This window comes from Amborella trichopoda, chromosome 11 (assembly GCF_054954075.1).
Source record: "Amborella trichopoda isolate Santa Cruz 75 chromosome 11, AtrichopodaSantaCruz75HAP2 v2.0, whole genome shotgun sequence".
Classification (NCBI taxonomy): domain Eukaryota; kingdom Viridiplantae; phylum Streptophyta; class Magnoliopsida; order Amborellales; family Amborellaceae; genus Amborella; species Amborella trichopoda.
In genome coordinates this window covers 10,481,156-10,596,713 of record NC_142346.1, presented here as the reverse complement: position 1 = coordinate 10,596,713, position 115,558 = coordinate 10,481,156, and the positions used below count along the sequence as shown (strand labels likewise).

At 35.7% G+C, this 115,558-nt stretch overlaps 2 protein-coding genes, 4 long non-coding RNA genes and 1 other non-coding gene across 32 annotated transcripts; 3 read left to right on the top strand and 4 right to left on the bottom strand.

Moving 5' to 3' along the window:
* Positions 1-5,335: 5,335 nt before the first annotated feature.
* LOC148779741 (uncharacterized) lies at positions 5,336-5,750 on the bottom strand. The gene is made up of 2 exons (XR_016044204.1): positions 5,659-5,750; positions 5,336-5,518 (listed from the first exon to the last, which is right to left on the bottom strand). It is a non-coding gene; the product is annotated as an uncharacterized LOC148779741 (long non-coding RNA).
* Positions 5,751-10,633: 4,883 nt separating this feature from the next.
* LOC105421430 (uncharacterized) lies at positions 10,634-16,042 on the bottom strand. 2 transcript variants are annotated; one of them, XR_016044202.1, is made up of 3 exons: positions 15,720-16,042; positions 11,079-11,175; positions 10,634-10,972 (listed from the first exon to the last, which is right to left on the bottom strand). It is a non-coding gene; the product is annotated as an uncharacterized LOC105421430 (long non-coding RNA). The 2 variants fall into 2 exon arrangements; XR_016044203.1 differs by having other exon boundaries at positions 11,079-11,150.
* A 10,077-nt stretch (positions 16,043-26,119) lies between these two features.
* On the top strand, positions 26,120-27,277 carry LOC18444482 (transcription repressor OFP13). The gene has a single exon (XM_006854654.3). The coding sequence runs from the start codon at positions 26,525-26,527 to the stop codon at positions 27,182-27,184; it is 660 nt and encodes a 219-aa protein (XP_006854716.1). The 5' UTR covers positions 26,120-26,524; the 3' UTR covers positions 27,185-27,277.
* A 4,379-nt stretch (positions 27,278-31,656) lies between these two features.
* On the top strand, positions 31,657-39,417 carry LOC148779740 (uncharacterized). 2 transcript variants are annotated; one of them, XR_016044575.1, is made up of 3 exons: positions 31,657-31,807; positions 32,151-32,363; positions 38,654-39,417. It is a non-coding gene; the product is annotated as an uncharacterized LOC148779740 (long non-coding RNA). The 2 variants fall into 2 exon arrangements; XR_016044574.1 differs by lacking the exon at positions 32,151-32,363 and having other exon boundaries at positions 31,716-31,807.
* Positions 39,418-52,930: 13,513 nt separating this feature from the next.
* On the bottom strand, positions 52,931-53,001 carry TRNAG-GCC (transfer RNA glycine (anticodon GCC)). The gene has a single exon. It is a non-coding gene; the product is annotated as a tRNA-Gly (tRNA).
* A 4,907-nt stretch (positions 53,002-57,908) lies between these two features.
* LOC18444477 (uncharacterized) lies at positions 57,909-100,850 on the bottom strand. Of its 24 annotated transcripts, none has more exons than XR_016044569.1 (14): positions 100,775-100,850; positions 100,521-100,595; positions 100,293-100,366; positions 99,818-99,889; positions 99,676-99,704; positions 97,466-97,516; positions 97,141-97,191; positions 94,830-94,889; positions 94,592-94,674; positions 93,853-94,000; positions 91,143-91,193; positions 90,825-90,922; positions 90,350-90,497; positions 57,909-58,413 (listed from the first exon to the last, which is right to left on the bottom strand). XR_016044569.1 is itself a non-coding variant. In XM_088852081.1 (14 exons), exons 4-14 carry the CDS (start codon positions 99,808-99,810, stop codon positions 58,145-58,147), a joined length of 999 nt encoding a protein of 332 aa, XP_088708207.1. In that variant the 5' UTR covers positions 99,811-99,889; positions 100,293-100,366; positions 100,521-100,595; positions 100,775-100,850; the 3' UTR covers positions 57,909-58,144. The 24 variants fall into 24 exon arrangements, 19 of the variants coding, with proteins under 19 accessions (XP_088708207.1, XP_020529361.1, XP_088708214.1 ...); XM_088852081.1 differs by having other exon boundaries at positions 90,825-90,929; positions 99,807-99,889; XM_020673702.2 differs by having other exon boundaries at positions 90,825-90,929.
* LOC148779739 (uncharacterized) lies at positions 71,070-72,163 on the top strand. Its single transcript, XR_016044573.1, has 2 exons — positions 71,070-71,361; positions 71,644-72,163. It is a non-coding gene; the product is annotated as an uncharacterized LOC148779739 (long non-coding RNA).
* Positions 100,851-115,558: the final 14,708 nt, after the last annotated feature.

Sequence of the window (115,558 nt, the reverse complement as noted above, 5' to 3'; positions counted from 1 at the left end):
GAAGGACATTACCATCCAAGGCAAGTTTTCATTCACATCAGGCATCAAGGGCTCATTATCTTCCTCCTCTTCTAAGTTGCAGTCAATTAAAGAGTATTGGCTAGGCTCTGTGGTTTTAGTTTTCTTTGGGGATTTCAAAGATTTTAAGGTTGTTCTCTTTATTAGAAACTTCCTCTCAGATGCCATGCCAACAATACCTGGTGATAATTGAAGATATCACCATAAAAAGCACCGGGAAAAAGGTTCTCCCGTAAATATTTTTTCTTTACCTTTCCTCGATGGACAAGATACCTGGGAGTGACTGAGGAGGGCATCAGAATTGGGCCCCTTGGGAAGCACTGCTTCATGATGGCGGACTTACGATTTCGCTGCATGCATTGCCATTTCCAATATTGGGTGCTATCCTTCCAAACACATGTCCCAAACACAGCTAGGGAGATCTTGAAGTGTAGTAAGTTGATTCTGGATGGAGATGGGAGCTATCTTTTCATTTGACTTTTGTGTTTTAAAATTCAAATTTGGCTTTATACTTTACAAACCAAATTGAACAATGTGTCCCGTTGAACATGGCTCTTGATTGTGATGAGGCCAAGATTGCTCCGAGATGCATCCAATTCCGGAGGTTTTCGTACTGCCCTACCAAGTCAGCCATTGCTGCTCACAAAAATCCCCATACTTTGTGCTTCATTGGGATTAGGGACATTTGATCCATCAGAAGTATTGACATCATTCTTTTGAAAGCTATTGTCTTGTGTGGAATTGACTTCCTTAAAAGCCAAGAGAAAATCGAAAAGACCAACTTTCAGACTACAGGAAGTAGGACTCTTGATTTCTTTTTTCTCTACTTGAAATATTAGTAAGCGATACGATGTTTTTGTCTAATCAATCTGAATCAGTGTCCCACATAAGCTAGTAATTTCTTTAAAAACTTCTATTGACCATGCTATAACTGGTCTATCACAATGAAAAATACGTAGATCTAGGTTTAATGAGAGATTTTTCATTGTTGATAACCATTTTTCTACTATCAATTCCATACATGGAAATCTCTAAAATTTATGTTTAATCACTTTGGCTGCTTCATCGCTAAATCCAAAAAAACATATAGCTTTATTTCTTAGGATACTTCTATATAAGCTAGGGGTCGAAGTTCAGGATTTGTTCACCAAACTCTGAAAAGCAGCAATTTATGTACTTGTATAGATGAAAGATACCATAACACTGGATTAGATATGTTGGACTCTATCTTTGAAAAAATTATCTCCTACCACGATCACTAGATCAACACGATAACCTAATAGACGACTGAAGAATCTGAGTATACAAAAGATGCTTATCTCCCTTGTTGGATTCTTCCTCCTTCATCTCTCTCCTTCCTCCGCTCTCACACCCACGAGTAAAACCCAATCCCTTTATTTCCCTCTCACTCTATCTCTCTCTCAAATGGCTGCACAATTTTCTCTCACCTTTTTATCAATTTCAAATCATCGAGATATTATGAAGCCCTAATATTTTAGAGCCAGCTCTGAGCAGAATGCAATGCTCGAAACCCGTGTCAATGGTTGAAAGCCAAGGTAATCCAATTCGATTTATATTATCCACCTTCAAAATTCTAAATAATGGCCTCTACACAAAAAATAACCAATCTCCAGTACCACTATAGGGCTCAAAACCCTCATTAATGGTGGGAAACAGGGTATGCCCAGTTTGATTTACATCATCCTCCACTAAAATAGCCAAGTTCTTTCTCTACCCCAAAACCCCATGCTTCATCAACATTGAAAAGCCCAATATTTGCTCTCCCCTCGAACTTCAAGCCATCACCAATACAAGCAATGGTGTAATTCAAGCAATAACCAACATCCTCTTTCTTACTCTACCATGTTCACATTCTAGTTCTCTCTCTCACTATCACGTCTCTTTCCTTTGCTTTGCCACTATCCTCCTCCAGAACGTCCAGAATCCTTCTCACTCTCTCTCTACCAGGATCTACAACCACAACGTCTTGCTTCCATCATCCGAATGAAAAGACTGACAAAACCTCTATCTTTATGATCTCCTTCTATACATATGATTTTTTGTGTTGCCTAACAATATAAGAAGTGTTGGTTAAACACATGGACCCCAAAGGATCACCATCAAATTTGGTATAGATTTCCAGAAAAGTTATCACATGGGTGTGAGAGGTCTCATAGGATCATTACTCGAGAGGATATACCAGTCATTCTTCGTGTTATTAATCCAATGAATAAAAGACTAGCCTATGTTTTTCTTCGTTGGCCCTTGTGGTTTCTCTACTAGAAATATGGCAGAATTATGTGCCCTTTGCAGCCTGTAATTGGTGAAAGAAAGGATTATTGGGGGCTTCTATGTAGTGGAAAGTGATTCACTCAATATCATTAATTAGTGTAAAAGAGGAGTAGACCGCCTTGGAGGTCACTTGTTGATTTGGGTAGAAGTTTTGGATAGTTGTCGTGGTATGGAGATTTCCATTCAGCATGTTTACACAAATACGAATGATATTGCAGATGATTTGGCTAAGAGAGGGGTATATTTTGATTCTATTGTAGTTTCTCATATTATTGCTCCTTGATTTTGTTGTAACCTTGAGTTATTAATAAAGTTAAGTACTATTGTAGAAAAAGAAAAAAGAAAAAAAAAGGAGCTACTTAGCAAATATTAGTATTGTTCGGGCTCAAATCCTACCCAAAATAAAAGGTTATAAAATCCAGCAGCAGACCTAAAAGACTTCCAAGGAATGCAGAGGTGTTACCCTTTTCAGAGACAACAACGAAGAGTGCTATGAAGCCTAACTGATAACATTGGTACTGGAAACACAAATCTTTGTAGCTATTAGTGTTCAAAATCTCTATCAAAAGAAAACTTAGCAAGAACTTGGTATGGGCTATGAGCCAAGGGAAAGGTTTCTTTACTTCCCCCACAAGATAGAAGAAGGTTTCTATACTTCCTCTACAACATAGAAGAAGGTTTCTATACTTCGCCTACAACATAGAAGATCACTGCTTCCCCTACCATCTAGCCGTCCAAATTTGTTTAAGAGAGTCACTCACCGTTTGATCTTAGATCCGACGTCTCAAAGTATTTTATTTTTAGTTTTTTTATACAAATTTTATGCGTATGAAATTGGTATGTGCCATCTTCTCATTGGGCCGCACCTATAAAAAATATTAAAAATAACTTTTCAATAAAATATAATGACCAAAATACCCCTTAAAACTTTCAGAGGTATTTTGGTCATTTTATTTTATTGGAATTTTTTTTTTTTTAATTTTTCACTAGTGCGAGTTTAATAGAGATTGGACGTCCAAAATTTGGTGTCAAAATAATTTATAGAAAAAAATTTAAAATAAAATAGTGTAGAAACGTGACATTGTGATTGGGGCAATCTTAGCCTTCCATTCAGAATGGACAGTTGGATAAGGGGAAGTACATAAATTTTACGCTGTAGGGGAAGCATAGAAAGTTTGCCCATGAGCCAATATCAAAATATGGTAAACAAAATGAACCATCTATAAAACAAGGTTTTTGCTTTATCTACGTCTTCATGGCTTAATTAATATTTTGAGAAATATGATTTTATGGATTTTGATTCAAATGCTAAAAATAATTTGGTTGAGAGACTTGATTATGCCAGTTATGGAGAAACTTTAGCGATATCTCAATAGATCTTCGAGACTCTTGGTAGTTCATGAAATTGGGGTAAATTTTGAATATGAAAAAACACAATTATCTAAAAATCTGAAGAAATATTATAACTTTATAATGCATGCCTAGTTAGAGGGAGAGAAACTAAAGCTTGAAATTTTGAAATGACCATATATAAGCAAGTTTGAGATATGCCATATTGGTGTTGGGGCGCTTAGCAGTGGTATTATTGAGTCTTATTATAAATCTTGGACTCCATTCTCACCAAATGATAAGGATCGAAATCCTCACTGACTAACATTTTTTTTTTAATTACCAAAAAAAATCAAGAGATGAATAATTCAAATTTTTTATAATTGATTTTCATAGATTCGATATGATCGAACTAGATTATTTAGAGCAAGCAAATCGAGACCTGAAGAAGATGAAATAGAGAGAAATTGACAAGTTGTATATATTTTTTTTAACAAGAGGATAATTAGCATTTTATGTTGTTTTTTTTAAGAGTGGGTTTTTAGCAAAGGCTCATCTTTGGAAAACAGTAATAGAAGATAATAAGTTGTTTTTAGGAATGTTGCTCTTATAGATAAGAGGGTTATGTTTTAGAAAAGATAAGTCTTTAGAAAGATAAGGAATAGGCCTTTTTTGTTTTTATTTTCGTAGGGAGAAATTTTTTTTGTAGGGAGATTTTTTTTTTCAGAAAGATAAGTGGAACAAATTGGTATTATATTTTTTTTTGATTTTTTGTTTTTAAGAGCGGTGGAATAGGACATAGGGTGGCAACAGGTCTGGGTTGGTCTGGCTGGACTCATACCTGGACTCGAAGGTCCAAAGTGCCCCAAGCATGTATCCGTACCAAGAACATGGGTTAGGATCTGGGATCCGACGCGTACGCGTGTCATTACAGTTCGGGTCCCCTTTACCCGACCCAAACCTTGGCCTGATAATTTCAAGCCAAAAAAAAATCAATAAAATTATAAAAAACCTGTAAATTCAATGCCAATATATGTAAAAAAAACCTGCCCAATATTTTTTACGTAAAAATTTATGAAATACGTAATAAAATCTCAGAGAGAGATGACAAACAAATAAATTCAATGGCAATAAACTTAGTGGCCATTCTTCTATTTAACAAATGGGAAAGATTTCTATGCTTCCCTTACAGCATAAAAGTTCTATCCCCTCCCTACCATCCAGCCGTCCAATTTTGATCAAGAGAGCCACTCATCATTTGATTTTAGATCTGACGTCTCAAAGTTTTTTTTTTTAGTTTTTTTATACAAATTGTATGAATATGAAATTTGGTAGGAGTCATCTTCTCATTGGGGCGCACCTATAAAAACTATTAAAAATAATTTTTCGATAAAATATAATGAGCAGAATACCCCTTGACACTTTCAGGGGTATTTTGGTCATTTTATTTTATTGAAAATATTTTTTTTATATTTTTCTGTAGTGCGAGTTTAATAGAGAGTGGACGTCCAAATTTTGGTTTGAAAATAGTTTATAAAAAAAAATTAAAAATAAAATAGTATAGAGACGTGGCATTGTAATTGGGGCAATCTTAACCCTCCATTTAAAATGGACAGCTGGCTAAAGGAGAGGATTGAACTTCTATGCTAGAGGGGAAGCATAGAAAGCTTTCCCTTAACAAATTGCTTCTTCCACATAGAAAGTTGCTTTAATGCTTTCATTGAACAAGATCCAAATCAAAGAACACAACATGATCATCTCAAAAACAATTGCTAGAATTCCTGCATCATCCCTTCCTTGCCGACAACAAGTGCTTTTTTGGTGAGGGAAAATTACTCCAATTCTTAGGGTAACGTTCTTGATTCTTCCATTCTTCCACCTCCAATCCAACAATAACAAAGAGAAAAAATCAAAAGCAATAAATAACAAACCACCATAACATAGAAATGTAGGACATAATGCATTATTAAACGCCCTACATGATATTTAAGCCCAATAAAATCAGATTCACTAACATACTGTGAAATGAACATGTAGATTGAACATGCCCGTCAGAGATGACTCAAATAGACTTCATATTGCTCTGAAAATCCTAATAGTGAAATGATAACCTGATATATTACACAAAATTTATGGTGAGACCATTGTTGTTTGTCCTCATTTACCTCCATATTAGTTACATAATCATATATGAAACTGTTCAAATAAAATGCATCAAAAACTTTCCACCTGCAACAAAGAGAATGCTTGAATGTATGTTGCTGAGTAAGAATAGTTGTCTACTTATGCCGGTACATACTATGATAGATATCCTGATGACAATACACATATTTCAAGCATTTGTCCAAATCAACAATTGTTAACTCAATTAATTGTGTTAATGCACACATAACATAGAAATCACACAGTTAACTGTGAAATCAGTGAAATTAGCAACTGTTAACTCAATTACATGTGTGTTAACACATACACAATATACAAATCACACAGCTAACTGTGAAATCAGTATAATCGTCAACTGTTAACTCAATTACATTACATGTGTCTTACTCTTAATGCATACATAACATACAAATCACATAGTTAACTGTGAAATCAGTAAAATCAGCAATTGTTGACTCAATTAAATGTGTGTTAACACACACGTAACGTACAAATCACACAATTAACTGTGAAATTAGTAAAATCAACAACTGTTCACACAATCAACAATGTGTTAACGCACATATAATTTGACATTAATATTGACAGTAAACACAACAACATAGTAACACTATTACACAGTAACACAGTAAACAGTAAAAATAGTAAACAACAAACTAAGTGTTGTGAAATACAAAAAATATATTAGAGAATTGATACTTGAGACGTAAGAAAAAAATTCACATGTTCAATATTCAATCGCAATCCTCAATTTCATTATCAACAGTGGAAGCGGGAATGTTGAAAAATGACGCACATGCATCCTCTAAGACTGAAACACATATAGAATGACAAAATTTCAGTTCTAGAAATCAACAATTATGGAAAATAATCAATTTTGAAATTAAAAATTGTTTTACCTTCTAAATCATTATGCAACCAATTTTATATACACATTAATGCTTGCACGGTTGGTGGAAGCAGGAATTGTGATACTGGTCTAGAACTCGTCCCATAGTATGAAACGCTAACTCAAATGCTATTGTGAAAGTAGGAATCACCAAAATATCGCTAACCATTTTTGAGAGATTGGGGAACCTTCGTGCATTGGATAGCCACCAAATTAAAATATTAAACTCTTCATTCAATAGTGGTTTCGAAAAGGCAGGTTCCTCTAAATATATGTCAAATTCTGATCTTATTAGCATGCTAGTGGAATTCTCTTAAATGAATATTTGATATTCCATCTATCTCATATGACGAGTAGCAGAGTCACTGTGGGAAGAAGATTCATCACCAATTGAACTACTTCAAATATTGGAACTAGATGATTCATTTGATTCATACTCTTTATTTAGGTCATAAACCCGTTGTCGAACCATCATCATTTCTTGTGTCGCCTCATCACCATATATTTTTGGATAGTAAAAATCAACCAATGCAAATTTATACCGAGGATCAACAACATACGCAATCGCCAATGCTAAACTACATATCCTCTAATATTTGTCAAACTTCTTTTCCATTTTCGTGGCTATAGAACTAATATACTCAATAGAGCTTAAACACCATTATCTCAGACACAAATGAATCTCACATATTTCGAGGAAATAGAGATTAAAAGTTGGATACTTGTAGCATCATAATTTTTTTAGCATCAAAAAAATATTTGTAGCATCATAAATTTTTTCAAATAATTGCAAATATGTTTTGTTGTCTCCCAATCAGCCTAAGATAGAACCAAATTATTCATTGATTATCGTTGAGCAATGATAAAATTCATCTTTTAGCTTGAAGGCAACCTCTAGCATTTTGTATGCCGATTCTATCGAGTTGGAACATCAAGACCTATATATGTTTTATCTTTCAATACTAAGGAACTTGATTCCCTCATTAAATATTTCTTGTCTTCCTTGAGATCCTTTCGGGCATGTTTGATAACTGGAAGCAAGTTCATGAACTGTAAATTGGAAGTTTTTGAAGAACTACAAATTAGAAGTTCCTGAAGAAGTTTCTGGTTTCTGTGTTTGATAGCATCTCTGGGAAGTTAAAAAGTTCCTGGTTTCTGTGTTTGATAACCTCTTAAGAAATTAAGAAGTTCTTGGTTTCTGGGTATATGTATTAGATTAGCTTTAAATAATAGGTAAGATGTAAATGTTAAAATTGAGACCTAGATATTGTTTATTTTTTATTAATTTGTAGAATATTATTTTTTGGAATATAATATCAATTGAAAGTAAAGTACGTTGGATTGAGAGAGAGAGAGAGAGATAGAGAGAAAGAGAGTTATGAGAGAGTTTTATTGATGAGTGAGAGAAGCGCCCTAGACAACGATACATTTGTACACCAATTGACGCAAATGTTCCATGATAAACTTCATTGCACCTCAAAATTAAAGTAGTCTATAGACAATGTCAAGTACAACCTCAATTTAATTAAGTTTAAAAAATAACCTGTAATAGTTTAAAAATACATAATTAAAAATGTAAGAATTAAAAAATCAGCCCATTCAAACACACATGCATAATGCAAAAAGTAAGAAATCAGCCCATTCAACAATAACCCGTAATAACTTGAGCATTACTTACATTCAACATTGATACATACGTATCCCAGCCTAAAAAATATGTCATTCACAATTAAAACATATACATCATTCACAAGTCATGTATACAACATTTGTGTGCTCTCTCTCTCTCTCTCGCTAAGATTATAATGGCACACAACATTTGTATGTTATGTGTTAAGACATTTGTGATGCATGTCAAGCAAAATGCACAATTCATGCGTCCATAAAGAAAACCATGTACATAACTAACCCATTCAACAATAACTTGTAATAATTTAAACATACATAATTCAAAATGCAATAAGATGAGCACAACATTCGACGAGGATTCAAAATTTGTGGCCACAAAATAATGTCCATATGAATGTAGACCAAGGTTTAATTACAAGTTCTAACAACTTAGGTACGCCTCCTACAACTGCGTCGCCATGACATCTCGCAAACTCATGTCAACGTCATGATCAGTATGCCTCTAAGTCAGTTGCGAAAACCATCATCTCAGTCAATTAAGAGTTGACTCTTAACCCTCCTTCGAAAATACAGCTCTCTTATGCTATCGGCTCCCCATGTCATCATGATGTAGCTATACAATATTGCACATGCAATAACTACACCAACCTTGTGATTTTGAAGAGCTCGTGGGCTTGAAGTAAATTCGTTTAGATGGTAACAGACTCTTCGATATGGTCCTATGAAACCACGCATAGTAGGATACCCACCATCTACAAGATAATATTTTCCTGTACTATGTTTGTGCAATGAGTATATTGTAAGGCCAAATATTACACTACAAAATATTGTACAAAACGAAACAACGAAACACAGGAAAGAACGGGGTTACCCTCAAGCATTGCAAGCCTATTGTGTTCATTACTAATTGCGTCATATAGGACTTTAGAATCTGATGCAGATCCTTCCCAACTTGCAAGTACATAAAGGAAGCGCATATTGAAACCAACCGCAATCATAACATTCTGACTTAAAAAAAAATTTCTGTTTAAAAAACGATTATGCAATCGATTACAAACTCGAGCACGAGTCTCGTCAATAGCTCCGACACAATCCTATTAAGAGAAATAAATCATATTATTATATATTAGTTCTCAGTGGATGTGAAAACAACAATACAGATTACTTGACACTCGCATATCTTGAAATATAGGTAAACGCGTAATATATCACCAACAATGTTGACCAATGTTTCATAGCTTGCTAGTTGTAGGAACAAAGGGTCACGATGACTTTTAAGACTCTATGGACGAAGTACCTTATGGTTTGCCCTGAATGTTGAAACCATTCCTAAACCACCATATTCCGCTAATCGTGCGTGAAAATGCTTAAAATATAGCTACTTGTTCATCAACTGCCAAATATCTTGTACCTGTAATGCTTGTCCTCTCATTTAACAAATTACATAGACTGATAAAAACACATCTTTCCATTCATAACTTGTCGAAGCACTTACGAGGGTGTCCTGACAGCAAGTATTGGACATAATTGGCCCCAATAAAAATTGAAGTATGAACATACCTTCTCTTCGTTTGCGTGGTGATATATAAATATGCATTGTATATGCAGCACATAATATTACCACCAACCGACGCTGTTGGGGATCCATAACTAGAAATGGAAGAAAGCATCTATAACCATAAATCAATCTTCAATCAAACCATTATCTGAACGAAGCCACCCACATCCATAAAGCAATATTTGACATTAAAACAAAAGAAATCATCCACATAGATATTTATAAGATGCAAGCCATAAAGTAATATTTAATCAAACCATTAAATGAAAACAATCTTTGACATTAAAACGAAAAAAGCCATCCACATACATATTTATAAGATGCAAACCATTAAACCAATCTTTAATCAAACCATTAAATGAAATAAATCATCCACATCCATAAAAAAAATCATGAAGCAACCTTTGACATTAAATTGAAAAAAAATATCCACATATAAATGAAAGAACTCATCCAATACATATTTATACTATTAAAACCATAAAATAATTTTTATCAAACCATAATATGAAAGAAACCATCCACATCCATAATGAAAACCATGAAGAATTTTTGTAACGCATCTCAACATCAAGATGTATCGACATGAGAAAAAAATGGATTTCAAGCTTTGAAAATATTGTATTTTGTAACGCATTTTTTGACCGTTGATCTTCAAGATTTTCAAATATTTATAAATCTATCGATCTACACTATTTTGAAGTTTTAAAATTTATAAATAAAGATGAAAATATATTTTCATGCTATCACAAATATTTCCACTATTGAAACTAAATTTGTAGATAGGCTCTAATTTGATTGTTTAGAGCCTAGGCTCTATACAAACCGCACCCTATTTACAAACCGCACCCTATTTATAATATGCAAACCATAAAGTAAACAGAGTCAATCAAATATTTAGAGGTGTTTCATCGCTTCATCCAATTAAGCCATTTGTATCCTTCGATCCTCCAAGTTTATTAATATTTCCGCCTTTGTAGAATCTTGGAAGATCCTTGCTGCCATTACAAAAACATTATCACCAACTTCACCAGCTCTCCACATGGCTTCAAGAATCTTTGAGGCCTCTCTCCGAGCCTTGGACGGACTGTTACCTGCGGTGTCACGTGTTAGCATCGTAATGCTATGGGCTATCTCTGGCATGGCTTTAATTATCGAGTCAGTGAAAGTAGGCTGCTTTGATCGGCGATGTGTTCCTACCGGAGTATGGGACCGTCGTCTTTTTGATCCAGATGATACTGAGTCATTAGATGAGGATGAGCTAGATTCGACCTGGACTTCTAAGACAGTTGTATATCTTAGAAAAAATATATCAGATTTCATGAACCCATAAGCATTATTCTTAAAAAAAAAAAGGTAACAAAATAAGCACGGTAGCTACAACATTCACAATTGGAGCTACGTAAAACTCACCAAACCCAAAAACAAAAATCACAAAAAAGTAAGCAAGATTATTCTCAATTCCAGTTTGTGTTCAACATTTTATTCACAAACAGGAAGCAAGGTTAGCACTATATCACAGAGAAAGCGGTCAAAAACCCAAATACAAAAATAAGCATATTCAATAAGAAAATGAAAACATTGGTAATTCATGCACATCTTGTTTGCATAAAAAGATATAAACAAACCCACATCATAACTGTATATCTTAGAAAAAATATATCAGATTTATGAACCCATAAGCATTATTCTTAAAATAAAAAGGCAACAAAAAGAACACGATAGCCAAACCCAAAAACAAAAATCACAAACAAGAAAACAATATTATTCTCAATTCCAGTTTGCTTTCAACATTTTATTCACAAACAAGACGCAAGGTTAGCACTATATCACAGAGAAAGTGGCCAAAAACCCAAATACAAAAATAAACATATTCAATAAGAAAATGAAAATATTGGTAATTCATGCACATCTTGCTTGCATAAAAAGATATAAACAAACCTACATCATAGCTGTACATCTTAGAGAAAATATATCAGATTTCATGAACCCATAAGCATTATTCATTAAAAAAAGAAAGGTAGCAAAAAGAGCATGGTAAATACAGCATTCATAATTAAGCTAAGTAAAATTCAACAAACTCAAACATTAAACTAACAAAAAAGTAATATTACCATAGTTATGTACTCATGAAAAAAACTCCCACACCATAGTTATCTACTCATGAAAAAAAGAACGAATATGAAGAACTCTAGCCATAAAGGATCAAATCAAATAACCATAGATCAGTAACAAAAATATTAAATAAGAAGGAATTGAAATAACCAAAACGGCCCATATAACTAAGAACCAAGCCAATTAAAAATATATTCAATCTATTTATTCAAAACAGGCGAACTAAAGTCACCGTAAGTAGAATCCCTATCAAGGAGGGCACCAAGAACCTCTAATGACCCAGAATGAAACAGAAAAAAAAAGAAAAAAAAAAAGAAAGTGAACACCAAGAACCTCTAATCACCCTGTAAGATGCAATCATGCCAAGAAGGAACTCAAAATAACTCAGTAAGATGCAATCATGCCAATTATGCCAAGAACCTGTAATTTTAATATACATGCTGCAAATTAACTCAAAATATGCCAAGAAGAAAAACATGAAATACCTAACTCGAGTGAGATGCAATCTATTAACAAATATCACAAGACCGAATCACTTTGCTTTACCTACTAATGTTTGAAAATGGGGCTCAGGAGAAGGAACTCACCCCCTTTCAACTCAGAAAAATCTTAATCAACTCATCAAAGTCCATGCTAAGTAACACAATGAGCCAAATAAACACAAAAAAAAAAAGACTCAGATTTTTGTACAAACTATTTGAATAATCAATTTGTAACTAAGCTCTATTTTTTTTGTAACTGAGCTCTGTCTATTGGGCTGTTGCGAAAAATCTGTAAAATCGCCAAATAAACACAAAAAAAAAAAGGACTCAGATTTTATTACAAACTGTTTTCATAATCAGTTTGTAACTGAGCTCTATTTTTTTTGTAACTGAGCTCTGATCTATTGGGCTGTTACGAAAAATCTGTAAAATCGCGAAATAAACACAAAAAAAAGGACTCAGATTTTATACAAACTGTTTTTGAATAATCAGTTTGTAGCTGAGCTCTATTTTATGTGTAACTAATCTCTGATGTATTGGGCTTGTACAAAAAAACTGTAAAATCACCAAATAAACACAAAAAAAAAGGACCCATTTTTTATTCCAAACAGTTTGAATAATCAGTTTGTAACTGAGCTCTATTTTTTTGTAACTGAGCTCTGATCTATTGGGTTGTTACAAAAAATATGTAAAATCAGAAATAAAAAGGTATGCTATTCACTCTGATTTTATCAAATAAAACACATCAATCCTATTTGCTGTGGTTAGGGCAGTTGGGGATAAATACCTCGAGAAAGATGAAGAACACAGATCAGAGCTCAATAGGAAGGATCAGAGCTCAAAGAAGAGATAGACAGAGATTACGAAAATCAGAGTCAATAGCATACCTCAAGATCAATAACACATAGAGAATAAGAGCTCTTTGCTTCAAGAGCTCAAGAACAAACACAGAGATCAATAACACAGAGAATAAGAGCTCTTTGCTTCAAGAGCCCAAGAACAAACACAGAGATCAATAACACTGAGAGAATAAAGTCAATAACATACCTCAAGATCAATGGCAAGGATCAGAGTTCAAGGACAGCTGAGTAAACCCTAGCGAGGGCTGCATGCAAAGAAAGGGGTTTGCCTGAGATAGTGGCGTGCTGGGAATAGAGGGCTGGCTCAGCAGCTGAACTCGAAGAACAGAAGAGAGGGGTCGTGCTGTGAAGAGAGGGGTGCTCAGTGGCGAATATGGGAAGCTGCAACGAGAGGGGTGCTCAACGGCGAAGATGGGAAGCTACGAAGAGAGGGGTGCTCAGCAGGGTGGGTGCTCAGCGGCGAAGAAGAGAAAAGGGGCTAGGGTTATTGAAGGGGAGGAGTTACGAACTTCCAATTTTAAGTTCTGACCTTTGGGTCGAAACTTTTTTTTACAAAGGGACGTAAGAAGATGAACAATAAATTGAAGTTCTTATTTGAAGTTATCATTTTTTATCAAACACGAAAGTTGAAGAGTACTAAGAAGTTCTCAACTTCCAGGAAGACACTTCCTATTATCAAACACACCCTTAATGAACTTGATAATATCTCAGATCTTGTCAATTATCTTTATCTTGTGTACAATATAATTTAGAATATGGCACAACAATGGACGTAGAACATCTTACCATCAAATACAAGTGAGGGCTTTAGAGATAATTGAGTAACTAGAGATGATGCAGCTATGTCATTGTATAATGCCTTGTCCAAAGTTACACTAAAACAATTTATTTTCAATATTCCATTGCATAAATAAATCCATGAGAACAGTAGCAATAACATCCCCAGTATTAGGAGATGACACATATATAAAACTACGGATTATTTTTTGCAAAAAGTCATGCATCATCAATATAATGGGCAGTCAAGCATAGATAATATTAGTTACAACATGATGACCATATGTTTGTGGTGAGACTAATATGACTAGGGATCTTGTCTAAAACCTCATGCAATTTCTTCATTTCTTTTCTGTAGATTTTCAAGATCATATTTTATGGTATTGCGACTAACCATCTTAAATAATGGTTGCAGATTTTTCACAAAAGTCTTAAAACCAATATGCTCCACAACTAAAAAGGGTACTCATGCAAGACAATCACTTTTGCTAGATCACTTCTACTTCGCTCTTTCACAAATTTATAATTGCTTAAACCCCTTCCCCTTTCTCAAAAGAAGCCATTTTCATTTTTTGACCTGGACCTAAATGCACGCTCCTAAGACATGTCATTTAGTGTTTTTTCAAATGGCTAGTCCCATGTTGACTAGCCCCATCTAGCTGCTTCTTACAATATTTACAAAACAGATTTTAGAATACCCTCTACATCTGTAATTTTTTCAGAATCTACCCAAACTGACGAAGTAGTTTTTATGTTTAGGGGATGAGGCCCTATGGGGTCACAATGACATCTCTACTGTTCTCATATCTTGATTTTCACCCTCAACATAGATGATCTACTGAAAAAAGAATAGCAAATTGTTCAAAAACAGTTGAAATACTATAGTTCCTATGACCTATATTAAGGAAACCACTATAGTTTGAAATAGACATTCATAATAGAAAGACATGATCATATTAAGAACACAATAATATCAGAAAAGAATATAGCACCAAAACAGATGTATATGCACAACTAGAAAGACATGTATAAAGGGTAACAATTATGGCAACACACAATGAAGTATGAAGACCAGTTCACAGATGTATATGGAAAACTAATTTTTTAAGTAATAATGTATGAACTAAAATTATCTAAGAATAAACACCATGAGGAGAATAAACATATTCATTGTCTGGTGAAATACATTGTAAGCATATAACAAACATTCCATAAGGCTTAACACATAAACAAGAATTCCATGCTTGACTTATGAATACCCAATACCGAAAAAATGTCCTAGACTGATACAAATGGCCAAAATCAGTAACCCATTATTGCATAGAGAGGAGAGACATGGCATATATTCCAAATTAAAAATTCAGAATATAGTGCAATTAAACAACAAAAAATCACGAGAAAAGGAGAAGCAATCCACAAAAAATTGTTAATGGAATGAAGACCATCGAAGGAAAAAACTATTGGATTGAGCTATTTTCAGGCACTTAGTTTCAAAAGTTTGAAACAATTGCAATTTTTTTTAAGATTTTCGTCACTTTTTTTTTAAAAAAGAAAATTTGTGGGTTTTCAAAGATAACAGAGGAGAGAGATGGGGATTGATTTCTTACCTTCTTCCATTTTTCGAGGAGCCTTAAGGTCTAAGCTAACGAGCTTTCGTCCTATTGATAGGCGAGAGGGAGAAAGCTCAGAGCGAGGCAGAGCAGAGGCTAGGGTTTGGTCGGTGGACCTCGAAATAGAGATAGGAAGAGAGGGCTCAGAGAGACTGAGAGAGGTAGTGCAGAGTTGTAGAGTGTTGATGCTAGGGTTTTTGGGTTTTGCTGTAAGGGTTGCAAAAACGAAATGCCACGGGATGAAGAGAGCTCAAAGAGACTGAAAGAGGCAGATCACGAGAGGAGAGCATAGCTGCAGAGTGCTGAGGCTGCTAGGATTTGGCCGTGGAGGTTCGGGGGAAATGCGACAAGATGAGGGGGATCAGGGTTTGGTAAATAGGTGAAGTTACTTTAGGTTGTAATTATTTAGGTTAATTACATTTTAGAAATTTTAATAATTTTCTAATAGGTTAATTAATAATTAATAAGTATTTAATTAATATTATAAATATAAAATGAGTAGTGGTGCTATGAGACCCTCGTACATCTATGAGTGTAGGACTCAAAGAATCACCATTAAATTGGGTATAGATCTTAAGAAAAGTTATCATATGGATGTAAGACTTGATTTTTCTAGAGATCTGTGCCAAATTTAATGATAATATTTGAGAGTCTGGGTGTAGGAGGGTCTCGTAAGATGAGTAATGATTCTATGCGACCCTCCTACACCTATGTGAGTAAGATCCGAAATGATTACCATTAAATTTGCCTAGTAAGACCCCAAGTGATTACCATCAAATTTGCCTAGTAGAACCCCAAATGATTACTATCAAATTTAACACAAATCTCTAAAAAAAGTCAAGTTCCTTACGCATGTAATAACTTTTTTTGAGATCTGTCCCAAATTTGATGGTGATTCTTTGGGTCTTATTCACATAGGTGAGAGAGGGTCTCATAATGTCAGTTTTCTTAATTTATATATAATAAATCTAGATCGGGTCCCATATCCGACCCATATCTATTTCGGGTCCAATCTACCGAATCGGACCCAGACCTGACCTGTCGAGTCCAAGTGCTGGACTCATACTCGGACCAGGGTTAGGTATACCCAACGGGTCTCACGTTGAGTCTAGGTCCATTGCCATCTTTAATAGAACAGTAAAAGGCTTAACATTTTTTTAGTAACATTTGTCAAAAAAAAAAAAAAAAAGAAAAAAGAAAAGGCTTGCTCTAATACCAACTCGCGTAAGGGTAGTTATCGACAACCACACTCGAGAATATAATTATGTATTTATAGAGAAATTATCAACTAAGAAAGGATCACAAGAAAAATGGCACAAATGTGGGAATGTGAGACCTCCACCATGTATTATAAGAGAAAAACAAAGAAAAGAAGCCCTCCTCTGTTTACATTAAACCTTTTTTTTTCGCAACATTTTTTCCATTCACCAAAATAAAAACCATCCTTTTTACAATGTGAGGTCCCCTCTTTAAAGGGAAAGCTTTTTATGTTCTCCCTACTGTATAGAAGTTTTATCCTGCCCCTACCATCCAACTATCAGTTTTTGAATAAGAGAGCCACACCATTGATCTTAGATCCGACGTCTCAAAGTACTTTATTTTTTTTAATATAAATTTTCTGAATATGAAATTTGGTACGTGCCATTTTCTTAATGGGGCGCACCTATAAAAAATGTTTCCAATAATTTTTCGATAAAATATAATGACCACCCTTTGAAATTTTCAGAAGTATTTTAGTCATTTTATTTTATTGAAAATATATTTTTTATATTTTTAGTTAGTACGAGTTTAATAGAGGAATGGACGTCCAAATTTTGGTGTCAAAATAGTTTATAAAAAAAAAATTAAAAATAAAATAGTGTAAAGACATGACATTGTAATTGGGGCAATCTTAACCCTTCATTAAAAAATAGACGGTTGGATAAAGAGAGGATATAACTTCTATGTTGTAAGGAGAACATAAAAAGCTTTCTCCTCTTTAAAAGCCCAGCCTGTCACCATCCTCAATCCGAAACCGCTCCCCCGAACCTCCCCTCCCACCCCAAAATTCCAACCTTGGCTCATGCGATTCAGAATTATGTCATGTACGTTTATTTTGCTAATATAATGAATTAGATGCCAATTATCAATCTATGCACTTAATTCATATCTAGCATTCTGGTTAATAATGAATTTGGAGTAGAGGAATTTATTATCATTTCTTTGCCTCAACACCAAATTCATGGCATCAACAAAAAATAGGCTACAAACTATGAACCAACTATATGGATAGATAGATAAACAAGGAGCATCCTCAAGATATGTTGATGGGTTTGGTGAGAAGTTGCACATGCTGGCTATGGCTTGGATGCTGCCATGGACATAGACATAGCCCACTCATTCCATTATGGTAATTCCTTCGTTCATTTAGCCAGGACCTTTGCATAGTACGGGCTTACCTATCAATCATTGGGAACTTTGTGCTTCCTTCCATGTTCCTTCACCTATCATAAAAAAAATAAAATTCATCAGCCTTGTTCATCATTGATAAAAAAAGCATTAGGCTTCCACGTTCCTTCACCATCAATAAAATACTCTCTCTCTCTCTAAGTTAGTCATTTAGAAGCCCTTTAGTAGGGAAAAGATTTGGTGGTATGTGGAGTCCATTTTCAACACTTGTTCTACCGCTTAGTTTTGATGTCGAAAAGTCTTATAATAGTGCGAGAATCTAGTTTTATATCTAATAATAAAATTTTAAACACAAAAAATAGTTCAAGTCAAGCAAATCTATAAATGCTTAAAAATATTGAAAATAGACGGACCAGATAATGTATTGCAAGATGTATTATTTTTAAGACTTGAAATCACTTTGTTTTCACCATATCTATACATCTCGATGATGAGATGATCAATTACATATTTTTAGGAATCAAAACAACTTTTTTTTGTAAGTTTTTAGTAGTGTACCTTAATTCTACATTTTAAGATGTCAAGCTTCTACAAAACTTTTTCCTTTTTATTTTAGAATATAATACTTTGGATTTCAAGATATTTCATTTGAAATACTCCTTAGAAACATTTTTTCTTCTCTTTTATTTTCTTTTTCTTTTTGATCATTTGACTGAGATCTAGGGGTTTAAGAGCTCAATATATCTCTCCTTTTTCTTTAATTATTATTATTATTATTTTTTTAAATCATTAACAAGGTGGATGATCGATGATCTGAAAATTTTCAGAACAAACGAATCCCCCTATCAAAGTGTTTTTGGATGCAAGATCATTTGTTGGGGTGGTCTCTATAGACCACCCTAGCAATACCCCTTTTCAGTGCTTGATACAAATTCAGTTTGATTTTGATATGTCTATTTTATTATTATTGTTTGTCTCTTATGTTACCTTCCATCTAGCATGGCTTCCTGCTCTTTCCTCCTAATGGCCTACATTTTTTTTAATCTTATGTTAATGTCATGTTTTTAGGTGGAGACAACAAAAGAAGAAGTTCAGATGTTTCATTTCTTTCCCTCTATTATTTATGTGAGAAGGACAATGTAACATGATTAAAATAAACAAAACATGAAACAAAGATTTGTGTTTGATCATGCTTCAACTGTGCTTCCTACAATTACAATTAAATTAAGAATTGCATGTGTATTTCATGAGTTTTTCAAAGCATCTAAAACAAGGCAATCCATGGGGAAATTTCTAAACCCATGCTTAAGATAATCATGATTGGTTAATATACAATGTGCATGTGTACTTAAGGACAAATAATTTTTCTAATTAAAGGTTTATGGTGACTAATCTCTATTAGGTTTAGTTAGGGAAAATGCCCTTATCCTTGGGGTTTAGGGGACATCAACAACCAAGGATTCCACTATGCTCCCCTCGAAATGTTATTGTAAGGAGAGGGATATTAGTCTTAGTCTTTCATTATTTGATAATTATGGTTTTAGAGAGAACTCTAAACTAAAGTTTAAGATGCTAAATGCTTTACAAAAACATGGCATTAACAATTATTAAGTTCAAAATCAAGAGAGAGAGAATCATGAAACTTTTCTCGCTTTTTTTTTTTGTTGCAATTAGCATAGAAGCGTGCAGTTGTGCAGTTATGTTCGGAGGATACGCAATTAGGTGTACTTAACTGTTAGCATGGCCTGCAACAAGGGCCAAACAACAAGGGGATATATAGCATACACACCTTGTGTGTGCTACATAATACACAAAATGGGTTCCACATTTTTTTTCTCTCCTCTTAAATTAACAGGGGTCACCGTTTGTTCTCAACATTGATGGCAAGTTAATTGTAAATGTAAGATATACGGCCTCTTTAGATGTGTTCGTTATCAGTTATAATTCACTGTTTCAATGAAGTTAATCATGATAACGAGTTATTTGTGTTTTTGGTTGTCTGTCGTAAAATAATATGAGATAAACTTATAAGCAATATTATATATGGGAGCCTTTTTGTACAAGGAGGTCACAATCATTATTGTCCCTTAGATTTCAAATTGGGTGGTTGTAAGAGCGTCATTGATTAAACACAAAGTTCAAAACAATAATTCTCGAATTTTATAACTCACCTCATGCCATCCAATTTGACATCAATAAGTGGGAATAGTTGTGACCTCTTTGTACAATAGGTGAATGGTCTCTTTTGTAGACAATCTCTTTATATACAAGTTTATTTTTATAAAAGCTGTTTTTACTTTATTCAAAGTAATTTGGTGAACATCAGATGTCGTTGGCTAAAAATATGTCGTTGGTTAAAAATAGGTAAAAATAGTTAGAAATCACTGAAAAGTCAAATATTGAAATTATATTATGTATGATACAAGATATGCACCAAACAACTAAAAAAAGATTATGCAATGTATATTAATTTTGGATAAGATAACATATTCTAGATAAAATTGGTTGTCATTGAAACATGCCCATATTCATCCAAGTTTGGATCAATCTATAGCAATATCGGGAAACTTAGCAAGTCCAACTCATACTCATTGTTCAGTTACATGAGCTCAACAGGCTGCCGAGTCCAAAATGATATACATATCGGACTCCGTTGAGTATGGCCAGTTCCTAATATTATTATTATTATTATTATTTTATTTTTTATTTTTTATCTTTCATTTTTTTATTTTATCTTAGACTAGGCCAATTCCTCAACAAACTTGGCGAGTCGATAAGGTATGACTCAGGCAAGTTCTGACCTAAGTCTATGTAGGCTCAGGACCCTTAACCTGAGTCCCTATTTTTTAACAATGATCTCCATCAAATGTAGCTGCAATAGACTGTGGTTCTCAAAGCTATATATACACAAGCAGTGTATGAAATACTCACTCAAAAAGACTCAAATTTTTATGCTCTTATATCTAGAAAAAGCAAAAAGTGAGTTTTGTAACCACTATTTGACCTTCACAAGGTTACCGCATATCATGAAGAGAAAGGAATGTATCCTAGTTTGTAGTAGATTTTGTATTACGCTTCATTGGCAATGTATTTTAGTTTCTAATGTACAGGGTTGGGGTATAGTAATGAAAATCGGGTGTGGCTTTATAAGGTTGTAACCTTAAACAATTCAATTAAGGTGCACCTCCAAATTCTATCATAACATGTAATTTAGGTATAAAATAATCTTAAGATTTACTGAAAATCTTTTTAATATCTAATTATAAAATTTTACACTCCAAAAATGGTTAATATCAAGTAGATCTATAACCATATAAAAATCTTGAAAATTGATGGTTTAGATAATGTGTTGCAAGATGCATTATTTTTTTACTCAATTTTTTTTTTTTTATCATATTCATACATCTCAATGTTGAGATGATCAATTAGAGGGCTTGTCAACATTAAAACGACCTTTTTCCAATGGATGTTTTGAGGTCTATCTTTAATTCTACATTTTAAGGTAGCAACTTTATACGATCTTTTTCCATGAAAATATCCTCTAATAAGATGGAGAAGGAACATATTTGGATGGCAGAGGGTGTCGTTTGCATAACGTTGCAACATTAAACAATCGAATTAAGGTGCATCCTTAAAGTTTGTCATGAGATGCCATTTTGGTGTCAAAATTTATTCGAATAATATGAGAACCTTTATTTATCTCTCATCATCATCAACATTATCCAAGCCATATCCTAATTATTTAGGATCGGCTATATGAATCATGTCATTTCATTCTTCTCTATCAAGTGTCATACCCTCAATAAGATAAGAAGTCACCATATATTTTTTCACTACTTTTGTCTATGTCCTTTTGGGCTTTTCTCTTGACCTTTAGAGCCTTCCACTTGAACCAAATCGCACCTCCCAACTCTTGTTTTATGAGATCTACAATGCATATAGCCAACCTATCTAAGTTTACTTTCCCTCATCTTATTGCTTATTGAAGCCACACCTAAGTTTCCTAATATGTATTCATTTCGAATTCTATCCATTCTTGTCTTATCACTCATACATCTCAACATCCTCAACTCAGTTACGGTCATCCTATAGATATCTTTTTTCTTGACTGCCCAATATTATGTCCCATAAAGTATGATTGGTCCTACAACCATCTTATGTAACTTCCCTTTTAGTCTCAATGGTATGCGATGACTACACATCTTCACTTTACTCACCAAGCTCTAATTTTATATGTGACATCTTTTTTTATCCTCTTTATTCTCCTAGATTATCGACCATTGATATAAAAAACAAACCCTTTTAGGTATTTCTTGACCATCAATCTTAACTATTTCCTTATTTCTACTCTTATTATTATTAAACTTACATTCCGCATATTATATCCTAGTCCGATTAATTTTAAAACCTTTAGATTCCATAGCATCCCTATAACGTTTTAATTTTGTGTTGACGTCGCCTCTAGCCTCGTCGATTAAAACTATAGCATCAACGAACAACATACATCATGATGTCTCATCTTGTAGGTGCCTAGTTAACCTGTCTATAACCAAAGCAAATATATGGGTTCAAAGCTAACCCTTGATGTAAGCCCATTGTCACTGAGAACTCACTTCTCTCCACTAGTCGTTCACACATTAGTTAGTGCTCCCTTATACATAACTCTCACTATGTCAATAAAGCCTCTAGTGACTTCTTTCTTTTCTAACACTCACCAAAATAAATCTCTAGGTATTGTATCCTATGCTTTTTCCAAATTAATAAATACCATGTGGAGGTCTTTTACCTTCGCCCTATACTTCTCAATCAGTTATGTAACTAGGAAAATGGCTTCGTAGTAGACCTCCCTGTCATAAAATTGAACTGATTTACTACTCCATTCATTATACACTTTAATCATTGCTCAACCACCCTCTCCTATATCTTCATAGTGTAACTCATAAATTTAATCTCTTGATAGTTTGTATAATTCTATATGTCTCATTTATTCTTATAAATAAGTGCCATGACACTTTTTCTCCTTTTTGTCAAGCATTTTCTTTATTCTCACCATCTTATTGAACAACTTTGTGAGGCAGTGTATGTTAGTCTCCTCCATGCACTTCCAGAACTCTACTAGGATCATATCTGGTCCTAAAGCCTTTCACATCTTTATATTTCAGGAAGCTTCTTTCACTTTAGATATCCTAATTATGTAAATGTAACTATCTGCACTATTTTATGTCAAAGGTTCCTCCTAACATTATGTTCTCATAGTGTTCGTTATTTAATAGTTTTTGAAAATAAAATTCTCCACCTTTTGTTGACCTCGTCATCTTTTACCATCCTCCAATACTCGTTCTTATTGCATATAATATGAATTAGATCCATACAATTCCTCTCGCTCATTTTTGCTAGTTTGAAGACATCATTTTCGCATCATCTTGTCCCTAGTTTATTGTATATATTATCATATGATTTAAGTTTAACCTTACTTGCCATTTTCTTAGTCTTCTAAGTTTTGATCATTTCTATTACAACCAAACTTTATAACATGATCGTTTTTGCTAATAGTCTTTTGAACCTTTTTACTTCACCTCCAAGTTTCTTTGTCGGGATTTCTGTTCCCTCTAATTTCTCCTAAAACTTCTTTTGGCGCTTTCTTAATACAGTCGATTATCTCATTCCACATAATGTTAACTTTGTATTCAAAATTTCATTTTTCTTCATTTATCAGTTTATCCCTAAATAAGTATATGTTCTCCTTTTCTAAATTCCAACACCTAGTTCTGGGTTATTTTTATCTCTATTTATAAAATTTTAAACTAAAAAATAGTTCAAATCAAGCAAATCTATGATCACATGAAAATCTTCAAAAGGAACAGTCCAGCTAATGTGATGCAAGATGTACTATTTAGAACTTAAAATATCTTGTTTTCTCCATATCTATACATCTCGATGTCCTGATCAATTCGATGTCTTATCAACATGAAAATAACATTTTCGAAAGATTTTAGAGATTTACCTTAATTCTACTTTTTAAGGTGTTAACCTTATAAAAACTTTTCCCTTACATGAATCCCAAATTCTTGAACCAAAGTCATCAAACCGCCAATTTGTAATTAAAAAAAGCAAGAAGTAGGAGATGCAGTGGATAAAATGGGTTCGCATGACAAAGGTTACTGCATCAATCCATTCTTTGTCATGAACATATACAACAACCTGTGAAACAAAGGAAAAGGAGAAAGAAACTTTCGTGGGCAACCCTGGGTTACGATTCACGACAAATATCTTGGTCAATTGAAAAGACAAGAAGAGATGACAGACATCAAGATAGAGCAAAAGTACTATAAACTTTTCTATACTTTTTTACTTTTTAGGCCTTGACTTCTCTCTCTTTTTTATTATGGAAAAAATTTATATAAGGTTGCAACCTTAACATGTAGAATTAAAGATGTACTTCAAAAATCCGTCGGAAAAAGTTATTTTAATATTGAAATGCCCTCTACTTGATTATCTCGACATCGAAACGTATGAATATATATGAAAAAAAGACTTCGAGTCCAAAAAACAGTGCATTTTATAACACATTATCTAGACCTTTTATTTTCAAGATTTTCATTTGTTTATAGATCGACTTAATTTTTACCATTTTTGAAATTTAAAATTTTATAATTAAATATCAAAATAGATTTTGAGATAACCGTAAGAATTGCTTACACCATAATTATATGTAATGATAAAATTTGGAGATGTGCCTTAATTGGATTGTTTAAGGTTGCAACCTTATAGAAACCACACCCTTTCTTTTTTTTTTTGTTGCTAGAACTCTCTCTCTCTCTCTTGATTGTTAGACCTCTCTCTCTCAATGAGTGTGTGAGTTGCATGTGTGTATATTTGTGTGTTGCAGTCAGGGTTTGTGTGTGCTAGAGTTAGGAAGTTAACGTGTGCTAGAGTTATGAATAACTTCTTTTTCTTCCAAAAATACTACTTTTATACCCTGTGGTTTGTCTGGAAATTAAGTGCTTAAAAGACAAGTTCGGAACTTTGGATACATATTGTTTGTTTGGGGAGTCAGTGGGAAAAGAGCCATACCCTTGTTAGGAATTGAGCATAATACGTAGTGTTTGAATTCGTCAAGTGCTAATAAGTTAAGCCCTGACTCTTTTCCTTGAATGCGTATTGTTGTCATTGGTTTTGTGCATATTCCAAAAGAAACACTAAAATTTAGGTAAAATTACACGTGGATACAAAACCTAATGGAAAAATACAGCAAGGTCCAAATTTTTCTAAATATTACAAACAATGTTAGTTTTTTTAACTTTTTTTTTTTTTTTCAATTTGCCCCTCACTCTGATGTTACCAACATTGAACCAGTTTTATTTTATATTATTTTTTTGGTTTTTTCAAATGTAGGGTTGCGATCTAAGATTTAGGTCACTTTTGGACCGGTCTGAGGTCCGGGACCTCCAGTATTGTAGCTACAGACCTCATACTGCTAGTATTGCGGCTTTAGGCTACAGAATGAACTGTCCAAGGTTAGGGAATTTTGACCGCTAGTCTATATCTTTAGGCCACATATAGAGTGATCCGAAGTTAAGGACATCAGACTGCTACTTATGTAACATTAGACCACATAGAGAGCGATCTAAGGTCCTTGACGCCATACCACTATAGAAGTGACATAAATCTTAGATCACAAACTTAAGTTGGAAAAAACAAAAATAGAGTGGAAAACTAGAAAAAATAAAAAAAACACGAAAGGACCAACCTTGCGAGTAATATTTGAAAAAATATTAACCTTTTTAAAATATTTTCTCATTAGTTTTTGTGTCCGTACATAATGTTGCCTACATTTTACAGGTCAGTCAACCCATATTCTTAAGTATCACCACCTAAAAATCACAAAAGGGATAAGTAATACATCCCAAACATTAAGGATTTAATAATGACATTGTCTGAGGGTGAGCTCTCATTTGGAAAGAAAAACAGAAACAATTAACTGCCCCATTCTCAAACTCAACATATATTCGTAGTAAATTAAGAGCATTAAATATTCATTCAACATTAATTATACTATTAATACGTTAGCCGAGCCAAACAGTAAATAGCGACGGCGAGGAAGCCGAGCGGGTAAGAAGCCGAGACATTAATTAGTGCCACCTGCATTAAATTCATCAACTCCTAAAGGAGCCTACCACGCATCTACCCTAACTTTGAGCCCCTTCTCTCTCTCTCTCTCTCTCTCTTCTTTCTTTAAAAGCCCTCCTGCACTCACCTCTGAACCTCATTAATACATTACACACACCACCCATTGTCTTGCTCACTCCCCTTTCACCCTCAAAACATTTAAACTGCAAATCCCCCCTTCTCTCTCTCTAAATCTTCATTTCTCAGTCCCAAACCTCTGTTTCTCTGATCCGTCTACCCCAACAATGAAGTTCAGGTCAATCTTCAACCCAAGAGAAACCTTCCTAACATGCAAGCAACCCAAGACACACTCTTTCAGAGCAGGTCCAGACATTTACAGGAGCATAAACTCAGTCTACATTGCCTCTGATGCCAAGACCCAAGCCGTCCTCGGCCCTAAACTCCACGACCCAACAGCCCACGACGCGTCTTTCTCCGAACCCAATTCTTGGTTCTTCACAGACGACAAGAACTCCTCTCATTCTAGCGGCTTCTCGACCGATATATCCTTTCTCTCTCTAGAATCTAACGCGTTGGAAGACGCAGTTGTTGATGGTTTAGTTAGGGGCCTATGCTCCAAGAGGTTCTTCTTTGAGCCTGAAGACACAAGTTCCATTCTTGGTGAGGCCAAAGACAGAGAAAATGAGGAGAGAGAAAGCAAGGAAAATGGTGGGGATGATTTCATAAAAGAAAGTTTCATGCTGGCTATGGAGTCTGATGATCCTTACATGGATTTTAGGGTTTCCATGGAGGAGATGGTGCAGGCGCATGGGATAAAAGAATGGTCCTGTTTGGAGGAGCTTTTACAGTGCTATCTTAGGGTTAATGGTAAGAAAGCCCACAAATATATTGTAGGAGCATTTGTTGATCTTCTCATTGGGCTTTTATCAGAGGGAAGCCCATAACTAGAGCAATGTTAGACAGAGAAAATTAGTATATGATTCTCAATGTAAATTATCATTTGAGAAATGCAATACATATAGCCTTCACAGTTTTGATATGGCCATTTCATTCCCTTTTTTTTTTATATATATATATCTATATATAAATTTCAGTCTTGGTTTTCTATTAAATGTCCTGATTTCGGGTGTAATACATTAAAAAATTTTGTATTTATTTATTGGTAAGTCTATTTTTGTGTTTTTGAAATTCTGATGGAGAAGAAATATATATTTATCGATAACTCTGTGTTGATCGATAAAATGAAGGAGACACCCCAGCTGTTCGTTGTTGCCATCAACGGTTGAGGAGATGCTAATAAAGTGTATGGTAGTTCGTTGTTGCCATCAACGGTTGGGGAGATGCTAACAAATTGTATTGTAGACTGATAATATAGTATAACTTTATCATCAAAAGTATATAATAAGTCTATTTATCTTTCGTACAAGGGAGTCACAAATAATACAAGGGAGTCACAAATAATTTGACGGATGTGAAATTAGACAACTGCATTTATTCCATTGACCAAATTCACATATGATATTGTAAACAATTATGATGACCTCCTTATATAAAAAATAAGTGATTTCATTATATACAATTCCAAATTTTCATGTTTATTTTTCTAATTTTGTTCTATAGTACGATGCACCTTCACTTAACCAACCCAAAAAGTGGAAGTTTAGAGAAAAAGAGATACAAAAGATGGAAGTTAGAGAAAAAGAGATACAAATAATAAAGCAATTTATCTTTAACTCAAAGAGGTCACAAAATTAAACTTTATCAATAGAATAAATGTATTCACCCAATTTCACATCACGATCAATATTAATTGTGATCAACCAGCAAGTAAATAATCGCGTACACTTCGCCAAATTTTTGGTGCTGATATTATGTTTGTATATAATTTTGGAAGTGACGTGGGAAGAATTTATCTGAGATTGTAAATTACAAAGCAATATGGATAACGAACAAAAAGATGGAAAGTTTACCGAACAAATGTGGAAAGCTTTTATGATCCTGCCTGAGCACATGAAATTATCCGATTTTTGGTGACAAGTGTTCCTGCGAGTATACAGACTGCAGAGCTTATTATGTGAGGAAGTTGATTAACGGTCCAGATTAAAGTCAACAAGGACGACCATGGCCCTCGACAGAAATGCCAAAATATTTTATGATCCCGCGAGAGCATACCTATTTTTCCGACATGACTGGTCGTACTAGTTTGCAGCACGTGCATGCGGATGCCTAGCTGTCGAGCTTGAAATGTGGGGACCATCGGTAGATCAACGGTCCGGATTTAACTAACAGAAGTTAACAAAGTATATCATAACCGTCGATGAAATAATACCGTCTGCTTTGGCCACTTTATGAGATGATGTACTCTCGGAAAGATGTTCTTTCCTTACCTAGCTTTTGAATGAATGGTCTAGATTTCTCATCAATGTCTTAGCAAATCGTAGCCCTCTATTTCAAATGGTCGATTGTGAGTAACTTACAACTTACACGTGTTTAACACGTTTATAATATAACCTAGATAAAATAAAAAAAAACCTACCACTCTAATGGTTTTACAAGTATAAAAAATAAATAAAATAATTTACGCAGACAATAGAAACAAAAAAAAATTGATTGAATAAAGCCATTTGAACCTTAGTATATTAGTTTTGGCAGGAAAAAAATTATTTTTTGATAGAAAAACAGTTCGTAATGAGACGGTTCTAGGCTAGACTCTTGCACATGGAAAACAGTTGTACTGAATTATTCGAAACATCAAACACCAAAAAAAAAAAAAAAAAAAAAATTCGAATTTTAAATAGAGAACTTATTCAAACGTTCGTATAAAACTAGCCAAAAAATATTATACTCTCATGAGAGTATATGTCCATTTACTCCCTTGAATACAATCCTACATAGAATTAATTTTAGAGAAATGATCTTGTGAGATCCTCCCACATCCATGTATGTAAGATCCCAATGATCACCATTAAATTTGATACATATCTCTAAAAAAGTTAGTCCCACACCCATATGATAACTTTTCTTTTAATCTGTGTCAAATTTAATGGTGATCCTTTAAAATTCGACACACATGGATGTGGGAGGGTCTCATAGGATCATTACTCTTAATTTTCACATCCCAAATTTTGTAGATGTAACATCTTCAACCTATAGATTAAAAAAAAAAAAAAAAAAATCTAATTAGATCCTCTATGCACTTGAAAAGATAATGTCCCGCGATGAATATAGGCTATCCAACTTTTAGATGGTGAGATATGAGTATTAGAAGCTCAAATTCGAATTTTTCTTTGGAGCATCTAGTGATTCTTAGGTGTTTTCAAGAATTTTAGATTGGAAAAATCCCCCAAATTGACTAAAGAAGTAGAAATAAACTATGCTTCCAAGGTATAAATTATGCTTCGGAGGGAGTACAGTATACATGTTGTAAACTTAATATTTTTACGCAATAAATTATGTTAAAATACTGTTAAAAAAAAAAATGCTAAAATATGAGTTTGGATATTAGGAAATAAAAAATAAAAAAATAAAAAAATAAAAAATGAATATTTTAGGTCAACTGTTGCTGGGTTGGAGAGTGGCTCGGGATTCCCGGCTTGGAACTTCGTGGGAAATTCTTGTCTCTATGTCGAAGCTTCTAAACTCTGCCCTTGTGTTTTCCCAAAATTACAATGAAAATTAGCAAAATTGTAAGTGTCAAATAAAGATATTAATTAAAAAATATTTTCTTTGTCTTATGAGGTCAAGCACGTGCATCTTACACGTGCTCTCTTCCAGTTTTTTCCAGCATCAACCCTTGGACGGTTGGATTTTGAGATTGGAGTTTGGATCTGGTCCATCCAAACCGTTGGTTTTGAAACCCGTGAGTTATTGAAGTTTGAATCATGTGAAGCTTCTGTTCCTTATTTTATCCTCCTGTTTTTTCGTTTAGAGAGAAAAAATTACTTACTTTAATGTGCTGAAATTGTTTAATGTTATGTCTCTATGGTTTCCTTATGTTCTTTTCATGGAAAGATAAATCTTTAATTTTTATAACAAATCTGCAATGGCTTCAAAAAATATTTATTTTTAGATTTCGATGTAAAAAATGGGCGTCAAAATAAATGAAAGAATCCATGTCTTCTTAATGTTTAATTGTTAATCTAGGGTTTTGGAGAGCCTCGTAGAGAGGAGAGAGACCACTTTTGAAATGAAAATGTTTTTTTATCGAACTAGGAAAGTTTTAGATTTTTATAATGTTTCTAATTTCATGTGAGGGGCAACAAGTAGAACAATTAGGGGAGAATTGACCCGATCCGAATCTGAAACTCGAATTTCGGACAAAATTTAGATCTGAAATCCGGATCCAGAACTAAAAGTTAGATCCGAATTGAAATTTGGATCGGATTCGGGTTCAGGTGGATCCGATCCAGATCCAACCCTAAGTTTTTTTAAATAGTAAAATTTTTATTTTAAATATATAAATTTTTTAAATAGTATATATAATCCAGATCTGGATCCGATGTTTAGTAATTAGATCCTACTATATAGAATCCGGTTTGAACCCAGATCTGATGTATACTATTCAAATCCGAATCTGGTCGGATCTGGCCTGTATCCAACCCGTTCTCACCCCTAAGAACATGGTTGTACACTCTGTGCACTCTTGGTGTGAATTGTTAATGCAAGTACTTCATGTGGCTGCTTGGGTTTCATACATACTTGGTGTGAACTGTGATATACTCGTTTACATCAACGGTCAGATGTTAATCATGAGAGACTAACGTCTCAAACATTTAAAATTTGAATGCGGTTAGCATGTGGGTTTGGCAATAAATATATTTTAAATATATTTAATTCTGGGTTTTAGAGAGTATATGATCTTTAACATGGAGATCATGAATATGAAAAAATAAATAAAATTTGAAAACAAGAAATAATAACAAAACATTTGGCCTATTAGTTACAATTGTTTTTTAGATGGACCACCTATTTGCACCTATCTTTAAGTTGGATGTTTTATACCTCTGGACCGCATATTATACAAATGCGGTCTAGCCCACATGAAACAATTGTTCTAGCCCACATGAAACAATTGTTCTAAAAATTTAGATGTTAACTGATGTGGACCAGTCGATTTTCTCCTTACATTTGACCAATTCTTGAGTGTGATCCCAAATAGTTGGGAAGATGCTCAAATGAAGATTTGACCATTGTTGAGACTCGGTCAGAAGTCACTAAGGGCGTATTTGATAATGGTAAATGGGTGGGAAAGTCCCCAACTTTCTCGTATATTGTAGCTTTCTTTAGTTTGGGAACAATAAATTGGGAAAACGTCGGAATCCACATTTTCCCCAAAGCACTATTCTCTTGGGTAAAGCTGCCGACCTACAAACCCAAGGTCTACAACTTTCACGAAAAGTTAGCAGGCATAAACCTTGACAAAAATTGTGGCTCTCTTCTACCGCTCAAGTTGAAGCCGCTCGATCTTTCTTCCTCCCTGCTCGCACCAGCAAAAGCCTCACCTCCCTCAACCAGGTACTCTTTGTCTCCCTGTTCGCACCAGCAAAAGCCTCACCACCCTTAACCAGGTACTCTCTATCGTCTACTCTCTCTCTCTCTCGCTCTCATCTTCTATCTCAGTTCCTCTCCCCCTCTAGGCTCTCTTTCTCTGCATAACTTGAGGTGAGAGAAATAGTCACCAGGCCATTTCAAGGAGTCACCATTTCCCCACTCTTCTCTCTTCTCTCTCTCTCTCTCTCTCTCTCTCTTTATCTCTCAAGTGCGAACTCCCTGCAAATTCAGAGCTAAAAACCCAGTAAATATGGCGGATCTCATCCTTCAATCACTTCCAAAGCCTCAGAGCAGAGCTCAAAGCTCATATATCTACCCTAAAATCTGAGCTTGTTGAGCTAATTAACAGGGATTATGCAGATTTTGTGAGCCTTAGCACTTGTCGATGTGGATGGTGCAGTTGTGAGGATAACAACTCTATTGAATGAGCTTAGGGCTCGAATTGCTCAATTTAGGGTGAACATTGAGGCTTCTTTCACTGCTCTAAGGGATGGGTTGCATAAGAGGGATGATGTTGTAGCTTGGAGGGAAGTTCTCAAGCACTTTTTTTATACGTCTCATGTTTTCTCTAAGGTGGATTTTATAGTTGCTTTTTTTTATATCTTTCTTTCTCTGTTATTGTCATTATTTGTTGGCTTTGGTATGAGACAACTAAGAATTGAATTGAATTCGAGTTGTTCCTGTATAGTAAATGGGTGTTCATGGATCAATTCTTTTGACGAGTGATAAATCCTAGGTTAGTAGATCTCCATGAATTAGCTATGTGGATGAGAGTATGTATACAGAGAACATACCTATTTTGTGATATGATCAGCAATTTCTAGTATAGATGAATTAGTTGTTGTAATTTGAGTTATTTGTGTATCAAAGTAAAACTAATGCATGTTGAAGACTTTGGTGACTTTAGTTAAGGCTGATGCCTGCTGGCTAATTGAGACTGGTATGGGTCAGTCAGTTGGAGCCAATGCAAATCAACATTTGAGATCAATGCCTATTATCAATTTGAAGCTAATAAGATATGCATGAGTTAGGTGATCAAAGGAGATATGGATTGTGAGTCGAGGCTAACACATATCTGTTAACTGAGGTGATGAGGGCTGACATGTAGAAACAATGCATATTAATAAGTGGACATTGACGATGATCAATTACTTGCGGACAAACCAGGTTGGCGATTGAACCCTATGTAGTTCTCATGTCATATGTGGTGCAGGCTTGTTAAAGTTGGTACAAGTTTGTGATCTTGTTTTTATCCATGGCAATTAGTACATCATTCTTAGGTGGGGAAACAAGTAACACTTTGAAAATCACATTTACTTGTAGTGAAATTATTTATGATACTTCTCCAAAGATTTAATTTCAATCTTAACCATACATGGTAAGAAATGCATTAGATAAGTAGTGACAAGAAAATCTTATTTAAAAATATACATTACACTCATCAAATTAGGGAAATACATAATGAACAATTAAAATAGGTTGTCTTGTGCTTTTTCAGCATCAACATTACCAAACAGGAGAAAGTAGTAGCACCACAGTTTATCGAACAAGGTTCCCAGCTTCCAGGCTACCAATTTTCACTTTCCCCGAGAATCCAAGGAAATCAGCAGTAGGGAGACTCCTAAAGAAACTGCACATAAAGTTATCAAACACCTCCTAAGTCCCACAATTTCTTTTTATCTTTTAGTAAGCTGAAAAAGAAGACCCAAAATATTTGAATTAAAGGGTCTTGGGGTATTGAAGCCCTAGATTTAAGCTTTGGAGGGCATTTTTTGTGTTATCCACAAACATCTTTTGAGATTTTTCTGTTAGGTTTTTTAGCATAAATTTTGATTTTCGAATATTGAATCAAAACCTTTTTTATGAACCTCAAATATCATTTCCGCTATTTCTAACCATAAAAGGTCTCACTGGGCTCATTTGGTAATTAGAAGTTGAGGATTCCTTGAAGCCTAGAAATTCTAATTCCTTAAAAGTTGGACTTGTTGATAGTTGGAAGTTTTGGAATGCTTGTTTGATAACATGTTTCAAAGTTCTCAAATACAAAGATTAGGTTTCACAATGATCTAACAAAGATTAAACTTCATAGAGAGAGTGAGAGATGGTACATTTAGTGAACAAGGAGTGAAAGAGAGAGGACATGGTTAGAGAGATAAAAGATTCGATGAGTTAAACAATACATTAGGAGAGAGAATAGTTTTAAAGAGAAAAATTGTATGGGTCTAGAGAGAGAAAGGCTATATTTATAGAGAAATAGAGTTAGAGAGAGAAAATACATGGTTAGAAAGAGCAAATGGAGATAAGAATAAAAATATTATGATTATAAAGGGAACTTAAAGAGAGACCCTTGATAGAAATGAGTTATAGACAAATGACTATTAGATAGAGTTACAAAGAGATGATATGGTTAAAGAGTTAATGAGTGAAAAGGCTTGATAGAGAGGATTTAGAAAGAGAGAAAGGAGATAGTTAGGAAGAGAGAGGTTTAAAAAGAAAGGGTGTGGTTTAAGAGAGGTCTTAGATGTAAAAATAGCACAGTTAGAGAGAACAATGTTAGAAAGACAAAAGTATTAGATAGAAAAGGGTACATTTAGAAAGAAAAAGAGCAGGAGAGAGAGAGAGTGAGAGATAAAGAGAGAGAGAGATGAGTTAGACAAAGGTCATGGTTAAATAAAAAAGGAGTTAGGGAGAAAGGATATAGTACTCACGATCTCTTATGTTAAAGTGTTGATATATATATATATATATACAGGAAAATTTTAAATAAGGCTGCAATCTTGTTTCAATGGTTTTCGATGTAGAGAAGAAGACTTTGGCTTCTTAGTGGTTCATTCTGTAACCCAAGAACAAGAATTCCAGGAACAAAGATTGTAGTGTTACCTGCAACAGTTTGGGTATTTGAGAGAGAGAGAGAGAGAGAGAGAGAGAGAGAGATGGAGGTTTGAGAGACAGAGAGACGGTGTTTAGAGACAGAGAGAGTTAATGGAGAAAGAAAAAGGTTATTGAGAGGGTGCCATTTTATTACTTCTTTGGTTAAAAAATTCATGGCCAAACGTGTCCAAGGGTTTAGAGGTTAGAAAAGATACAAATACTATTCTGCCAGTAATATTCTAAATTATTGGGTCTCTGATGCAAAAAATAAGGTGGACGGAGATATTTTTCCATTATTATTCATACTATTATTAGACCAGGTATAATGAGCTTTATTTATGAGCAAATCAACAAGCTCATATCTCATTATAAACTGATTAAGCGGCTACAAAGAATGGTTCAACAATGTAGTAGAAGAAATTTCACTAGAGCATCTAATCATATTAAATTCTCCACCAATGCATCAAAGAAAATTAGGGTCTAAAACAAAATTAGTAATACTAGACAAAAAGCCTACTTTATAGCATTTGAATTTGGACCATATATATTGATTAATATCCATATCCAACAAGCCCTCGAACACATACATTCAGCGGCAAAATAATCCAAATATTTGAGACTACTAACATACCAAACTGTCCAAAAACGCCCTGAAGCCCCTACCGCATCTGACCTCACAAAACCAACTGGCCCATGCTCTACACATCCCTAACTAAACTAACAAAAGGTTTGGGGAGCTTTGTTTCCTATAGCATCAAAACATCCGGCCTCTGATTTATAACCAGCAACTGCACTTCTTGCTTCTTCCTTATCTCCCCTAGACCTTTCACGCTCCAGCTAATCAGCTTCACGAGCCCGGGATGAGGATCCATATCTGGCAGTATCTGAAATCCCAGCAAATATAGAAAGAATCGCGATTCATCTCCACTAGTATTATCTATCTTCCTTGGAGAAGGATTCACACAATAGCATCTCTAATCATAGCCCCATGAGGCGTAATTCTGGTAGATGATCGAGTTGGCTTTGCAACTAATTTTTCTTTTCCATTCCTCACTTCCTTATTACCATCTTTGCTTTCGACATTGATATTGCTCAACTTCTCGTTGTTTGACATTGCTTTCTGCTTTGAAGCTCTCACCCCCTCCTTAATCACTTCATACACCTTTGCAATCGGTACATCAAATCCCATTCCGATATTGTTGAACATAGTTGCATATTCTTGTATTGCATAAGCCTCATCCACTTTTTTTATAACTCCCAAATCAAGCACTTGCGGTTGCTACTTCACGGGCATCATACTAATCAGATCCACAAACTCAACCTCCTCTTCCGAATAAATCCCAACCTCATAGCCTAAAGATACCATCATGGATTTGACATTTTGACCTTTTTGCAAAAGTAGCACCTCCTCACCTTCCTCATGATCAACAATAATAATCAGGAGGCCTTGCTCTTTGACAAGGACTCTAGGTCAATAGCAAGCATTTACAAGAATGAACTACAATGGCTCTTAGGTTCTCTTATTTCCTACCAATACTCTCCCTATCTTCCATCAATTCCTTCCCATCGATTATAGAAATAGGAAGGGACTTGAGCCACCTCCAAGTACATCCAATACCTTCCCTACTTTATCTTCTTTGTTATCCTTAAAAATATCCCCCCTTGATTCACTAGCCAATACCCCTATAGGACTAGGATTCGATGGTTCCACATACTTACTTAAATGCCCATCATTAAAATATTGAATTCCTATCGTTTGACCAATGGGTTGTGTATAAGATATTCCAGATATTACTGGATAACCATCATCTTTCTTATTCTCTCCTCTTTTAGGCACCAAATCTTTTTGAAAGACCATTTTCCATAGTGATGATACTTCATCTTACCCCTTCATCCACTATGCACATGTAGGGTCTATATACCTCTGACCTTGGGCTTCCGTTGCTGATCTCGGGCTCTAAACATTATCTATCATTTTTCCTACTGTCAGACTGTTAATCATTATCCATATTTTCTAAAGATTGACTCATTGAGATCGAAGAAGGTCCCACCTTTATCACCTTCTCTTCCTCCCTTTTATTTAGAAAGAATCTAACTTATGTTCCTTTTATCTCCACTCCTATCAAAAAATCATCTACCAAAACTAACAATCTGATATATTTTAGAGATGTTGAAAAGGAATTTTTTTTTACCTTGAGTCTAATATAAGACATGTTATCACTTTTAAGCATTTTCCAATCAACATCCATAAACTCCCTACATAAGTTTCCCAATCTTTGAAAAATACTCAGATTCCAAACTTTTAGAATACCAAATAATCGAACCCAACAAACATTTTTTAGAACTAGAGATGAATGAAATAAAGAACTCCAAATGCTGATAGTCAAAAGCTTATGTCTCACTCACCATTGGGTACTTTGTACAACCTTCTTAGCATCTTTGGCAGATGACAGGAAGAAAACACACATATTTTCACGGACTTTCTTAAGCCCTTTTCGCCCAATCGCTCAGGCCAAAAAGATTATTCGATGGTGGCGAAAAAGAACCAACCACTATTGAAGAAGATTATTTAATAACATCGTTTAAGCCCTCCCTTCTCAAAATAATATGAGGCATATTAGTTGCGTCATCATCCCCACTACAGTCACCATCATCGCCTCCAACCTTCATCTCCATCGCCTCTTTACCCATGATTCTTCGCTAGAAAAAATTCCAACAGTCTCTCTTCTTTTATATATGAATTGTCTATTCCTAGTTAACACCACCTATGAATTTTCTCTTTGCAGCTAAGACCCAACAAATGAGAGAGAGGAGAGGAGAGAGAAAATAGTGAGAGAATAGGAGCCAACCCACTTCTTTATCTCATGTAGAAATTTTGAGTAGAGGAGTGGAGAGAGATAGATATATAGATAGACAGAGAAATTAATGAGAGATGATGTTAACAACAAGAGCCGACCCTGCTTCTCTATCTCAGGTAGAATTTCTAAGTAAAGGGAGGAGAGCGATAGATATATAGATAGAGAGAGAAATTAGTGAGAAGTAATGTTAACAACAGGAGTCAACTCCACTTCTCTATCTCAGGTAGAAACATCTATCAACTCTCAATAGAATCCCCATCTCTCTCTTTCTCTACACCGACAACAAAGAATATCCAACGAGCACGTGTCCTACCCACACACCACTTGGAACATATTGTTTATAAGGTCCATATAGTCTTTTTTATTTTAAGAAAATTATTGCTGGACATTCTTATATTTTTTATTTATAAAATGGCAATATTTTGAAATGCTATAAAAAGGGAGGGATTATATGGAGTGTTGTTTAGTTGAGTTCAAGTCATGCAAGCTTTAGCCAGAGTTGTGTCAGAAACAGTTCAGGCTATATATGTCTCTGACCAGGATACTAAATTTTAATTATATGCACATCCAAAAATACATGATATCGAAGCTCGAGCCCAGCTTGGACTGAAAAAAATGGGTAGATACTTATATAAATATTGAAGAAAAAATATTGAATATATGTAATATGTACTTCAAAAAATATTTGTGCCTTGGGACTTCTAAATTCCATGAGCCCAGAATGGTATAATAGTGGATTTCCAAAGTCTTGAAGGAGGTACAGAGAGAGTCAACCTGAGGAGTTTCCAAGATTTGGGAGTTACAGTATGCTTAGGAACTTGATGGATTATGCTATGGGAATGGGTTAACTTTTAATATGCATTGGAAATGTGAAACAACATGCATAAAATGGTTAAGGTGTACCATTTTGAACTCAGATTATTTAACTTTCTTTAAAAAATACAATAGTTTGCTTGTAGCCTTTGATAGAGCTTAGCTCCCACCCATTTTCTCTCTCTACATTATCTATTTGTATTTGTTTTCTCTCACTAAGTTGTTGTGCCCTCGTAATTTAGCCATATCATTTGGTATCAGAGCCAGAGTTCAAGCTTGGGTATGATGTTATCTCCATTTATACGTCCTTTTCCATTTCAGCAATAAGGAGGCGAGGTGGTCGTGGCAACTACGGAGTGAACAATGCAAGAGATGAAGAGTTGGAGGCACTTCATAGGCAAGTTGAGTGGTTAAGCTTGCAACTCAAGCAGCAAAAGACTCACAGTAAACATGAACTCAGACAAGAATACTCAAGTGTTGAGTCGATGATCGATACAGTGATAGACAAGTCATACCTATGGTGTGATCATAGTCAAGAGTTTCGCGCAATTTGTTGTCGTCCTAAATGCCAAATTGATGATGATTTGGGCAGTTATTATGGAACTCTATCCAAGAAGAACCATGGGGAAACTTTGTTGTCATCAAATCGTTATCAAAGCTAGTCCGTTGTGGACTAGGACTTACCGCCAGTATTTGACAAGTACCTGGATGAAGTTTTGGGTGTTGAAAAAGAAGTGGGTGCTAATGACCTTAACATGTTCTAATCATTGAAGAAGATCAAGAAGAAGATCATACTACTGCGGAGGCTTCCATGAATCTTGTTCTTGGTAAAGAATGGGGTGGACGAGAAGGAACTGAATTCAAAATTCTGAAGAACACTGTCTTCTTTGTCTCCAAAGGATTTAGTGAGAAAAGTAATACTTACGATGGAGGGGAAGATGTAGGTGAAGACACAATTAGATGGAGAGACTGTAAAAAGAAAACTCCTTCATCTCGATGATGGTGGTGGCAATCCATTGTAGTTTGACGCGAATGATTTAATTATCTATCCGTACGCTATTGAACTTGGTTGTTCAGTAGTTCTCTATGTCTCTCTTGAATTTGATGATCCATGCGAGATATGCTCAAATGAGCTGATGCCATTTTCATTGGTTCTTCTTATGGATGAGTTTGTTGAAAATAATTTACACCAAAAAGTGTACAATAATGCTCTCAATACTAAAAGGCAGGATGAGCTATTATTTAATATTAAGTGGAAGATCTCGATAGAAACTCACCAAGTTCAAATTGAAAAACGTTGTGGTTGTACTGCAAGACTCGTCTTATCCCATTTCAAAGTTCATGGGTGAGTATTCTTAAATGAGTTTTTAAACTATTGAAGGAGGTAAAGAGAGAGTTAGCATGAGGAGTTTCCAAGATTTGGGAGTTGGAGTATGCTTAGGAACTTGTTGGATTGTGCAATGAGTTAGCTTTTTAATATGTATTGAAAATGTGAAACAACATGCATAAAAGAGTTAGGGTGTTCCATTTTGAACTCAGATTATATAACTTTTTTTTAACAAATATAGTAGCTGGTTGGGCTTCGATCTCGTCGGATCGGATGACCACCCGGGGACCCGGATGTGTGGGTCATGCTTGAGATCATTATCTCGAGAACCGTAGTGTGTGAGGTGCACGTGCAGACAGGTCCCAACTAATGAGAGATGATTATGGGGTGTGAGGTGTGACTTACCTAACGGTGGGTGCGTGACACGCTCGGGCGTTCGCGGACGCCCTCTTAGATCACGATGGAAAGCCCCTTAGCTTGAGGCTGGTTCGGCTCTAACTCCTTTGCTCGCATTATGCGGCTCACAAATACACAACATAAGATTGCCAGAAAAGTGGGTCAGAAGACCCTGACTTGTCGTTAAATATATATGAAAGGTGGGGTTGGGGGGATGACAAGAGACTATTTGTCAATTGGACGGCCTTTCGATACCATTTCGACAAACAATCTGAATAAATAAATAGAGAGGGATATTATGATGATGGGGGAGATATAATAAAACGTCGAGGATGTAGAGAGCAAAGGGGAAAAGAAGGAAGAGCTTATGCGAGATAGAGGAGGACAAAAGAGAGAAGGAGGAGAGAGAGTGAGAAAAAGATAGAGAGAGAGGGTAAGAGAGAGAGCGAGGGTGAGAGAGAAAGAAAGGAAAGAGATAGAGAGAGGGTAAGAGAGAAAGAGGGAGAAAAGAGAGAGTACAGGGAGAGAGAGAAGAGAGAATGAGAAGAGAGAGGGAGAAGGAAAAGATAGCGAGAGGAGAGAGATAAGGAAAGCGAGAGGAGACGGAAAAGAGATAGGGAAAGAGAAGAGAGGAAAAAAAGAAAGGGGAGCCGGCAGCTCGATCAAGTGAGAGAGAGAAAAAGAGGTGGGCCGATGGCTTATTAAGCGAGAGAGAGAGGACAAGAGGAGAGAGAAAGAGAAGAGAGAGGGAGAGAGAAGAGAGGGAAAAAAGCCATCGGCTCGATCGAGTAAGAGAGAGAAGAGAGAAGGGAGAGAAAAAGAGGGGGGAGAGGAGAGAGAGATGGGATGGTAGCTAAGCCTATGACCAGGTTTAGGCGCGAGAGAGAGGACAAGAGAGAGAGAGAGAGAAAGAAAGGTAGAGAAAAAGAAGAGAGAAAGAGAGGGGACCGACATGTTAGCCGTCGGTCCGAGCCGTGGGAGAAAGAGAGAGAGAGAGAGAGAAGGGAGGGAAGGAGAGAGAAAGAGAGAAGGGAAGAGGACCGGTGGCTTAGTCGGTCCAACTTAGCCGGGGGTGAAAGAGAAGGAACGGAGAGAAAGAGAGAGAAATAAAGAGGGGGGGGGCGGTGGCTTAGCCGCCAATCCGAGCCGTGATGAGAGAGAGAAAGAGAGTAGGAGAGGGGGAAAGAGAGAGGGAGAGAGAAAGAGAGAGAAGAAGAAAGGGAGAGAGAGAGAGAAAGAGAGGGAGTCAGATCGATATCTTAGCCACCGGCTCTGTTGTGCGTGAGAGGTAAAGAGAGAGCGAAAGAGAGAGAAGAAGAAGAAAGGGGGAGAGGGAGAGAGGGGGTCAGGCCAGCAACCTAGCCGGCGGCTCGGTTGGGCTTGAGAGAAAGAGGGAAAATGAGAGAGAAAGGAGAGGAGGATAAGAAAGAGAGAAGAGAAGGGAGAGAAAATGAGAGAGGGGGTGAGAGAAGAAGAGGGAGAGAGAAGGGAAAAGAGAGAGGAGGGAGAGAGAAGGAGAGGGAGGGAGAGGGAGTGGCAGGCGGGTTAGGCGAGAGAGAAGGAGAGAGAGGGGAAGAGAGAGAAAGAGAATAGGAGAGGAGAGAGAAAAGGTAAGGAAGAGAGAGAAAAAGCTAGGGGAAGAGAGAGAGAAGAGGGAAGGAGAGAGAAAGGGTGAGGGGGGTTACCTAATGAGGTCCTTGAACTGGACCGGGGCCTAAGTTGGGAGTGAGGGATTCCAAGTAGGGAGTGAGGAGTTATAGGGATAGTGGTTTATGGGGGAAAGTTTTCTCTCTCCTTTCTTTGGGTGAAAGGGGTAGAGAAAAACATTGCAAAACCAAGAGAAAACTCAAGCCAATTGATTCTTTGGAGCTTACGGGAAGAGTCTCATTAGCATTTCATTCATTTTTTTTTTTTGAACTTAGGGTTACAAATGATTATATAGCAACCTATTGAAACAAGGGTGGATGTTCAAAACTAACCTAAATTTTTGAAAAATACACTTTTATGATTTAAATTTAAATCCCGTTTTTGGGGCAAAATGACCATTTTGCTCCTACACACAATCTTGGAAATGGCAAGATGGTCTCCAAAAAGGGGCCATAGGCTATGGTGGTCATCTGGGGTCCATTTCAGGCCTTTTCGGCAACCCTCTGACGAAAATAATACCGCCAAATTGAAGGTCTCGGAGAAAAAATCGTTTTGATATATTTCTTGATCCTCGAATCGAAGTGTTGAGCTTTTGAAAAAATTCGGTAAAATATGAGAAATTTGCTATCTTAGATCTTAGATCTTGTCCATTCCTTGACGCTTTGGCCCGATCTTTCCATCGTAGAACGATGGGGAAGCCATGATCGTTTGGTACCAAGAATGGCTCGATTTGGTAATCAGACCACCACTTTCCAAATTGGGGAAGTCGTCAGAATATGGATTCCAGTCGCCAAAAAATACCCCATCTTGCAACCTTAAATACAACCTTTTTGGCTGTTTATCACATAAGATGTTTACTTTGGATCGAACCCATCGACGTCATGATCGCAATAGACCTGCTTTCAAGTCAATCCGACGTTGGGGCTACGTGATAAGACTGTTTGATTGAAGGGGTCTCCCTATTGCAAAAATCTGTAATATATAAGTTTCTGGAGCATCCTCTTTCTAAGATGTCTTCCGTCTTGGGCCATGTCACGGGTCGTACGGGCCTAGGTCGCGATTGGTTTCCTCTTTATTCGCATCGGGGATACAAGTGTCAAAAAATACCCTAAAACAACAGTGTGCCATTTTGAATTCAGATTATATAACTTTCTTTAACAAATATAGCAGTATGCCATTTTGAACTCCGATTATATAACTGTTTTTCTTTAAAAAGTACAACAGTTTGCTTGTAGCTTTTGGTAGAGCTTGACTCCCACCCATTCTCTCTACATTCTCTCTTTGTGTTTGTTTTCTCTCACTAAGTTGTTATACTATCAAACTTTAGCTGCATCATTTGGTCAAGCCACAAAATACTTCAAGGCTAACTAGCCTCCCAAGCGATGGGTAATTGTGGCCAACAAAATATTTAGGACTCGAACCGGGCTTGAAATGGGCCTCGTTCAGAATTCAGCGCACCATCCCAAGCCTTAATAGCACTAATTATGAAAAGTTCACAATGACTTCTAGCGCTATTAAATGTGAAATTCGGTAGTTTTGGAGGGCATTTGTATATACAAATTACAAAATCCACCAAAAACTGTCTTTTAAATAAGGGCATCAGCATTTTGTATCTAAAGGCTAAGTGCCGCGACTTTTTATGCCACAAGTAAATAGTTTGATAAATTTCGGTGGAGGTTCAAAATCCACATGTGCTCCTACCACCACTTACGTGATGTAGCGAGAATTGAAGCAAGCGAGAAAATTATCAAAAGAGGTAGATTGCAGTTGCCAATAATCGAACATCACCCTAAAACTCAAAAGTCCCTTTCCAAGGTCAATAAAATTTTCCCATCAAGCTTTACAATAGACACATATTTAGTCTATTTATAAGCATATAAAACTCTAAAATTTACTTGAAATCCAATTAAATAATTTAAAATTCTAAAATACACCTAATAATTAATAAATATTGAAAAACTCTAATTAGTTTTAAAATTGGTCACTATTTTCATACGGGCTGAACCGCATTACTACATATGCGGTCCAAAAAGTGTAAAGCACCCATTTAAAGATGGATGCAAGTAGGTGTTCCATCTAAAAACAATGGAAACTAACTATCCAAATGTTTTTTTACTAGAATTATTATTTCTAGTTTTCTTACTAAAATTATTATTTCTAGTTTTTAAAACTTACTTATTTCTTCCTATTCATGACCTCCGTGTTAGAGATTATATGTCTTTAAAAATTGAGTCCAAAAATCTCATTTAAAAAATAGGTTTATTAATAGGCCTGCATTTCTACATATGCAAGTTGAAACACGCTAATAGGACACATGACATGAGTGAAACATTGTGATCCTCGGACAAATGATTGCATTTTCTACCCCTTCTTGAATAGATGTTGTCCTCGGATTTACCGTGATATCCCTCCTTTATAAGACTGACATTCTAGGTGCTTTGCATTCCTTTTGTATGTTTTTACTTCACTTTTGGTAGTTAGTGGTATAATCAGACCATTCTCCTCCGTTCTCCCTCCTTGGATCTCCATATAGTAATATATTTGTGTTTATTAAGAAAATCTTTCACAAATAATTATCGAAATTCATTTGAAAGTTCTTCTAGAATAGGGTCTTCGTGTTTGCTTCTAAACTTTGAAATTTTAAAATCTTTAAATTCATTATCATACTAAAAAAAATAGATTTCCATCATATCCGTCTGTGATTGCATATTCTTCATCTGGATCTTTATCATTTATGGTCTCATCAATTATGTCAGAAGTGATGATTCAATCTTTCAATCCAAAAATACATTCCCAAATGCATTTCCTTACGAACCTTTTAGAAAATATCCATGAAGGCAGGTAGTTGGCCTGAATCTCATTAGTTCATTCATACCCAACATGCCTTCATGGTTTGTAGCTGATTGATCGTCAGAACCATCAGTTTGTTCCAACCTTTGATCCAAGCCTGCATCAATTGCAAAACTCAGGTCTCGAAGAACTCATGCAGCTTCCGGATCTCTAATCTGGCATGATCAAGCTTGTTACAATACACCTTTGATGCAGCCCTAGAACTCAAAACTTCTTCTACAATTTCAATAAAATTTCCCCTTCCCTTTCACAATGGATACATAATAGTCTACTTATAAGTATATGGCATCTTAAGATTAACTTGAGATTTAAGTGAACAATTTAAGATTCCAATACAACTCTAATAATTATTAAATACAAAATAACTCTAATTAATCCCAAAATTCATCTCTATTTTCAGGTATTTAATTTGAATTACGATTTGAGGCCCAACATAGCAAAATTATGAAAAACCCTAGAATAGCCAATGTAGAGGAACGAGGGATTTTCGAATTGCAACTTGAAGCACCATAGTAGAACAAACAAGTGAAAAGATTATGAGGTTAAGGATGACATCATTATGACAGGGGTTATTAAAAATTGACAGATGGTCTAAAATCACCATAACCTCTTTAGTACTTTCTTTAAAGGGAAAGCTTTATGTGTGACCCCAACAACTAAATTACATATAATTCCATTTTTTAGCCGTTTCATTTGACGGCTATGATGGTTCATGCCACAATGTTACACCAAACGCTATTTTATTATTATTATTATTATTTGCAAAAACTCTTTGGATGAAATGTTGGGCGTCTCATCATAAAATTATGGTGAACCTGTCAAAAAAAAAAAATTCTCATAAAAATAAATTATTAAAATTCTTTTGAAATTTTTAGAGGTATTCTGGTAAATTTTTATCATTGAAAATATTTTATTTTTATTTTTATCATGTTTACCCATTTATGTCTGCCCTAAAGTTTTTTTCAAAATGATTTATAGAATAAATATAAAAATAAAAAGATCTAAACCGTCAGATCTAGATCTAATGATTAGGAGCTAGCTTGTGACATTATGACTCAAGCCATCTCAACCATCTATTCAGATCTGATGGCCGAGATATTACATATATATATATATATATATATATATATATATATATATGGGTGAGGTTCCATATAAACCTTTCCCCTCTTTAAAATCATTCACTATTATTAATAGAGCATACATAATAAGGAAAGTGTAACATCAACATCTAGTCTATAGTTACAACCCAATATGGATAGTCAACTATCTATTTCCAAGAGGGGCCCTAAAAGGAACCATATGTTTATATTTTCAGTTGAAAGTTTGTACACAAAGTTATGGTTTATTTGCTGTCCATTAAAGAAAGTGACGTATGTTTGAGATGTGGATTCCTCACCTTACACAGATGCTTATTGGTGAGCTCTTGTGTTCCTTCTTGGGATGCTATCCTGCAAAGTTAACAATCCAACTATCAAATCAAACGTCCCTTCCTCAGAAATTGTTTTCCACATTTCTCACAGATCGGCCAAAAGCTGATCAAATGCTTTTCTAATGTTGATAGAAAATCTCAATTGTTGGGTGTTGATATAGCTTCTTTTCTTTTTTCTTTTTATATCACATCAGTAACCCTATTACCTCTACATGTGGTTTATGATCTTTTTCTTCAATTTGGATAGGCCATGTGGCAAAAGATAATAGATGGCCCCAAGGGTAGCAATATTTGAGACAAAAGACACTAGTATGAATGTTTGTGTCCTTGAATGCCTATTGCCTTTACGCTACATGTGGACATCTCAGGCCTTAGTTTGTCTACCAAGTGGAGGTTTTTTTGTTTTTTTTGGGGTAATTCACTAAGTGGAGCTTTGTTGTTGTGCACTAATAGAACCCTAAGTTTCTCCCCATATGAAATATTATGGGGTACAAAGGTTTCTTAGTTCTCTTATTTTCCATAGAACAGCGAAAAACCAAAATAGAGGGAGATAGCAAACTAATAAAAGCAAAGCCAAAAGATTTCCTATTTCCCTTGGGAATATACTATCTAGCTACTCTCTTTAGCAAAACATACACTAGGAATATCTTTTTTATTCCAAATTTTGGAGATATGATCTCTAGAACCGGTTAATCAACCTAAAAGGGGAAAAAAAAAAAAATTAACTCTCACCCTCTATGTGCCTAAACATCCCAAGATTGCATTGGAACCACTCAATTTTTGGAAGGAATGATCTAAATGTTCAAAAACTTAAAATCCCAATTTATTTCGTTAATAGTCATCTAGTTATAATTATATTGATCCCAAAATTCCTAATCACAATCTCCCAAATAAGTATTTTGCCCGAGGGAATAAATGCATAGCATGCTCCTGAGGGAGCTTGGTAAAGATGCTCGAAATACCTGATTTTGATGTGGGCCTGAAGGCATGAAATATCATAAGTGCCTCCCCACAGTCCAAATAATTTGGACGGTGTGGGTTTGTCTCGTTTTAGGAGATAAGGTGGTGGAGATAGTGAACTAAAATCGTCCAATTATTGCGTAGATGTCAGGGCCCGAACAATAATATGTCTTAGCTCCAAATGCTTGGTGTATTTCTTCCTTTCTTCTATGACTGTTTAGTCACCTTAGATTTTAGACGATAGTCCATGGTACCGTGACAACTAGGTTTGTTTTTGAGAATTTGTGGTTAAATGATATGGGATTGTATATAATGAGGCTATTTATTTTTGATACAAAGAGGTCACAATTATTTACAACTGTCAGATGTGAAATTTGATATCTTGATTGTGTTACAAAGTTTAAGAAAAATCCTATTGAAGTTTGAGCATGGTCAATGAAATAAATCCGGCAATCTAATTTCACGTCCAATGGCCATGATTAATTGTGACCACCTTTTACTAAAGAGAAATGGTCTCACCATATACTTTTCCAAATGATATAGGAGATCAACCAATTCTATAGAAATATTAATGCCGTAATAAATTGGTTTTGGTTTGATTTTTACAACCCAAGAGACCAAAATTGTCATGGAATTTCCATGGAGTGTGGCATAAATCAAACTACAAACTTCACGAGAAGAATAAATGGAAGTGCACTTTTCTAGAATTTACTCTTTTTTTTCCATTAAATTAAGCCACTAAAAACTCGAAAGACAGTAAGAAAAGGGTGCGGTTTATGTACGATGTCAAATTTAAACAATCAAGTAAGACAACTTGCTTAATCCTGCTAAAAAGATGTAGTTGTGGTTTGGGAAATACTTTGTCCCTAATTCTCCAATTTAGAGGCTCCAAAATGATATGGATATATAAACATTTGAAAATTTTGAAAACAGACAGCACATATGATGTGTTACAAGATGCACGATATATAAGACTTAAAATCTTTTTTTCTTTTTTTTTAAAAAAGATATTTATACAGATCAAGGTTGAGATGATCAATTTAAGGTAATCCAATATCATAATAAACTTTTTGGATAGATCTTTTAGGTGTACCATACTTCTATAATATAAGTTTGGCACCATATATGAACTTTTCCATTAAGAAAACAATATCTTTTTTTATTGACGCATCTCCAATAGTAAAAAAAACCACACTTTCGATATTTTGGGTCGATAATCCAGAAAAATAGAGATATTGAAGAAGATATCACACATATACTTAAAGCTGAGTAGGTGAAGTACAGATGTGCAATCAGAAGTTTAGGTGATCACCGCATTCCAAAGAAGCTGAAGGGCAAGTTCTATATGACAACTTTAATACCAACTTTGCTCTATGGGGTGAAATATTGGGCAGACAAAAAACAATATACTCATAAAATAACTTTAACAACGATGAAGATGTTGAGATAGATGAGTGACAAGATAAGAAGGGATAGAATTCAAAATGAAACTATTCAAAAAAATTTAGGTTTGGTATCAATAGATGCGAGTTAGTTTAAGTTGAAGGCTTGAAAAAGACAAGGGGTATGCCTAAAAAGACGTGGTTGGAAGTACTCTAAAAAGATATGGGAATTTATGGCCTCACTATATGATCCTTAATAGAGCATAATGACAGACCAAGATTCGTATAGCGAAACCCAATTAATGCGAAAAAGACTATGATAATGTTGATGATGAGTTTCCAAAAGTTACCAAAGAGCTGCCCCTACGATGTCCACATTTGTAAGTTTCAACAGTATATTACTAGAAAACACTTCAACTCTAAATAAATAAAGAAACAGTATACAATGAGACCATTTATCTTTGGTACAAGGTGGTCACAATTAAGCTTAACTATTGGATGTGAAATTAGATGGCTGCATTTATTCCATTGACCAAGCTCAAACTTTAAATAAAATTTTCTTGAATTTTGTGACACAACCAAGCTATCAGATTTCACATTAGATGATTGTACATAATTGTGACCACCTTGTATAAAAGGTAAATGGTCTTATTGTATACAATCCCATAAGATAGGAACGATCTTTTTCTATGAATCTTTGAGGCCCACCTTGCTTCTGTAGTATAATTTATTATGTTTAACTTGTTTCTCGACAAGATGACATTTTTCTATGTGGGTGCATTAGACTCCTCCGAAAGTGACAAGGAACTACCTCTGCCCTATCCACCTTTGTAAGCGTTCCTAATATATTGCTAGGAAACCATAACCCTAAATAGGTAATATAGGATATAAAGATACAAGCACGGCCCACACCCAATGAGTCGGGTCGGGTCGGACTTGGTCCAACTGAACCATGAATGTATTGTTGGACCTGGATTTGGACCTATACACCAAGACATGGCCCCAAATTGTTTGTAAGGGACCCAAACCCAAATCGGATTTGACCCAAAAGGAAAAATATTTATGTATTTAAAGGGTGTGGTTTGTGTAAAGAGGCAACCTTAAACAATCAAATTAAGGTGCATCTTCAAATTTTATCATAAAACTAACTTTTCAAATTTTATCATAAAACTAACTTAGGAGTAAAAAATTTTTAGAATGGATTGAGAATTTATTTTCAACTTTAATTATAAAATTTTAAACTTAAAAAATAGCTCAAATCAAGTAGATATATAAACATTTGAAAATCTTGAAAATTGACAATCCACATAATGTGTTACAAGTTACACTATTTTTAAGACTCGAAATATTTTTTTTATTTTCATTTCAATACATCTTGATGTTAAGATGATCAATTAGAGGGATTTATAATATCAAAAAAACCTTTTATAATGGATTTTTGAGGTGCACCTTAATTCTATATTTTAAAGTTACAACTTTATATAATTTTTTTTCATATTAATATAATATATATATATGCATTATTCAAACATTATGACTATAAGTATGTTTTTAAAATAAATTAATAAACTTTGGGTCAGGTCCGGATCAGGTCTACATGGACCCAAACCGAATAGTATTCGGGTCTAAAATTTGGATTTAGATCGGACCAGCCAAGTCCAAATTTTAAACCCATACCCAGATTCGAGTCGAGTCTACCTGTCAAGTCGTGGGTCGGGTCCAGGTCCATTGCCACCCTTACCACCCATGAGCCCACGATCTCTCTCTCCCCATCTCTCCATGTGATCCTAGTAGTACCTCCCATAAATCATACACTTAGTCTGATCAGCCTCTCTCATCGGTGAGATAATTTTAAAAATAGTACCTAACCCCTTTTCTAAGGATTGTAGTATGCCCCTAAAGTTTCAGACTCTTCGTAGATACAACTTTTGGGGAAAAATATATAGTAATCATCGACCACAAGGGATTGATCATAAGAATCATCACCGTCCGATTAGTGGAGACGAGTCGGAAGCGATTTCAGTGCCACATCTTATTCTAGGGAAATTTATGAAAATATTATCTTATTATCCAACATTATCCATTTGCGACTATTCTAATTAAGGACCATGTGTATTATATGGGAATTTTACAACTAAATCGTAAATTGTTAGAAGCAATGGTTTAAAAACCGGATCGATGACCCGGATCGGGCTTTTCAAAAATCGATCCGGATCGGCGAATCGGAGATCCGGATCGGCGAATCGGCGATCCGGATCGGAGAATCGGCGATCCTGATCGGCGAATCGGCGATCCGGATCGGCGAATCGGCGATCCGGATTGGAATCGGGTGAATCGGTCAGAATAAAGCTTCAAAAAAATCCGAAAAAATTATTAAAATTCATTATAAATATTGGTTTTTAGGAATTCAATAAAAAATGAGGGTACTCCATTAAGAATTTTCATGTTTTTGAATGAATATGCGAATATTGATATGTTCTTTCCCTGCATGAACCGCCATTCAGCATTTAATTTACAGTATTTCGTGCTCATCCCTACACTGTTGCTGTTGGGACTCGATATGTGAATTATATGGCTGGGATAGGGTGGCCTCAAAATCATCATCTCTCTCGTTTTCTCTTTGAATAATATGGATTAAAAAAAAAAAAAAACAAATTTTCAAAAAAATCGATCATGGATTAAAAAAAAAATCACAATTTTCAAAAAATTCTATCATGGATTACAAAAAAAAATTCGATCATGGATTAAACAAAAAAAATCACAAATTTTCAAAAAATTCAATCATGGATTACATAAAATTCGATCATGGATTACATAAAATTCGATCATGAATTACATAAAATTCGATCATGGATTACAAAAAAAAACAAACAAAAAAAACAAAAAATTCAATCGTGGATTACAAAAAAAGAAAAAAATAGTTCGATCATGGATTACAAAAAATTCAATCATGGATTACAAAAAACTCTATCATGGGTTACAAAAAAAGCAAAAAACAAAAAATTCAATCATGGATTAAAAAAAAACAAACAAACATTTCGATCATGGATTACAAAAAAAAAACAAACATTTCGATCATATATTACAAAACATTCGATCATGGATTACAAAAAATTCTATCATGGGTTACAAAAAAAAAAAAAAAAACAAAAAAATCGATCATGGATTACAAGAAAAGAAAACAAACATTTCGATCATGGATTACAAAAAATTCTATTATGGGTTACAAAAAACCAAAAAATTCGATCATGGATTACAAAAAAATCTATCATGGATTACCAAAAAAAAAAAAAAAAAAATTCCGTACGGAATCGCCGATTCACTGTTCGGACTCGCCGATTCCGTACAGTGAATCGGCGATTCACTGTATAGAATCGTCCGGTTCTCTCTAGAACCGGACGATTTCCGATTTTTGGGCGATCCGGTTCCTTTTTCACTATTTCCGAGTCGAACCGGGCGAGTCCGGTTCGACTCGGCGTTTTTTAAAACGCTGGTTAGAAGTGTTCATCTCTTATGAGTATTTTCATAAAGGGTGCAGTTTTTTATTTTCATAAAGGGTGCAGTTTGTATACGGTCAAGGCCTTAAACAATCAAAGTAAGGAGCACCTTCAAATAGTATTGAAATATGTTGTTTTAATATTGAAAAGTTTTATGACGGCCCGAAAATTTACTTTTAATCTCTAAGTATAAAATTTAAAGCTTAGTAGTGTCGAACGAGCATATTTATGAAATTTACTTTTAATCTCTAAGTATAAAATTTAAAGCTTAATAGTGTCGAACAAGCAGAATCTATGAAGACTTGAAAATTAACTCTTCGAAAATATATTACAAGATGCATTATTTTCAATATTTGAAATCTATTTTTCTTAATATCCATTGCATCTTATATATTTTTTTTAATATCCATACATCTTGTAGTCAAGATGATATGTTTGCACGAGTTTTGGACATTGAAGTATGTTTCTATGACAACTCCCTTCTTTTATAAAAACTCCCTTCTTTGAACTAAGGAAGTAGGTTTCTATGACAACTCCCTTCCTAATATCCATGCATCTATCCATGCATCTTATAGTGTCGAACGAGCATATCTATGAAGACTTGAAAATTAACCCTTCGAAAATATATTACAAGATGCATTATTTCCAATATTTGAAATCTATTTTTCTTAATATCCATTGCATCTTATCTATTTTTTTTAATATCCATTGCATCTTATCTATTTTTCTTAATATCCATACATCTTGTATCTATTTTTCTTAATATCCACGCATATCTATTTTTCTTAATATCCCTTCCTAATATCCATGCATCTATCCATGCATCTTATAGTGTCGAACGAGCATATCTATGAAGACTTGAAAATTAACCCTTCGAAAATATATTGCAAGATGCATTATTTCCAATATTTGAAATCTATTTTTCTTAATATCCATTGCATCTTATCTATTTTTCTTAATATCCATACATCTTGTAGACAAGATGATATGTTTGCACTAGTTTTGGACATTGAAGTACGTTTCTATGACAACTCCCTTCTATAATCTGCAGATTTTTTGGATATTGAAGTACGTTTCTATGACAATGCAAAAAATATTATTCATTAATGCACCAGCCGGGAATCGAACCCGGGTCTGTACCGTGGCAGGGTACTATTCTACCACTAGACCACTGGTGCAAGGTATATTTGAGAAGTTGTTTAAGAAATAGATAAATCCTGAGTTAGAGAGAGAGAAAGATACACCACATTAAAGTTGCAAGGACTCGCCCTTGAGTGAAGCAAAGAGGGTCCCACTGGGTCTATCGTCTTAGGATGGACACAAGTAATCTTGGGTGACTTGAAGAGGGGCCTTTCTCACACAGTGAGTGAGATATGGTTGGTCATACGCACCAACTCCTTGTAATGGGAAAAGTAGCATTAAAGCTAAGCACTTTGCCTTTTTCAGGTTGATGTTTGAGTAGCGAATCTTTGCCATCGAGATCCTCTCTCACTTAAACATTATACAAACTTGTGGGATCATCATCATCAGCCTCAGTAGGGTTGGCAATGGACCCGGAACCGGAACCGGTACCGGACCCGGACCCGGACCCCTTACCCATGACTTGACAACCCCCAGATCCGGGAATGGGTCCAAAAATTGTACCTAATGGGTCGGGTCTAGGTCCAAAAATTAGATCCGACCTGAATAGTTTTATTATTAAAATTAAATAAATAATATTAAATATATAATATTATACTATTATTTAAATAAATATACCTATATATTTTTAAGTCTAATATTTAAATAATACATGTATTTATTTATATAATATACTATTATTTAAATAAATATACCTATATATTTTTAAGTCTAATATTTTTTAATATAATACTTAAATATATTTATAAAAAAAAATTGGGGAGGGTCCGCGTCTAAGTCTCATAACTTTTTTCAAGTCTAAGTCTAGTCAGACCTAGACCGGACCCAACCCATTGTCACCCCTAATCCTTAGAGCCTCTTTTCCGACTAGCTACACAAATCTTAGTTTGCCATTTTGCTTTATTAATGGGTATACTTTCAATGAGGCTATAAGTTTTCATATCTTTTTTCATTACTTCTGACAATATCTTTTTGAGCTAGCCCTTGCTCTTTTTTAGCCTTCAACCTGAACTAACTCGCACCATCACAGGTGTGTCCACTTATGCATAAGATGTCCATCTTAGAGGCAGTCGTCAAAAGAAGGTACCTTCAATCAAAGTTAAAATTGATAGAATAGCGAAAAATACTATTGTTATTTTTCAGAAAAGGAAAATTTGGATTCATTATGAGAACTTGAGATTAATAAACCCCAAAATTTTGGATATAAATCCATCTTTAAGATGGATTTTGATGGGGGTCCTATATCAACCTTAGCCGACTCACCAAAAACTTTTCATGCGAATTATATATGCATTTTGGATGTTTTTATACTGATTTGTGAGTTTTTATTGTCAAATGCTCTATTTTGTATTTTCTTCTTCTTTTTAATATTCTTTTGAAATTTTCCTACCTTGGATCAAATTTTTTTAAATCCATAATTTTGATTTTTTTCAGCCTATTTTAAACAATCATTTCTCTTCATTGAAAGCATAGCACTTTCTTTCATTCACAAAAATCCATTAAGACAAGGGTGCAGTTGGCATACGAACGCCACTCTAGGTGTAGGGTTAAGGTGCCCTTCAAATTTTATCTGGTATATAATTTTGATGTAAAATACTTTTAAGATTATCTCAAAATCTATTTTTATATCTAATTATAAAATTTTAAATTTAAAAAATAATTAAAATAAAATAGATCTATAAATCAAGTAGATAATACGTTGTAAAGTGCACTATTTTTTTGAATTTTTTATTTTTCATAGTCATACATCCGTTATCAATGTAGGGTTTTTCAACATTTAAACAACCTTTTCTCATGGATTTTTTAAAAGCATCTACAGTATATAAACTTTTTCCGCCAATTCACGCACACCCAGGTAGCCAGTTGCGGCCTTAGTCACAAAAAGAAACTACATCCTGACTAAAGTGATCAGGGGACAACATCAAAGTACACATGATGCTTTCAATCTCTTGCTTTTACATGTCAGTCTCAGTCTTACGTGACAAATAGCCACCGATTACAACGTTTTTTTAGAGAGAGAAAGAAAAGTTGCTTAGAGAGAGAGAGAGTAAAAGAGAGATTTTTATCTAGGAAATGTAGATGTATACAATTTATTTTTAGGGTGCAGTAGGCATACGGATGCATCCGTAGCCGTAGAGGTTTGGTAAATCTTCAAATTTTTTCATGGTATATAATTATAATGTAAAATATTTTTAGAATTATCTCAAAATTTATTTTTATATCTAATTATAAAATTTTAAATTTTAAAAATAATTAAAATCAAATAGATCTATAAGCATATGAAAATCTTGAAAATAGAAGGTAAGGATAATATGTTGTAGAATACACTATTTTTGAAACTTAAAATCTTTTTATTTTTCATGATCAGTTTTTAGGTGCATCCACAGTTGTATAAATGAGGTTGCAACTTTATATAAACTTTTTTATTTATTTTTAATGCAAGGATTTAATAATCATTATTGATTGTTGCACTGTGAAATGGAGTTGTTGAGGATGTGTCATTGACACAGTCAAAAATAAAATTTTTTGATATAGTTCAATTTATTGGATTTCACATCTAATAGCTAAAAATGACTGCGACATCTTCATATTAAAAGTAAATAGTCTCATGATATACAGTCCTGTACATTTAGGCACTTGGATTTTGCTATAATAAATTGTGCTACTTTTGTCTATTCGATTCATGTTTGGCTCAATACCAAGATTTATAGCATCACTAAGGGGCTGTTTGGATACCTATAAATATATTGTCCGTGAAATACATGGAAAAGCGTTCTATATTCTCCCTACAACATAGACGTTCTATCCTCTCCTTACCATCCAGCCGTCCATTTTTTATCAAGAGAGTCACTCACCGTTTGATCTTAGATCAGACATCTTAAAGTATTTTATTTTTAGTTTTTCTAATACAACTTTTCTGAATATGAAATTTCGCACGTGCCATCTTCTCTATGGGGCGTACATATGAAAAATATTAACAATAATTTTTCGATAAAAAATAATGATCAAAATACCTCTTAAATCTTTCAGGGTTATTTTCATCATTTTATTTTATCAAAAATATTTGTTTTATATTTTTCGTTAGTGCGGGTTCAATAGAGGAATGGACGTCCAAAATGTGGTATCAAAATAGTTTATAGAAAAAACATTAAAAATAAAACAGTGTAGAGACGTACCATTGCGATTGGGGCAATCTTAGCCGTCTATTAAAAAATAGACGGTTGGATAAAGGAGAGGATAGAACTTCTATGTTGTAGGGGTAACATAGAAAGCTTTCTTGAAATATATTACTGTCGTAATACATTACAGAGTAATACATTAACTGCAAATGATTTGTTACTGTTTGGGTAGTATTTAAATGCAACATGAGAAATACGTAGCCACTGTTTGGCTATATCTGGAAGAAATATAAAAAATGCATTACCAACACTACTTGTCTATAAACTATTATTTTTTTATATTTTTTGTCACAAAATTCTATTGAAATATGGAATTAAAGTCATCATCACATCATTTCAAAAATATTTTCTATTAATAACATCATTATTCTAAAAAGATTTTTTAATAATAATTTGTACCATTCTAACGTCATCATCACACAATTTCTTACTTATTTTATATGCATTTGGCAATTACATAGAATCACATGTCTTTTAACATGATTAGATATTGATTTTAACATGATTAGTAATTGAAATAATATGATTGGAATAACATGTTTTTATTGTGATAAGCCTTATTTTTATTTATTTTTTATAGAAGTCTTTCAAATGTCTATCTATATAATTTCAAATAAATAATAAATTTATAATATCAAATTAAAAGCCTTTATATTTCAAATTAAAAAATGAAAAAAAATTTGATTAGTAAACTAGAAGGTTTGGTAATTGCAGTAGAAAATTTTGAGATATCGGAAGAAAGTAAAGAAATATCTTATTTCATTTGAACTTTTACTAATATCTTATAAAGATTATGTTGGGTAAATTTTTTTATTATAATTGTGTTGTGTAATTTTTTACGTTAGGTAAAATTTTTTATTATAATAGTGAGTAAGGGGCTTAAAAAAAAAAAGAAAAGTCCTGATGAGAGGAAGGGGGGCTTAAAAAAAAGGGCATAAAAAAAATAGAGATGACAAGAAATGGCTTAAAGAGAGAATGAGCACCTTAAACAAACAGGTTATGGTTCAAAGAGAGAGGAGATGCGTGTAAAGAGGGAGGGAGAATCTATGCCAATCGAGTAGGTGAGTTAGTATTTTATTAAGTTGAGATAGGGCAGATAGACGTGAACGTGATGCATTTTATGATATATAAATTTTTTTTGGTAATCTCTTTCTATTTTTTTATTATCTAAAAAGTGATAATGATATATTTCTTTCTAATCGATTGCCATATAATAAATTTTCATATACCCAAACGGCTCCAAAGGTATGACCATTAAAGGAGAATGACAATCCACTATTTTAATAGTCAGCCCCAACTAGTTGAAGAAAGGGTACAATGATGATGATGAAATTGTGTTAGTTTTTGTAGTGGATCACAAGAGTTGGTAGCCTAGAAGTCTATATATATATATATATATATATATATATTATAAAATATAAAAATAAAAATAAAAAATTAAAAAAAACGAAATATATATATATATATTTTAAAATATAAAAAAAAAAAAAATTAAAAGAAAACGAAAGCAGCAAAGACCCAATGAGAGAGGTGCACTTGGTCAAGAAGAAAGCCAAATTTAGATAGAGAATGAAAATCCACATCAATCACGTGACACCCCAAAGAGAGAGATACACATTAAGAGAGAGAAGAGACATTAAAACAACCACTCTGTCTCAAGTGACCACCCTGACGCCCGCCTTTAATCTGGTATTCAATACTAAAGTAAATGACCACGCACCCAAGGAAAGATCCCAACGTTCATTATTCCCTCACTTCAACACCCATTTTTCAAACACAATAAAGACACCAAATAAGTATATACATGGATCTATATCTATCTTGATTAAATAAGTGTCAGCAAAATCATGCATCTTTACATTTCACCATTAAACAACTTCTCAACCACTAAATATGACACGACTCCAAACACGTTAAAGTCATAAACAAAGAAAAAAAAAAAAACCTCCTTTTGATTAGAAAGTCTGTATGCCGAAATTTTCACCGGATTCCGGCCAAAACCTTACAGATTCCGGACAAAACCGGGATTGTACTTACAGATTCCGGCGAAGGCCCGGATGATGGTCTCATGGTGCTCCTTTGAATTGAGACTAAGAAAGCACCTGAGAAGCTCCCTTAGCTCATCTTGGTCGTAGATCTCCTTCTCGACTATCATCTGCACCATCGAACGGCTGAAATCGATGTAGGGATTCTCCGACGTCGTCACCACCGCAACACTCTCTCCTATCCTCCACCCCGATTCCCGATTCTCCCCCGACATATAGTCATGCTCTGGCAAAAGATGGCGGATTTGAGGTGAGGCGGCCAGAAAATAGTGGTTCTCTGGGGAGATAAGGTCTCCACTGGAGAAGTCAAAGGAGGTGGAGGAGGTTTCAGGGGGTTTGTGGGCGGTTTTCCGATGGGTTTTGGGCAGTTTCTGGTTGTTTTCTGGTGGCTTCTTACGGGGCGTTGGGGTGGCGGGCTTCGATCCTCGGCAGCTGCAGCCAATAGAGACGACTACAGAATTTCGGAGGGTTTTCCTGGTAGTGGACATTGGACACACAGAGAGATCCGAAGCCTTTTAACAAAGAGAGGAGGGTTCGGGCTGTAATTTGGGAAGGGAGGATTTCAGTTTAAGAAGTTTGGAGAGAGAGAGAGAGAGAGAGGAGAGAGAAATTTTAAGGTGGTGAGAGAAGGGGAGAGTTTAAATAAAATGGGTGGAGAGCGTGAGTGTCTTACAGGTTTTAAGGAAAGCATACTGTGGTAGCGTAATCCACATCACTGCATCTATTTATTTTGAATGGGTTTCTATACTACAAGGCAGCTGACTTATATGTACAAGTGCGGCCCCCATGGAGACTTCACCTTAAACTTAAAGATAGATTTTTTATCCAAAATTTTAAGGAAAAAGCTTAACCTTAAACTTAAATATAGATTTTTTATCCAAAATTTTAAGGAAAAAGTTTATATAAGGATGCTACCTTATAATGTAGAACTACGGATGCCCCTCAAAATCCATCAGAAAATGTAGTATTAATGTTGAAAAACCTTTTGATTGATCATCTTGACATCGAAATGTATGATTATGAAAAATAAAAAGATTTTAAATCTAAAAAATAGTGCATTTTACAACATATTATCTACACCGTCCATTTTCAAGATTTTCATATGTTTATATATCTACTTGATTTTAACCATTTTTTAAATTTAAAATTTTATAATTAGATATAAAAATAGATTTTGAGATAATCCTAATAACATTTTACATCTAAATTATATACCATGATAAAATTTGAAGGCACTGTACCTTTACACCTACGGAGGTGTCCATATGCTAACTGCATCCAAATTTTAAAGATTTATCTTCAATGCCAAACTGATCATAAATATGAAAAAAAAAAAAAAACTTTAAAATGTGCTTTTTAAGGGATGTTTTCCGCACCATCCATATTTGTCCAATGTTTTTGGCACCAGCCGTATTTGATTTGACCCATATGTTCATCACAATGTCCATCTTAGATATTGACGTTTAAGAGTCTGTGGGCTCTTGCACCCGTTGACTCATGGACAACTCTTCCATTTCTTTTTGTTTAATTGTAAGTTTGGGGCTCAGGCAATAGAGACGCATTTAGGAATAGAAGTAAAGGAAAAAGCCATCCAATTTTTGGAGGACAAGATCTAAGTGTTCAAAAACTTACAATCTACTTTTTCCATGAAGTTCATTATCCAATGATACTTAGATTAGTTCTAAAATTCCGGATAAAAAAATTCCTCCCAAGTTACTCTTTGACCTGAGGGAATTGTTATATATATATATATATATATATATATACACTCTTGAGAATATGCTATATACGCTCTTTAACAAAATAGTTGAGAAAGTACTTGAGTAAACTAATATTTTTAAAATGATATATTGTTCCATAAATTTGATTTGAACACCATGGTGGTATTATCTTGAGATGTTAATTTTTTGAGACACAAGGAGGTTTTTTTTCTCCCCCGTTTGAGGCTCATTAGGTTCTAGGAGCTACATCCCCAAAATTTGGGATACAAAAATACATTTTTTTACTTTGTTATGAAAATTTAAACTACTTTTTTTTTTATTAAAATCTCTTGCTCCGGTTTTGAGACTTGGAACATACAAGCAAATTTAAATAATTTGGTCTATATTTCAAACCCTAAGTTTGATTTTCTTTCAACTTATTTCATGTTTAGAATTCATATTAAGGAGGTCATTTTGGAGTTGGCCCCACTAGTGGATTCATCAAAGTTGTTTGTTTTGGATTCAAATCCAAGATCAGCATTTTTAACAATATTGAGAAGTATTTATGTCACTTAACTGAAATAGCTCAAGGCAAATGATAAAACTACCTCCTTTGATTTCAGTTCAAAACCCTAAATTAAAACATATTATCCTAATTTTGAAATCTTAAAACAATGATAGCATTTTGGTAGTACCACATGCCAAATATCAAGATACTCTTTTTCAAATTCCCAAACCTGGAAGGTGAGTATTTTGAGCATTTTTGACAAAAGACTTGATATAGTTTGAAGGAAAAAGTTTATATAAGGACACTATCTTATAATGTAGAACTACAGATGCCTCTCAAAAATCTATTGGAAAAGGTTGTTTTAATGTTGAAAAATCCTTTGATTGATCATCTCGATATCGATATGTATGACTGAAAAATAAAAAGATTCTAAATCCCAAAAATAGTGTATTTTACAATATATTATCTACATCATCTATTTTCAAGATTTTCATATGATTATAGATCTACTTGATTTTAACTATTTTTAAAATTTAAAATTTTATAATTAGATATAAAAATAGATTTTCAGATAATCTTAATAACATTTTACATCAAATTTATATACCATGATAAAATTTGAAGGGCACCGTATTTTAAGTAATTTGATCATTTTATTGATATTTTCCTTTTTTTTAGGGCTTTTAAGGGGACATTTGGCATGCTACATGTAGCATCCTAAAGAGCAATTACTTGTACCCTCCTAACAACAACCAGCCGTTCAAAATTGAGAACCATATTATTCAAACTTTTTAAAATGGGATAGTATTCGATGAGACTATTTACCTCTGCTATAAGGAAGTCACAATTACTAATAACCATCTAATGTGAAATTTGATAGTTTAGGTATGTAGTAAGTTTGAAAAAATTTCCATTGAACTTTAAGTCTGGTTAATGGTTAATGGAATAAACGCAACCACCTAATTTTACATTCCATGGTCAAGATTAATTGTGACCATCTTGTACCAAAAGTAAATGCCTTCATTATATATTTTTCCTTTTAAAATTATTTGTATGCTACATCTTTCGCTTTTTTGTATTCAAGGAGATGTCACGTGCACAAAATGTTTGTAGGGGTTATTACTAGGAGTAGCAATGGACCCGGACCCAACCCATACTCGCAGGGTATACCTGAAACGGATCCTGATACGATGGGTCAAAGTTTTGGACTTGTAAGTAGAGTCTAAGTCCAATAGAGAATACCCGGATTGTCCTGGGTCCGAGTACGGGTCATGTTATACCAGACCCAAATTTTTAATTTATCAAAAGGCCAAATCCCCAACCCTAAAATCATTTCAATATTTTTCGATTTCCCCTGGTTTCACAAAAGGCTAAACCCCATCGCTATCCTCCCTCTCTCAGTTTCTTGGAGACATAGCTCGCACTCTGGATCTTGAATGTCTCTCTCTCTAATCACCCGACCCTAAAAAATATGTGCTTTGTTTTTCACCATTGTAGGCTACAAAAAAAGAAGTTCATAATGAAAGTGGCAATGGACCTTACTAGACCCGGGACCCAACAGGATAGACCCGAGACCCAAAGGGTATGGGCATAGGTCCAACTTTTGGACCCGATAGGTCGGGTCCGGGTCCGAATCCAGAACTTGGACCCTAATACATTCGAGTTTGGGTTTGGGTCTGGGTCCAACCGATTGGACCTGACCCATACCCCACCCGTTGCCACCCCCTAGTTATGACCATCCCTTCAACAAGTTGTCCGGGGTAACGTGTGAAAGAGTAGCACGTCTCTTGCCGTATACTTTAATTTCTATTTTGGGTGGGTCCACTCTCCATCTATCTCCATTTCAACCAAGGATGTGCGACAGTGATGGCCCCACAGGGGATTAGTATCTTTGTAATGGTGTAGCCTAATTGGAAGATATGTTCCCACCAGGGATTAGTACCTTTTTCCATTAGTATCTCTCGCTGGACTCTCAGGGTTTGTTTGTATGAATTCATTATCATTAATAATTTACTATTTCAATAAAATTAATCTTTATAATGAGCTATCTAGTTTTTGGCATTGTCCATGAAAAAGTTATCCGAGATAAACTTATGGGCCATTTTACATATAAGTTTATTTTTTTAAAAGATTTTTTTTACTTTATTCAAAGTAATTTGTTAAAATTGCATATTTTCAACTTAAAGTAACAAAAAAACAGCTGGAAATCACTGAAAAAGTGAAAACAATTATAGGAAAATATTTTGATAGGGCTACAGCCTTATCTATCGAATAAGTAAAGCCTCGTCTTAAAACTCATCGAAAATTGCAATTTTAGCATCATAGAACTTTCAAATTGATCATCTCTGCCTTGACCATTATGGTTGTGAAAAAAAAAAAAAATTCACGCTCCAAATTAATGTATTTTGTAATACATTATCCTAACCATCCATTTCACCTTAAAAAAAAGTATTCATAGATTCGCAAGAGTTATATCATCTTTTCGGATCCAAAATTCAAAGTCAGTGTTGGAAATTGATTTTAGAGCCATCATAGAGATTTCTAATGCCCAAAGTGTTTTCCGATCGAGGATTCAAGGTGAAGCTTTACTTTGTTTTCATAAAACCTAGGGCTTATAAAAGCTGTATCTATTAAATAATATTATACTGTACCAAACAACTAACACTAATATCGAGATAATAATATCTAGAGTACATTAATTTCAGCCAAAATATTATGTTCTAGATCAAATTAATTGTCATCCAAATAGGATCCCTCTCTCCCCTATGTTTTCCTAGCAATCTCTCGGTATATCAATTTGGAACAGATAAATTATGTAGTCATTTAGTTAAGTGACTTTTTTCTACTCTCCCAATGGTTTCCACGCAGGATCATATACTAGTCACTACATCATTTTGGATCTTATAAATTATTAATCTATTCATCAATAGTTTAGTGTGATTTCTTTCTAGAATCATTTTTTAAAGTCTTGGATCATGTGAAATGACATTGCTTAGAAGCTTCACGCATGATTCTATCTTTGCCCATGGAACACAACCCTCCTCTCTCCCTCTCTCTCTGCCCATGGAACACAACCCTCCTCTCTCTCTCTCTCTCTCTCTCTCACCCCTCTCGCTCTCTTATCACTCTCTCCCCTGCAAGCGTCATTATCATTGAAAAGGTGTTAGATGGTTCTTTAAAGTCACCGGCAGATTAATCTTCGGTGCTAAAAGAGATGGTGAGCATGGAGGATGAACGCTGGTGGTGAGAAAAGTGGTGTAAGAGATGTTCTGGTTACTATCAGGTATGATTTATCAGGTGGGCTTTTGTTAGGTGAGAAGTTCTCAGTGGTGGGTTTATTCTCTCCCCCATCAACTGATATCTTCGGTCTTTTTGATTGGGCTAGAAGAAGTTGGAGTTTGTCATATGCTCCGAATGTTAAAATAATGGGGGAGAACAAGATCATTTTCTTTCTTCAATCTAAGGAGGAAGCGGAGATGGCGTTGAAAAATCGTTTTGATCGTATTAGAGGCAAGCTCCTGTCTCTTGACCTTTGGAAACCTGCATCCCATCTCTCTTATTTACGGAAAGAAAGTATATGGATTAGGTTGTCAGGTATTGCCTTTTCATGCCTGGTCTATGTCTACTTTTTTGCAAGTTTGCTAAAAAGTGTGGGGAGTTTTGTGATATTGTAAGGCTGCTTTTGATGGGGTTGACTTACGATTTGTTTGGATTTGCATCTGGAAATTGTGTGGGGCCCCCATTCCAAAGAGTTTGAGATTACAAGTAGGGCAAGAGTTTTTTTCCATAGCGGTCTTGCAATAAACGAAGGTTATTGGCAGTGACCCTCTTGCTTGCAGAGGGCTATAACTTAGGTGGTGGAGGAAGTTGGATGGCAAGAGGTTGTTCGACGTCGTAGAGCTCCATCAGTCCGGGCTATTTCCGTTTCTGCCTCTCTGTCAACGGATGGTCCCCAGATTTTTAGGACAGGGAAGAGGGAGTTTCAAAATTTGAAAATATGCAAAAGGTGGATTCCTGTGGACCGTTTTGTTGATTGTTCGACTTCTTGTTCGTCTTACGTTACTGAAAGAGTTGAGGGTCTACGAGAGGTTATGCTTTGTGCGAGACCACCGAAGTCGATAGGTTTGCGTGCACAAATTAACGCCGAAATAGTGGAAGGCGTATCTTTGCGCCAAGGATTTGAGGCACAATTTTTGAAGGTCGAGATGATGGCTGGGGGCGGCAACGTGGTGACACGTACGATCTTGCAGCAGACATGCGTGAAGGAGAACTGCACCATCTGGGGATGCAATCCCAACTTCTACTGAGATTTCGACTCCTCTTCCAGAGAGAGTTGTTCAAAATGATCAGTGTGGGGTTAGGGTTAGTTCTATTGTGCACGATAGTGGGAAGGACATTGATTTGCCGATCGGGGTGGTGTTTAAAGATATTGTTGAGAAGCAAAGGGCAGAAAATTTAGGACCTTTTGATGCAGGAAAGAAGGACGTTTGCGGTGGGAGGGAGGACGTATGCGATGGTGAGAGGTCCCCTACAAAGGAAGTGGCTAGAAAAAAGAAGAAAGGTAAGAGCCCGATAAAGGGCACGAGGTCGTCTGCTCGGTTGATGGCCCGTGGTCAGTGTCCTGGTGCTGCCTCTGGCATAATCATTTGCGATGAACAGGTTATCAAAGTAAGCTCCTCTCCTTCCTCGTCATCTATGGAAGCATCTTTTGATGAAGCTATGGAGGATGCTCTGATGCTGGAAGAGACTTATTTTAGTACCAGAAGGGATAGGTCAGGTTCTTTCTTCTCTAAACTTTCTTAATGTTAATACTTTCTTGGAATGTAAGAGGTTTGGATGACCTCAAACGTAAGAAAGACATCCATTTTTTGGTAAGTATAAGCCTACTGCACTTATTTTGCAAGAAACCAAACTTTCCAGTCCTAGTTTATCTAGGATAAGGGAGGTGTGGGATCTTGGAGCAGTAAATTTTGTGGGTATTGACTCGGTAGGGGCCTTTGGGGGATTTTGGATTTTGTGGGACCCTTCTGTTTTGCTTTCTTTTAGTTTGGTTAAAAAAGACAATTTCTTGCTTGTTGGTTTTGTGGGTCTAGAGGCTGATTTTCAATGGGGTCTAATGAATGTTTATGGTCCCCATACTGCTACTCAGAAAGAAGGTTTCATTAGTGACATGTCAGAAGTTATTTCTTAATTTGATTATCCGTTATGCATTGAGGGGATTTTAATTTTAGCAGATGGCCGGAAGAGAGTTCTTATGGTGGGGTGATTACTTCTGCCATGCGCCTTTTTAATCGATTTATAAAATCCCATGCTCTTATTGATTTGCCCATTTCAAGCACGAATTTTACATGGACCAACGAAAGTATTTCTAATTTGTTAATGTCCAAGATTGACAGGTTTTTGGTGTTTGGTGAGTGGTTTGAAACTTTTCCCTTAGCATCAATTAAAGCTCTCCCTAGACTATCTTTTGATCATACTCCTATTTTGCTAACCTCTAAACTCTGGTCGGGGGTGCCTCAAACCTTTTAGGTTTGAAATTGGGTGGTTACATGAGAAGGAAGTTGTTGCCCTAATTAGAAGTACCTGGGAGAATTCAATTTTCTTTGGTTCTTTAGACTTCCAAATCCATAAGAAGCTCTTGAATATTAAACACAAGCTTATGGATTGGAAAAGAGAAAAGTGTTGTTATGTTAAAAAGAAAATTGAAGATGTCTTGAAAAGCATAGAGGAGGCTGACGAAGTCATGCAACAGTCTGGGGACTGGTCTAAAGAGTTGGCTGTTGCGAGAAGTATTAAAATAAATGAGCTGCATGAGCTTAGAAGAGTGGAAGAGGTGTATTGAAAACAAAGATTTAGGGTTAAATGGTTGAAAGAGGGGGTTTTGAATACCAAATTTTTTCATGCAATAGCTATTGCTAGGAGACGTCAAAATGATGTCTCTGGTCTCAGTATTCAAGGGGTGGACTCTGATGAGAGTGAAGGTATGTCCCAAGGTACTATCAATCTCTTCTAGAATGCTTTCTCCTCAGAAGTCAATTTTACTCCCATACTCAGTAGGGTGGGATTTAAAGTTCTTCCGTCCAATTTCATTCCTATCTTGGATAGGGATGTCTTTATGGATGAACTGAAAAAAGTTATCTTTGCTCTCTCGAGCAATAAGGCACCTGGTCCTGATGGCTTCCTATTAATCTTTTTCCAAAAGTTATGGAATTTGATTAATCGTGAGCTCTTGGAAATGACTAAGGGTTTCTTTAGGAGAGGACATCTTTTTAAAGGAGTGCTCTGCCTTCATTGCCTTGATTCCTAAAAAGTCAGTGATAGCTAATTTGGGAGACATCAGACCAATTAGCCTTTTGACGAGCCTCTACAAAATAGTGGCTAAAGTCTGAACTGAACGTTTAAAGGTGGTTCTATCGCTTATTATTTATGGTCCTCAATATGCTTTCATCAAGGATAGGTTGATTTCTTATAGTGTTACGATTGCACGGGAGTGTATTCATTCACAAATCCTTTGTGGAAGTCCTGGGGTGATTATTAAACTTGATATGGAAAAGGCTTATGACATAGTGGAGTGGAGTATTCTGTTAGAGATAATGAAAAACATGGGTTTTAGTGATAAATAGAGACAATGGATTTATAGCTATTTATCTTCAGCTCATTTTTCTATCTTGTATAAAGGAAGTCAGATTGGGTTCTTTAAGGCTTCTCGGGGTCTTTATCAAGGTGACCCTCTCTCTCCTTTCATCTTCATATTTATGTTGAATGCTTCAGTGTAATGTTGTCTAATGTTGCAAGGAGTGGATATTTCTCGGGCTTTCAGTTGCCTAGTGGGGGACCTTGTGTGTCCCATTTGCAATATGCTGATGATATATTCTTATTTTGTGAAGCTCAGATTACTCAGGTTAGCAATATTGCTACTTTGTTAAGATGTTGTGCAATTGCCTTAGGTCCAAAGGTTAATTTTGGGAAAACAATTGTCGGTTTAAATTGTAGTGATGATGTGATTGGGACAGTGGCACATGTGTTGGGGTGCAAGGTGGAGAAGTTCCCAATCACGTATTTAGGGATGCCAATCTCGGATGGCCCACTCCCAATTGTGGTTTGGGATAAAATTCTTCAACGAATCCAAGTGAAGCTTGATATGTGGAAGTTTAAATATCTCACCTTTGATGGGGGGGGGGGGGGGGGGGGGGAGGATTACTCTGATTAAGGCTTGCCTATTGAATTTACTAATATATCAGATGTCAATCTTACAGATCCCTTCTTCTGTGGCTAGGAAAATTGAATTGTTGATGAGGAACTTTCTTTGGGGGTCAACTGCGGAGACGAGAAAATTCCATCTTTTTCGATGGGATTGGGTGTGCACACCCAAAGGGGGGGACTCGGAATTAGAAAAATTAAAGCTGTAACCAAGCCTTGCTCTGTAAATGGTGGTGGAGGAGTTTAAATTTCAAAGATCATATGTGGTACAAAGTCATTGCCTCGAAGTATGGTACATATAGCTTTGGTATGTGGGTTGGTGCAAGAAATGGGGTTAGGGGAATGTCCTCATGTTGAAGGTCGATTCATTCTTATAAAGCTCTTATTCATAGAGACATTCAGTGGACCTTAGGCAACGACAACAATATTTCCTTTAGGCATCACAAGTGGGTGGGGGATTCTCCACTGAAACAAGTCTTTCCTTTGGTCTTCCAAAAGAATGGGTAACCCCAATGCAATTCTCTTATTACTATGAGCATAGGGGTGAACATATTATTTGGAATATCAACCTCCCTTATAATAGGATTCCCGATCCTTTCTTTTCTGAACTTTCTGGTTTACTTAGATTACTGGAGGATGTGTATATCCCTCATAATGCCGTTGATGAGGTCGTTTGAGAGAGAGATAAAAATGGAGAATATTCGGTTAAGCCTATGTACCAGTTGCTTTTCCATGATAGATGGCAATGGTCTATGCCTGAAACTGCCATCATTTGGAAGTGGCCTTTGCCTCTTAAGGTGCAACGCTTTTTATGGTTGGCTGTTCAAAACAATATCTTAACGGTAGATAATCTCATCAAGAGAGGGGAAATATTGCCAAATGTTTGTCTTATGTGTAAGCAGGATGGGGAATGTGGAGATCATCTTTTTCTTCACTGTCCTTTTACTTATTGCATTTGGAGATGGTTCTTTGAACAGCTTGGGATTGCGATGGTAATGCCACCAAAAGTTGAAGGTATTTTGCAAAATATGACGCTTGATTTACCTTGGATTGGGCTTATAATTTGGCAAATCACTAGAGGCATAATTTTATGGGAAATTCGGGAAGAGAGAAATAGAGGAGTGTTTGACGGGATTTGCTTGCCTTTTGAGAAAATTTTGAAGAAGAATGTTGCATGCAATTTGGCTATAACTTTCGGTTACCAAAGTTGGTCAAGATATATCGGAAGTGGATGTTAGGAGAAATTTTTAAAAAAAGTTCCAGCTGGGTTTCCTAAAGTGCAGACCTAAAGGAAGATGGGTGGCCCCAATCTTCGAGGTCTTTAAGCTTAATTTTGATGGCAATTCGTTAGGGAATCCGAGTCCAGCGGGATTTGGTGGTCTGCTTAGGGATTGGCTGGGGAATGTTATTTTTACGTATGCAAGTCCTCTTGGGGTGCATACTGCTAATTTTGCCGAACTGTATGCATTGTTTTATGTCTTGCGTATCTTTGTAGTGAGAAACTTGGGGCCTTATTGCATCTTAGAAGGTGAATCCTTGAATGTCATTAACTAGTGTAAAAAAGAGCAGAAGTTGCCTTGGGAGTTCAGATTTTTGCTTTTACAGATTCTGATCCTGGACCTCTCTAGTCACTTCTTCTTCGCTTTTGCACATGTCTATCGGGAAGCTAATGTTCTGACTGATTCTCTTGCCAAAAGGGGTTCTCTCCTTTTTGAGACTATTGTCATATCATTTTAGTTTTAATATAATAGTGGAACTTCTATAAAAATAAAGAAAGAGAGGGTGAGATTTGGACTGAACTACTCAGTGGGAAGCTCTTCGAGATGGAGCCATCGGCATGTAGCACGAGGTGGAGACAGGAGAAGGGACCAAAGTCGTATGAGTAAGAGTTGGAATGAGGTTCTTGTGGGTGACAAAGAGAAAGAACCACTAGGGAGGAGAAGTATGAGAACTCTTTCCAAAATAGGAACGGTCATAATGAGTTGCCAGGAGTTGTGCTACAGCCTCCCATCGAGGCAGAAGACCTTTCAACATTGTTAAGAATATGGAGGGAGTCAAGGTCATTGAGCTGGAAGATAAATGTGTTGAAACTTGGAGGCCGATACTCACGAAAGTTTTAGTTTGCTCGTTTAGCCCTCCTATCAGAGACCTTAGCATGTTAAGGGACCGGGCTATCAAGACGTGGGGCTGTAGTTTGGCGTGAAGAACAGTACCAGCAGACCATATCCTAGTTATCTTTGGTAGAGAAGCAGACCATATCCTAGTTATCTTTGGTAGAGAAGCAGACCATATCCTAGTTATCTTTGGTAGAGAAGAAGATGCTAGACGTATCTTCGAGCAGCATTTATGGCTCCCAAAATTGCCCGATCTAACTGCTAACCTGCCGGTTAGATTGGAACCGGCCAGTGTCTGGTTTCGGTTTTGGGTGGTTAAGGTGATAAACCGGTATCTAAAAAAAAAAAATGTATTTAAATTCTAAAAAATAAGAAATTTGATTTGCAATGCATTTTTAAATATTCTTTACATTATGGTAAAGATTAAAAAAAAATTTGGTCATTAAGGCTCACTTTTATATTTTCCCATCTTTTTTAGAAAACTTTAAAAATAGCCCTTGAAAAATATAAAATGGGTTAAAATCCATTTTTTCATTAATTTTCAAATTCATTTGAATGTGTTTTGTTTTAATCATTCTTTATATGCTTTTTATATTGTAGTAGATTTTCTTTTTGTATTTTTTTAATTTTTTTTTAAACTTTTTTGACGGCCTGGGACTTACCTGGTTAGAGCAGTTGAATCGGCCGGTTTACCGATTAGGCCGGTTAAAGTGCTTCTAGGCCCATGTCCGGTTAACCATGCCGATTTGATTTTGCAAACAAAAGATTCAAAGGGGTCCTGCTGTGTCTCGAATGGTGGTCTCTTAAAGCAAACCCATTTCTAATACATATGCCTGCTATGTGGCCGAGCATAGAAGGAATCCCATACATGCATGGACTAAAGAAGTTTTTATCACTTTAGCACTGGAATGTAGCAAACAGATAGAGGTGGACTGGTTCACTTCTGTTGGACAAGCATTGAGCAAATTGAGGATAAAAGTTCAGATAACGCCAGGTAAGAAGATCTCTAACTCTCATCCTTAAAGTCCTTGAAGATTATTATCACGTTTCGATTGTTAAGGAGGAGACCTCAGCCACTATCATCCCAACCACTCCAAACTCCATGGAATCAGTTGCTCAACTTGCCACTAATTGCAAAAAACCAGTGGAGAATTCTGAGTAGCAATGGAGGGTGGTATCCAAAAAGAGAGGAATATTATTCAAAATGGTCAAAACAAAAAAGAAAAAAAAGCAACTTAGAGGCAAGCATGGAGAAGGAGATTAGCTTTCAGCTTGCCACTGGTTCTGGACGGAAGGGGCTTGGCAGCTTAAGTTCAAATTCAAACACTACAGATACCTCTCTTGCAACGGCTACCCATATGATGAAGACACAATCTCAACCATTCGAAATCCCGGCCGTTCAATTGGGCAATAGGCATGCCCTCTTCTCAAAGACCATATAAAGCTGACTCCTTGGAGACCACCCTTATTGCGTCCCCATGCATCAGACGTGTGCACTCTGAAAAGGCGGCTTCGTCTAGTTTAAAGTTGGTCGTCCACCCAACCCAACTTGCGGTGATGGAGACTGATGATCTCTGCAATCCATGAAGCACTTGAAGTCGGTGGATGCGGTAAGATTGACCGAGAAGGCGGATAGTCAGGACATCAAAAAGGTAAGCTTTCCCCCCACGCCGCTTCTTTCCCAAGAGATACAACCTGCCATCTCATGCCTTTACATGCAAATGGAAAGTCCTTATATGGAGGCAACAACCAGGGGATGATCACGCTCCTCTGGTTCTTTTTGTATGGTCTAACTTTCTCTGTCTCACAAAGAACGTTTGCTTTCCACTCTAACCCTAAAGAACCTAACATGACTCCCAAAAGGGTCATGATCTTTAAATCCAATTACCGACTTGTCATCTGTTGTAACCCCGCTTTGGTCCCTGCCCTACCAGTGGACACCGTGAAAATGTCGTTATCCCAATGGGAGAAAAGCAATGGCCAGGGCAAATTGACCTCAACACACCATCGATGGCGGCAAACGAGGAACACATAGCCAGGGGACTACTTTTGGCCATTATTCCCTATGCTCCTCCAATCCTCATCCCAGAGTCATTGGACTCCTCTGATGAAGACCTCTCTCCCACAAGCTGCTATTTTGGAATTTTAGAGGGTTAGGGAACCTTAGAAAAAGAAGAATTTTGTAGAAAATGGTGCTGCTATTCTGGAATTTTAGAGGGTTAGGGAACCTTAGAAAAAGAAGAATTTTGTAGAAAATGGTGCGAACTCATAAGCCGCAAATCATTATTCAAGAAACAAATCTAGCTTCCCCTGAGATCCCTCTAATTAGGTCTTTTTTGGGCTTTAGCTCGGTTGGCTTTTGTTTTTATGCTTTTGATGGCCTCCTGGAGGCCTTTCCACTGTTTGGGACCCATCTGCTCTAGTGGTTTGATTTTTAACTTTCTTTTAGATGTATTCTTGTTTTGCTTGTTGATCCTGGGCCTTTTCTTGGTGCTCGTCGTATGTGTATGGGCCCAATGCTCCAGTGGATAAGAACTCTTTTTTTATGCTTTAACTGATATTATAGTGACATCAAATGTGCCATGGAGTGGGGCTAGGGATTTTAATCAAACAAAAGGACCACATAAATCATTAACGACAACACGTTTAACAAATTACATGGTCGCATTTGATAATTTCATCAATATGAATGGCTTAATGGATTTCAATATGGTGGGAGCATTCTATACATGGACTAATAATTTTGCAAATGTCCCCAAATGTCTAAATTGGATCGATTTCTTGTAACGAATGGATGGGAGGCTAATTTTCCAAAAGCAGTGATTTTAACTCCGCCTCCTAGCATCTGATCATGCTCCCATTTTATTGGACACCGAAGGATATGTTTTTGGACCATCCCCATTTCGTTTTGAATTAATGTGGTTGGGAGAATGTAGTCTGAGGGAGGAGGCTCTGGTTGTTTGGACTTCGGAATAACACTCATTCAAATGGATGGGCAGGGTACCAAAAAAGCAGAAAACTATAAACTCTCAAACAATGGTTAAAGCAATGAGGAAGGACTAAATTTGGGGATGTGGCTAGAAATATTGCAAACACCTCTAATACCATTAAAGAGCTCAATCAGATGGAACAAAATAATTGAGGGATTGAATGAAGAACAGAAGAATACAAGAGAATGTTTGAAGGCTGTTAGATGATCTAATTAGAATGGAAGAGATCTTTTGGTTTCAAAGATCTAGATCTAAATGGATCAAAGAAGACAATAATACCAATTACTTCCATGCAAAAGAAAATTCTAGAAGAAGAATAAATATTTTTAGTTAATTATACCAGGTGAGGAACCAAAAGACAAAAATGGAATGGATCGCCATAATTTAGTTATTTCATAAAGCCTTCATTTCGGGGCCTAGATTGCCAATGTCAATAGACAACCTCCCCTTTAATAGACACTTTGAAAACTCAGTTGTGGAATTGGAAGCACAATTCACCATGGAGGAAATCAAAACAACAGTTTTTGGCTTGCCTAGACATAAAGCACTAGGGCCAGATGGCTTCCTAATTGCATTTTTCAAGAATTATGGGAGTCTGTCAAATATAACTTCATGGATTGGTTCCAACAATTTACAACAATGGGATAGTCAATAAAGCCTTAAACTCCACCTTCATTGCCTTAATTCCCAAAAAACAAAACTCGGCTTCATTGCAGGACATGAGACCTATTAGCCTGCTTTCGGACACCTATAAAATATTGGCAAAGGTGTTAGTAAACAGACTCAGGAATGTGCTAAATGAGGTTGTGAAAGGACCACAAACAGCTTCCATAAAAGATAGACAAATCATGGACGGGATTTCTAATTGCAAGGAAGTTATCCACACTACGAGATTCTTGGGCAAAAGTGGCATCCTACTAAAAAATGACCTTAACGAGGCCTATGCTAGAGTTCAGTGAGAATTAATGGGTTTTGCATCAAGGTGGAGAAAATAGATCATGGGGTGTTTATTTTTGGTGCACTTCTCTATGATTATCAACATCATCAACAACAAGGCTTGTGGCTGCTTCAAAACAAAAAGGGGTATTCGTCAGGGTGATCCCTTATCCCCTTTCTCTTTGCGGAATCTTTTAGCAAAATGTTGAAAGGGGTAATAGAGTGGCCTCATCTCGGGACTACATGCATATCCAAATGGCCCAATTTTGTCCCACCTACAATATGCTGATGACACACTACTCCTTGCTCAAGCAACCAAGGAGCAAATCCAAAATATTCAGTTTTTTCTTAAATGCTATGAATTAGTGTTAAGAGGCCAGAGTCACCATGAACAAAACTACATTTGTGGATATTGATTGTGCAGATAGGGAGTTAAATGACTGGGTGGAGTGGCTAGAATATGGGGTTCAATCATTGCCCAATTGCCCATTAAATATCTGAGCATACATCTTTATGATGGTAGACTCCCCAGGGACTGGTGGATCCGATAATACATAGATCTCAGTATATACTGGATGGATAGAGATCAAGATACATCTCATTTGGTGGGTGCATTACTCTTATACAGTCCTCCACACTATCCAACCTCCCCATTTACTAATCCCATTTTAGAGCCCCTGCTTTAATAATAAAAGGATAGATGCAATGATGAGGAACTTCTTATTGTGTGGATCCCAAAATCACAAAAAGTTCTACCTAGTAAAATGGACCACGTGTGCCTACCAAAAGAGAAGGTGGCTTCGGAATCCAGAGACTTAATGCATTAAATAATGCACTTCTTACTAAATGGTGATGAAGACTTGGCAATCACAATGGCCAGCTATAGGGTGAGATAGTCATTGGGAAATATGGACAAGACCAAAGAGGATTCATCGCAAAACAGCTAGCCTGAAATGCTCTGGTCTCAATGGTATGAAAAAGAATTAATTTCGTCGTAGCTCTAATTATTAAATGTACTAGAATGTTGATTGGAGATGTGACGATCCAAAATTTTGAAACTGAAAAATAATAATATAATAATAATGATAAATTATAATAATAAAATACAAACAATAATTTCATATTCTTGTCACGTGGATCACTTACATAGTGTGGTCCAAAAGAACTACTCTTTCTTTTTGCCTCTTTTAGTTAGCGTGGAGGGACTTCTCTTTTACTACCCATTGACGTGACAATTTATTGTCCATATATGTCGTCTTTTTTACACATCCACCATCTATGTGTACGCAGTATATGAAATCATGTTCCATTTATCAACCTTTTCAATCTTTCCTTGCACCGAGAATGCTGGTGGTGCAAATCCCTTAAATCATTCAATCATTCCACCATCTACATAATCTGGGGCAAGGACAACCGGGGCTGGCATTCAATCCTTCATAACTTGAGTCATGGCCTCGAATGCTTGAGGTGACCATATGGCTGAATACACGTGATTGATGTTGTGGAGATTTAAAAATTTGAAATTAATTGAAAAAGTAAAATAATTTAGAATTTGTTTTGTTCCTTTAATAAATTGTCACATCTCAGGGATTTTAGTGTTATAAACTTGGGGTGTGACAATTATGGTATCAGAGCACCAGGATAGGATTCTTGGCCTAGAATCTTAAGAGGACCCTTAAATTGTATAGGGATAAACTAGCAACTAGAGTTTGGGTGTTCTTGCTTCAAGTTAAGATGTCCAGAACTTGTATTAGCAATTCGAGCAAGAGTAATGAGAACACTGAGGCTTTCGGAAAAGTTTTACGTGCTTGAGGCCATGACTAAAGTTATGAAGGATTGTATGCCAGCCCCGGCTGTCCCTGCCCCAGATTTTATAGATGGTGGAATGATTGAATGATTTAAGGGATTTGCACCACCAGCATTTTCGGGGCAAGAAAAGATTGAAAAGACTGATAAATGGAAGATGGCTTCTTATACAACATACACAGATGGTAGATGTGTCAAAAAGCCCACATATATGAACAATAAGCTGCCACGTCAATGGGGAGTAAAAGAGAAGTCCCTCAATGCCAACTAAAAGAGGCAAAAAGAAAGAGTGGTCCTTTTGGACCACACTATGTAAGTGGTCCACGTGACAAGAATATGAAACTATTGTTTGTATTTTATTATTATTATTTATCATTATTATTAATTAATAATTATTATTTATCAGTTTCAAAAATTTTGGGTCGTCACAAGAGATGCGAGAAAAATAGGGTTCTGGAACACCAAGTGGCTTGGTAGTTACATGCTAAAAGTTCAATTTCCAGAACTATATCAAAGAGCTAGAGAGAAAAAGGCCCTTGTCAAAGACATGGTTAGGGGAGAGGCAGATAGGGCCATTTGGAATGTTTTTCTGGATGTCCATAGAGTTAGCCAGGTAGTGGAAAACTGGTATACCTCTCTAATGGCAATGGTCTAGGTTTCTTCCACTGCTCAAGAAATCGTTGGCAAGATCATTTGGGATTTAGAGCCTAATGGGACTTTCTCTGTTAAATCTTTATATAGATAAATCTCAGGGGATTGATTTGTACAATTCAACCTAGCAATCCATAAATATAACCCTGGTAGACTAGCTCCAAAGATGCGGAATAATAATTACGAATGTTTGCTTATTCTGCAAGTCCAATGAAGAAACAATTATCTTATTTTCATTCATTGCCCATTCACAAGAGAACTTTGGGATTGGGTCTTCAAAAAGTCAATGGCAGGGGATCCTCCCCAAGGATGTCACGAGCCTATTGGAACAGGCTGGTCCCTTTTGTGAAGGATGTTCTTTGCAGTAGGAATAGGGAACTTATGGAAGGAAAGAAATAACAGAGTGTTTGAAGGGAAAGCCAGAGACAGATGTCAAGTTTGTCCAGTAATCACATCTATCTACACACAACGGGCACAAGTACAACCGGCTTTCATTGACTTTCCAAAGGAGCGCCTCGTTCAAAATTTCAAAGAATTGTTGTTCTCTAATACAGTTATACATGATCCCCTCTATAGAGGCTATCACCAAAATCATGGGTCAAATTGAATATTGATGGTCGTGTGCGAGGTGAAGAGCAGATTGCAGGGTATGGTCGACTATTGAGTGATAATAATGGCAACGTCCTTTGGACATACCAAGGTCGACCAAGGTCGATTGCATAGATATGGGATCAATGAGGCAGAGCTATGGGCCCTTAAAATTTGGTATTATCAATATGGATCCAAGCCACTCGAGGATTGTAGTCGAAGGAGATTCAGTGAAGACAATCAACTGGTGCAGATCCCCTTAGCAAACACCATGGCAATGGAGCTCTATTATAGATGAAGTCTTGTATGGTTTACTAAGAAGGGAGGTTATTTTTAATCATGTCCATAGAGCACAACCAAGAAGCAAACAAACTATCTAAAGCTACAAGAGCTGATTAGAATCTTTGCTCTATACCTTTTGAGAATGGCATCTTGCCAAGGCCATATTATTTCTATATATGCCCTCTCATCTTCCTTCGTAACTCTGTGCTTTTCTTTTTCTTTTATCCACTGATGTAATCTATTTCATTTTCTTACTAAAATTTTGTTAAAGTTCAAAAAAAAAAAAAAAAAGATTAATCTTCGGTCCTCAACCCATTATCGTTTTAAACGGTGTTTTAAAAATCGGAGAACCGATCCGGAATTGGGCGATCCGAATCGGGTATCGCCCAGCCCGTTCCGGATCGTGTAGAAAAACTGGATTCGGACGATTCTCTACCTAGAATCGCCTTGATGAGGCCATGAGTCACCAAATGATGTCATGGATCGCCGGATCTGACTCGTCAGTAACGTTTTTCTATTAAAAATTTGAATTTTACACGCCGACCATGTGGCCACGAATTAAATCCTCAACTGCATAAGCCCACTTACACGTGGCCCTCAACCGAATACTTATCATCTTGGGTATATACCCTTTTCTTCCCACATCCCTTCGATGTGGGACAATTCATTCTCAATGAACTTCCAAGAATAACTCCCCATCAATTCGGTGTATTATTCTTCCCACACCATTGGTGCATAACCAAGGGATAAATCATTTGTATATTACGTGGGTGTAGTGGTGTACTATTAGGGAAGGGCGCGTCATGAATAAGAAGGTTTACGTCGATGGTGGCAATTAAATTATACGATAAAAAAAAGAAAAATATTATTAAAAATAATAATTAGGTGCCCACCACCCCTATCTTTCACCAAAAAGATTTAAATTTACTTACCCAAAAAAAACATAAAAATTCCATTAGGCTATTATCTCATGGGATTACTTCATTATATGATTAATAATTAATTAATCAGTTAATTGGGATTAAAAAATTAGTACTACTTCATAGGATATTAAAAAAAGCAAAAAAATAATACTAATACTAGTTTATTGAATATTAAAAAATATATTACTTTAGAAGATATTTTAAGAGAGAAAAATAACACTAACTCACACCACTTTAGAATTTATTTCAAGTTGCTTTATCAATTATCCCATATTGCAAATATGAATTTCTTTAATTTATTAATAACCAAATCTTGTATTTTATTTATTACTTTATTTATATTATAAATTTTTTGTAATATATGTTTTCTTATAATTGTAAATAAGATTTTTTAAATTAGATGATATTATAAGACATTTTATATTTTTATTTTCATAGTAAAATAATTATAAAATATAAATTTATAAACCAACAACTTCAATTTCAATATATATTATTATAGTTAGTTAGGTTGTAATAATTTTGGATGAGTAAAACGAATAAATAAACGTTTGATACTTTGATCTGATACTAATTTATGTGGGAAATTAATTTTTTTAATCTTATAATATAGAAATGTTTTCTAATATTTTTAAATTGTTTTGATATAATATTATAATACTATATTACAATTAATAATTATACAGACATCCAGGTAGGAAAACAACATCTCAGTATGTACCTATTTTTATAAAATAATGAAAGTACATAATTCATCACTTCTAATTTCGTTTAGAAACTAAAAGAACACTATTTTAAGAAATTTATAGCGATTTTTTTAAAAAATGTAAGAGAAAAAAAAATGAGGAAACTTATTAAAAATACTAATTGGTTGAAAGGGCCCACCACCCCTATCCTTCACCGAAAAAATTTAAATTTACTTATCCAAAAAAAAATAAACTAATACTATTAGGCTATTAGCTAATTGGGATTAAAAAAAGTAGTACTAGCTCATTGGATATTAAAAAAACAAAAAATAATACTAATACTGGTTTATTGAACATTATAAAAAATATTAGTTTATGGGATATTTTAGGAGAGAAAAATAGCACTAGCTCACACCACTTAAGAATTTATTTCAAGTAGCTTTATCAATTATCCCACATTGCAAATATGAATTTCTTGATTTCTTTTCCTAATTTTATTAAAAGATGATTGCAAATTTATGTTACTAAATTCTATATTTCTATCAACACTAATTATTATACATTAGATTTATTTATTTGTGAGGGTATGGATTCTATATTTCTATCAACACTAATTATTATACATTAGACTTATCTATTTGTGAGGGTCATACCCTTGTTTTTTGAATCACGTTTATCATAATATTGTAATTAATAATTATACTAATTACAATGATAATCAAATCTTATATTTTATTTATTAATTTATTTATATTATAAATTATGCAATGTAGTATTTTTTGTTATAGTTGTAAATTAGATTTTTTAAATTAGATGATATTATAAGACAAATTTCAAATTTATTCTTATTTGTATAGTAAAATGGCGATAAAATAATAAAATACAAACCAATAATTCTAATTTCAATGTATAATATTGTATTTAGTTAGGTTTTAATAAATGTTTGATGAGAATCTTTATACAGGGAACAAACATCTAAATATTCGCATATTGATGCAAAAAAATAAAAGTTATTAATGTAGTACCCTCATTTCTTATTGGATTCCTAAAAAACAACATTAATAATGATTTTTCATATTTTTTTTGAATTTTTTTTAAGGTCGAATCCGATCAATTCGACCGATTCCCGATCCGAAACGCCGATCCAAATGGGTTTTGGGGTGCCCGATCCAGGGCACTGATCCGTTTTTTAAACCACTGGTTTTAAATAAGAAATTTGAATTTTTCCATTGCAAAATTATTATGTTTGAGAACATTTAAAAAATAAATAAACTATTATGTTTGAGATTCCACTACTACATTAATACTAGGGAATCTTCTATTCCAATTAGGGAAAGTTAAGGTCAAATCTTAGTAGTGTAGTTATGACCCGCTTAAGATAACAAATCGAATTAAGTGACCACAATGATAAGATAAAACAAAAGGCGAGATTTCTTTAAATCTACTTCACATGTTCTCTCTATACATAGAATTCATTTACCTAAAAGATTTCCTACTCCCTCGGGGAGTATAATATCCATTTACTCCCTCGGGCAAAACAAGTGCTAGGGATATTGTTTACATCTCAAATTTTTTGGTCTGCAACCTATAGATTAACCTCAATAAAAAGAACAATTCAGAAATTAACTCTACAATTCAGAAATAAACTCTCTTATGTACTAAAAAAAACTAATTTTTAGAGGACTTGAATTCAGATTGAATAAAGGGTTAGATCTAAGTGTTGCAAAACTCAAAATCCAAATATTTCTTTTAAAATAATCATTTAGTATATGAGGTTCCTAAATTTTTAGACTAAAAAAATCTTCCCAAATTGGTGTTTTGTGTGAGGGAATAGATGCACAACATGCTCCCATGAAAGCACATACGTGCTACTTTATAATCTATGTGACAGTTTTAACAGTCATAGCCCTCATATTGTTTCAATAAATCATTTTGGACTAAGAGAATTTCAATTCATCCATTAAGGGTAAAAGAACAATTACTACCCAACGTAAAAGCCTTAATGTCCTGGGTTGAGCACAATAAATGTGGATATGTTAAACTGAAATCACTTGCATTAATGCAAAATTTTAGCCCACAATGCTACCATTTAGAATGCAGTATGGTCTTTCTTCAATTTTCTTTGGAAGGCGTCCATTGGGTTAACCACTTACAAAAGTCCACTCCAGCTTAGAGATCGATGTTTGATCTAAAATTTCAGCGGTAGATAATCTAGGTCAATGATATCAACCACCTTGATTATAAATTTTTAAGAAAGAAAACAGAGTTTAAATTGTATTCATTAGATTTTTGAACTATTTAGTTTAGTTCATCATCATTGTCAAAGCGTTTTTCCAACTAATTGGGGTCGGCTACACGAATTTTGGTCTGCCATTATGCTCTATTAAAGGTAATACCTTCAGTAAGGCCATAAGTCCCCATATCTTTTCTCACTACTTCCAACCATGTCTTTTTGGGCCTACCCCTTGCCCTTTTGGAGCCTTCCACTTTAACTAAATTGCACCTCCTAACAGGTGTTGTACTGGCTTTACGTCAAATATGACCAACACACCTAAGTCTAGTCTCTCTCATCTTATCGCCTATTGGTATCACACCTAAATTTTCTCAAATTTATTCATTTTGAATTGTATCCTTTTTTGCCTTAGCACTCATCCATCTCAACATCCTCATCCCCGCTACTATAGATATATTATTTTTAACCGCCTAACATTCCACCTCATAGAGCAAAGCTGGTCTCACAGTTGTCCTATAGAACTTACCCTTCAACTTCATTAGTATCAGCGATCAAATAAAATTCCGGATGCACATCTCCATTTCGCCCACCCAGCTCTAATTCTATGTACGACATCTTCTTCAATCTCTCAATTTTACTTCATTTAAAACAATTTATTTTTTAGTGCTTATATCCAATTCTCTCATATTCATAATCGTGGTGTTTGAGATCATTGACCTATGAAAAGATTACCTTCAAAATCCATCTCTACGATGGAAAGGGCAATTTAAACAAGAATGCACCAAAAGATTTTATGTTAGGAATTCTACGGATAAACAGATTATTTTTTGATTAACCAATGTAACAAAGTTCGTCTATTTTGAGGAGGAATTAATGATCAATCACTTTATTCTTATTTTATAAATAAGACAAAACTAAAAACCCAAAATCATGGGGAAAAATATCAAAAAATGGTCAAATAATCTCAAAATATCGTTGAGGAGGTCAACTCATCAAATATATCAATAAAGTGGTTATTGTAATTACATAATTTCACTCAAGTACCTCATCAACTGCTTTTTAACGAATATCCAATGTCCTCGATATGAAATCTTAAACAAGCAAGGGTATTTAATATCTGACTTGACCCATTACACAAGTAGAGCCAAATTCTCTAAATATCCCTTCTTGATCCAAATCTAATTCGGAGCATGTGAATTTAATGAAAAACCACGTCCCAAATTTGGAACTCAGAACAAATAGGGTGGTTTTGTCATTTGGTTCAAGCCACTCAACTCGATGCACATGACATAAATACCCTTACTTGTTCGAAACCAAACCTGGAGCACGGGACTACAATAAAAAAACATGTTCTAAATTCAAAAACCCAAAACAATCAATGGCGTATAAATCATTTGGCCCAGACAACTTACTTAAGTGGGGTTAAATTACCCAATAAGCTCTACCTATCAAGGATTCCAAGCCCTAAATAGGGGCATTTTAGAAATTTTTAATGAAATTGTTTAGGATGTACCCTATTGATATTGCTAAAAGGAACACTTGGGAAAAAAATTGATTGGTCTGACCACTCAAGGGATTTTTCAAGTGGTTTGAGCATTTCAATGATATTTACCAATCTCAATTTTCTTTCAATCTGCAACTTTAATTTCATTAAGTTAATTTGAATTACAAGTATATGCATTCCTTTCCATTTGGAAAATTGAGCCTATGTACATTAGACTAAGAAATCCAAAATTCAAAATTTTGACCAGAGAAGATGTTGAAGCCCTGTCCCTAGCCAATGCACCAGCCTCCCTAATTGTCCGCCTACCAGTGATCGAATTGCACCTCTAGCTCACTTGTCCCCTTATTGTTAAATGTATTCTTTAGGTGCAATAGACATGATGCTCTGCCACTGCTCCATTGTACAATGCTTGATTCTCCCTCAGCTGACAATTGTGACCAATCTAAGGCCTTGTAGAAGTTCCGCTTCAACAAATCGGAGTACAGCCTAGGAGAGGTCCTGAGCAACTGAAAACTATACCTCCTTCTTGGTCAATCACAAGGCCCCCATACCAACAGAACCTAGATTGCCCCTAGAACCACATCAAAATTGAGCTTCACGATGCCTTATTTCTTTGTAGGCTTGTTCCCGCAACTCTATTAAAATTGTGAGTGGAAATATGACATGGTATAACCCAAAAATTCTTTCCTAAACTGTGTCCAAGATATTAATGTGGCTTCTATCTTACCTTTCAAGGATTCTAACCTTCTTTTATCCTTGAATATTCTACTGTTCCTTTCTAGCCACAGGAGCCTTAAGGTTTACGTGCAACATCAAGAATCATGATAACGAGCACAACTTGGGTACTGGTTGAGAAAACCAAGTAAAAACAAGAGGTCAACTAAGGCAGCTTGCACCCAAGTTATGTCATAAAGAGTTATAACACAAAAGACCTAATACCATATCAAATGAACAATGTAAAAAGTTGGCAATTTACAGTTTCATCCCTCCCTTTTGCAAACAAGGGATCTAGTGTTGAGATGTCTACGCTGCTAGCCATGAGAAAACAAGTGTTTTATTGGGGGCATGAAATTGCCTGTGCTTTTCAGGTTACCAAATTTCCCAGCACCACATTCCCATCTTCTGAGAATTTTACACACTGAATTTATACCTAATTCCCAGTACCACATCCACATCTTGTGATGATTTTATACACTGAACTCACTTAAAACTGCCCTTGATTGTCAGTCTCCAAGACAAATTCGAGATACTCAAGGCACTTCTACAAGGGCACATCTTCGCATAATCTCTATGGACTAGTTTTCTGATCTGTGTATTTTAACTAACCACAATCTTTAAGGGAAAAGGTCGTATTTGAGACAAGCAATGGGCCGTTTCGTCAACAACGAATAAGGACCTATTTTTTACATAAAATGTCAAGTTTCGGAGAGGTGGGAACAAGGAATTCCAATGGACTATCCAAGTGATTAATGGCTCTTTACAAGAGTTCCCATAGTCATACTTCCATCTAGAGTACTAAATCTGTCATGTCTAAGTCTAGAGAACTAAATCTGTCATGTCTAAGTAGTGTTTAAAGACCTAGAATCGGGTCTCGGATCAATGCTCCAGCGAATCGATTCGAATAGGCGTCAATCTAGATAGGCCAATTCACCAGTCAAAAGATATAAAATATTAAAAATAGAAAATATTAAAAACTTAAACTACACGGGAACCGCCCATTTTTTGACCGGGATTGCCGATTCTTCTAACATAATTGTCTGGTTCTCTAACAAAACTAGGCGATTCCTACCAAATTGGACCAACTCCCAGTTTCGTGAAGGAATTGGATAGGTCCCCTGCCAAACCCAATCCGATTTGCAATTCCCAATCCTGATCAAAGTTTTTTCAAAACTTTGTGTCTAAGAAATCAAGCATGTAATTTGGGTAACCTTTTGTTATTCACTACTAGTTTATTGCATGTGGTTTGCATGCATATTTAGGACCACTAAGCATCATCATCATCATCAAAGCCTTATCCCAATTAATTGGGATCGGCTACATGAATCCTATTCCTCCATTCTTTTCTATCAAGTGTCGTACCTTCAGTAAGACCAAAAGTCAAACATATCTTTTCTTACTACTTCTATTTGTCTTTTTGGGTCTTCCCCTTCCTTTTTAGAGCCTTCCACTTGAACCAAATTGCACCTTATAACTGGAGTTTTATTACGTCTACGCTACACATGGCCAATGCACCTAAGTCTGCTTTCCCTCATCTTATTGTTTATTGAAGCCACACCTAAGTTCTCTCGTATGTATTCATTTTGAATTCTATCCTTTCTTGTCTTACCACTCATCCATCTCAACATCCTCATCTCAGCTCCACTCATCCTATGCATATGATGTTTCTTGACTGCCTAGCATTCCATCCCATAAAACATGGTTGGTCTTACAGTCATCCTATAGAACTTCCCCTTTAGTCTCAATTGTATGTGGCGATCACATAAAACTCGAGATGCACGTCTCCACTTTGCCCACTGAGCTCTAGTTTTTTGTGCAACATCTTCCTCAATCTCTCCATTCTCCTCGGTTATCAACCCTAGATATTGAAAACAATCTATTTTAGGTATTTCATGATCATCAATCTTAACAACTTTGTCATTTCTACTTCTATTATTACTAAATTTGCATTCTATATATTCTGTTGTAGTCTGGCTAGTTTAGAACCTTTAGATTCTAGAGCATCCCTCCAATGTTCAAACTTTGCGTTCCTCTAGTCTCATCAATCAAAACTGTCATCTACGAACAACATACACCATGGTACCTCATCTTACAGGTGCTTGATTAACTCGTTCATAACCAAAACAAAGAGATATGGGCTCAAAACTAACCCTTGATGTAAGCCTATTGTCACTGAAAACTCACTTGTCTCTCCACTAATTGTCCGCACACTAGTTAGCGCTCACTCGTAAATATCCCTCACTATGTCACATAGCCTCTGATGACTCCTTTCTTTTCCTACATCCACTAAATTAAATCTCTAGGTACCTTATTGTATGCTTTCTCTAAATCAATACAAACCATGTGGATGTCCTTTTCCTTTGCCCTAAACTTCTTAATCAATTTCCAAAGTAGAAAAATGGCTATGATAGTTGACCTCCCTGGCATAAAACTAAGTTGGTTTTCTGATACACTCGTTTCACGCCTTAGACTTCTTAATCAATTGCCCATGTAGAAAAATGGCTTTGATAGTTAACCTCCCTGATATAAAACCAAACTGATTTTCCTATACACTCGTTTCACGCCTTAGTCATTGCTCAACCACTCTCTCCCACAGCTTCATAGTTCGGCTCATAAGTTTGATTCATTGATAGTTCGTACAATTTTGTATGTCCCCTTTGTTCATGTAAATAGGTACCATAGTACATTTTCCCCATTAGTCTAGCATTTTCTTTGTTCTCAACACCTTGTTGAAGGCTTGGTAAGTCAGTTTATGCCAATGTCTCCCATGCACTTCCAAACCTCTATCGGGATACCATCTATTATAAAAGTCTTTCCTATCTTCATATTTCTCAAAGCTTCTTTTACTTTAGATATCCTAAACCTGTGAATGTAACTATGACCTCCACGCTCATTCAAAGGTTCATCCTAATGTTGTGTTCCCCTAGTGTTTGTCATTTAACAATTTTTTAAAATAAATTCTCCACCTTCCGTTGACCTCATCATCTTTCACCAAGATCCTCCGATCCTCACTCTTAATAGATCTTATCATTAAGGAGCATTAAGCATAAAATTTTTCAATTCACGAAAACTATTATTTTCACTAAGCAATATTTATTGTTACAATATTGTTTCAATCTTATTGAAACTACAAAAAATGAGCAAGATGCTTATTGACTCTTATCATATCTCAAATTATTTAAAAATAAACAGAACTATAATACGGTCATGAATGTCAAACTCATCATTCTCATGAAGTTAAAAGATCATAATTTATGTTAACAAAGGCAAAGGAATATAGATTCAATTACGATAAACAATGCAATGCAGAAAAACCATCTTATAGTGCAAATGAGAATAACTATAATAAAACAATACCATGCAAGAAGAAGACTTTTATAGGCATGCTATTTTCCAAGGGTGCGAAGAAAAAAACTAGAAACTAATAAAAGGAAAAATAACAACATTGAATACTCTAATAAACATTGTGATTAGGAAAATCTAGAGAGAAAAATCTCTAAGAAACTTAACCAAAAAAAGAAGAAGAAGAAGAGGGGGGAGGAGGAGGAGGAGAAGAATGAAAGAAATTCTAAAATAGGATAAAAATTATAAAATAATAAAAAACAACAATAGTAAAAATATGTATAGGCAGGAGAGTGATGAGTTTGGGAAAAGAGTATGATGAGTTTACGAATTCAAGATGCATTCTTAGAATCTTAGAAGGGGGTTACTTGACAAGACGTGTACACCACAATCGGTTTCTCAAGTTGTTTGTATTTGGAACCCAAGCTTTAATCCAACCATATGAAGATGGATGGGTGATGGGAGCTGCACTTTGTCTTGAGAGTTTCCATCTCCATTCACGTTTCACCTCCATGCTTGTTCCTCTAAAAATGTCTATGTAACTCATCAGATTTCTCCTTAAGTTTCTCTCAATGTATCTTGTCTATGTTATATTATATATTTATCCAAGCTTTACAACTAAGCGGCATCATTTCAAGTTATGAAAAGTGCTCTCTCTTACCATCTCTCTCATGCCTCTCTTTACGTTCTTCTCTTTTCCCTTAAAATTTCTCATGCTTATCACTAAAATTAGATAAAGATAGTAGTTTTTTTAGTTTTTTTAGTTTTTTTATGTTTATCTATCCAAACCTCATTCAACCTACATGTTTTGGTCTAAACTCTATCTATTCAGGGTAACATGGTTCAAGTTCTCTGTAGCAATAGGGTAGCATAAAGATGTGTCTTCAGTTTAGCATATGTAGAAGTAGAATAGATACAAAACTCACTGCAAGGACATCCACTGTTAGCTCCAGATGATGTGCAAAGAAAATCAACTCCTGATGACAGACATTGACTCGGTTTAGTTAAACTTCATCATCCATCATCAGGAATGGACAGTGGAAGTCACCATGGTAGGCCACATAACATACACCACCACACGCCAGAAGTGTATGGTACACTTTCCCATTCTTCACATCAACATTTGTTATTTAATGTTTAAACAGTGACACATAAAATCCAAAATTAAAAAAAAAAAAAAAAATCCACTTGGGAGGTTTCTAGACCATGCAAATAGCATGGGGCTTGGGCTCATCTGCGCCAACATACCCAACTCATCATAGGCCAGGTTCATGCTCAACTCCTTGGCTCAGCTGGTCAAGCCCAGGCCACGGATCCCCAGCCCACTTCATAATTGGGCCAGGCCTGGGGTGTCGGGTCCAAACAGTCTTTATTAGTGTCAGGAAGTGTTGGGTTTCAGCCCAACATGCCCAGCACATTTAACATAAAAATTATTAAATTACTCAAATAATTAAAAAAGGGAAACTTTCTATCTTCCTAAAAACATTATATTATTCTGTTACCCCACTTCAGAAAGGTAGAGGTGGGTGAGAGACCCAAAACAAAGTTCTAAAATCACCTACAAACCAGATTTGATTTAACTCCCAAAGAATTCTAAATCCCTCAAATCCACATCCATTTAAAATAGATAGCTCTAATATCACTAGGTTTGGAGCATTTTGGAGCTCCAAGCCTTTTCTTTTTCATTTTTCTTTTGAGAATATTGTAATTGGAGGGACTTCTCGAAATAAGATCAGCGGTCCAAATACTTAGACCCAATGCCCATTGAATTGGATGGCTCATACTTAACTTGACATGTGATAGATATGAAGCATTTTTATGTGCCTCCAAATCCTTTGTCCCGCTTTTTTGAGGAGATTCTTTTTGGAAGGAATGCTATGGAATTTTTTACTTTTGGTCTCTCTTCCACCTCAAAAAATGGTTTTTTGAGATGGGGTAACATAACAGTATAATATTCATGTGAACTTAGAGAGAGTTTACCCATTAAAGAAAGGGTATTTCAGAATTTTATGTTAATTCAGTATGAAAATTAAAAAGGATAATGGAAAATAACAAAGAAAAAAAAAAAAAAAAGGATATCATACTCCAGGAATTGGATCACATTAGGCCAGCTCAATTTGGTCCTACCGAACAACTCGATTAGGCGGCAATAGGTTTGGACCTAGCACTAGTGGACTAGGCCGTGTTTAAAGCCCCACCAGGTGATGCAAAACAGGGGAATTCACATTTTTAATTTTTCTTTATTTAATTTCAGGGATGTATTATTGAGATTCTAGGGTTTCTTTTCTTAGGATTTTAGGGGTAGTTTTGAAAATTATTTCAATTGTCATTTATTTTGGTGAAAGGTGGTATTATTTTATTTATGAGGGTAGTTTGGTTATTTCTTCTTATATTTTCATTAAGAATCTAATTTAATTCAAATTGAATTAAAAATTTGGGTTTTCTTGGAGCCTACATTATGTTTAGACTAAAAATAACGTTTGGCATATTGGTTTTGATTCAGAGTTGAATATTATTTGCCACATTGAAGCTTGGCTTGTAAAAGCTTCCATCATTATTTTCTATCAAATTTTCAGTTCTTTGACTTCTCTCTGTGATTTCGTTTTCATCATTAAAGTTTCTTTTTTTTTTTTTTTTGGCACCACATTTAATGATATTAGAGCAGGCTTGTTCCCAAACACCCGAAACACTACAAGTTTGTGTGATGGCTACTAGGGGTAGTGTGTGGTGGTGGTGACAAAGTTACATTTGAGGAACTCATATCATCTGATAAGAGAATTGAGTAATTGGCATACAAGATATGCCAAAAATGTTTGAATTGAATAGGTTGAATGGTGCACAGGTGTACCCAACCTGCTCTCATTGACATTCAGCCATTCATGACAATGGCAGATCTGAATCCAATCGTAACGATAGCATTGGTATGAGGGTTTTATTCAGAGTTGAATATTATTTGTATTGAGACTTCTGTTTAAATCAAAGTAGCAATTGAAGCTGGACTTGTAAGCTTCCACCATTATTTTCAATCAGTCGTTTGATTTCTTTATGCGACTTCATTTTGCATCATCAAAACTTCCATTTTTTTGGACTACATTACCAAGCAGGCCCGATTACTTAATCAGGTACAGGTTGACCCAATCAGGTCTTAGGTCATTACCAAATACTGGGCACTGAAATAATGAACTAGTCTCAGTTGGCCATGCAATCGACACAGCCACATCAAAGTCATCCAAATTGGAATCCTTAAATTATCCCAAAAGGGTGTATGCACTGGAAGCTATAAATATCACATATTGATTTTTATGTGTATAGTGTTTAATTGTGGGTGCACGTGCATGTACATCAACAAAATGGAACTAGTTCTAGTACTGCTTTGTCAAGTAATGTTAGAAGCAAGGTGTGGAACCTGTTTTCAGATTTGAATCAGAACCAGACTAAGGCAAGCCACTGACTCACTGAGTCTTAAGTTTGGAACAAATAAATGAAAGGGCAGTGATATGAAACTTTAAAATGAGAAAAGAATGAATATGATTATAATGACTTAATGAGTCTTTTCTCTGTAAGCACTATCAAATACCAGGCCTTTTATTGTGACAATGAACACATGCTCTATTGAGATTTTTCCCCGACATGAAGGTATTAGCATCAATCTCGGGCATTTTCGAGGCCTGAAAAAAAATGCAGTGACCCATTCTCGATAACAAATAATAAGTTACATATATTGCATGGTTTAAGATCATATATTGCACAGCCTCAATCAAATTTGCAGGAATAAGGACAGCTTGCGTCAAGGATAATCAGCCCTGCAATGTTGTCTTTCAGCCAGTACATATAGTTTAAACATGCTTAGTTTCTCAGTTACCATCTCCGGGTATTGGGTTCAGAACATTATTTGGATATATCAAATGCGTCACAATTTTGCTAGCTAAAAGGAGACTTTTCTACTAATTAAAAAATAACAATCATGATGCAGGGGTCAAACCTGGCAGAGTTAAGCCAAAAATCTGGTTCTTGATCAGATTTACCACATGGCAAGCAACCCAGACTGAGCCAGCTTCTGTACAACTGAAGGCATGTGTATGGCCCTCCTCTTCCAATGACTGAGAGACACCTGGAGCCTGCTTTGAAATCTACAAAATTCAAAGAAATCAAATCTCTCTCTCTCTCTCTCTCTCTCTCTCTATCTCTCTCTCTCACTCACTCTCTCTCTCTGTGAGTGTTTGTGTGTGTGTGCATGCACATGCATTTCAAGTCCATGAGATGCTAAATACGCAACAAATGTGAACCTTTTTAATTGAGAAATGCTCCAACAAAATGGAAGCATTTTTTTTGGGACAAGTAAAGTAGTAAAGGATCAAAGAACTTTTTCTGGTTTCTATTTTTGATTTTTTGACAAGATTAAACAATTACCATGATTAATTTCTAAAATACTAAGCATAAACAATTGTCAAGTTCACCTCTTCAAACATTGATAATGGTCCCCAATGATCGTCTATGCCAAATAAAAATGAAATTTGACTGCCTTTCCTTCTTATGAAAGTCCAGTCCGGCTCCTCTGAAAACTGACAATGAAGCACTAAGTGCAAAATAATATTTATATACTGATTCTAAAAGTGACATCATACACATGCACGTGTGCATAAAAAAACACCCCATAAGTTTTTAGCCTTTTCTTCCATAACCTCGAATGTAAGACATTTTCTTTCTGTATTTGCTCTTGGTAACACAACATAACGAAAATATTGCAGAAGTAATATTTTGCAAGGAATGTATACCTTTCCAAACTCTGTCATGGCCATAAATAATGCATTTCGTACTGTATGGTACTGCAGGTTAGCACAAGATACCGTATTACTCTGATTTGTTCTACAATAGAATATTTTTTCCTAAGACCAAATTCACCTTAAACTAAGCAAATTTAGGTTTACACTAATAAAACTTCAAACAATTGGCAAAATAGCAAGCCTTTGAGTGTAATAAGATAATATCACAATCAGACAAAATAATCTTCCAGAACATAATGCACATTATGGCAAGCTGAGCAATGTAACAATTAAAAACTCAGGTCTAAGTTGATCCCATAAAATCAAAACCAAGAACCACAACCTTCATAAAGAGATCAAAGTCTAACCTCTATGATCGTATAGGCAGTTCTTCAACTCGCATATAGTACTCAGTTTATACAGATACATGAAAGGAGCACTGATGAGCAAGAAAAAGATTTTGTTTGCTCCAAAAAGGAAAGGACAGAAAGAAGTGCAACATTCTAACTTCCAAACAGACTATTTATATCATTATAGTTACAACAAAGCATGAGAGAGAGAGAGAGATCCTTCAAGAATGTTACTAGCACAGCTTAACAATGCTGAATTAAGATTGGCATAACAAAGAGAGATAACAGAACATGTTGACTCTTCCTCCAAGACAGTTATTATTGAGATGCTTCACCTCCGGGTTAAACATAAGTGGGTTCCATAGCAAATTTCAAAATTTTGATCTCCATAGTTTATTGAGATGTGCTTGTAACCCCAAAGTGCAACACTTTCCTTTGTTATATAGCAGCATTACTTGTTTGCATTGTAAGGGATTTTATTAGTCATTTTCTTTCAAGTTATCTCTTTGTACAAAGCTATTCAAGGATCTATTAACAATGTCATTATTTATAGGAGCATTACTGGTAAAAGTAAAAACTTTGCCTTGTACATGTCAAAGATTGTGCAGTAGTATGTACACAAGGGCATTACATATAAAATATGGTTATAAGAAATTGTGCATATATGGAATTTTTAAGCAAAGGGATAAATCCTGACCACAAATTTGGGAGACGTTTCTAGTAAAGTTGGAATAACACAATAAACTTGGCATAAAAATAAGTAGACGCAAACATAATTCATTGACATAACAGGATCTTATAAATGAAATTGGAATAGTAAACAAAGTCATGCAGATCGCCTCAACAAGAGAAATTCACAGTTCTTTTCTGTTTTGAAAGTTCCACAGCCATAAGAATTTTTCTTACAATTTTTAAATGTTTACTATTGAATCATTTGAAGATTCAAATTTGTTAAAAATTTCTAAGATCAAATAATTTTTGCAAAGGCCAACCTCCCAAAACCTCAAGATTTATACACACTATATCCTCTTCAAGAAACTTCAAATGCACTTGGCTAGCAAATTTCTTGGAAGTAATCCCATTAGATATCAGCAATGTTCAAAAATGCGAATTCGGGCACCTAGGCGCCCGCCTAGAGACAAGGTTCCTTTACCAAAATTGAAACCCCCCTCCCCCCCCCCCCAAAACAAAAAAAACAGGGGAGTTCTTAGGGGCATGGTTTAAAGCCTTTGGGAGTTTTTAGAGAAATTTTAGAGCCCCAAACTCCTTATGATAGTGATAGACGAAAACATAATAGTACAATACAATACTACAATCACATAACATATTTACGAATGATACAAGTCTCAAAGAGATTGTAACTTGTAAGTTTAAGACATTAAAATGCTTGAAATCAAAACATAACACATTGTACAAAAAAAGAATCAACTATTCATAAAAGAATACGACATATGCTCAATTTCATTGTCCAAATGAGAAAAAATTCAATTAATCATAAAAAAAAAAATCAAAATTTTAACTACAAACGTGTAAATATATTGTAAAAAAAAAAGAAAAAAAAAAAAACAAAGAAGAGGAAAAAAAAAAAAACACATAATTCATAACATAATATGTTGTAGCAAAATAAAATCAAAACCCTCCTTCAAATATGATAATACTTTAAAAATATCAAAATTAAATCGATGTCGGTGCAAACCTTGTCTATTGGGTCGTCAAAAGATCTCAAAATCAACTACTAGAAACTCCATATCCACCCATAAATTATTGTCTTTGTTTTGAGAAGAAATCGAAAAAATAAAAAATTTATCAATCTTTCGATAAATCACAAGAGTGGTTTTGGGGGGGGGGGGGGGTTTCTCACCCTAAAGGCCACGGTTTTCCCCACAACCCTTTTCCCCCCTTTTTAGGGGAGAAATTATATTTTTTTACCATCACCGAGGGTTTTTTCCACCCGTCCGCAAAGTGTCACGGGGCGGCGCCTAGACAAGTGCCCAAAGACAGGGTGCATAATGACCTTGCCCAGACAGCGCCGAGGCATTTTTTAAAGTTTTTCACTTGGGCACTCGGGCGGCCGAATTTCAAAAACTGGATATCAGCCTTGAAATTGTAGAAGTTTGGGAATAGTACCAGATAAAAAACAACCAAATCAAATCAAATATCGGTAGTTCAATAGAACAAGAGGATATATAGTGACGAAGAATAACTTCTGAGTTTGTTCATTGTAATATTTTTTTGGGTGAATTCATTCATTGTAATATTGGCTACTAGTGAGCTTCATTTCCGGGCGGTGTCTACTAAGCATTTCCAGTGAAGGTTTTGCATGTTAAAAACATTAAAGTATTTCCTAAAGCAAAGAAAGAACCAAATTTCACCTTCAATAGATGGGTGCATGTAGCTGTAACTGCCGAAGATGACCATGAGCAGCCAACACTTCTTTTCACCAAGGAAGCAGAAATCAAATTCGGAAGTAACCCGAATAATGCTGCAAGAGAACTAATGATAGTAGATAATATGGGTGACCTGCAAATTTGAGAACATTGGATAACATAAAAAATATCAAGCGCATAAACAACCAACATGGGTCCACCTCAAATTATATCATTAGTAAAGCACCAAACTAAGCCAAAATCAATCTACAGCTTGTATCATATGAATCTATTTTCTAATTTATATTTGAAATGGAACATGAAGGGAACATGAGATGAAATGCGATCTAAAGGCTTATGGCTAGAATGACTAGATTCCACCAAACAGCTAAGCCTACAAACAAGTTAGGTAATGTTTGATGTTTTTATCTTTGCTAGGTACCCACCTTCTCATTTTCAAGCATGATAGATTACCGTGGAAAATTTAAGAGAAATCTAAATCACCCACAATAAGAGATATCCATGTTTTAAGACAAGAAAATGTTTCAAATTTGGTAGGCAAGCTACAGGTAAATGAAAAAGCCACATGCATGCAAACCAAGTTAGCAAACTAAGAAAGACATATTAGCAAATACATAAGGAGAAGAGCACATTATAACCAATCCAACGTGGCATACACAAGAAAATCAAAACAGTAGACATAAAAGTGAGCTATTTCTTCACAAACAGAGAAGGGAAGTGGTACATTGCTATCGTCCCAATAAAGATTTGTTGATAGGACTCCTTGTTCAATGTCAAAAATGGATAGAGTCCAATGCAATACGCAACCTGCAAGAAAAGTAGTAATATAACTTGATTAGAAGAACATTATTAATGAGAAAAAGTCAAGAATAGCTTTAAGTTCGATTATAGAAGCAAAATAATAAAAATAAATTAAAAAGCAAAAGAATAAGAGTCATGTTTTTAGGGCAAAAGTTAATAACCTTGTCTGGAAATCTTCTGAAAATCTCCAGTGATATATGTGAACCAATAGAATGCCCAACCTTTACTAAGAAAACATATGTCAGGTACTCCCAAATTTTGGAAGAAATGATACATCAAGATTTTTTTTCTTCAAACAAAAAAAAAGTAGAGATAATGCTGACAATTTGAAATTGCAATAACGAAAAAATATGGTAGAATAAGCAGAAGCATTTACTTTGAAGAATTGTATCCATTGAACAGATTGTCATATTATTATCATAGTTCACAACTTTGGACTCTGACTCATCACTTTAGAAGGCAATAATCCGCTAATCTTGAAAATTTTTGAAGGGAAATTTATCAAATTACCCATGACAGATGAAGGGGATCACCACATACCAATAAAACGAAAGGGAAAGTTTTCTAGGACAACTATAAGACCTGCTATGCTTTATGGGACAAAATGTTGAGCAGTCAAGAAACAACATATCTATAAAATGACTATAACTGAGATGAAGATGTTGAGATAGATTAGTGGCAAGACAAGAAATGATAGAATTCGGAATGAATTAGTGAAAGAGAACTTAGGGGTGGATCCAATAGGCGATAAGATATAGGAAAGTAGACTTAGGTGAGATGGCCATGTGTTGTGTCTATCTAGAACAACACTGGCTAGGAGGGGTGATTTGGTTCAACTGGAAGGTTCTAAAAGAGTAAAAAGAATGCCCAAAAGGACATGGATGGAAGTAGTACAAAAAGATATGGTGACTTATGGCATTACTGAGGGTATGGCCCTTCAAGAAGCGGAACGACAAGATTCATGTAGCCGACTCCAAATAATTGGGATAAGGCACGGATAATGATTATGACCTATGAAACCATGCCGACAACACGCTCCTATCCTTCTCCATACCCATTGGCCAAGCCGACTCAACAACGACAGAAGCTCATGCTCTCCTTGAAGGAGTCAAGAACTTTAACCTAGTTTGGAGCCCAATGTCCCTCTCCTTTCCCATGGAGTTTTTTTTTTTTTTTGTTTTTTTAACTTATCCTTGCCCATGGAGGTTACTCCACATTTTTTACAAAGTTCATCATATTTGCATGGATATGCACATCTCATGGAAACATACTTAGTGCGAAGCAAACTCAGAAGCAAACCACCTCACTAGAGAAGGATCCTTTTTGAATGGCACACAGGGAACCATCACAGCATCTCACTGAACTCAACTCCCATGTGTCCATGACATTCCTTTTTGCATCTACTTTATTCATAAGCATGCCGTATAGCATTTTTTGAGTAGCCCAACACACACACACACACACCCGCAAAAAAAGAAACTTTTTTTGTTATTGTGGGCCTGACTGTGTCTTTTTTGGTTTTTGTATTAGCTATGGGATGCCATTTTTGTACTCCTTCACCATCTTAATACAATGTTGACAGTTTCAAAGAAAGAAAGATGAACAATTTAACACCTTACCCATATCTTTTGATTTAATTTCAAACTACCCATACAAAATACATAATCTTGATTTGCAAATGGATAGAATGTTAAATAATTCATCTCTTATTAGTATTTTGATAAATTTTCCTCATTTAACTGTATGAAACAAAATGGAACTTATCAAGAAAAATGTGCAGGATCCATACAAATAAGAAAACCATGAGAAATATTAGAGAGAGAATTTAACAAGTGAGAAAGAAAAGGTAGGTCAAGGGTATAGAGAGAGAGAGAGAGAGAGAGAGAGAGAGAGAGAGAGAGAAGACTGTGAGGGCAAAGGAGAGAAACTAAGAACTAGAACACTAATAGAGACAGGAAGGAGCTGAGAGAGCGGGGCAGGCATAATGAACAAGACAGAGAGGACAATAGAGAGCGAGAATGAGAATCAAGAGATAAAGGAAGAAGTGAAGGGAAAGGGGTTATAAAATATACTAAGAGCAAGACAACATAAAAATGAGGTAAGAGCTTAACGAGAAAAAAGAATAGCCCAGCATCTATGCATCTCAAATGAATTACAGCCGAACATAAGCTAAATAGGGCTGCCAAATTTCCAAGTTTGAGAACTATAATTCACTCTTCACCACATTATTTACATGGTTTTTCTGCTCTCGTTTTAGATTTCTCTTGCAGTGCCTGCTTTGACCTAACTTCCTCCACTGAATTGGCAAAAATCTCATAGGCAAAGTTCCTTCAATGATAGATTTTCCTTAAGCACCAGAGATGCATACACGATAGTACGCAGGAATATGAACATGTACTTAATAACTAGGTAGTGAAAAAAATATACAAGCATTTAGAAGATCCAATTGAATTTTAAATGCATAATTATTACCAAAACAATAGGAGTTTCAGAATTTTGAAGCTGTCGATCAACAAACTCTATCTACAAAAAGTTAAAATGAGCTGTCATCAGAAATCAATCCAATATAGTAGCTGATGATAGAAAATAAAATCCAATGAGTAATAGTAGTGATTTTCTATTGCAAGAATTCATTTGATAATCAATCAACTTTAGCAAGAAAGAAATTATTTAGTCAAGCTGGTATAGCTAGACATGTAAATGCATAAAATAGTAGACATGCAGTTACTTACATAACTTTTTACAACCTAAACTGCCGATTACACAAAATAAAAAAAAGTTGGTGTTGAAATAGTACCTTATGATCAATTTGCTCTTGCAATGAAAACAACCTTCCTTTCTCCCAATTCTAAAGAAACAGAGTATGTATGAGTTTGAGAACAATGAAATATATTATAGACAAAGGAGCATTACTTGCCAAGTGGAGATAAGCTAAGTAGACGTAATAAGATTAAGCAATGCTACATTAGCAAATGCGTGCAAGAAAGACTATTTAGATATTGCAGAAATTATAAGAAGGCAAACAAAGTACATAACAAAGACTTGTTTGAGAAAGAACTGCATATAAAATACTTGTTCTAGAAGAGACTAAAATAAGTTACTCCTATTCAAGTATTTTAAACAAATAAAGCTATCAAGCAACTGAAAGACGTATAAATGTATTTTGTTTACTAGAAATACACCTGAACTAAATGCAATCATGATAATGGATTCAACCTGTATATGGATCTTCCAGGTCTGGATTGCAAAGCCAATTGTTTATTCTTGCTAATAATTCCCAAGTATAAACCACAAGTGGATACTTTGCAGGTGGTTAAATAACTCATCCATCACCGACAATTAATGTACAATGCATGAAGTGTGGCAATTTTTGTCAGTAAGAGCCTAAGCAATCAGCAACCCAATGTTGAAACTATTTTAATTGAAGTAAACAATTTTAAATATATAAACATAAGAAACTTCTCCTATCTAATGGTAGCCACAACTTAGGAACAAAGATAAGAAGCTAGACTCAAAATTCTAGCCCAATGAACTTTCTGAACATTCTAACATCATTAAAGTACTTGCAACTACCCGCCACCATAAGTGAAGAAAATGGACAACATCTCGATTTTTGTGTGATCATCTTTCCATAATTGATCACAATGGCGACACTAAACTCTTGTGTATCACTTCATTGGGTTGCTGCCCACAAAAAGAAAAAACAGTATCCTAAAAATCTTGTAATAATATGCATACATGGGTGAGATGTTTGTGTGTGTGAATCTGTAGAGCATATTGACATAGATGCAGAATCTCAACTGAAATAAAGGCTTAAATCCTAATGCTAAATGTCGATAATCATAGTGCAAACAGATGTTCACTAAACCGATAACCATGAATTTGATGAAGATCTGAAGTGACACGAGGTTGGAGAACACCGAATACTAGAAAACAGAAGTGTTTACTGGCAACAAAGGAATAGCTGGCAAGCAAACCATACAAACATTGCACAAGGGACAATATCCATGCATATTTGTCCCCACTCTTCTTGCAAGGGAATTAAAATCTTCAAATTGGGATGACACTTGAAATATAATGTGGTTCCAGGGCATCAAATGCAGGGTCTCGAGTTGATAAATGTTAGAGTGATCAAAGACTGCCGTAGGTAATTCATAAATTAAAAGAAAGATAAAGAGAAAAAAGTATAGTGAAGTTAGTTATCAAATTGTTTGAGATGAACGATAGGATGACACATTCAAGCACCTTGCCAGCGACGTGGTAGCAGCTGTCACATTCTACCAAAAGGGATCAACATCAATGAATATGTTTTCCATTTCATTTCTTTCTTCTTGTTTTGTTGGGTATACTTTGGATGTTAGTGTTGCAGCTCTATCAAGAGGCAAAATCTCTCAACATCAAGTTATGAAGCAATTTCATTGCAGAGGTCAATTCATGAATATAGTGGGAGAAAGAAACATGCAATCTTTTAATTGAGTTTACTACTACTACTACTACTCCTACTACTACCACTAAAACTACCGCTACCACTTCTGCTTCTGCTACTCCTCCTACTCCTCCTACTTCTACGCCTACTCCTACTCCTACTCCTACTGCTACTTGAGAGAGAGAGAGAGAGAGAGAGAGAGAGAGAGAGAGAGAGAGAGAGCAGTTCTAATAAAGTACATTATTTGCCATTTTGCATATTGTCTATGACTTTATAGGTTACTAAATTATATCATAAGCTTGATTTTGTACAAATACGCCCAAAACCAAGGCACAATTCAACCATGTCATTTAGTTTGATAGGCTGCATTATAGCAGCTTGCAGTATTGGTTCTGTAGGTACAATGAAAAAAATATAAAGAGTTCCATTGATAATTTCATTCACATCACCTGCTAACTAACTCCACTAAACAAACCAGAATAATAACTTCATCCAATGTGCAATTTTATAGTACTTGACAAATATGCATCAAATTTCATAAAGTAGTCATTTATTTCATCACTATACAGCAAAGAAATTACCTTTTCTGTATGAGAAATGTGCCCTATTGCTGAAAATGAACAAAGAGAAAAGCAACAACAAATTAGTAACTTCATACTCACAAATACAATAAAAGGTACCATGATAAATGTGGGCAAGTATGTATGGATACCCATATCTTGCCTGTGATGGAAGCCTTTTCATCAAGCTGCCCATATATCGCTTCCACAAACTCTTTGTAGAAAGAAACAACTCCTAAAATAAATCATTTAGTACAATAAGTTAGGGATTGGAATTACATAGTGTCCCAATAAGAAAACACAACAATTACAATAAAATCTCCACTTTCCGGATCTAAAAAAAGATATACATAAAGAAATATGAACGTACACACAAATGTATGCGTGGACATGCACAATTCCTATATATACAAGAACATACATGCACGCATACAAATATACATGTGTATATACTCACATACACAACATACATAAGTTGTGTTCATGTATGCAGTTATGTAAACTATGCATGGATGTATATATGTATTTATGCATGCATTCATGTATGCGTATTATTGCATGTATTATGCGTATTCTGGCTTGTATTTACTTTGTAGTTAAAGATTTTTAGGTTTCTGTGAATAGTCACAAAAAAGGACCTGGATTTCCTGGGATGAAGAGGACATGCAACAAAGGGCGATCACAGTGCACCTCAATCAGTTCAGTTATAAATCTGCAGGTACATCAGTTTAATTAAAAAAGAAAAACCAAAAAGGGCTCTTCTCACTCTACATTGGAGTGAAGATGATTATGTTGAATTAAAAATGATAATAAGTAACTCAATAGTTAAATGTAGGGAAAAACTGACTGGGTTTTGAGATTCTTACCCGGAAACATTGCATAATCTTAGCTGAGCTTGTTTCTTCCATTGCAGACGTGAAAATCCCCTACCCATCTCACACCTGCAACAGGGAGAAAGTTCCCCATTAAAAATCCAAAAGCCATTTTAAATATTACCAAAGAATTAGAAGGTGAAGTAACACGGTGGGTCATGTGAATTTCGACAGCATACTGCATTGTCGTCTAACACTCATCCACAACCTACTCTTAGAGAGAGATAGAGAGAGAGAGGTTGGGTTACCTGGTAGGGTAACAACGGAAGGGATATGCAGAGAGCAGCGGCATCAAGTGAGAGAGTGGAATTGCAGCGCAACATTATTGGATTCTCCCTGTCCCAAAATTGCCATTAACGCAATTCTTACCGTGACGTATTATTCCGGATTTTCCCTGACAGTACTTTTGTTGCACCAGCCAACGCACCTGTTTATATGCGTCCTCCCTCCAAAAGCCTAACCGATGCGGGATTTGGATGAAAATTAGGGAAAATAACACTTAGATCGGAAATACTTCTTGTATTATGCAAGGATTCATATTTTCCAGATATTTATGCTGAGGTCACATTCTTGCTCATTCTTAACATCGAACTATTTTTTACTTCTTTTTCCTTTTTTTTTGGTTTTTTTTAAATTGTGGGGTTGTTTGATAGGGTCAAGGTCAATTTGGGGTATGTCTTTGAAAGCCCAATTTCAAAGTACTTCGGTTCGACCTCTTGTTCACTCCTCACTCTCTCCATCTCTCTCTCCCCGGCCCCCCCCCAAAAAACCACTAAAGACCGACTCTCTCTGTCTCCAAACCACCAAAGCCTGACTTCAAGATTTTTTTTTACGAATTTCCCGCAAGATATCAACCAAGCTTCATATGGGTTTTTTTTTATTTAATTTAATATTTACTAGTTTAATTTAGAAAATACAAAAACAAATGAGAACATTATGGTTTTTCCTTCGTGGCTTTGGGAAATTAGGGTTTTATAATTATAGAATATCTTTTTCATCTTTGGTTGCAATTTTAGGTTATTCTAAAGGTCTTTTATAATTTGTAAAAACCCTAAAGATTACCTAGAAATATAAAATAAAAAAACATAAGATACCTTGCTTTTTATTTTCTTTTATTTTCTTTTTGCTTTTTACATACGTGCTTATAACTTTTAATATTGCGACTTGTAAGGGTTTTTACGATTGAAATTTGTAAAAGCCCTTAAAAGATAAATCCAAAAAATAGTAGAAAAAAAGAACGAAATTTATTTGGTACCAAAAAAAATCTGAACTTTTGGTTTTTAAATGAAACTTGCAAGGGCTTTTATATTTTGTAAAATCCATTAAAAATGAATCAAAATATTTTATATTTTGTACAAGCCATTTAAATTTTGAACCAAAAATGCAAAATGTTGAAAAATAACTGCACTTATATTCTGGTTTTTTAATAAATATTCCTTCCTTTTATTTTTATTTTTATGGGTTAAGTTGGCATTCTCATTATCTAAATCTCAGTTTCTTAATTGGGCTTTTATGGGTTTTTTTTTATGAATGTTAGTTTTTCTTTGGTATATTTTCTTTTTTGGGTGCAGTTGGCACACAGATACATCTGTCGTTGTAGAGGTAAGGTGCACCTTCAAATTTTATCATGATATATATTTTTGATGTAAAATGTTCTTAGGATTATCTCAAAATCTATTTTTATATCTAATTATAAAATTTTAAATTTCAAAAATGGTTAAAATCAAGTAGATCTATAAACATATGAAAATCTTGAAAATGGACGGTGTAGATAATATGTTGTAAAATACATTATTTATGAGACTTAAAAACTTTTTATTTTTCATGGTCATACATCTCGATGTCGAGATGATCAATTAAAAGGTTTTTCAATATCAAAACTACCTTTTTGGATGGATTTTTTAGGCGCATCCGTAGTTCTACATTATAAGGTTGCATCCTTATATAAACTTTTTCCTTCTTTTTTACCTTTGTTTTATTTTCATTTAGTTCTTTACAATCTTACATGATGTTCTTTTGGCTATATTGTAACCTAAAACTCAATTTCTTGTTTGTTTGGTTTGTTTCCTTGTTTTGTTTTGCTGTGTTCTCATTTTGGGCTTTGCTACATCTGAATCGTTATTTTGTTTGCATCAATTTAGTTTTTCGGTGAAATTGAATATCAGCATGAGATAAATCCTGAATCGTTATTTTGTTTGCATCAATTTAGTTTTTCGGTGAAATTGAATATCAGCATGAGATAAATCCTAGTTTATGTATTTAATTCAATATTTTTTTGGTCTTTCTGGTTCATTTTCATTGTTTATTTTGTAGCCTTAGGTTTTGGTCTCTTTTTACTTTGTTTATTTGCATTTGTTTTGCTTTAAATTGATTTTTGCAACTTCTAACTCATGCTTGAACACCCGATGGGCCCTTTGCAAAACTAGTTTTTTCTTTGTTTATTGTACTCACTAATTCTTACACTGATTTGTGGGGTTATGTTTTCTCTTGCTCATTATTATTTTTTAACTTTAATTTAGATTTTTCTAGATTTTAGCTTGTTCCAATTGTTGTTGCTAATCAACAGCTAGTCATGCACTCTTCCTTCATCAAAATTTATTTTTTCATACTTTGGTTATTTTTTCTGGAGTGTAGTTGTTTGAATAGACTATGTGCAGATGTGATTTTTCATATCGTAGTTGTCATGTAGATGTTTATGATTTTAAGATTGAGTCTGATTGCTTGCTGGGTGCTTTTGGTTATGATTTTACATGATTTTTGGTGGCCTATTGGTTGATTTATTGATTTTTATTTTAGTGATTGAAGGTAAAATATATTCATTTACAATGCTTTGTTGTCGGAAATGATTCTATTTGAAAAAAAGAAAATTGCTTTTTGCAAACATGTTTCCTAGTTTCTCATAATTTCCCTATGTTTATGTTATTGCTTAGACATGGTTAATGAATCACATATATGTGGTAAATTTTGAATCACAGATATAGGTTTGAAGCAACATTTATTTTGGGGGACTCATTAAAGTTATCATCAATTCCATTGAAATTCCAATTCAGTTCAATAATTTATGGTCTACTACTACTTAATACTTTGCTAAGAATATATTATGGGCATTTTTTTATGTATCTACCTTCAATTTTGGCATGTGTTTGATAGCAAGCCTCTTAAAACAATGCATTTGTATCTCTGATCAATATCTGTAGAGCAACTAGATCTCTGATCAATATCAGTAGACCATCTATATCAGATATTGATTTACAATACTTTATTGATATTCATTTACTAAATATCAGTAGAGCATCTATATCTCTGATATTCGTTAACAATGCTTTACTGATATTCATTTACTAAATAGAATCAAAAGCAATAAATTTATGTTCTATGTCATAACCATCAAATTTATCATTGTGATATCTTTTGTTACATCAATATTTGTAAGATCTACGTAGGCTATGTGAAAATATTGTATTTCTCAATATGTAAAATTATGTACAAGCACTATCAATTTATAGGGTTACAAAGTAGTACATAATAAATAACCTTCCTAATATGAGTACACAAAAAATGAAATGAAATATTGTATAGAGGCAATATTTATAGGTTGTTAACTCCCCTTCAAACTTGTGATGGTTGGAAGCGAACCATTGAGAGTTTCAAAACAAAGCTTGAGAAATAAGGAGCATTGTAGGGCTTCGTAAAGAAGTCTGCAAGTTGTGCAGCAGATGAGATATGTGGTAGAGAGATTGTCTCAGCTAAATATTCATATTGAATAAAATGACAATCTACTTCAATATGCTTCATACGCTTATAAACTTATAGATTCTTAGCAATATAAATGACACTTTTGTTATTACAATATAAGGGAGTAGAAGTAGAAAGTTTCACACCTAAATCAGTTAATAACTAGTGAAGCCAGACAATCTTTGTCGTTGTTTGAGCTATGGCTCAATATTCAGCTTCAGCTGTGGACTATGCAATATGTTTTTTCCTCTTACTCTTCCAAGAATAAGAGAATCACCAAGAAAAATACAAAATTTGATAGTAGACTTCCTATCGGTTGTGGCCCCCACAAAATCAAAATGAGTGTAAAGCACGAAGTTCAAGAGTGGAAGATGAAGAGAACAACATAGCACCATCAAGCGTGCCTCGAATATAACTGTTATATGTCATTTTTGACACCTTGTATTCTCGAGGTGAATAAGGAAAGAGCCCGGTAGTGACCTGGTCCCACTGGTGCCCAAGATACCGTTAGACCACGGGAACAATGTAGCTATAAGCCTAATATTGAATGATCTCAAATTGCATGAGAGGGTAATTACCCGAAGGATACCTGTAAAGTTTCGTCGCGTTCTATTGAGTTTTGAGATGATTAGTATGATACCCAATTTGCAAAGCCAGTTCCTATCATACTGAAAATAGACCTTATAATTATATCCCTATTTTCTGGGTCTCAAAGCAATATCAGACCACCATCATTGGATCTGGAACGTCGAAATCCCCTAGGTACCAAATTTTGGCTCAATTTGATCCTCCGAGACCATTGGATCCTCCGAGACCATTGGGTCTAACTTACCATAAAATGGTGCGTTTTACACGATTGTGGTGCAGCCCCGGTGAACCAGTTTCCATTTATGAAAATTGTGTTTTCTCATTTCTGGATGATTTTTAAATTCTCATGACTTGCTCATTTTTTTTCCAATTAAGCTAAAATTCAGACACAAGCTAGATCTCAACGATACACTCGTTTTAACATATGGCATACATCATGATGTGGCCCGAAACGAGAAAATTTCTAGAGAGAAGATGGGCTTGAAACAAGAAAATTCAAATTTTAAAAAAGAAGAACATCCAATTCTTTGTGAGGCCATAGCTCAAGATCCCGATGTCGGATCATTGCAAGTATGGGTCAGTTGCAGTCGTGCTTCGAAGAGCTATAGTTTGATACAATTTTTGCGAATGATCGGAGTTGAATGGCACCGAATTTTGAGGTCGAAAATGGTATACTTTATCGGTCGCCGAAATCCCATTTTTAGGCAACTTTCCATAATTGATCGTGATAGTATCCTCTTCAATTTGTGATCAAAATGAAAGCTTGGAACGTCATGGATCATGCCCGATTGGTGGTCTACGAATCACAAAGTTTATTGACTTGGCCAGATTTTGGGTTCTTTCTAAAAAATCAATTTCAAGACGATCAAAGGGTATCAAAACATGTGCAATAGTTCAAGCATCGATTTTACAATGTTTGATCGCTCGAATTACCACCATAAACGTCTAAAAAAACTCCCAAAGCCTAGCAATGGCAAGAAGCCTCTCATGGAGAGATAGTTTTGTCAATTGTAGAAAAGTGTTGAAAGGTATTTTGGTCATTTGGTCTAAAAACGGGATTAATATTTTAATGCATAAAATGTGTATTTTGTGACAATTTTGGTAGTTTTTGAGCAATTCACCCTTGTTTTGTGGTTGCTATATATAAGGAACTCAAGTCATTCGTAATACTCTCTCTTGAACTGTTGAACATTTGGAGTAAATTCTTGAATTCTTAATCATTTGCTCTTGGTTGTTCTTTTGTTTTGCTTTCAAGTTCAAGACTCAAGAGGATAGGAGAGAGAGAAACATTTCTTAGAGAGAAAAAATACCCCTAGGAGCCATTCACTCCCTAGAACCTCAACGTCCCAATTCCCTTAGGATTCCCAACTCCCAATCCGATACTCCCTCGGACTCCCACCTTCCACACACCTTAGAATCCGTAGCTTCCAATCCTACACCATAGCATCCTATACACCTTAGCTAGCTTATACCTCAGCCCATCCCATACATCATACTGGTTAGGTGCCTCGATCTCACCCCCAAGGTCGGGATGACCTGGTGGCATGGTTTCGAGTTCGAGATGGACCCAGAACCTGAGATCACTCTCTCGGGAGCCTCGTAAAGAAGACGCGGGCGAAGAATTTTAGTCGTGAGGCGAGATTTACCTCACGTGGGTTCATGAAACGCTCGGGCTAGCTCACGTGGGTGCCCTCCTAGATCATGAAGAATGCCCCCCAGGCCTGAGGCCGATTCGGCTTCAGCTCCCTTGACTCGTTTTTCTGCGTTCCTGCACACACCCACACATAAGATGTCCAAACAAGCGGGTCTGAAGACCATGACTTGTTGAATATGAAATAAAATAACATGAAATGACGTGAAATAAAAAATGAAATGGAAAGGTATGAATTAAAATGAAAATGAAAATGGAATTAGAATGAAATAAAATGAAATAGGTAGAAAACATAAAATGATATGAAGTAAAGTGAAATAAAATAAAATAAAAGGGACAAGTAAAATAAAATAAAATAGAATAAAATGAGGTAAATAAAATAAAATAAAATAAATTAAAAGAGGTAATTACAATGAACTAGAATGAAAAAAAATAAAATAATTAATAAAGATAAAGTAAGGTAAAATAAAATGAAAGGGGTAGAGAGAGATAAAATTGAGTAAGATGAAATAGAAATAATGAGTAATGGAATGAAATGAAGATGAATGAAGAAAGGTGAAGTAAAGGAAAAATAAAATAAAGGTGATTCGGTTAAGTGAGAGTGAAAGTTTGTTGGGTTATTGGGTTTAGAGAGAAGGAGACACGAAGGGGATGTTTGGGAACGTGGAAATCTATTACGTGACAATAGATTACAAGGAAATATGCCATTTACACTGTTTGGGTACACTTTAATAGTAAGGAAATGGAAAAAGATCTGAGATTTCTCCAAAAATCACGAAATCCATTACGTGCAGTGAGGGGTGAAAAATTGATTACAAGGTTGACGGATAATCTTTGAAAATCTTTCACGTGTGTCTCTCTGCCCTATCCTCACTTAAAAAAACATTTCCCTCTCTCAAGTATACGTTGTATTGTATAATTATTAGGGTAAATAGAAATTGAAGTAGGGGATATGAAAAGGGGAATCTAAATTTATTTGAACAGGTATACCAGGACAATTTTCTATAGCAATCATAATAAAAAATTTCTACATCCCTCACTCCCCAATTTGGTTGTAGCCCTCATCTGATTCTCATATAAAAACAAAAAAATTTAATAATTGGTAAGTGAAAGTAAGGGGAAATCTAAATTGATTGGTAAGTGAAAGTAAGGGGAAATCTATATTGATTTCAACAATTGTAGAACTTGATGAGGGACAATTTTCTATTGCAATCATAATAAAAAATTTCTACATCCCTCTATCCCCAATTTGGGTTGTAGCCTGCCATCATCTCTCATATAAAAACAACAATAATAAAAATAATAATTGGTAATCAATGAGAAATTACACAACACAGTCAAAATAAAAAATTTCACACAACATAATTCTCATAAGAGATAAGTAACAGCTCAATTGAAATAAGATATCTCTTTAGTCTCCTCCAATGCTTCAAAATTTTCTACTGCAATTACCAAACCTTCTAGTTTACTAATCAAACTTCTTCCTATTTTTTAACTTGTACCATAAAGATTTTGATTTTGGTATCATAAATTTATTGCTTATTTGAAATTATATAGAGAGAGATATTTGAAATACTTCTATAATAAATAAATAAAGATAAGGCTTATCGCAATAAAATCATGTTATTCCGATCATATTATTCCAATGACTTATTATGTTGAAACCAAAGTCTAATCATATTAACCAAATATAGCCATATTTTTCATATTTGGATGGTAATGCATTTTTCATTTGTCTTCTATACATAGCCAAACAGTAGCAATGTATTTCCCAAGTTGCATCTGAATATTATCCAAACAGTAAAAATCCATTTGCAGGTAATGTATTACGCAGTAATATATTTCACAGACAATATATTTTCAGGTATCCAAACTGCCCCGAAGAGTTTGTTTTGAGTGAGGAATGTTTGACGAAACAAAACGAAAGGAAAAAAACAAAACGAAAAGGAGTGGGGGTGTTTACTTTGGGATTTTAGAGAGAGAAAGCGTGAAGTGTAAAGAGAGGAGAACACGAGTGGGTAGAGTGAGAGTGGACGGTCGGAGATAACAGACAGACTGCCGCCTGGAGCGACAGATTGAAGGGGAGAAGGCGGAGAGTCATGGGAGTAAGGGAGATGAAGCAAACCGCCAATGGTGGAGTTGTAGCAAGTTAGATGTGGCTCTTGAATGGGTGAGAGCAAGTGGGTGGATGTGAAGAAGAGAGGAGCGAGAGAGAAGAGGGAGAGGCAGAGAGAGAGAGAGCAGTGAGGTGGTGCAAAGGTGGCAAAGATGGCTGCCGCCTGAAGCAGGAGACTAAAAGAAAGGGAAGAAGGTGGAAAGAGGGTGGCGACTGAGGAGAGGACGACAGAGAGAGGATGGCGGTTGGTTGAAGGGAGTTAGAGAGAGAGGGCAGCAGAGTGGTGGAGGTTGTGATCCAGCTTTCCGTGAGGTTTCTTGAGGTTGTTTGGGTACAACTTGAGATGGTTGTCCCGGCTGTGTAGTTAAAGATACCAAGTTGTAGACTAGCTTGCCAAGCAGGGAAATTAACAGGAGCTGGTGAATAGCAGCAAGGAGATCCTCAGGAAGTGCCTTCTCATTGGTTTAGGTTCTGGTGGGTGTAGAGAGTGAGAGAGACGAGGAGAAAAAGAGGAAAGGGCGGCAGCAGTCTGGTTGCAGGCCGCTGTGAGGTGGTTGTGGTTGGAAGAGAGAAAATGGAGGGGGCTGACAGGGACGGCGGTAGGTGGCACACGGCAGTGGTTAACGTTCGCTGGAGTTGTCGCGCACGACAATAGGGAGGGCTCGACAGGAGAAGGGTGGCGCACAGTGGGGTGAAAAGGTTTGGGTTGTGCATGGTAGGGTGATGAGGGTTGTGGGCACGTGGGAGCACAGAGAGAGAGGAGGAAAGGGTAGTCGTGCAGGAGCACAACAGAGGTGATGGTCGAGGAGGAAGGAGAGGCGAACGATAGGTTGCTGCCGTGTGGGTGTGAGATAGTTGAGGTGGAAGGAGAGGCGCACGGCAGGTTACTGCCGTGTGGGCGTGAGATGGTTGGTTGTGAAGAGTGTGAGAGCGTGGACGTGAGGGTGTCACGTGCAAAAGGGAAGAGGGTGGCCTTGAGGGTGCACAATATGAGTGAATGGGAGATTTGACATGAGGGAGCATGGCAGAAAGTGGGTGGATGTGCAAAGAGAAAAGGTAAGAAAGAGAGACAGAGAGAGAGAGAGAAAGAGAGAGAGAAATGTCGTGCTCATTAGTGGGTACTGCTGTGCAGACATAGGAGAGAGAGAAGAAAGAAGAGAGAGAAAAGAGTGAGAAGAGAAAAGAGAGAAGAGAGAGAGATAAGAGAGAGAAAGAAGCGGGAGAAAGAGAAGAGAGAAAGAAGAGGAGTGAAAGGGAAAGAAGAGGAGAGAGAAAGAGAGAAGAAGAGAGAAGAGAGAAAAAGTTTGGCCCGACGACTAGACTGACACGGCGGCGAGTCTGGCGTGATAGTTAGACGGGCACCACGGCAAGACCGACACGGCGGCTAGATTGCTCGCCGGCAAGACTGACACGGCGGCTAATCTGGCATCGCAGCTAGACGGGCACGGCGACTAGACGGGCACGACGGCTAGACTGCTCAGTGGTAAGATTGGCACGACGGCGAGAGAGAGAAAGAGGAGAGGAGAGAGAAAGAAGAGAGAGAAGAGAGGAGAGAGAAAGAGAGAAGGAGAGTGAAGAGAGAAGAAGAGGAGAGAGAAAAAGAGGAGAGAGAGTCACCTTAAGCCCAAGGGTACCAGCTAAAAATATTCTCTCTCCTTTCTCTCTCAAAATGTGACCCAACAGTGAATAAAAGATAGAATTTTTATTAAGCCAAAGTGAGGTCCTTAATACAATATCATCACGTGATATGTATACAGTAGGGCCCAAACATGGATGGATAATCAAATTGTGACCTACTTGATAAAAATTAACAATTAAATGAATTAAAGAAGTTCTAAAAAAAGGGGGAAAAATGACTATTTTTCCCCTACACCAACAATCTGTGAAATTCTAAATCAGTCCCTGTAATGGTCGTTCATCTGTACGAGCATTCCGTGACTGATTCGAGGCCTTTCCAGCTACCATCCGGTCAAAAGAATACTATATGCTTGATGAGCTTGAGAAGACGGTCGTTTTGGTATCCATTTTGAGTCATGGATCGGAGTTTTGGACCATGATCATGATGCTGCAAAAACATGAGAACACGTGCAATCTTAGATTTAGGATTCAGCCTATTTCTTAGTGTTTTTCATCGATTTCTTCATTGTGGCGTAACAGGCAAGTCACCACAATCATTCTACAAAAAGAACGGCTCGATTTGGTGCCTGGATGACTATTTTCCAAATTGGAAAACTTTGGCAGGAATTTGGATTTTGGTGGCCGCTAGAATTTACCACTGTTTATCTCCTATTGCCCCTGCACCAACAATTTGTGAAATTTCAAATCAATCCCTGTAATGGGTGTTCATCTGTGCGAGCATTCTGTGACTGATTCGGGGCCTTTCCAATTACCATCCGACCAAAAGAATACTGTATTCTTGATGAGCTCAAGAATACGGTCGTTTTGGTATCCATTTCGAGGCATGGATCGGAGTTTTGGACCATGATCATGATGCTGAAAACATGGGAACACGGGCAAACTTAGATTCAAGATTCAGCCCGTTTCTCAATGTTTTTCGTCGATTTCTTCATTATAGCGTAACGGGTGAGTCATCAAGATCATTCTGCAAATAGAACAGCTCGATTTGATGCCCAGACGACTATTTTCCAAATTGAAAAACTTTGGCTGAAATTTGAATTCCGGTAGCCGGAATTTGCCATTGTTTATCTCCGATATCTGACGAATCTGACCGTCCATCACTCGTGGGGTTCGATCCGAAGGAAGCTCTCGATCTTGTGTTTATAACGGGTTTGATTGTGTGTCAATCCGTTGCATGAATGCCGTGATGTGGGCATTCAATCAAGGGAACGTACTGCTGTAAATTTTTTGCTACTTTTAGAACTTTCTGACGAACTTCTCTCTTCGATTTCTCTCGGCTCGAGTCGTATCATTGTGCGTGCCGCATATCAAATCGACCGGATCGACGAGACAAAAATGTTCTCAAAATTGGGGCTCGATCCAACCCGGGATGAGGAAGATACGATTATGTGAATTTTGCCCCCAAATTGAGAACCATAGTTTTCATTAATGGAGACTAGTTCATCGAGGATGCACCATAATAGTGCATGACCTATCTATTTTGGGTAATTTGATAATAACTTGGTCCAAAAGTATCCGAATGCACCAAAAATTGGTAGTTAGGGGTTTTCAAACATTTTGAATTGAATGGAAGTAGTCTGGAGATCGTTTAACGCTCCGATAATGGTGTTATATTTCAGGATCCATTTTCAGCATGTTAGAGGCAGAATTTCCCAAAACTGTTTTATCGTTTGCATTGCCTTAAACTCATCGAATTGTGACAAAACTTGGCAAGTATTCTTAGGAGACACTTAGGAATGATATTGATTATTCTTAGGTCATTCTGAAATATTTGGAAATTCATTTTTGGATCAAGGTTTATTGTCCTACGACTTCTATAGTCTATAGGCATTTTGGTACCCGCGGACCTAAGTTGCAAAGTGTTTGCTCCTTATTCTCATCGGGATATAAGTGTTAAAAATACCATCAAATGCAAAGTATCCTATACACCTTAGCTAGCCTATACATTACCAATCCCATACACCTTAGTTCTCATACACCTTAGTTCTCATACACCATACCTAAACTCAATCCTTTTAAGCCCTACACCTAGACTTTAAATCCTAGCCTAGACTCACAAGGACCAACCTTTCTCTCATGTGCATGCAAAGGGACCGATGAAGGTGTACCTAGGCTTGGTCCATTTTAGGTCCACTCTCTCTTCCCTCTCCTCTTTCTCTCTTCCTTTTTTCTTTCTCTCTCTTCTCTTGTCTCCCACTTCTCTCTCTCTTCTTTCTCTTTCTCTCTCTTTACTCGGACCTGGGGTGGGTCCGAGCCCTCACCCTCCCCCTCTCTCTTTCTCTCTCTCTTTCCCTCTCTCTTATTCAAGCCCAGACCTGCGTCTAGGGCGAGCCTAGCTTCCCTCCCTTTCTCTTGTCTCTCTCTCTCTCCTCTCCCTCAGGTCATAGACCCACACCTCAGGTGGCTCCACGCTTCTTTCTCTCTTTTCCTCTTACTCTCCACCCTCTCTCTCACTCTCTTTCTACTCGCTATCTGCCCCTCTTTCTCTCTCCACTCTCTATCCTCCCCTCTCTCCCTCTCCACTATCTATCCATCTCTCTCTCTCTCTCTTTCCACTTTTTATCTGCCCCTCTCTCCCTCTCCACTCTCTATCCACCCATCTCTCCCTCTCCACTCTCTATCTGCCCCTCTCTATCTTTCCACTCCCCACCCCTTTCTCTCTCTCTCTCTCTCCACTCCCTACGGCCCCTCTCTCTCACACCCCTCTCATCCGCCCCTCTCCTTACACCCTCTCATCTGGCCCTCTCCCTACACCTTCTCATCCGCCACTCTTCCTACACCCTCTCATCTGCCCCTCCCTTATCTCACCACTCAAAGCTCGGTCCATCCTCAAGCTCGGTCCATCCTCCCTTAGCCCCCTTTCACTCACTTTTCTCTCACTTTAAACATTCTCTTCTCTCTCTTAATCCCATCTTAACTTCTCATTTATTTTACTTTGTTTTTATTTTCATCATTTCTTTATTTATCTCTTTGCTCATTGCTTATTTCACCTCTCGAACACTTGATTTGGGGTCTTCTTGAGATAATACCCTATGGTTTTAACTCTTGGATTGCTACTCTAACCACCAACTCATACAGTGTAGTCGAGTTATAAGAGACACTGATTCTCTTACACTCGGGTTGAGGTCATTCTGAGTCAGATTTTTTTAGAGTCCTGACCCTTTCACTACTCTAACCACTGAGTCACATAGTGTTCGGGTTGTGAGAAGATTTCATCTCTCTCTCTCTCTCTCTCTCTCTCTCTCTCTCTCTCTCCCTGTCTCTCTCTCCCTCTCTCAAATTTTTATCTGCCTTAGTCAGTTTTAGAGGGCTCTTTGGGTTAGTGACATAGTTATAGGCTTAGTCCTGTAACTCCACTTTTTAAATCCTCCAGGTACCAAGGCTTTCTAGCCTGGTGCTTTTTGTTATCTCCGGTAATATCTCTGAGGAGATGTTGCGTCAGGAGGTTTCCCAATTTTCTTTGAGTCATCCCTTCGCTTCTTTTGCTTTATTCTCATCAACTTATTTTTATTCTCTTCTTTCTTCTCTTTCTTACCCATTTCTCCTACCTCTCTACCCCCAAAACTAGAACCATTAACCCATAAAGCACATCAGAGAGGAGTTTACTTTAATTGGATTCCATTAGCAATTTTTTAGTGAGAGTTCAGGTGAGGTGTTGCCTTTAAAAGGGGGGCCGAATTCAAACCGCAATGCTGGACAACCAGAGGGCTTTCGTTCATTAATCTAAAAGGGCTATAGCCCTGACATACCTCACAAACTCAAACCACGGCGAGGTAGGTGCTCGATTCCATCTCTTCATTGCTTTACAATCCTCCCATAGTTGGACACACTTATCCGTAAGTGATACACAAGTTGCACACACGCTCGTGAGATTATGCGGTTGTTCGAAAGGGGGTCAATCGAACCCGAGTCCCCGAGGGAGCCTGAGTGAAGTACATCCAGGCCCGACCAATAATGAATAATACATGAAAGTGTTGTCAAGTGTACATAACGAGGGGCACTCAAGAATTGACAGATAAGAAGAACAACATAAGCAATGTCTGGTCGGGAGATAATCAAATAAATCAAGGTTTCAATAAGGTACCTGTAAAATGTAGGATTAGGAGTTCACCATCTGTAGAGCAAAGTTTGATATTTGGCTCAGTAGGTGTATCAACTTGCTTTATGTCATCAGCTAGACATGCTCAAGAAGAAATGTTTGTGGCCCAAAAAAATTTTAAAATCCTAAATCTTTCATCTTGAAAAGCTGACTAAGTTGCCGCTTGATTAGATGATGGTGAGCTCATTATCACAAAAAATAATCATATTATCAACCTAAAGTAGGAGAATTGCGCGTCCTCTAGGTGTGACTGAGACAAATATAGCAAGATCATGATGCCTTTATCAAAAAACTGCAAAGACAACAACGTAACTAAAATTTTCAAACCAAGCATGAGGAGCTTGCTTAAGCCCATAGAGTGTATGTCATAGTCGACACTCTATTATCAAGATCGAAAACCTCAGGAGGCAACTTCATATAAATTTCTTCTGCAAGATCGCTATTGAGAAATGCATTTTTTACATCAAGTTGATAAAGTGGCCATTAGCGAACAACAACCATAGATATCAGAGTGCGAACTATAGTCATGTGGGCAACAGGAGCAAAGGTTTTAGCAAAGTTAATCCCAAATTGTTGATTATAACCTTTAGTCACAAGTCGTAGCTTATTTCGCTCGATACTGCTATCAGATTTAGTTTTGATTTTGTACACCCACCGATAGCTAATGGCACATTTATCTTTGGGAAGCTAAACAAGATCCCAAGCATGCATTTTGTCAAGGGCATTCAATTCTTCTACCATAGCATGTTGCCACACTGCTGTTTGGTAGCTTTCTCTTAAGTATGTGGCTCAAAGTAAGAGTGTATAAAAGCAAGAAATGCTCGATGCTTAAGTAGAAAGGTTTCATAATCAACAAACCGAGCAGGTAAGACAGGTACATGAGTACTGTGGTGAACATAAGTCGTCTGTACAGGAGCAGTAGGTGCAGGTGCCTGAGTTGGTTCATCAGCAACAGTTGAGTGTTCTACAATCGAACCATCTGTAAGAGGTATGGATAAGGTTTCAGATACAGGGGAAACATCTTAAGAGAAAGGGACAAGAAATGAGGTAGAAGAAGAGCCAGTAGTAGGTGTAGGGGAATGAAAAGGAACATGCTCTAAAAATACCATATGTCGGGATACATAAAGCTTCTTAGTCACGGAGTCATAACATCTATATCCCTTTTGTTGGTCAAGGTAACCCAAAAAGCAATATTTAACTGTTTT

Excerpts from the sequence above, each read along its gene's own strand:
- LOC18444482 (XM_006854654.3), top strand. The coding sequence starts at position 26,525 with ATGAAGTTCAGGTCAATCTTCAACCCAAGAGAAACCTTCCTAACATGC.
- LOC18444477 (XM_020673702.2), bottom strand. The coding sequence starts at position 100,818 with ATGCCGCTGCTCTCTGCATATCCCTTCCGTTGTTACCCTACCAG. Across the intron at positions 100,367-100,520 it reads AGATTATGCAATGTTTCCGG|ATTTATAACTGAACTGATTG; the intron begins GTAAGAATCTCA and ends ATGTACCTGCAG. Across the intron at positions 90,930-91,142 it reads CCATGACAGAGTTTGGAAAG|TTTTCAGAGGAGCCGGACTG; the intron begins GTATACATTCCT and ends CTTCATTGTCAG.